The 144,179-nt window shown below is 42.5% G+C and overlaps 1 protein-coding gene across 1 annotated transcript; it reads right to left on the bottom strand.

Moving 5' to 3' along the window:
- Positions 1–55,031: 55,031 nt before the first annotated feature.
- On the bottom strand, positions 55,032–112,624 carry LOC132820607 (NXPE family member 3-like). The gene is made up of 5 exons (XM_060832811.1): positions 112,565–112,624; positions 105,643–106,430; positions 87,360–87,433; positions 78,150–78,359; positions 55,032–55,585 (listed from the first exon to the last, which is right to left on the bottom strand). The coding sequence occupies exons 1-5, from the start codon at positions 112,622–112,624 to the stop codon at positions 55,032–55,034; spliced, it is 1,686 nt and encodes a 561-aa protein (XP_060688794.1).
- Positions 112,625–144,179: the final 31,555 nt, after the last annotated feature.

The raw sequence follows: 144,179 nt of genomic DNA, 5'->3' as shown, positions 1-144,179 counted from the left end.
TGTTGCTGCTGATTCTGAATTTATATTATATCAAGTTATGTAGAATGGAGTAATCAACGTTTTGAAAGTACACTAAATCCTCTGTATCTGCTAGATAACTACTTGCAAATTCTCCTATTTGTGGCAAAGAGTGACTAACAGCAAAATTCAATATCTGTGGGCAAAACTCACATGTCCGTGATTTTAACACATTTTAACCTGTATTTTTAATGGGTTCTGCACTTGCGAATTTCATCATTTGTAGGGGTTCTCAGCAATGGAACTCTCATTCATGCTGAGGAATGACTATAAATGAACTGTGTTCTCTGAATTTCAAAGTCATATTGTCTGATTCTCGAGTTGCAAATATTTGGGCTCATGGGCAGGGCATCCAATGAAGTATTGAGATCCAGAGTTCAGGGTTTATTTACTTTCCTATCCTTGTCTTTCGCTGCTTCTGCCTCATTATTGAGACATTGGGACTCAATCCATATGCAACTTGTTTGAAAAGTTGCCACCATAGTGAACAAATAGCGGATAGCTCCTCCCAGTCACGAATGTCAATTCTTCAGTAGAACTTCACAGTGTATTGTGTTTCCTGCATTCTTCCTACAATGTTGTCACAAAGAACATAGAACATAGAACATAGAAAAATACAGCGCAGTACAGGCCCTTCGGCCCTCGATGTTGCGCCGACCAAAGCCTACCTAACCAAAGCCCAATAACCTCCATATGCTTATCCAGTGCCCGCTTAAATGACCATAAAGAGGGAGAGTCCACCACTGCTACTGGCAGGGCATTCCATGAACTCACAACCCGCTGAGTAAAGAATCTACCCCTAACATCTGTCCTATACCTACCACCCCTTATTTTAAAGCTGTGTCCCCTAGTAACAGCTGACTCCATCAGCGGAAAAAGGTTCTCTCTGTCAACCCTATCTAAACCCCGAATCATCTTATACACCTCTATCAAATCTCCCCTAAACCTTCTCTTCTCCAATGAGAACAGCCCCAAGTGCCTCAGCCTTTCCTCATAAGATCTTCCTATCATGCCAGGCAACATCCTGGTAAACCTCCTCTGCACTCGTTCCAATGCCTCCACGTCCTTCCTATAGTATGGCGACCAAAACTGCACACAATACTCCAGATGAGGCCGCACCAGAGCCTTATACAACTGCAACATGACCTCAGGACTCCGGAACTCAATTCCTCTACCAATAAAAGCCAGTACACCATACGCCTTCTTCACAGCACTATTTATCTGGGTAGCAACTTTCAGAGATCTGTGTACACGGACACCAAGATCCCTCTGCTCATCCACACTACCAAGTAGCCTACCATTAGCCCAGTAATCCATCTTCTTGTTACTCCTACCAAAGCGAATGACTTCACACTTAGCTACATTGAACTCCATTTGCCACCTTTCTGCCCAGCTCTGCAACTTATCTATATCCCGCTGTAACCTGCCACATCCTTCTTCGCTGTCCACAACTCCACCGACTTTCGTGTCATCCGCAAACTTGCTCACCCAGCTTTCAAGCCCCTCCTCTAGGTCATTTATAAAAATGACAAAAAGCAATGGTCCCAAAACAGATCCTTGTGGAACACCGCTAGTAACTGCACTCCAAGATGAACCTATACCATCAACTACTACCCTCTGTCTCCTTCCAGCCAACCAATTCCTAATCCAAACCTCTAATGCACCCTCAATGCCATACCTCTGTAGCTTTTGCATTAGCCTACCATGGGGTACCTTATCGAACGCCTTGCTAAAATCCATATACACCACATCTACTGCTTTACCCTCGTCCACTTCCTTGGTCACCTTCTCAAAGAACTCAATAAAGCTGTTCCTTTAATGAGATTAAGCAGCAATTGTTTGTTTTTCAGAGAAGTTATAATGACAGACTCTAAAAAGACTGCAGGTTGAAGAGTTTTAGGGCTAATTTGATAATAGCGAACAGATACTGCCTCAGGCAGAAGGTTTTCAAGTTTTAAAAAAAACACATGTACAATGAAAAGGATGTGGTCAGCTCTCCCAGCACATCTTTTCTCTAGTTTGTTTTTTTAAAGCAGTAATGTGGAAAAGCTGCTGGACCCAGAAGCAAGTCCAGGCTGGTACTCTCTTTCTCTGACTTCTATCCTGGAAGAACTTGTGGTTGGCTTTACCTTTTGTGCCGAGGTGTGTTTATGGGGATTGCTGCACATATTTGGAACAGCATCATTGAGTTTGGATGATCTGTTGGGTTTTTGGATAGGATAAGCTATGTGCTATTTTCTTTTCTGGATATAGGTTTGCTTGCTGAGCTGGAATGTTCGTTTTTAGACGTTTCATCATCATACTAGGTAACATCTTCAGTTAGCCTCCAGATGAAGCACAGTTGGTATGGCCCATTTTTTAAATTTATGTGTTTATGTTTACTTGGTTGGTGACCTCATTTCCTGTGGTGATGTCATTTCTTGTGGTGATGCCATTTTCTGTTCTTATTCTCGGGGTTTTGTTGATAGAGTTCCGGTTGGAATGCCATGCTTCTAGGAATTCTTGCACGTTTCTCTGTTTGGCCAATGATTAGAGTTGTTGGACTCGAGGGCAAAAGTGATTGGTATTAATGTCTTTTGTTCTGTGTGCTAATTTTTGGTTGGTTTAAAGAGTGCTTGGGATAGCAATGGCTCTTTCAGTCACTAAAAGCTTTGTGGGGTGGAAGAAGTGACATTGGCGATTTTACACGATTTGATGAAGGCCAAGCTGCGAGAATTAGCAGACAAGCTGGAGTTGGAGCTGCCTCCTTCTGTGAGGAAATGAGAGATAATCACAGCAGGAGCTCAGCATTTAAGTTTGTTGGAAACACCACCAGAAGCATTGAAGATGGCTAAAATTCAGTTGAAAATGAAGCAGCTTGAGTTAGAGGCAAAAGAGAAGGAATTACAATAAAAAGTAAAGGAAAGAAAGAAAGAAGGGAGTTTGACCTTCAGAAATTGGCACTTAGACAGGAGTTCAAAAATTCACTTCCTGAAGTAGTGAGAACTTATAAGGAAGAGCTGAGAGTTAAAATGGCAAGATTAGCAGCTGAAATGGCTGATGATTATGAGTTGGTCCATCAAGCAGAGTTTGGCTTCCAGAATGAATTTCAATTCGTGAGGGATAGAAATTGGGTAAAAGAGAAATCCTTGCATGGAATGGGAAAGGTAGATCTCGGTGAAGATCTTTAGGATAACTTACCACAGAGTTTACAAAAAAAGAACCATTGAAGGGGACAGAAGATTAAAAGCTCTGGTGTTTTCACTGCAATAAGATAGGCCACATGAATTCACACTGATGGATTGGGAAACGTACTAGGAAGCCAGATGTAGAAAAGCACGATATGCCAGTGAATTTTGTTAGAGTGGTAACAGAAAGCACAGTGAAGGCTAGAAATCTGCATCAGAATGTACAAGCTGATCGGAGGTTGGTTAAGGAGGAACTATCAGATCTTCTTAAAACATATACCTGCAAAGGTAAAGTTTTTTCACATTGGCCAGCACTCGCAGGTAAAGAGGTTACAATATTAAGGGACACAGGATTATTTCAGTCTGTGATGCTGAAAGATGAGAAGGTATGTATATCTGAAGAACTATTGCCAGAAAAGGTTCTGGTAATGGGAATTCACGGTGAGTCAAGAAGCGCACAATTATGTAAAGTGAGATTCGAGTGTCCAGAGAAGACTGGAGAATTTCTGGCAGCAGTACTGGACACCTCTCAGCTACAGAAATACAATTTGTCCTTGCAAATGATATAGCTGATTCTCCAGTAGGAGTGCAGCCTTTTGTGATTGAAAAGCCAGTGGAAACCCAGGCAACTGGAATTTTTCCTGACTGTGTGGTACTGAGGTCACAAGGTCACCAGTTGAAACAGGAGAGATCAAAGAGTACAAATAAGAAAGTTGAAGTGGAATTAGCAGAGATTCTGTTTCGTCAGATGATTGGCACAAACCAGGAGCAGATAGATGACAATGCAGACATCTTTAGCTCTGATAAGTTAATTGAGTTATAGCTGAAAGATGAAAATTTAAAGCAATTATATCAAAAGGCATACACAGAAAAGGAATCCAAATTTATCCCTAAATGTTATTACATTAAAAATGACATCTTAATGAGAAAATGGAGACTATTGCATATTTAGGCAAATAAGAAATGGGCAGAAATTCATCAAACTGTATTTCCAGCAGGGTATAGAAAGATGATGTTGTGAGCTACCACTTGGGGTTATTTAGGAGTGAGAAAAATATCAGCTAAAATACAAAAACATTTTTACTGGCCTGGACTGCATGAGGACGTAGTTGAATTTTGCCAGACATGCCAAGTAATTGGAAAACCACAGGCAGTAATAAAACCCACCTTTAATACCTATTCCTGCATTTGAGGAACCTTTTACAAGTGTCTTAATTGATTGCATAGATCCCCTACATCAAACAAAAGGTAGGAATCAGTATTTGTTAACAATAATGGAAGTGTCACTTGGATTTCCAGATGCTATCCCATTATGCAATATCACAGCGAAAAGGATTAGAACATAGAACATAGAACCTTACAGCACAGTACAGGCTCTTCAGCCCTCGATGTTGCGCTGATCTATGAAATTAATCTGATGCCACCTAACCTACACCGTTCCATTATTATTCATATGGATATCCAATGCCCATAACGTCAGTGAGTCTACTGCCACTGCAGGCAGAACATTGCATGCCCCTACCATTCTCTGACTAAAAAAACTACCCCTGATATCTATCTTAAATCTATCACCCCTCAACTTAAAAATATATCCCCTCGTGTTAGCCTTTTCCATCCGAGGAAAAAGGCTCACACTGCCCACCCTATCTAACCCTCTGATTATCTTATATGTCTCGATTAAGTCACCTCTCAACCTTCTTTTCTCCAGCAAAAACTGCCTCAGTTCCCTCAGCCTTTCCTAAGACCTTCCTTCCATACCAGGCAACATCCCAGTAAATCTCTTCTGAATGCTTACCAAAGTTTCCACATCCTTCCTATAATGCGGTGACCAGAACTGTTCTCCAGGTGTGGCCTTACCACTGTCTTATGCAGCTGAAGCATGACCTTGTGGCTCCAAAACTCAATCCCCCTACCAATAAACGCCAACACACCATACATCTTCTTAACAATCCTATGAAACTGGGTGGCATCTTTCAGTGATTTATACACCCAGACACCAAGATATCTCTGTTCATCTACAGTGCCAAGAATTTTACTCTGCATTCCTGGTACTTCTTCTGAAGTGAATTACCTCACACTTTTCTGAATTAAACTCCATTTGCCACTTCTCAGCCTAGCTATGCCCATCTGTAACCCACAACATCCTTCGGCAATATCCACAACTCTACCTGCCTTGGTGTCATCTGCAAATTTACTAACCTATTCTTCTCCGTCCACAACCAGATTATTTATAAAAATGACAAACAGCAGTGGTCCCAGAACAGATCCTTGTGGCACATCACTGGTAACTGAGCTCCAGGATGAACATTTCCCATCAATTACCACCCTCTGTCTGCTTTCAGCTAACCAATTTCCGAGCCAAACAAATAAATCACCTTCAATCCCAAAACTCTATATTTTGTGCAATAGCCTACCATGGGGAACCTTATCAAATCCCTTACTAAAGTCTATATACATCACACCAAATGCTTTACATTCATCCACCTGTCTTCTCACCTTCTCGAAGAACGCAATGAGGTTAGTTAGGCTCGACCTACCCTTCACAAACTGTGTTGACTATCCCGAAACAAATTACTCTCTTCCAGATGATTATAAATCCTATCTCTTACAACCTTTTTCAACACCTTACCCACAACCGAAGTAAGACTGACTGGCCTATAAATGCCAGGAGTGTTCTGACTCCCTTTCTTAAACAAGAGAACAACATTTGCTATCCTCCAGTCTTCTGGCTTAATTCCTGTAGACAATGTTGACATAAAGATCAAAGCCAAATGCTTTACAATCTCCTTTCTGGCTTCCCAGAGAATTTGAGGATAAATCCCATCTGGCCCAGTGTTCTGATCTATTTCCATATGTTCCAAAAATAGCTAAAACCTCCTCTTTGTAGAGGAATTACTCAAATTTTACACAAGATACGGCCCACTGACCGAGATACAATCTGATCAAGGGTAAAACTTCACATCAAAATTATTCCAAGAAGTTATGGACAGCTTAGGAAAGAAACAATTCAAATCTACTCCGTACCATCCAGAATCACAGGGAGTGATAGAAAGGTGGCATCAGACTTTAAAGTCCATGTTGAAGGTTTATAGTCAAGACTATCCAGATGATTGGTTAAGGGAATTCCATTTGTGCTTTTTGTGATCAGAAATGCACCAGATGAAGCGACCAAATTCAATCCATTTGAAATAGCTTTTGGACATAAAGTGAGAGGACCATTAAAAATGACTAAGGAGAAATTGATAAGTCAGAGTTCAGAGACCATATTTGGAATATGTCAAAATTTTAAGGAATGATTAAATAGTGCTGGGGAGTTGGCCAGACAGCATGTAAAAGTATCACAGCATACAATAAAACAGGAAGCAGACAAGAAATCAAAACTTTTGCAATCGGGGATAAGGTATTAGTGTTACTTCCAGTGATAGGTGAACCTTTAAAAGCAAGGTTTAGTGGACCTTATCAATTTGAAAGGAAATTGAGTGAGGTGAACTATTCGATAGGTACTCCAGACAGAAAGAAATCTCAGAGTGTGTCATGTGAATGTGCTCAACAGGTATTTTGACAGGGAAGGAAACCAAAAGAAGAATGTCTTACTGATTACAACAAAGATGGAAGAACCAAGTTCAGAGGATTCTGAACTGGAGATTCCTCAAATTAAATTGGAAAATGTGGAAAATTTGGGATAAACTATTGAGTTACCTTTCCGAGGAAAATCAAAATGACCTGAAAGAGTTATTACCATCACATGGAGAGATAAGTGGAAATAAGCTGGGAAGTACTAACCTAATTATGCATGATATGGATATAGGAGATACTGTTCCAATAAGCATCCTTATAAGCATTACCCTCTAAATTTGGCACAAGTTCCAAAGGAAATTGAACGTATGCTCCAAAATGACATAATTAAAGTGAGTTACAGTGACTGGAGCACACCTATAGTAATGGTGCCAAAACTAGATGCTATCCAGTGGTTATGTGTGGACCATCGCAAAGTCAATGCAATTACAAAGACTGATGCATATCCAATTCCACACTTGGAAGACTGTTTTGTGACTGTGGGACAAGCAACTTATATTTCTAAGTTGGACTTGCTCAGAGGATACTGGCAGGTACCTTTGTCAGAAAGAGCAAAGGAAATTTTGGCATTCATAATGCCAAATGGACTATATCAGTTTAAAGTCATGCCATTTGGTATGAAAAATGCACCAGACATATTTCGGAGACTCACCAATAAGGTCATTTCTGGATTACCCAACTGTGTAATTTATATCGATGACCAGGTGATTTTGTAGTCACAAATGGAAGGAACATTTACAACATTTATCAGACTTGTTTAATCAATTTTGGAAGGCAGGTTTGGTGATAAACCTGGCTAAAAGTGAATTTGCCAAAGCCCAAGTCACCTTCCTGGGCCATGTTATTGGACATGGACAAATGGCCCTGGGGATGCAAAAACAAAGGTACTTGGAGAATTTCCCATGCCATCAACAAAAAGGACAGTGCTGTGGTTCCTGGGATGGAATGGATTTTCTTGACAATTTGTACCAAATTTTAGCAGTGTGGCAGCTCCACTCACTGAATTGATAACTAAAGGCAAGAAATTTCAGTGGATAGCGGACTATCAGAAGACATTCAACAGCTTGAAAGGTTGTCATCTATTCCTGATGAAGGGCTTTTGTCAGAAACTAGGAGAAAGTTAAGACTGCAGATGCTGGAGATCAGAGCTGAAAATGTGTTGCTGGAAAAACGCAGCAGGTCAGGCAGCATCCAAGGAGCAGGAGAATCGACGTTTTGGGCATGAGCCCTTCTTCAGGAATTTCTTCTTCAGGAGCCTGAAGAAAGGCTCATGCCCAAAACGTCGATTCTCCTGCTCCTTGGATGATGCCTGACCTGCTGTGCTTTTCCAGCACCACTCTAATCTAGACCCTGAAAGGTGTGTTAATCACTGCCCCAGTATTAGTCACATTAAATTATGCAAAACCATTTAAGGTGGCTATTTAAGATGCCTTGCTGATGCAAGAAGATAACAAGAAGAAAGAAAGACTTAGCGTGTATTTCTCCAGGTAGTTGGACATTGATCAGCAGAAATATTCGATGGTTGAGAAGGAGTCCTAAAGCTTGGTGTTGGCATTACAACATTTCAGTGTTTTTGTCTCAGAGACCTTATTGCTAACAATCATATATACTGATGATAAACCATTGAAGCTTGTGGAGAAATTTAAGGACAAAAATGCCAGACTGTTTAGATGGAGCTTGGTGTTAACAGCCATTCGGTTTGAAAATCGTGCATGTGGCAGGACAAATTGTCGAGACTCGAATGACAAACGGAGGCGTTCGGTGGCAGGACTACAACAGACTGAAATGGAATGTAGTTGTGTATGTTTACGTGTTTGCAGTTAATGCAATGTATTTGTGTATTTTAGAGTATTAACAAAATTTAAAAGGGGTTTTAAAATGAAGCTATCTTTGGACATTGATGGTTCATTTTTTTGTAAGGGGGGAGGTGTCACAAAGCTGCTCCTTGGATGCTGCCTGAACTGCTGTGTTCAGTTCCAGTTCAGCACTGTCCCCATGACTTATCCGGACTTGTCCTACCTGCCTATCTTCTTTTCCACCTATCCACTCCACCCTCTCGTCCCTGACCTATCACCTTCATCCCCTTCCCCACTCATCTATTATACTCTATGCTACTTTCTCCCCACCCCCACCCTCCTCTAGCTTATCTCTCCACGCTTCAGGTTCACTGCCTTTATTCCTGATGAAGGGCTTTTGCTCGAAACGTCGATTTTGCTGCACTTTGGATGCTGCCTGAACTGCTGTGCTCTTCCAGCACCACTGATCCAGAATCTGGTTTCCAGCATCTGCAGTTATTGTTTTTACCTTGTAAATAAATCTGTTTTGTTTAAAGCGAAGTGTTTTGAGCAGTTGACTCTCACCTAGAATATCCACTTTACACCTCCTGAAAACAACTAGAAAAGTTAGGCTCTGGGCTACCTTCTTGAAATGTTCTGAGAGGTCTGGCCTGGTCCATAACAATGTCGGTCATGTTTAAGTTGCAAAATGAGGACCAGGCCAAGAAAACAGTTTTTGACAGTTGGGACAGATGACCTGAGAAAAAAGGAGGAGACTCCTACGTTCCAAATGTGCTTGTCTCCAGCACTTTGTTCAAACATTACAAGGAAATAATGAAACATAAAATAACCCCCCAGTCCTTGCTCTTCACCCCCTCCCATCCCCACAGATGTCCAGAGTCCCATTCATGCTCTCTATGCATCGTACATTGCTCCTTATGCATCCTATGACACCCTATGCCCTTCTATCAATCCCTTTGCAGCACCCCCCCCCATTCCCTCTATACCAGCCTCTGTCCATATCCATTCCCAGGGCACTTCATGTTCCCTCTGTCACTATATGCCCCTTTGCCCATCTCTGGCCCTTTATTGCAGGCAAACCATATTTCCACACTTTCCTACTAGACCTCCCATGCTAACTCTACTTCCCATTATTACTGAGGCACATGGGAGAAAACTGCTACATTACAGACTATAGTTTATGAAGAAAAACACTCTCATTGATCAAGAAACACACCTTGACAGCTGTGAACAGAAATAACATGCTTTGACAACCCTTGACAGTTCTCATCAAGTTTCTTGACAGGTCTTAGCAGCTTGCCACTTTTTAACATTTCTTCTCACATCCTGACAGAGCCAAGACATGGGCCTCTAGATTTTGGTCCAGTGACATTACCACTGTGCCTCCCATCAACTACATCAGGTCAGGAAGATGGATCATTGTGGACCTTGCATCAACATCCACATCCTGTGATTGCCCACCCAGATTTACCTAGAAGGCAGTTAAGCATCCATCATGTTGCTCTGGATCTAAAGTAGGCCAGATCAATTAAGTCTGGCACATTTCCTTCCCTCAGAGACATTTCTGAACTAGTTGGGCTTTGACAACAATTGACTGTGGTTCCTAGTGTGGTGGGGAAAATCACCAGCCTTGGAGTCAGAGCCGGGGTTCAATGACAGAATTTATTGTACAAGGAAATACAGGAGCTCTGGGGAGAGATGGACACCAGCAGCACAGTGGTCAGCTGCGAGTCTTTTCTCAACCTGGAGCACATGTCAGGATACTTTTATACATTTTGTGATACAATAGGTCAGTGATGAGGTTATTGTCTCTGTAACATAGTTTGTTTGTTGTAAACATTGCAGAATCATTGATAGTTTTGATGCAGTCATTGTCAGTTCCAGCACAGCCTTTGTTAATTTCAGGGTGGGGATTGTGAGTTTCAGCGCAGACATTGTCAGTTTTAATGTTTGCTTGGAAGTAGATTGCTGCAGTTAAGGGCACTAATCGCTCTTCCTGAGAAGGCCAACCACTGCAGCCCTGGCTATTAGCACTTTGTATTGAGTCCGTATCAAACAGTTAGCATTTCTGTCAAAGGAGTTTGCTGGACCCAGAGACTGCAGCAGGCAGTATGCACTACTCATGTGTATTCTCTCCCCCACCTGCCTTAAACTAATCAACTAGGCTGTGAGTACATTGTGCTGGCATTCTGGTGGCCCCAGGCAGTGTCTGTATCTGCTCTGCTATTTCTCTCCATATTGTGGTCCAGTGGCCATCTTGTGTGTCAAGTTGTCAAGTTATGGCTCAGCGGCCATCTTGTGTTTCCATGTGCCAAGTGTAACGCTGCCCTGTGCCATCGCCCACTTCACTAGGTTTTTATTCCAGATTTTTATTTTCACCATCTGTTACGGTGGGATTTAAATCCATTATTTCAGAACATTAGCTTGCTCTACTGGATTACTAGACTCACATCACAACCTCGCAATAAAGTGCTCCTGACATATCCTGAGGAGCCCTGCAGTTATGACCTCATCCTGTGTCAGAGGCTCTCAGCCTCCAAAGCATCTTGTTGCTGCTCATGAGCTTGCTGGTGCTCTGCTATGCCTCCACCTGCAAGGTAGCGTGTGGCTGGATCCATCATCACGGGCAACACAATGGTTCAGTGGTTAGCACTGATGCTTCACAGTGCTAGGACCTGTTAGAGGAGGGTCGGTGTAGATTTGTTGGGCTGAAGGGCCTGTTTCCACACTGTAGGTAATCTAATCATTCTTGTGAGCATTTAACTGTGTTGAGAAGTAAAGGAAGTGAACATATCCTGTGCGGGCGTATCCTGCAGATAATGACTACCCAGACTCTCCCACACAATAAGAAATGCAGTGCCCCTGTACAGAGGACTTTTGGATCATATTATCATGGTTCTTTGTGATAGACACTGACTTGATAGAGGAGCAGTACTGACTAAGTGACAAACACATAGTTCTTTATTGGAAGTGTTCCATGCATTCTTCATCCCTTCCATTTCATTTCCATACCAGCCATGAAAATTATTATTCCATACAGTAATGTACATCATAATGCTTACAGTGCATGTAGAGAGAGATCCAGTTCTGTATCCTACAGTACACTTGCAGGTCACATAAATAAAATGTTTGTTGTGGCCAGCAATAACTTCCGCTTCATTGATGTCTGTGCAGTTTTCCAGATAAATCATATGGTGGAAATTGTTGTGATCAGCATTTACAGCCAAATATTTGTACCCCAACCCTAACCCTATTTGAAGTGGGTAACACTGGAAAAGCACAACAGCTCAGGCAGCATCCCAGGAGCAGGAGGATTGAAATTTCGGGCATAGGTCCTTCATATTCCTAATGTGGGTGTAAGCTCTTCGAGGTTGACTCTCCTGCTCCTCGGATGCTGCCTGACCTGCTGTACTTTTCCAGTGCCACCCTTTTCAACTCAGACTCTCCAGCATCTGCAGTCCTCACTTTCTCTGAACACTAACCTTATTGCATTTCAAAGCACATGAATATGTCTGATACGATGCACATTTTATGAGGCTGCAATCTACTGATATGATTGCTCCCTTCAATGTCTTCCCAATCAGCGTAAGCCAAGCTCACTCCTGTGCATGTCAAAGTGACTCTGACTCTGCCCACCCTCGGTGCTGACTTAGGCAAATTCCAATTGCAGATATCTTCTTGCAAACAGTAAGTGATTGTGGGGAATACAGATCACTGTGGACATCCTCATCATTGAGGTAAAAACAAGGACTGCAGATGCTGGAAACCAGAGTCTAGATTAGAGTGGTGCTGGAAAAGCACAGCAGATCAGGCAGCATCTGAGGAGCAGGAAAATCGATGTTTACGGCAAAAGCCCTTCATCAGGAATAGATTCCTAATGAAGGGCTTTTGCCTGAAACATCGATTTTCCTGCTCCTTGGATACTGCCTGACCTGCTGTGCTTTTCCAGCACCACTCTAATCTAGACCCATCCTCATCACTGAACTCAGTCTTGTCATCAGGCAGCCTGCCCAGATCCTCCATCTGTCCTTTTAGCTTGTCCTTCCTAAACAGTCCATTTCTACTCATGTCCCCAAGTGCACACTCACCACCTTGAACTCTATCTCCAACTTTCCACCTTCCCCCTGAGTCTGATGAGGCCCACTGTGAGATTGTATGCTCCCTTTTTCAAAAGAAGAATCATACTGGGCACGAAGTATTAAATCTCTTTATGTTTTCATTGATGTTGCTTGACCTGCTGAGTATCTCCAGCATTCTGTGTTTGTTTCAGATTTCCAGCATCTGTCATATTTTTCTTTTAGTCTCCCAGTTGCTTGCTTGTAACCACTAATGGGAGAGATGGGCTACAACATCTTGCCTGAAGCCTCACTCAGGGAGGTAGTGGCTGATCTTCAAAAGTCCTTTGGGGAAGATAACAATGACTTTCAGCAGCTTGGTCAGCATCATCAGGCCTTCACTAACAACCCAAGTGTGTAAACAGGTACCATGATAGTTACTGATGGCAAATAATTCACCTTCTGATTCACCAAAGCTTGTCCACCATCTTCAACGCACAGATTAGGAAGATGATGGAATTCCCTACACTTGCCTGGATGCAGCTCCAATAACAATTAAGAAACGCAACACCATCCAGGGCAAAGCGTTCCATTTGAGACGTTCCACTTGCACCACCTTCAGCATTAACCTCATACACCATACACAGCATGGCTTCAGTGTATCTACGTCACGCAGAGTCGTACATCGCCATCATGCAGAGCACCAACTCACTTGAAGACTAGAGCCCTCAACATTTCGAGGGATTGTTTATGTGTTGTATGTTCCTCAGAGAGAGAGAAAGGAAACAGTTTCTCAGCTGATGTGACATTATCTGTGCCCAAGAATACCATAAGAATTTAAAACAGAAAGTGCTGAAGAAACTCAGCACAAGGTCATTGCAGTATCTGGTTTGGCAGCATCTATGGAGAGAGAAACTGAGTTAGCATTTGAGGCCAAAAGGACTGTTCTCAGCTTTCTTTCATCTGAGGTACGTTAGTTTGCTTTCAGTGCCTTAAAGAATCTGTATTTATTTTGAAAAGTATAATTTATTCATATTCCCAGAAGGAAATATCCTGATCAACTTTGCAGATATAGTTTTTAGCCACTCTGCTTATTTCATAGGATCCCTGCAAAGGGAAAGCAGGTGCTTCGGCCCAACAAGTCCACACCAACCCTCTGAAAAGCATCCCAACCAGTCCTCAACCCTTACACTATCCCTGTAACCCTGCATTTCCCATGGCTAATCACTTAACTTGCACATCCCTAGATACTATGGGCCATTTAGCATGGACAGTCCACCTACCTGCACATCTCTAGACCCTATGGGCCATTTAGCACAGACAATCCACCTGACTTGCACATCCCTAGACACTATGGGTCATTTAGCATGGATGGTCCACCTACCTGCACATCTTTGAACTATGGGAGGAAACCCACATAGACATGGGAGGAATGTGCAATGTCCATACAGACAGTTGCCTGAGGGTGGAGTTTAGATTAGAGTGGTGCTGGAAAAGCACAGCAGGTTAGGCAGCATCCGAGGAGCAGGAAAATCGACGTTTCGAGCAAAAGCACTTCATCAGGAATGGAGCCTCCAGAGTGGAGAGATAAATGGAAGGGGGTGGGGCTGGGGAGAAGGGAGCCAAGAGTACAGCAGGTGGATGGAGGTGATAGATCAGAGGGGAGGGTGAAGCAGATAGGTGGGAAGGGAGACTGGCAGGTAGGACAAGTCATGAGATGGTGCTGAGCTGGAAGTTTGAACTGGGGTAAGGTGGGGAGAGAGGGAATGAGGAAACTGGTGAATTCCACATTGATGCCCTGGGGTTGAAGTGTTCCAAGGCAGAAGATGAGGCGTTCTTCCTCCAGGCGTCAGGTGGTGAGGGAGCGGCAGTGGAGGAGGCCCAGGAGCTGCATGTCCTCAGTAGAGTGGTAGGGGGAGCTCAAAGGTTGGACCACGGGACAGTGTGGTTGATTAGATTACCTACAGTGTGGAAACAGGCCCTTCAGCCCAACTAGTCCACACCATCGTGTGGCATTGAGGATACATTAGAGGTTTGGATTAGGAATTGGCTGGCTGGAAGGAGACAGAGGGTAGTAGTTGATGGATTATGTTCATCTTGGAGCGCAGTTACTAGCGGTGTACCACAAGGATCTGTTTTGGGACCATTGCTTTTTGTTATCTTTATAAATGATCTAGAGGAAGGACTTGAAAGCTGGGTAAGCAAGTTTGCGGATGACACGAAAGTCGGTGGAGTTGTGGATAGTGAGGAAGGAAGTGGTAGGTTACAGCGGGAGATAGATAAGTTGCAGAGCTGGGCGGAAATGTGGCAAATGGAATTCAATGTAGCTAAGTGCGAAGTCGTTCACTTTGGTAGGAATAACAAGATGATGGATTACTGGGCTAATGGTAGGCTACTTGGTAGTGTGGATGAGCAGAGGGATCTTGGTGTCTATGTACACAGATCTCTGAAAGTTGCCACCCAGGTAAATAGTGCTGTGAGGAAGGCATATGGTGTACTGGGCTTTATTGGCAGAGGAATTGAGTTCCGGAGTCCTGAGGTCATGTTGCAGTTGTATAAGAGTAAAAATCTCCTGATGAAGGGCTTATGCTCGAAACGTCGAATTCTCTATTCCTGAGATGCTGCCTAACCTGCTGTGCTTTGACCAGCAACACATTTGCAGCAGTTGTATAAGACTCTGGTGAGGCCTCATCTGGAGTATTGTGTGCAGTTTTGGTCGCCATACTATAGGAAGGATGTGGAAGCTTTAGAACGAGTGCAGAGGAGGTTTACCAGGATGTTGCCTGGAATGGTAGGAAGATCGTATGAGGAAAGGCTGAGGCACTTGGGGCTGTTCTCATTGGAGAAGAGAAGGTTTAGGGGAGATCTGATAGAAGTGTATAAGATGATTAGGGGTTTAGATAGGGTAGATACTAAGAACCTTTTACCGCTAATGGAGTCAGGTGTTACTAGGGGACATAGCTTTAAATTAAGGGGTGGTAGGTATAGGACAGATGTTAGGGGTAGATTCTTCACACAGCGGGTTGTGAGTTCATGGAATGCCCTGCCCGTATCAGTGGTGAACTCTCCTTCTTTATGTTCATTTAAGCGGGCATTGGATAGGCATTTGGAAGTTATTGGGCTCGTATCGGTTAGGTAGGACTCGGTCGGCGCAACATCGAGGGCCGAAGGGCCTGTACTGCGCTGTATCCTTCTATGTTCTATGTTCTATGTTCTATCCCTCCAAAGAGTAACCCACCCAACCCCATTTCCCTCTGACTAATGCACCTAACACTATGGGCAATTTACCATGGCTAATTCACCTGACCTGCACATTTTTGGACTGTGGGAGGAAACCGGAGGAAACCCACGCAGACACGGGGAGAATGTGCAAACTCCACACAGACAGTCGCCGAGGCTGGAATCGAACCAGGGACCCAATTGGTGCGGGTGTCCCAGAGATGTTCCCTAAAGAGCTCTGCGAGAAGGTGTCCAGTCTTTCCAATGTAGAGGAGACCGCATCAGGAGCAACTGATAAATAAATGACATTGGTGGATGTGCAGGTGAAACTTTGATGGATGTGGAAGGCTCCTTTGGGGCCTTGGATGGAGGTGAGGGGGGAGGTGTGGGCGCAGGGTTTGCAATTCCTGCGGTGGCAGGGGAGGGTGCCAAGACGGGAGGGTGGGTTGTTGGGGGTCCTGGACCTGGCCAGGTAGTCACGGAGGGAACGGTCTTTGTGGAAAGTGGAAATGGGTGGGGAGGGAAATATATCCCTGATGGTGGGGTCTGTTTGGAGGTGGCGGAAATGTCGCCGGATGATGCGGTTTACACAAAGGTTGGTAGGATGGAAAGTGAGGACCAGGGGGGTTCTGTCTTTGTTCTGATTGGAGGGGTGGAGTTTGAGGGCGGAGGAGCGGGATGTGGATGAGATGTGTTGGAGAGCATTTTCAACCATGTGGGAAGGGAAATTGCGGTCTCTAAAGAAGGAGGCCATCTGGTGTGTTTCAAAGCTTCACCTGCAAATCCACATTCTCACCAAACAACTGCTGGCTTTTGACCATTTCCAGTTAATAAGATCTGTTTTCCCTGGATGTTCAATGGGTTTACTCTTGCGGAATCTTGCACTTTCAGTATCCTAGGTGTTACTATTGACCAAAAGCTGAATTGGAATTCTCTGAATTCCCATTGAAGTTGTCTGAAACATGACCCACTACTGATGTTAAACTGACTGGCCTGTAGTTATTGGGAATGTCCCAAGACCCTTTTTAAAATAGAGGTGTCACATTTGGCACTTTCCAATCCCCTGCTACCTTCCCTATATCTAGGAAGTTTACGGGGAACCTTTCCTATATATCTATCCTGACACTCTTTAACAACCTGGAATGCGAGGCTTTTGTACCTTATAACCTATTAACTCTCAGCACTTCAATATTTGCCGTCCATTCATCCTTTCAATTTTCACCCCATCCATTAGCTTCACCTCAACGTCAACTGATATGTTTTCGCTTCCTTGGAAAACATAGTAATGTTGCGGTTTTGTCCAAATGTGGTGCAAATGAGGCACAAGTGGCTTCCACTTACTTGAAAATGTCTGGTGTGTGTATTTAAAACTAAACTAATACATATATGTTTGGATGAAAATTTGTGTATATTAGGTATGACATTATATATCTACATATCTACAGTGGTGTCAACATCAAGAAGCCCATATTGCCCAGATCACCAAGGTACAGAATGGTCGAACCTTCTCCCCAGACAAGTAAGATAATTAAAAACCATTGACATTTACACTGAAAATTTGGTAAATTAGAGAAAACATGAATAAGGAGGATGATTACTATAAATAAGCAGAAGTTTGTAGGTTTTTCAAGTAAAATGTAATTTAATTCTTGTGCAATTCTTCAACAAAGTGTAACATTTTGGTCTGTTTGTTTATACACAACAAGTAGGACAGGACATATCCAGCACAAATGTATGATCTTGGTGGATTCAGGTCTGACTAATCCTGATCCAGTAAATTAAACATTAAACACATCTAACTGTAACTGAGATTTTACTGAAGTCTTGATTATTTTGGTGGATTTTATATCTTTCAATTTGTGGTTTGAAATTTCAATCTAAAAGAGAATCCCATTGGTACTAGAGCATTTCAATATTTTCTGATGTTATTCCAGTCAGGTGGGACTTGAACTGAGGCCTCCTGGCTCAGAGATAGGGACACTACCACTGCAGCACAAGAGAACCTAAATTGATATTTGCTGATCAACCTGCTCAGGTATTTTATTATACATCTGCGGAGCAAGTGGGACTTTAACCTGATCCTCCTGGGTTAGAGGTAGGGTCATTACGACTGAACCCTAGAAACTCCCGAAGCTGACCATTTCACTTCTTTCCTGTGTCCAGAAGTGTTGCTATGCACAACCAAATATTTCTTTTCCTATTCTCAAACTATTCCTGTTTCGTTTCTAATATTAACCATCATCAGTAAATCATAAACATCTTCTAATTAAATAATTTCGGAGCAAATTCTGTTAAGGGCAATGCAAAACATCGAAAGTGAGAGAAAGAAATGGAAAATGGCAGGAGGCTAAATTAAAATGGAGTTTGAAGCTACAACATTTGATTCTATGTTGTCAGATTTGGAACAGCTGAACTTTCATTCTTCCTTCAGAGGGAGTGTAATAAAAGAGCCAGAGCTAATCAGTCAGTCATTATAATTTCAGCTCAAGCTTACCTTCCAATGACTTTACCAAATCAGATATCTATAGTGAGAGAAAAGTGTCTGACATTTATGGCTGGATTTTTATAAGCAATTCCAGTGTAAGGTGGAACATAGTTTGTATTTGTGAAAGGAGAGTTTTACCAGCCTGAATCTAGTAAAAACTAAAAGGTCTGTTGTGCTAAAAAAAACATTTCAATCAGGAAACAATTAACCAGACAGCAACAAGTGATTGCATTGACTTTTAACCTTTTTGAAAATCCAGGAAAGCACATCAACAATTATAATCATTATGTAAATGTTTTATGACTTGGTGCTCTGAGGACAGTTAAACATCAGACCTGTATACAGATGCAGTGCTACATTGACTGATAAATCATCAGCCTTTTTATTAGAGGCCTCACCTCCTAATAAATTTACAAACTACTTAGAATTGCTACTTTGTTTTATGGATCTGGATCTTACCAGTTTAAAACTTAATGTTATCCTGACATAATGGCCTGGATGAGATTGTGCGTGCACAGACAGATCACTGCGGTCATTATTGAATTGGGAACATACACATCTGTCACCTCAGATTTAACACTCTCACTGAAGATGAATGTTCAGGTGAAATTCCAGCAGGCATGAGGTAATCCGACAGCACAAACATTTACACCTGTTTTTTGTTCATGCTGACAGATTTCACAAACATATAACACTGTTTCTCATGTTGTGGAGAATTTGTCTATAGCATTTGATATTGAAATTGTGATGCTGGGAATAGAGGGTGGGTGTTTGTTGATTGATAAACAAGGCATCATTCCTTGCATAAAAAGCACTTCAAAATTCAGCATTTGTTTCAGTTCTGGGTTTGTCTGTACATTTGTTTCCAATGTGTGTTCTTTGCCAAATAAAGAACCTGATATAAAAAGAGAAAATGCTGAAAAAACTCATCATTTCTGACAGCATCTGTGTAGTGACAGGCAGAGTTAACTTTTCAAGTCCAACGTGACCCTTCTTTTGAGTGAGATCAAGATGTTAAAAAAATCCAATGAATAAAAATAGTGTACAATGGGCAGGTCACCCATGAGCATTGTTCCTGCACCAGTGCTGAAAATGAAAATAGCCAGAAGGAATCTGTGCTGGTGGAAAGGAATACAGAAAATCAGCAGAACAACAACAAAGACACTGCCAAGAACAGAACTACAGTAAAAATTAGACTGTCATTCAGTTCATTTTATTTTACTGAATATTTGGAATCTATTTCTACTCTTCTTATTCAATATATTTACATCACGAGAATGCTGAATGCAGCTTTAGTTGTCAGACATTGAAGTTACTCAAAACAGTCACAAAGTGTCCATTCTGGAATTTTAGTTTAAAAACATAATCTTAATTTAAATATAAGTACACAATCCTTTATCTGAAACACTGGGAACCAGTTGGCTTTCAGAAATTGGAATTTTTCAGATTTCGGAATAAGTGACAGTTTAACAGTGAAATTTTTAAAATCTTACCGAACAGCAGATGCACCTGTGAGTACTATAAGCCTTGAGACAGAATTAATGCCTGCCAGTGCTGGGCCACACCCCCAGCATGACTTGGGCCGAGTGGGTGTGGAGTTGAGTTAACTGTTTGCATGCCAAGCAACCTTGTTAATGAGAAAAAAATCTTCATGGAGAAACCTTCGGATTTCGGACCTTTTCTGATTTTGGGATTTTGTGTAAAGGATTGTGTACCTGTAATATGCAGTGCAACAAAAAACTGCAGATGTTGGAGTTCTGAAACAAAACCAGGAATTGCTGGCTTAACTCAGCAGGTTTGGTACCATCAATGGAAGAAAGCAGAATTAATCTTTTGTGTCTTCATCAGAATTCAGAACCAGCTTTGGTGAAAAGTCATCAAAAACTATTAACACTGATTTCTTCCCACACATGCTGCCAGAACATGCTGAGTTTCACCACCAATTTCTGTGGGAAAATGTAGTGTTTTGCTCAGTCTATATTGCTCTGATAGTCCAAGATGCTTGGACTCAGAACTAATTCAAAAGAGCCAATAATTAGGCGTTGGTAGAGTTCTTAGTTTCACATGTAATTTGTTCTTTCTGTCAAATTTTACAGTGGTAGTTAAATCATTTAGTTGACAGCCATGCAGACTGGATGCAATATTTAATGGAACATACTTATGTTCTTTAGGCGCATCCTACTTAACAGTTCCACTATAATGATTACAGACCAAATTTTAAAGGTGATCATGATAACTCAGTGACACCCCAGCTGGTGTATTTATCCATTGACACAGACTTATTCACAATATAATTTAAATTATATTTTTTCTTGTATTTATGTACTTCCTGCAGCAACAGCTGATTGCTCTGAGGGGATTGTCTTTGCCTTGATAACAAGATTGTGTTGTAAATTGAACATATAACACATCACCATTCTGCACCTTTCTCTTTACTTTCAGCCCCTGCTCTTCGAGAATGTGTCCGGGGATAGACCATGGTGTCACCATTTGGCTTTTATTATAAGGACTGGTGGATGTCAACAACCTGCAATGTTCATCACTTGGAGATTCCACCATTCGACAGTGGTTTGAATATTCGACTCAGTTTGCGCCAGGTTAGGCCATGTGTCTCTTGTCTGTTTGCTGTGTACAGTGTCCAAAATTTAGCATTAGTGGGATTGAAACTGTGCTGCTTTTCACATTGTTCCAGATTTTGATCACATAATCAGTAAAATCAGACCAGTAATTAGGAGTTAGGAGTCTGCTATTATTGTCACATTTTATTCCTTTTTTCTTCATTTTTTCTGGAGGAAGTTAAACCACTTAATTGACAGCCATATTTAGTAACCTGTGTGACCATTTACGAGGTATTTGATGTTATCTCTTCTCATTGTCCCAATTATTTGACAGTCAGAAGAGTTGATTCTCAATGCTTTGTGCAGAATTAATGCATTTTTGTTCCTTTAGAAAGTGTCCACTGGAATCTGAATGATGTGAAATAATGTAAACTGTTTTGATTTTCTGATTTTCTATCTTTGATCCAAATTTCAGACTTGGAACCAAAGCTGAAAAATCCTGTGCTCTATGCATGGAATTATGTCAACTCTTTTAATTCCAGTTGTCTCATGGTCCTGAGCTGTGATGTTTGGTCTGAGGTCCTGCTGTTGTATTAGGATTTCTGCTTTCAATCTTCTGGTCATAAGGAACCCTGCTGATGAATATCCATTTGTTCAAACTTTTAGCTTGTGATTCAATAAAATTAAATTTGAATCACTATCTTTAATCAGGAATCAACATTCACTGCTCTCTCTAATTCTCCTTTGGCTGGACCAGTGAACCCTTAGTGACATGATTCATTCCTAATTTTGCTGTGAACCTCTTAAAATCTGTAATCACAAACTGCAGACTGTTGTCTGATACAATCTAATTTGGTCTTCAATGCTTTGATCACATTCTCCTCTGTGGTGGAGGTAAGTGTAAAAACTCCTGTCCACCTGGAATAGTGACCCAACCTGGTCAAACCTGTACTTCTTGAAAGTCAAATATGTCTCGTTCCAATCTTCGCCATGGCCTGGCTGGGAGACTAGAAGATACTAGGGCACCGTTGGTATCTGACTATTGATTACACATGTGTAGCAGACTGATACAAAATTCTCAACTTTTAGCAAAAAGCCAGGTCACCAAGCAGACTGTTGTGCATAAGCCTGACACTTGGATATTCCTCAGAGCCCTTTGTGCAATTTACAAAGAAATTCTTCCCTCATGCACTCTTGTATTACCAGCATGTGATTGAAAATGAGAAGACCATTTACTATGGCCAAAAGCCTCCTCTGTTATTGATATTGGTGTAAGGGCTGGTTTGTTGGACTGTATTTTAACCAAATAGCAGTCTTGTATATTGGTATAAACCCTTTAGGGGTATTAGTTGCAGCATAATTCTGGGAATCATCAGCCAATGGCAATTGGAGATCTACATTGATCATGTTCAGTGTCATGAAGACAGCACCTCCCCCCTGCCTTGCCAGCTTAGAATATAAATCCTCCCAGCAGGGGACTGGTATTTATCCAGCTATGAGAAGTGGTTTACTGTTAGTTTAAATTCCCCACAAAGGGGAACCCACTCGTCGGACATCACAATTGGTACCACTGGTACTTCCCATTCCACCAAGTGAACTGGTTTGATGATTCCTTCCCTTTCCACCCTCCTGATTTCTGCCTCTACCTTTGTCTGTAAGGCAAATGGTATTGAGTGGGTCTTGCAGAATCGTGGAATTGCTTCCTAGTCAACATGCAAGGTGACCTTGGCTCCTTTGGTAGTCCATAGACCTTCCTGAAAAAACTTACAAGTATTTAATTAGGACTTCACACAGGCAGCCATTTTCTAATCAAAAAATGTTGAATCAATCTTGGTGAATACTTCTCAACTAATTTTGCCCCATTAGGCTTGAGTCTAAGCCTTTTACTACAATCAGTTGTAACTGAACCAGATGCTTTTCTTATGAGACCAGAACCAAACTTGTACCCTAAATCTGTAATGGATCCTCATATAGGCTGTTATTCTAGCCAAGGCCTTACATAAACTTAAAGGTTGGAGTCCAGAATGAATTTTATTACAGACAGGTTAATACAGCTGTGCTGGTATCAACCTCCATTAGAAATGGATGACATTTATCCAGACATTTATTTTGATTGTTCTGATTTGGACGTTGTTAAGCAGTTTCACCAAGCGAGATGTAGGTGGACTTTCTAGGGTGTCCACTCTCCTAGATACCAGCCAAAGAGCTTTTTTGTTCAGTTTAGGTCCAGTGGGACTCTTTTGCTGACTCAAGTCTGCATATCTACAGCAACTAAAATAGCTTGCTGGCCTGGATCCTGAAGAAAATTTTAAATGTTTGATTATCCAATGTTATCATCCCAACAGCTCCAGCACAATTCTAACCCATGTTAGTTTTCTGACATGTTTGCAGATATTTTCTAATTTTTTTTCTCCCTGTATACATTTGCTTTTCTCCACATGGATTTTAGTCTGTCGCTCATCCTAACATTGAGGTCTACATAGGCGCTACTAATGTTTTCAACAGTTATAATGGATTGATGTACCAGCACAGATACAACCCCTAGGTTTTAAATCTACATGAATAACACCTTCCAAATCCTTAACCTCTCAAAGAACACATTAGGGATAAGTTTTCCCTTTTTCTCTCTTTCTTTTTTTTTTAAAATATCCAGAAGAGCTCTTACACACAATTGAATGTTTTTTTTCCCTATCACCAAATCACCTGTGGTATTTTTCATCTGTTAATCTGTATGATTTGATTTTTTTTTTCATTCAGCATTTCTGTAGAAATTTGATGTATATGAATGTTTTGTTAAACCATTTTAAAGGGCATTTAAGAGTCAGTATTACTGTAGATTGTCACAAAGCTGGCCCTTTTTTCCAAATGCTGTTCCTTTGCTCAAGGATACTGTGTCCCTGATTTTTTTCAGAGGGGTCAAAAAACACTCCAAGCTCCAAAGCGACTGATTTAGTACAAAGATGAAAGAGTATTGGGAGGCCTTTTATTTATATGTAAACTGATGAGACTTTAGACCAAAGCTTTTATGTTTTAGAAGTGACCTGTATAATGAAAGGGGAGTGGTCAGTCCTGAAAACTGTAATTAAGTTAGAGTCAGTTCAGCAGTGGGCTGGGTGGAATCAGGCTGCTAGACTCTCTCTATCCTTCTGCCCTTCTAACTTCGACCTGTAAGCCTTGTTTCTTTTTTGCTCTGTGTTTAAGGGGTTTGTTTGTTGGGACTGCTGTGTATATTTGGAGCAGCATATTAAATCTAATTTGGGATAGTCTGAGTTCTGTGGGTATTCTATATTCTGTTCTTTGATTTTAATTCCATAATTTTGTGAATCAATTTTTGTCTGTTTTAAAACCTGTTAGTCAATCTAGCTAACTTATGCTGGGTAATTTTCACTATACACTTACTGAAACAAATTGCAAAGTTATCGTCTGGGCTGCCTGAATAAGAATATTTTGGGTGTCTGGCCTAGTCCATAACAAGGTCAAGTGTCACAAATAGACCAGAGTAGGCAATAAAGGCAGATGTCCTTCCCTGAAATATGCCTCCTCTTCCTTCCTGACATTGACATAGTTGACCATGCCATCCTTCTCCAATGCATCTCCACTGTTATTTAGTGGGTGATTGCTCTCACTTGGTTCCATTCTTATCTCTCTAATTGTAGGCAGAGAATCATTTGCAATGGCTTCCTTTTCTGCTCCCAAACTATTATCTTTTGTGGTACCTTGGGATCTATCCTTAGCTCCCTCCTATTTGTCATTGACCTGCTGTCCCTCAGTGACTACATCTAAGTGCATGTCATGCATGTCCACATATACACTGAATATGCCTATGTCCAGATCACCACCAACTTTCTCAAATCCTTCACCATTTTTGAATTGACAAACTGCCTATTTAACATACAGTGCTCAAGAAGCAAAAAATTTCCTTCAATTAAATGTTGGGAAGATTGAAGACATTTCTTTTGGTCCCAGTTCCAAACTCCTCTCTTCTTCCTGCAACTAAACCTACCTATTCATAATCTTTGTGTCTTACTAAACCTGAGGATACCTTCCTTTTCCATATCCATGGTGTCATTAACACTAAGTTAAAAACCAAATGAACTGCAGAAGCTGTAAGTCAGAAACAAAAACAGCAATTGCTGGAAAAGCTCAGCAGCTCTGGTAACATCTGTGAAGAGAAATCAGGGTTAATGTTTTTGATCAAGTGACCCTTCCTTAAAACTGCTGGAGTTTGATGGATTCTGAAGAGACTCAAAAGGTAAAAGTTTGGGAGCAGAAACAGAAGTAATTGCAAATGATTCTCTGGCTACAACTAGAGAGATGTGAATGGAACTAAATGACAGCAATCACCCACTAGAAAATAGTTCTGAGAAAAGGTCACTTGACCTGAAATGTTAACTCTGGTTTCTTTCCACAGATACTGCCAGACCTGCTGAGCTTTTCCAGCAATTTTTGTTTTTGTTTGTTATTAACATGGTCAATTTTCACCTCCACAGTACCTCCTGACTTTGTCCCTGCCTTAGACATCTGCTGCAGAAACCCTCAGTTATAGTGTTACCTCTAGACTTGACTATTTCAACATGCTCCTAGCTGGCCTCTCATAATTATACCCTTCCCAAACTTCAGGCTATCAACTGCTGCTGATGTCCTTACTCATACCAAGCCTGTTCACCTGTCACCTCTATGATCACTGACCTACATCGATTGGTGTTTTTGCAAAGCATTGATCTTTAAAAATGCTGATCTTTGTTGTGGTTCTGTTTGCCGAGCTGGGAATTTGTGTTGCAGACGTTTCGTCCCCTGTCTAGGTGACATCCTCAGTGCTTGGGAACCTCCTGTGAAGCGCTTCCATGATCTTTCCTTCGGCATTTGTAGTGATTTGTACCTGTCGCTTCCTGTTGTCAGTTCCAGCTGTCTGTTGCAGTGTCTGGTATATTGGATCCAGGTTGATGTGCTTAATGATTGAATCTGTGGATGAGTGCCATGCCTCTAGGAATTCCCTGGCTGTTCTCTGTTTGGCTTGTCCTATAATAGTAGTGTTGTCCCAGTCAAATTCATGTTGTTTGTCATCTGCGTGTGTGGCTACTAAGGATAGCTGGTCGTGTCGTTTCGTAGCTAGTTGGCGTTCATGGATGCGGATCATTAGCTGTCTTCCTGTTTGTCCTATGTAGTGTTTTGTGCAGTCTTTGTATGGGATTTTGTACACTACATTGGTTTTGCTCATGCTGGGTATTGGGTCCTTCGTTCTGGTGAGTTGTTGTCTGAGAGTGGCTGTTGGTTTGTGTGCTGTTATGAGTTCTAGTGGTCGCAGTAGTCTGACTGTCAGTTCGGAAATGCTCTTGATGTATGGTAGTGCGGCTAGTCCTTTGGGTTGTGGCATGTCCTCGTTCTGTTGTCTTTCCCTAAGGCATCTGTTGATGAAATTGCGGGGGGTATCCATTTTTGGCAAATACATTGTATAGGTGTTCTTCTTCCTCTTTTTGCAGTTCTGGTGTGCTGCAGTGTGTTGTGGTCCTCTTGAATAGTGCCTTGATGCATCTTCTTTTGTGTGTGTTGGGGTGGTTGCTTTCATAGTTCAGGACTTGGTCTGTGTGTGTGGCTTTCCTGTATACCTTTGTGGTGAATTCTCCATTAGGTGTCCTCTGTACCAGACCAGCTATCCTTAGTAGCCACACACGCGGATGGCAAGCAACATGAGTTTGACTGGGACAACACTACTATTATAGGACAAGCCAAACAGAGAACAGCCAGGGAATTCCTAGAGGCATGGCACTCATCCACAGATTCAATCAATAAGCACATCGACCTGGACCCAATTTACCGGCCAATGCAACAGACAACTGGAACTGACAACCGGAAGCGGCAGATTCAAACCACTACAAATGCCAGGGGAAAGATCACAGAAGCGCTTCACAGGAGGCTCCCAAGCACTGAGGATGTCACCTAGATAGGGGTCGAAACGTCTGCAACACAAATTCCCAGCTCGGCGAACAGAACCACAACAATGAGCACCCCGAGCTACAAATCTTTTCACAAACTTTGAATGCTGATCTTTGTTTTCAAGTTCCTTTAAAGCATTATCCTTCTCTATTTTGGTAACTTTCTCTGGTTTCACAATCCTCTGTGATATATGACCTCATCAAACAGTGGTCAATTGGGGATCCTGATTTTAATTGCTCCACTATGAGTGGCTGTGCCTTTAGTTGCCTGGGCACAAAGCCCAGGACTACATTCTTAGTTACGATATGTCACTTTCTATCACTATGTGTCACTTTCTGCCTTTGAGATGTACTGAAGACCTTCATCTTGACCAAGGTCTTGACCATATGTACTGAAATAGTCTTATCAGCACATTGACAGATTTTACTTAATCTGTTACTTGGGATTTTTCACTACTTAGAAAGTTCTATATAAATTATTTATTCCTACTTTAGTTTGAAGGTAGACAAGTAGGCGACTGGAAGAATACAGCAAGCCAGGCGGTATCAAGAGGTGAAGAAGTTGACGTTTTTGGATGAAACCCTTCTTCAGGACTTTCAGTTACACCCAAAATGTCGACTTCCCCACCTCCTCATGCTGCCTGGCTTGCTGTGTTTCTTCCAGCCTCCTGCTAGTCTACTTTGGATTCCAGCATCTGCAGTATTTTTGCCTCGAGTTTGAAGTTCATGTCTCAGATTGAATTTAATGTAATGAATTATTTTATGCTATTTAACTCTGGGAAATTGATAAACTGAGTACAAGGGCAAGATCCCTGGCTCTGAGCCAGAAACGATGGGTTTAAGCGACACTCCAGGATTTCAGGAAAGTTGTATCCATAATAGAGTCAATAAGATCAAGCTGATTTTATTTTTGTCTGTCAGTTTTGTCAGGTTTCATGGAGGGTTTCTGTGTAAGAGGCCTGGCAAGGTCTGTTGCCAAATATTTTCAAAATTGCCTCATTACCTACCAATCCCACTGCTATGACACCCCTTCCACCTGATTCCATCCCCATTCCAACACCCATTACCTACCTATCCCACCTCCATGACACCCCTTCCACCTGATTCCATCCCCATTCCAACACCCATTACCTACCTATCCCACCTCTATGACACCCCTTCCACCTGATACCATCCCCATTCCAACACCTATTGTTCTGGGAGAGCTTACAGTTGCTGCGATATCCTGGACCAGACTGGCATCTGTGGCACCTCTTTAAAAGGTGGCTCTGCACCCAGACAAGCACTGTTAGTCCAGGTGTGATCTGCACAGTTCCTGATATTTGTCTGGACATAGAGGAAAGTTTGGAACCAGGCTTTGCTGAAGTGAACTGTAGGTTCCAATGGATGGGGTGGTGTGGGGGTGAAATGTCCGGTTACCCCAGAACAAGCAGAGGAGGTTACAATACCAGACTATGCCAGCCTCAGCTGAGGTTGCCACCTGGGTCAGTGCAGACTCAGTGATCAAGAGGGATGTAGAGAACTGTGGGAAAAAGTCAGTTTTTCATGTCTCAGCATGTCATCATCTTCTTTCTGATATTTCACACTCACTCTATCCATCTCCCACTAAGGCTCATGTTCTACTGTTCTATTTCCTGAAACATCTGCCCTTCTCTCATTACCACCCCACAACAACTCTCCCTATACCACGAATGCTGCATGTCCTCAGTGCTGCTTACTCACCCACCCAGGTCACCTTCCACCTGCACCAACAGGAACTCCAAGGGGACTGGCATTATTGCCAGATTCTTAATCCAGGGACTCAGCTAATGTTCAAATCCTGCCATGGCAGATAGTGGAATTTGAATTTCATAAAAAAATACTTGAAATTAAGAATCCACTGATGACCATGAAACCATTGTCAATTGTTGGGAAAGCACCTCTGGCTCACTAATGTCCTTCAGAATTTGGAAGACAGACAGGCTCCCCTGGTCTGGTCTTCATGTGGGGGCGTATGTGGTGTGGATCGGGACCGCGAGCCCAGAGCTGTGAAATAGATTAATTTCTCATTTTTTTTAAAGTGTCTTTTTGTTTAATATATACTATTGTGGAAGGACAGTTTAATCTGAACTTTTTTTTTATTTTTCTACTCCTTTTTTTGAAGAATCTGTACTAGTTGCCTCAGCACCTAAGATGGAGCCATAAGTGGGGACTTGTAAACTTTCCACTGTATTCATGTGACTACATGTGACAGTAAAGCTAATTCAAACAGGAATGGGCAATAAATAAGCAAAAAGCCGTGCCACCCATTTTCACCTCCTCAGTAACTAGCCTCTCTCATTCCAGGAAGTCAACAGCTGATGATAGGATCGAAAAAGTTAAGACTTGTAGTGTGTTGCCAGGCATTCAGCTCTTCACCCGTCATGTTGACAGCACCCTGACTCTTGTCTACTCTGAGAGCAGACTGACTGTCTCCAAGTCCCTGAATTGTTATTGGAGTTTGCCCATGACTTACTGTGCCAAGAACCTATGACCGAAGGGTACCTTCGATTGATTTGACTGAAAACTGCTGACAGCCATGACCAAGCTTCCTGACTTTGTGTCTGAATAAATTGACCAGGCAATACAGAAGTACTCAACCATTTAGTTCAGGTTGAGGTGGGCACAGCACAGAAAGGCAAGGCCAGGCAATACAATGCAGGGATACCCTGAACATCCAGGAAGGCTCAGTGAGTATGAGCCAGCAAGCAAACAGCCCAGAGATGTGGCCTGGTCATGTCCAGGAGCTGGGTGTATGTACCTGAGTGTATAGAGTCCTTGCTGCAGGATTATAATGATAGTTGCCAGTGCATTAGGAGGGGAAGTATCAAGTATCAAAATATATTGTAAATGAATTGGAAATATATCATGAGGGTTCTTAGAGATGGACATTTTCAGATATCAACGTTCATGAAAGTGGGGCCAGTGCCCTGGTCACCATAGTGATCAGTGGTCAGAATATTGTGTGCTCTCAGATGTTGGTGTCTGATGTCCAACACAGACCTTTGGAGCAAACAACAAGCTTAACTTTCTCTGGCTTGTTATAGACCAGCATTTTCAGCAGCTGGCCCAGACCCTAACTTTGCTATTTGATTTATGTCAGTGCATAGTGGATTTTCCCAGAGACAATTAGCTGGTCAGCCTACGTAGTGATTAAACTGAACAGAATTTATTTACAAGATTATGGAATGAAACACAAAGACCAAAACATAGAAAAACAAAATAACTTATCCTATCTGAACATGACAGCTATCCCGACTTAATGATGGTGTTCCAATAAACTTGCACCAATCCCAATAAACACCCCTTGGCACAAAAGAAAAAAAATGAAACAACATCTCACAGGTTCAAAGTCAGAAGAGAAGACAGAGTGGTAGCTTCTCACAGAGACTGCAGCTGAACTTACCCTGACTAATCGAAACAACTACACAGATAGCCCACCATTTCCATTTGATTATACCGTTTTTTTAAGGCTTCTGCCAGAGGCATTATCCATAAGGTATAAACAAAAAGGGGTCCATTAAACCATCCAAACCCAGTCTAGTTAGTGTGGCCAATTACCCCCTCTCTGAAAAAAACTCAAGGGCAGAGTAATCCTCGAGAAAGGACCAGCTTTGTCATACCTCCCCCCTTAAAATAAATGAACCATCATTACCAAAGATGGCTTCATTTTTCATATTTCCCTAAAATACACATCTACATTCATTGACTGTAAGCATGCTAACATGCACAGCTGCATTCGGATTCAGTCTGTGACACTCTCACTACCGAATACCTTTGTATCTCATTCGAATCTCAACAATGCATCGGCAATCATGTTTTCTCAACCTGCCACAAGCAGAATTTTCAAATTGGATGGTTGTAACAACAAGCTGCACCTAAACATGCTGCCATTTTCGTCCTTAAATTTCTCCACAAATTTTAATGGGTTAATATCAGTGTAAACGGTTGTCTCAGATGTGTTACTGGTAACATAAACAGCGAAATGTTGTAATGCCAACACCAAGCTCAAATTCTCCTTCTTAACTGTTGAATATTTCTGCTGATAAATGTTCAGCTTCTTGGAGAAATGCTCGATAGGTCTTTCTATCTTCTCATCATTTTCCTGCAGGAGCACAGCACCAACACCGACACCACTTGCATCAATAGGCTTTGGGAAATTAGGCGTAGCAAATACCGGGGTGATGGTTAACACAGGCTTCAGGCTATCAAACGCCTTCTGACAGTCCTCTGTCCACTGAAACTTCTTGCCTTACTTTAGCAATTCAATGAGTGGAGCAGCCAAACTGCTAAAATTTGGCACAAACTTTCGATAAAATTCATTCAATCCCAGGAACCGTTGTACTGCTCTTTCTGTCGGTGGTATGGGAAACTCCCCAATCGCCTTTGTTTTCGCATACCGTGGGGTCATTTATCCATGTCCAATTACATGGCCCAGCAAGGTGACTTGGGATTTGGCAAATTCACTTTTAGCCAGGTTTATCACCAAACCTGCCTTCCAAACTCGATTAAATAAGTCTGAAAAATGCTGTAGATATTCCTTCCCTGTGTGACTACAAAATCACCAGGTCATCAATATAAACTACACAGTTGGGTAATCTGGAAATGACCTTATTGGTGAGTCTCTGAAATATGGCTGGCGCATTTTCATACCAGATGGCATGACTTTAAACTGATATAGTCCATTCGCTGTTATAAAAGCCGAAATTGCCTTTGCTCTTTCTGAGAAATATACCTGCCAGTATCCTCTGAACAAGTCCAACTTACAAATATAAGTTGCTTGTCTCACATTTACAATACAGTCTTCCAACCGCGGAATTGGATATGCATCAATCTTTGCTACTGCATTGACTTTGCGATTGTTCACACATAACCATTGGGTACATTACTCTCAATGAGCTCCAGTCACTGTAACCCACTTTGATTATGTTGTCTTGGAGCATATATTCAATCTCCTTTTGAATGTGTGCCAACATTAAAGGTTTATGCCTGTAAGGATGTTGGTTAATTGGAACAGCATCTCCTATATCGACATCATGCACAATTAGGTTAGTACTTCCCAGTTTATTTCCACATATCTCCCTTGTGATCATAATAACTCTTTCAGATCATTTCAATTTTGCTCAGGAAAGTAACTCAATAATTTATCCCAATTTTTGACAACAACTTCATTATTTAATTTGAGGAATGTCCAATTCAGAATCTTCTGAACTTGGTTCTTCCCTCTGTGTTGTAATCATTAATACCTTTTCCTCTGGCTTTCCTTCCCTATCAAAATACCTTTTGAGTATATTCACATGTCACAGTCTGTGAGATTTCTTCCTGCCTGAAGTCCCTATCAAGTGGTTGACCTCATTCAATTTCCTTTTGATTTGATAAGGTCCACAAAATCTTGCTTTTAAAGGTTCACCTATCACTGGAAGTAACAATAATATCATATCCCTAATAGCAAAATTGCGCGTTTTTGATTTCTTGTCCACTTCCTGTTTCATTATATGCTGCGATACTTTTAAATGCTGTCTAGCCAATTCCACAGCTCTATTTAATCATTCCCTAAAATTTGACACATAGTCCAAATGTGTGGTTTCTGAACTCTGACTTATTAATTTCTCCTTAATCATTTTAATGGTTCTTTCACTTCATGCCCAAAAACTAATTCAAAAGGATTAAATTTGGTGCATTCATTTGGTGCATCTCCGATTGCAAAAAGCACAAATGGAATTCTCTTATCCCAATCATCTGGATAGTCTTGACTATAAGCCCTCAACATAGTCTTTAATGTCTGATGCCACATTTCTATTGTTCCCTGCGATTCTGGATTGTATGCAGTAGATTTGAATTGTTTTATGCCTCAGCTGTCCATAACTTCCTTGAATAGTTTTGATGTGATGTTTGACCCTTGATCTGGCTGTATCTTTATTGGTAGCCCTTACCTGCTGTAATTCCTCTACAATCCTTTTAGCTATGATATTGCAGAATGGAACAGCCTCTGGAAATCTAGTCAATACATCCATTAGTGTTAACAAATACTGATTCCCATTTTTTGTTTGAGGTAGTGGACTGATGCAATCAATTAAGGCTCTTGTAAAAGGTTCCACAAATGCTGGAATAGATATTAAAGATTCAGGTTTTATTACTGCCTGTGGTTTTCCAATTACCTGATATGTATGACATGTCTGGCAAAATTCAACTACATTCTTGTGTAGGCCAAGCCAGTATAAAAGGCCTCTGTATTTTAGCCTGTGTTTTCCTCACTCTTAAATGACTTCCAAGTGGTTGCTCATGTGCCACTCACAGCACGTTCTTTCTATACCCCACTGGCAATACGATTTGATGAATTTCTGCCCATTTCTCATCTGCTTAAATATGCAATAGTCTCCATTTCTTCATCAAATTACCACTTTTAAGGTAATAACATTCAGGGATACATGCTGATTCTTTCTCTGTGTATATGCCTTTTGATATAACTGCTATATATTTTCAACTTTCTGCTGTAACTCAATTAATTTAGCTGAGCTATAGATGTCTATATGGTTCTATTTGCTTCTGTTTTGTCTCAACCATCTGATCAAACAGAGACTCAGCTAATGTTACTTCAACTGCCTTATCTGCACTCTTTGATCTCTCCTGTTTCAACTGATGACTTTGTGACCTCGTTACCACACAGACAGGAAAATTTCCAGGATGTGTGTCCTGCATTATTTCAGTTGCCTGAGTTTCCACTGGCTTTTCTACCACAGTAGCAAGCACTCCTACCAGTGAACCAAATATATCATTAGAAAGGACAAATTATATTTCTGGAGCTGAGAGTTTGTCCAATGCTCCTACCTCAAATTCTCCATTCTTTTCTGGACACTCTAACTTCACTTTACATAATTGAGGCGTTTTGTCTCCCCATGAGTTCCTGTTACTAATACCTTTTCTGGCAATAGTCCTTCAGAAGTACATACCTCCTCATCTTTCAGAATCACAGACTGAGAGGATCCTGTGTCCCTTAATAATGTAACCACTTTCCCTGCTACTGCTGGCCAATGTGAATAAACTACCTTTGTAGGTATACCTTTTAAGCAGATCTGGCACTTCCTCCTTAACCAATCTCCGATCAGCTTGTACATTCTGGTGCAGCTTTCTCACCTCCACAGGACTTTCTGTTACCACTCCAACATAACACCCAAGCTTGTCCTGTTTTCCTACATCTGGCTTTCCAGTGCTTCTCCTAGCCCACCAACACTGTGATTTTGTGTGCCTACTTAATTGCAATGAAAGCACCAGAGCTTTTTAACTTCTTTGTTCCCTTCAAGGATTTCCTTTTTACCCTGTGGTAAGTTATCCTAATGATCTTCACTGAGATCTACCTTTCCCTTTCCTCGTGAGGATTTCTCTTTGCCTCAATTTCTATCCCTCATGGACTGAAATTGATTCTGGAAGCCAAACGGTGTTTTAGAGATCAACTCATAATCATCAGCCACTTCAGCTCCTGACCTTGCCATTTAACTCTCTGTTCATTCACATGAGTTTGTATTACATCAATAAATGAATTTTTGAATTCCTCCAAAATAATTATGTCTCTAAGACCATTGTAGGTTTGCTCTATTTTTAATGCTTTTATCCACCTGTCAAAATTACTTTGTTTGATCCTTTTTAGCTCAGTACAGGTTTGACCAGGATCCCTCCTCAGATTTCTGAAATGTTGTCTATAAGCTTGTGATAAAAGCTCATATGCACTTAAGATGGCTTTCTTCACCTTTTCATGTGCCCCAGATATCTCCTTTGATAGTGATGTGAATACCTCACAAGCTCTGTCGACAAGTTTTGTTTGAATCAACAAAACTCACATGGTCACTGGCCACTGCAATTGTTTAGCCATTTTTTCAAATGAGATGAAAAAGGCTTCCACATCCTTCTCATCAAATTTCAGCAATGCTCGAACATACTTAAACAGTCTCTCACTAGATGTCTGACTACCAGGGGCTTGCTCATCCTCACTCTCTATCCACACTGGACTTACCTTTGGTCTTTATCGCCATCCTTTAAGCTGACTTTCCTTTCTAAGTATCATTTTCTGAAGATCAGGCTCTCTCTTTTCCTTTCTCTTCTGCTAAAGCCCTTCATACTTTTTCTTTCTCGTTTGCTTTTAACCGTAACTCAAACTGTTTCATTTGTAGAGTCATAGAGTCATATAGCATGGAAACAAACCCTTTGGTCCAACTTATCCATGCCAACCAAGTTTCCCAAACTGAACTATTTGGGGTTTTCCTGCATTTAGTCCATATCCTTCTAAACATTTCCTATCCACGTACTTGTCCAAATGTCTTTTAAATGTTGCAACTGTACTGGCCTCTACCACTTCCTCTGGCATTCTTGATTAGAGTTACGAAATGGAAGTCACTATAACAATGGAGGTAGTAAGGTATCATGATCAATAAAATATGGAATAGACTGGTGGGAATTGAGAAACACAAGCACGTAGTACCCTCCAGCAATGACAAAACATGAAGTAGCCATTCATACAATCTACGAAGGTAATTCGTTTCCAAGACCATGCATCAACAGTCTTTCTTCCCAAGAACAATCCCACAGTGGAACAATAACATAGTACTGAAGAAACTCAGCAGGTCTGGCAGCATCTGTGGAGACAGCTGGATGGATTCAAAATATTAACTCTATTTCTCTCTCCATAGATGAGATTAGCTAAGTTTGTCTGGCATTATATACATTTACTTTAGATTTCCAACATCTGCAATGGTTTATTTTCATAGCAGTGGAACAAGCTGACAAAGGAAATTGTCACAGCCCCATCACTTCTAATCTTCAAGACCCATCATTAGATTGTTTCTATTTGAAGGCTTTCATCATCAACATTACCACCATTTCAGCAGAATGCATCTGGTTTAACTAATATAATCTATATTAATGTTAGTAGAACATGGATAGTAGTCTGCCATAACACAACTAAGGCAGAAGCAGAAACTAGACAACCTTGCTCATTGCTCACTTATTTGTAGAGTTGACCAATATTGGTTCTAGGTCAGGCAATGTCTTGATTTTCAAGTTGCCATCTTCTTTTCCAGATCCTATCATGGCCTCACAATTTCCTAACTCTGTACTCTCATCCAGTCACTCAACCCCGGGAAAATCTAACCTGTCCAATTACAACCTCAAGAGTATCCCCATTTTTAACAGTTCTGACATTGCTGACCTCACAGTTAGCTGTGCCTGGACCAGCAATTGGATCTCCGTCTCCAAACCATTCTACTTCTCGGCATTTCATTTACTCTTTAAAATATTGTTTAACTCTTAACTTATGTCAAGTTTTGGTCATCTGACTAATATTTCCATCTGTAGCTTGGGGGCCATATATTTTTAATTTGTTAATGTGATGTTAACATCACTAGTTAAGCCAGCATTTACTGCTCAGCTCTCATTGTCCTTGAGAAGGTGGTGATATTTTGTTTTGTAACACTCTCTCATAAAGCACTTTTGGAAGTGATATTTCGCAAAAACAGAGCAGGGGGCAGAGAAGACATGACAAGTGATACTTGAGCAATGATAAGATAGATAAGAATGAATCCTTTGCTAGTCTAGAATGTTGATAAGAGTAATTTCAATACTATGGCATGTGTGGAAACCTGATTGGACAAATTCAAACTTAGAGATCTGAGAAAGGTAGGCATGAATTTGGGACAGGAGAGGAATATGGAGATGGGGGGTTGTCATAGTTTGCAAGTGGTGGAATCAAGGGTTTTTTGAGGAAATAAGTGATACTATCAGATACCAAGGAGATGAAGAGTCAACATCTAAAACTGGCTAGCATGAGGAGCAATGGTAAGCAGTTAAGTCAGAATAATGTCAACAGAGTTCAGGGTTGGTATGTGAGAAGGTTGGAGGAAAGAATTGAGGAAGTCACAAGTTCAGGGCCAGGAAAGTAGAAACCTTTACAATAAGTTTGAACCAGTGACCTAGCGTAAATACAGCAGAGGCAGTTGATTAAAGGCTATCCAGCTTACTGACTAAATTGCTCATGAGCTCAAGCTGCTTCATTTGCAATTGAATGTTTGGTGGTTCCAGCAAGTTTCAATGCTGAGCTATTGTTGCAATCATCTCATCTTTCCTCGCGGATAGAGGTAGCTCCAACTCCAGCTTCTCTGCTAATTCCCGCACCTTTTGTAAAAACCCCCAAGGTCACTTCTTCTGCCTGCAGAAATCTCCTGGTAACTGAAAGAGCCATTGCTATCCCAAGCTGTGTTTACCCAACCAACTCAACGTGCGGAATAAAGACACTAATACCGATCACACGCTGCCTCCAAGTCGAAACAATTTGGGTTGTTTCAATGTAATCACTTCTCATTTTTCTAAACTTCAGAGAGTAGAGCCCGGACTTGCCTGGCTTTTGTTCATAAGACAATAGCTCCATGCTAGGGATCATCCCAGTGAACATTCTCTGAACTGCCTCCAATGAAACAATATCTTTCCTGATAGAAGAAGAAAATTGCTCACAATATTCCAGATGTGATCTCACCAGCACCTTGTGGTAAGATTTTACAACTCTTTTCTCCAACCTCCTTGAAATAAGATCCAAAATTCTGTTAACCATCCTACCTACCTGCAGCTCCTGTGTGCAAACCTTATGTGTTTCATCTACAAGTGATCCCAGGTCCCTGTACATTGCAGCTTTTGGAAGTTTTTCTCCACATCATTTCTCCACCAAAGAGGAGAGCAAGCCAAATGGATCAACAGAGAGAGAGAGAGAGAGAGAGAGAGAGAGAGAGAGAGACAGAGAGAGAGAGAGAGAGAGACAGAGAGAACAAAGGAATGATGTAATGGAAGAGAAACAGAGTGATGTTTGCAGAAGTATTATTTTTCTGTCCAAAGCAATTGGGTAGAATTGGTGAAAAAAATTCTGCTGTGAGATTAATAACTAATTCATTTGTTTGGTTACCTCTGAGTAAATTATTTTGAATATCACATAATGATTTCATTACGTATTTTCTCCGCGTTGCCGCAGAGTGATTTTCAGTATATGTTCCCTCAGTCAGACTGAAGTATTCCTCACAGGGAGGACTGCCAAATCTGTTCATTCTCCCCAGTCTCACCTGTTACTTTGAGGTCAGACAGACCAGCATTGGCAGAACACTAGCACACTCTGGCTGTCTCCTTATTGGAGAATGATCCATAAATGTAAGGTGAAGAGAGGTCAGAGAACAACAAGTTGTTCACACAGCAAGTGTAGATAAATTAATGCGATATAGGATTGATTAGCCCGTCTGTGTTTACTGCAAGGTGCCTCTGTATGATTTTTATCCTATTCAACAATCATAAAAATCTGTGGTTTGTTTTGCATTTTGCTGATGAAAATGATCTTTCCTTCCAGTTTCCTATTCTTAATATTTGAAAATTATGGTATGCATCTTGGTTCTATTGTTTTCTATTTTAGATCTCAATATATTGGACCTTGGCAATCCTATCAAGGTGAGTCCTTAATCTTACTGTGAACTTGGAGAACAGCATTGTGGAAGAATATCACCCTCATGGTGCTCTGATCCAATCCAGTGCTGTCTGGAATCGGCTGGTTGGGCCATGTTCAAACAGTCCTCAGGTACCTTGGGCAAGTACGCCACCACCATCACAGACTTTATCAGCAAGTGTGTGGAGGACTGCATACCAAGGAAGTCAATCCAGGTGTTCCCCTGGATGAATCAGGACATACAGAACCTGCTAAAAACCAGACGTGAGGCCTTCAGATCAGGAGACCCCTTCAAATATAAGGAATCCGAGCATGACCCTTGCAGAGCCATGAAGACAGACAAGGACCAATACAGATCCAAACTTGAGACCCAGACAGACACCCAGCGACTATGGCAAGGACTGAATGACACCACAGGTTAAGAGGCAGTGCAAGAGACAGAGACAATGACACACCCCTTCCATATTGTTTCAACGCCTTCCATGCTCGCTTTGAGCAGAATTTTGGTGGAGAGGTAACACCTATTCCGACAAGTCCTGATGAACCTATCCCAGCAGTCACTGCAACAGAGATCAGATTAGTTTTCCTTCATGTGAATCCAAGGAAAGTGATGGGACCAGACAGAGTACCAGGCCGTGCACTCAGTGCATGCACAGATCAACTGGCAGAGGTCTTCTTGGACATCTTCAATCTCTCCCTGCAGCAGGCCACTGTCCCTGCCTGTTTCAAGAGGGCCATCATCATCCCTGTGCCTGAGAAGGCTCATGCAACATGTCCCAATGACTACAGCCCAGTGGCCCTAACTTCAGTGGTCATGTAGGGCTTTGAAAGGCTGGTCATGGCATTATTCAACTCCAGCCTCCCCACTACCTTAACCCATTCCAATTTGCCTATCGGACCAACATCCATGTCAGATGCCATATCACTTGCCCTTCACTCCTCCCTAGAACATCTTGACACCAAGAGCAGCTATGTAAGAATCCTACTCGTTGACTACTGTTCAGCCTTGAACACTATTATCCCCTCGAGGCTGATTACTATATTTAGTGATCTCGGACTAAGCCCCACTCTCTGCAACTGGATCCTCAGTTTCCTGACCCACAGGCCACAAACAGTGAAGATTGGGAACAATATTTCATCATCACTAACACTTAACACTGGAGCCCCGCAGGGGTGTGTACTCAGCCCCCTACTGTACTCACTGTATACCCATGACTGCGTCGCCAATGCCCCAGACTAATGTCATTTACAAGTTTGCTGATGACATCACCACAGTCGTTTGAATCTCAGATGGCAACAAAACAGACGGGAAGTGGAAGACCTGGAAAAATGGTGCACTGCGAACAACCTAGCTCTCAATGCCGGCAAGACCAAGGAACTCATTGACTTTCGGCGGGATATTACTCATGCCCCCCTACACATTGACAGCACAGAGGTGAAACGAGTGGAGAGTGTCAAACTCCTGGGAGTGGTTATCAACAACAAGCTTTCTTGGACTCTTCATGTGGATGCACTGGTTACAAAGGCCCAACAACGTCTCTTCTTCCTCAGGCAGCTGATGACATTTGGCATGACGGCGAATACCGTTGCCAACTTTTATAGGTGTACCATCGGGAGCATTCTGTCTGGATGTGTCACTACCTGATGCGGCGGAGGCGAAGGAATTGGGAATATGGGATGGCGTTTTTACAGGGGGCAGGGTGGGAGGAGATGTAGTCCAGGTAGCTGTGGGAGTCAGGAGGACCAGTTCCAATACCGTAGCACCTGCTCCCAGGAGGACCAGTTCCAATACCGTACAGCCCAGATGGCCTCCTTCTTCAAGGACCGCAGACTCCCCCCAGACGTGATCGACGATGCCCTCCACCTCATCTCCTCCACTTCCGGCTCCTCCGCCCTTGAGCCCCGCCCCTCCAACCACCACCAAGACAGATCCCCACTGGTTCTTACCTACCACCCCACCAACCTCCGTATACAGCGTATCATCCGCCGTCATTTCCGCCACCTCCAAACAGACCCCACCACCAGGGATATATTTCCCTCCCCTCCCCTATCAGCATTCCGCAAAGACCACTCCCTTCGTGACTCCCTCGTCAGGTCCACACCCCCACCAACCCAACGTCCACTCCCGGCACCTTCCCCTGCAACCGCAGGAAATGTAAAACTTGCGCCCACACCTCCTCCCTTACTTCTCTCCAAGGCCCCAAGGGATCCTTCCATATCCGCCACAAATTCACCTGCACCTCCACATACATCATCTATTGCATCCGCTGCACCCGATGTGGCCTCCTCTACATTGGGGAGATGGGCCGCCTACTCGCGGAAAGCTTCAGGGAACACCTCTGGGACGTCCAGACCAACCAACCCAACCACCCCGTGGCTCAACACTTTAACTCTCCCTCCCACTCCACCGAGGACATGCAGGTCCTTGGACTCCTCCATCAGCAGAACATAACAACACGACGGTTGGAGGAAGAGCGCCTCATCTTCCGCCTGGGAACCCCCCAACCACAAGGGATGAACTCAGATTTCTCCAGTTTCCTCATTTCCCCTCCCCCCACCTTGTCTCAGTCAGTTCCCTTGAACTCAGCACCGCCCTCCTAACCCACAATCTTCTTCCTGACCTCTCCGCCCCCACCCCACTCCAGCCTATCACCCTCACCTTGACCTCCTTCCACCTATCACATCTCCATCGCCCCTCCCCCAAGTCCCTCCTCCATACCTTTTATCTTAGCCTGCTTGGCACACTCTCCTCATTCCTGATGAAGGGCTCTGGCCCGAAACGTCGAATTTCCTGTTCCTTGGATGCTGCCTGACCTGCTGAGCTTTAACCAGCAACACATTTTCAGCTCTGATATCCAGCAGGTGCAGACCTCACTTTTTACTTGTAATAAAGACGGCCAAAGTCCGGGAAACCCCCCACAGATCATTATCTATTACAGTGACTGATATGCTTATCAGATTGATTCAGTGTTAAGGAAGATACTCATAGTCATCAATATGGTATTTGTTGATGCCTGGGAGATGACCATAGCACATGCTAGGAAAATTATTATACTGCAATAGATGTGTTTCTTTCATATGTATTTCCTTCTACACAAAGATAAACACTGTATTCTCCTTTTTCTGGCAGTCCCTTTAAGCGAGGGGGACACTTGCCCGTGACAAAGACCTGTGTATGGACTTTTAAAATGGGAAGGCTGTTGAAATCCTATAGTAGATGTCTTCCAACCAGGTTTGGATTATCATTAGATGCAAAACTTAAAAACACCATTAGGTGTCTTTGACCACACTATTGGTATCCATAGAGTTGCTGCTCCTGCTGACACCATGGAGCCCGAATGACATAGGATGGCATGATCACTTTGTGTGCTGTGAAGCATGTTCGGAAGGCCACAAGTCCAAGTGTGCTTGGTCTGCACTGGAAGCCTTTGGAGTTGCCATGGGGATGATATTCAGTCAGATTGGATTCTTGTTTCAGAAATCTACTCCACAGTTTCACAGGCATTCAGCAACAATGGGAGAAGACAGAGAGGCAACAGTGTTCTACAAAGGTCATTTTGTGATTGCTTCTGGTTGAAATGAAGGCAGGAGAAATAATGTCCAAAGTGGTTTCAGGTCAACAAGGAGCTGGTTACAGGATAGTTCCAACCTGGACCCTGGGATCAAGGGGAAGATGGCACTGCCAGTGACTGTAAAAATCACAGTGGCATTTCTGGGTGAGAATGGATGCTATTTTCAAAATTTGCTGTCCATTTGAGAGGTGACAGGCCAGGAATGCTGGGTACATTATTGTATATCTCTGCATGGAGAAGCGGCAGTGTGAGTCCATGGCAATGTCAGGATAGTCAGATTTCCCGTGATGCTAATGACTGTGTGCATGTCAACAAAAGAGACAGGAACCACTTGAGTTACTGAACAATTAATGTGCAGTTGGGGTGCAATTATGTACATCATGTTGGTGAATACCCACTGCAGCAGTCACGAGGACTTCATTCTGAGGCAGCCTCACTGCTCCTTCCATCTTTCTGCTTCCACAGGGAACCAGAGAGTGGTTCCTCAGCACAATGTTTACCCCTCGCTACAGGTGGGTTAATGTCACCTGAGATGTTGTACTGAGAAGGCTGCAAAGAACCTCTCCAGTACAGCTGGGACTGCGAGTTCTGTCATGGAGTTTGCCTCCACATTCACAGTGAAACAGATGGACTCTGAGGTCTGCACAATGTCCTCTGGATCCTCCAGTAGCCTTGACAGTGCCAGGAGGCCAGTACACCAAGTCTCTCAGTGAGCATGCTCACCAATGCTCTCTGTATGCTGCCCTCTCAATATTCCTGTGAGAGTTCTCTCCAACAGAACTCACCTGTTACTTTCCCAAGCAGTGAGCTGGTTCAATTGATGCCCCCTCCCCCGGTCTATTTGGAGTCCACTCCTGCCCAGGGCTCACTATGTACTGATCCCAATTCTGTTGAACCTCTCAGTTATGGTCAGTCCCAGCATCGGAGCTGGTGGCTATTGGTGGAGGCTGGTAAAATTGCAACAATTAAGAGGCATTTGGATGGTTATATGAATAGGAAGGTTTGGAGGGATATGGGCTGAGTACTGGCAGGTGGGACTAGATTGGGTTAGGATAGCTCGTCGGCATGGATGAGTTGAACCAAAGGGTCTGTTTCCATGCTGTACATCTCTATGACTCTAAGTGACATTGCCTCCACCTCCTTGTGTGGTTTATAGTCTCTCTCTCCCTCTTCCCCCTGTCTTTTCACTCGAGGTATGTCAGAGGGTCATAGAGATGTTCGGCATGGAAACAGACCCTTCAGTCCAACTTGTCCATGCTGACTGGATAGCCTATACTAATCAAGTCCCATTTGCATGCACTTACCCATAAATCTCTAAACCCTTCCTATTCCTATACCCATCCAGATGCCTTTTAAAGGCTATAATTGTACTGACCTCCACCATTTCCATTCCAAATGTGAAAAATTGCCCCTTAGGTTCCTTTCATATCTTTCCCCTCTCACCCTAACTCGATGCCCTCTAGTTGTGGACTCGCCCACCCCAGGGAAAATACCTTGTCTATTTGCCCTACCCATGCCCCTCATGATTTTGCAAACCTCTATAAGGTCACCCCTCAGCCTCCGATGTTCCAGGGATAATAGCTCCAGCCTGTTCAGCCTCTCTCTGTAGCGCAAATCCTGCAATCCTGGCAACATCCTTGTAAATCTCTTCTGAACTCTTTCAAGTTTCACAACATTCTTCCAATAGGAAGGAGACCAGAATTGCACACACTATTGCAAAAAATGGCCTAACCAATGTCCTGTACAGATGCAACATGATCTCTCAACTCCTGTCCTCAATGCTCTGAACAAACATCTTCTTCACAATCTTATCTACCTGAGATTCCACTTTCAAGCAATTATGAACCTGCACTCCAAGGTCTCTTTGTTCAGCAACACTCTCCAGGACCTTACCATTAAGTGTATAAGTCCTGCTGTGATTTGCTTTTCCAAAATACAGCACCTCACATTTATCTAAATTAAATTCCATCTGCCACTTCTCAACCCATTGGTCCATCTGATCAAGATCCTGTTGTACTCTGAGGTAACCTTCTTCGCTGTCCACTACACCTCCAATTTGGTGTCATCTGCAAACTTACTAACCATTACTTACTTACCATTACTAACCAAACTTACTTACTATGTTCACATCCAAATCATTTATATAAATGATGAAAAGCAGTGGACCCTGCATCAATCCTTGTGAACACCAATGGTCACAGCCTCCGATCTGAAAAGCAATCCTCCACCACCACTCTCTGTCTTCTACCTTCGAGCCAGTTCTGCATCCAAATGGCTAGTTCTCCCTGTATTCCATGGGAAGAATGGGTGTGAGCTGGCAACTGTGCAGCTGGGATCGCAGGATGTGTTGAAACATGGAATTATTCTGTGAGAGTCCTGAGTGCTAAGAAATACAGTTGGGTGAGTAATGGGCATATGGTACATTGATCAATATGAGGAGAGAATTGTTTATTCAGGCAAAAATGTGCAGAGACACTGACATTGGTCATAAGTGTGAGGACATTGAACATATTGTAACAGTGTTGCTGGGTGGTTGTGATATTGAACCTCCTAGATACCTGCTCTCCTTCACTTCAGAGGCATTCTATGCGGATACCTGACCTCCCAGGAAACATAGTCTCTATCCACTGCCCACATCCATGAGCACGACCTCCAGCACAGAATGCTTTCTCTTCCCTGGTACTCTATTTCCTCATTTGCAGTGATCACCCTTGCATTCAGCAGCATCCTCCTGTATGTAACTCCATCTTCCTTTGATTGAGAGGGATTGCCTTTCAGAGCTGGAGGTTAACTGTAACATTTATATGTTTATTTGCCGTGAAGCTCCATGTTGTGTGTGTGTGTGTGTTTGCAGCCAGCCAGAAGCTGGGCACTGTCCAGAAATCATTCGAATGTGGATGCACCCGTTGCTTCCCCTGCACTGGAAAAACACACACTTATAAATCTTTATCCAATTTACTTTGAAACTGACTAACAGTGTTCTGAAGTCATACGAGATTTTAAACATTAATTTTTCTCTCTCCACATATACTGCCTGACCAGTTGAGTTTCTCCAGCATTCTCTGTTGTTTCTCCCGCAGTTTTTGAAATGTTGACACATCTTTCTTTCGGTTTTTACTTATTTTTTTTGATTTTCAACCTTCCGAATTCTAATTCCTTTTGATTTATTTGCAATTAAATTCTAGCCAACTCAATCGGACTGCTATCTGGATTTTACAACTCATCCTCAATGTTCAAATCCAGATCCAATTCTTCAACAATTTTTACCTTTTAAGTCTATTTTCTTTTTTTTTCCCATGACCTTCAAATTGACTTTTGCTAACTGTCACATGACTTACACAGAAAGCGCTTCTCTTTCGAAAATTACCTCTCAGCCCAGCTCAGCAGCTTATCTGTGTTCCTCTGAAACCTGCAACATCCTTCTGCACTGTCCACAACTCCACCGACTTCAGTGTCATTCGCAAATTTACTTACCCATCCTTCTCCGCCCTCATCCAGGTCATTTATAAACATGACAAATAGCAATGACTCAAAAACAGATTCTTGTGGTACCCCACTAGTAATTGAACTCCAGGATGAATATTTCCCATCAATCACCACCCTCTGTCTTCTTTCAGCTAGCCAATTTCTGACCCAAACCACCATATCACCCTCAATCCCATGCCTCTGAATTTTCACCAACAGCCCACCATGGGAAACCTTATCAAACACTTTACCACACCAATCGCTTTACCCTCATCCACCTGTTCGGTCACCTTCTCAAATAACTCAATAAAGTTTGTGAGGCACAACCTACCCTTCACAAAACCGTGTTGACTGTCCCTAATCAACTTATTACTTTCTAGATGATCGTAAGACCTATGTCTTATAATCATTTCCAACACTTTACCCACAACTGAAGTAGAGCTCACTGGTCTATAATTACCAGGGTTTTCTCTATTCCCCTTCTTAACAAGCGGACAACATTTGCTATCCTCCAGGCTTCTGGCACTATTCCTGTAGATAATGACGACATACAGGTCAAAGCCAAAGACTCTGCAATCTCCTCCATAGCTTCCCAGAGAATCCTAGGATAAATCCTATCCGGCCCAGGGGTCTTATCTATTCTCACAGTTTCCAGAATTGCTAACGACTCTTCCTTATGAATCTCAATCCCATCTAGTCTAGTAGTCTGTATCTTAGTATTTCAATTGTGCCCGTCCCCTGTAGTTTCCTTTCCCATTCTATACATCCTAAATCTTGCCTAAGTGCATCTTTATTGCCTTTCCCCCAACTATAATTTTTGCTTTGTGTATATCTGTTCCTTTCCATTGCTACAGTAAACTTAACCAAATTGTAGTCACTGTCACCAAAGTGCTCACCTATCTCCAAATTTAACACCTGGCCCAGTTCATTATCCAGTCCCAAATCAATGTGGCGTCACCTTTTGTTGACCTATCTACGTACTGTGTCAGGAAACCCTCCTGCACAAACTGGACAAAAACTGACCTATCTAAGGTCCTCAAACTACAGTGTTGCTAGCCAATATTAGGAAAATTAAAGATCCCATAACAGGAATCTACTGTCCAGAATCATCTTTGCAATGCTTTCCTCTACATCTCTGGAACTTTTCGGAGACCCCTATCAAAATCTCTCAACAGGGTGACTTCTCCTTTCTTGTTCTAACCTCAGCCCTTACTACCTCAATAGACGAGTCGTCACCAAATATCCTTTCTGCTACTGTAATATTGTCCCTTACTAACAATGCCACACCTCCCCCTCTTTTACCACCTTCCCTGTTCTTACTGAAACATATAAACCCCAGAACCTGAAACAACCATTCCTGTCCCTGCTTTACCCATGTCTCTGAAATGACCAGGTACCAACCCAATGCTGCAAGTTCACTCACCTTATTCCGGATGTCCCTGATATTGATGTAGACACACTTCAAATGACCTTCCTGCCTGCCGGTACACACCTGCGACCTTGAAACCTTATCATGACCTCTCTTCTTTCAACTTCCTGTACAGTGGAGCTACAATTCAGGTTCCCATCCCCCTGCTGAATTAGTTTAAATCCTCCTGAAGAGCATTAGCAAGCCTCACCACCCGCCACCCCCACCCCCAGGACATTGGTACCCCTTTGGTTCAGGTGTAAGACCATCCCATTTGTAGAGGTCCTACCTACCCCAGACTGAGCCCCAATTATCCAGGTATCTGAATCCTCCCCTTCAGCACCATTTCTGTGGCCACATGTTCAACTGTGTTCAGATAGTGAGTAAGTTATGGGGTGTGATTTCTTTGAAAGTAAGAACTGTAGTTTTTCGGTAGCTAATTCAAACTTAAGTTGTAAATTAACAACCAATAGAGTGTTAGTCATACCAGTTGGTGGGGTGATCTAACTCCAAGTTGCTCTTTATTTGCATATGCACTGTACATGCAGTCTGACTAGCTTGCTCAGAGCCAGTGCCTAGAATGAGGAGACTTTTTTTTTCTTAGTGATAGGATGTCTGACGTCTCTGAGTGGGTACAGGGGATCCTGAAACAGCAGTCATTACCCACATTGGCACAAATGACACAGGTAGGGAGAATGTCAAGTTCTTGCATAAGCAATTCTGAGTGTTAGGCAGAAACTTAAAAAGCAGCACCTCGAGGGTAGTAACTCCCATGTGCAACTGAGGCTAGCAACAGAGACAGAGTGTAACTGAACACATGGTTAAAGAGCTGGTGTAGGGGTGAGGGCTTCAGATATGTGGATTATTGGGGTGTCTGCCAGGGAAGGTGGGACCTACACAAGAAGGATGGGTTGCACCTAAACTGGAAGGGCAGCAATATCCTGGTAGGGAGCTCAGATAGTGCCACTTGTGAGGGTCTAACTAGTGTGGCTGGGGGGTTGGGAACTGGAACAGCAGGTCAGCAAATACAAGGACCGGAGAAGATCTTGAGACTAAGGCAAATGTAGCTAAGAGGAAGAGCAGTCAGGAAGGGATTGCTAAGCTCAGCAGAACTGGAGACTTGGACTGTTTGCTTCAATGTAATAAGTATAACAGGTAAAATGAATGAACGTACAGCCTGGATTAATGCATACAATTATTAAGCTGTTACTATCACAGAGACAGAGTTGAAAGATGGACCGGATTAGCAGCTTAACATTCTGGGATTTCTATGTTTTGGATGAGACAGAGGAGGAAGCAAAAGAGATCATGGAATTGCATTACTGGTTTGGGAGCATATCGTAGCTGTGGTGGGGAAGTTCATCCTGGAGGGATCTTACAGCAAGGCATTATAGATGGAGCTAAAGGAATAGGAAGGGTACAGTCACAATGCTGGGATTGATAGACACCTCCCAGGTGCCAGTAGGAAATACAGAATAGGATCTGTGTCAGATTCTGGAAAGATATGAAACCATCAGGGTTCTTGCAGTGGGTGAGTTTAACTTCACCCGTACTGACTGGAATGCCCATGGTGCCAGGGGTTCAGATGAGGAGCAATTTACTAGCTGTGTCCAGGAGGGTTTTTTTGAAACAGTATGTGGATGTTCCAACGGGGCGGGGTCTCCTTACCAGAGCTGGTATTGACAAATGAGCCCAGCCAGATGATCAATAGATCAGTGGGGGAACATTTTGGAAATAGTGACCATAATTCCATACATTTTTGGATACTTTTGGATAATAACAACAGTGAACCTTGGATGAAGGTATTAAATTGGGGCAAGCTATGACTCTATGACTCTATAACTGGAGAATTTAGATTGGAAGTGGCTGTCTGAGGGTAAATCCACATCTGACTGTGGGAGTCTTTTAAAGACCACTTGATTAGAGGGCAGGATAGGCATGTTCCTGTGAAAATGAAAGACGAATGCAAGATTCAGTAATCTTGGATGATGGGAAATTATCAGTTTAGTGAAAAAAAAGGAAGCATACCTAAGGCCTAGGCAACTATAAGCAGACAAAGTCCTTGAAGAATGTAGAGAAAGTAGGGAGAGCTCAAATGGAGACTTAGGTGGGCTAAAAGAAGCTATAAAATATCTTTGGCCAGTTGGGTTAAGTGCTTTACATCGATAGTCACCACAGAGAGGGACGTAAGGGATGTTGATGTTAGTGAAAGGTGTGTAATACTCCCGTGCAGGTCAACATAATGAAGGAGGAAATATTGGTGAATATTAAGGTAGACAAGTCCTTATGACCAGATGGGATCTATCCCAGGATACTGTGGGAGGTAAGGGCGGTAGTAGTTGGGGCCTTGACAGATATCTTTGTATCCTCTTAGGCCTCAGGCAAGGTTCCAGAGGTCTGCATAATGGTCAGTGTTCCTTTGTTTAAGAAGGGAAACAGAAGTAAGCCAGGTAATTACAGGCCAGTGAGCCTGACATCAGTGGTGGGGAAGCTGTTGGAGAAGATACTGAGACACAGGAATTCTTCACATTTGGTGGTGAATGGACTTGTTAGTGATAGGCAACATGCAGTTGTGCAGGGAAGGTTGATTGAGTTTTTTGAGGAGTTGACAAGAATGATTGATGAGGGAAGGGCAGTAGATGTTGTCGACATGGACTTTAGTGAAGCATTTGATAAAGTACCTTATGTCAAGCTGGTACAAAAAATAACATCTCATGGGACCCAGGGTGAACTGGTGCGATAGATACAAAACTGTTTTGGTCATTGAAGATAGACAGTATCAGGGGAAGGGTACTTTTTGGAATGGAGATAAATAACTAGTGCTGTTCTTCAGGGATCAGGGACCTTTTGTTGTTTGTAATAAATATAAATGATTGGGAGGAAAATGTAAGTTTGCAAATAACACCAAAATTGGCGGAATTGCCGATAGTGAGGAGAATTGTCAAAGCATACAACAGGATATAAATAGATTGTAGATTTTGGGAGAGAGGTGGCAGATGGAGGTTAATCTGGATAAATACGAGGTGCATTTTGGAAAATCAAATTCAGGTGTGAGTTATACAAGAAATGGCAGAATCCTTAGGAGCATTGACATACAAAGAGATCGGAATGTACAGGTCCATGATCCCGAGTAGACAAAGTGGTCAAGAAGCAGAAAGCACACTTGCCTTCATCAGCAACAGTATCAAATAAAAAGTTGGCAAATTATGTTCCAGCTGTACCAAACTGTAGATAGGGCACATTTGGAATATTGTATACAATTCTAGTCACCATACCACCAGGAGGATGTGGGTACTTTTGAGAGGATGTAGAGAAGGTTTACCTGAATGTTGCCTAGTCTGGAGGGTTTTAGTTACGAGGAAAGGTTGGATAAACTAGGATCGTTTTCACTGGAAAGACAGAGGCTGAGGGGCGACTTGATTAAGGTGTCAAAAATTATGTGCATCATAGATAGAGTGAATATCAGAGGATTTTTCCAGGTTGGAAAGGTCAGCTACAAGAGGGCACAGGTTAAAGATGAGTGGGGAAAAGCTTAGGCAAGAAATGCAGGAAAAATTTTTCACAGGGTGTGATGGTTGCCTCGGACACACTACCAGTGGAATTGGTGGAAGCAGGCACATGGGCAACGTTTAAGGCATTCCTTGATAGACACATGAATAGGAGGTAAACAGAGGGATAGATATCACACATGGGCAATAAGTAGCAGATCTTAATAAGGAACAGGAATTGGTGCAGGCCTGGTGGGCTGAAGGGCCTGTTCCTGTATGTTTTTGTGTTGTATTGTATTTTAATGCATTACCTCACACTTTTCAAGATGTTCCACCCCATCTCCCTGATAATGTGAAGAACAATCAGCTATGAACTCTAGAACCAACGAAGTATCCATTCATTCATCTTATCACCTGCCCACTCACCTTAGACTTACCCAATCATTTACCTACCTATCCATCCCCGAGCCACCTTTACACTGTAAGTAGGGCTGGACTTCAGTTTGACTTAACCTTTCAGTTAAGATTTCAGTTTGACTTAACCTTTTTTAGGTCACTGTACTGAACACAAAGTCAAGATGCCATTTTGTATTCGCATTATTCTGAGGAAACCATTTTTCAAACTGTGTAATTACATAAACTAACGACAACACATATATACTAACCAATATGGTATAATTAGTAAGCAACCAGAAACAGGAATCAATAATGTATGATTGAAGAATAGGTGATTGTTATTAAGGCTGGGAATATACCAATGTTTGTAATTTAAACGTATTAATTTGCAGCTGTAAGCTTTGCTGTGGGAAAGGGAGCAGTCAGATATCATTGACAGAAAACATTGTGCATCCAGTCTTTGTGCTATTACTTTTGAAATATTCAGATATAGGCTCATCAATCCCAAAGAATTTGTCAGCTTTTCATCCAGTTGATTTCTCCAATACTTTATCTTTTCTTATATTAATCTTTCAAGTTTCACAGATACGTTAAAACTTCCCAATTCCAATAATTCTTTGTGTTATCTACTGTGAAGAAAGACACAAAATAGTCCAACATCTCTACGATAAGTTTACTAGTAAACTAAATCTTGTTGCAGAATATAAGATCCAAAATAACATATTGCTCGAAAACTATCAGAATGTCTTCTGATATTCTATCTATCCATATTGACATTGCATAGAAGACTAAGCCACTTTCAATCTATACAGGCTGAACTTTAGCTGTTGTTACAAAGGTAGATACCAGATTGTAATCTTCTGAGTGAAAGTAAAGTCTATTAAAGCCAATATAAACAAAACAGTAATTTTATTACTGATAACAACAACAGTATGTTATGGCAAAGAATGAATTATTTGAACAAAGTAAAATGCATTTAATTGCAAGAAATACTCCCCTGATAAATGGATCCTAAACCAGACAGTGAATTATAAAACAAAATACAAATCGCTTTCTTGATAATCAATTATTTTAGATTGCAGCATCATATGTAGTGGATTAATACTGCAACAAAATCTTGTATAATATTATCAAAAATCCATGAAACAAATTCAGCCAAATTAAAGTAGATTAAATCAGATGGACAATGGACAGTTGTTAAAGGAGATCTATAATGAAAGACTTAAACCCCCAAAGGACTTACTAATTTAAATGAAAGCTTGGTCTTTCGGACTGATTCTTCACTCCAGCCTCTGTGATACTCAGCAGTTGTGGAAGGCCTTAAAATGTGCGCCATTTTAAAAACCAGCTGGACATGGACATAACCATGGAATAGAGGTAGGCAGCCTCATGGAATGCCCTGCACCATGGCCTGCTGCCTGAATCTGTTAATGACTACCTTGGGCAGAGCTTGGAGCAGACCCACCAGGACGTTCTCCAAATTGCTCTTCCCTCTCCACGTCAGGTGACCACAGACTTGGAGCATGGGGCTGAAGTGCAGGTTCAATTTGAGGAGAAACTGCCTGTGACCCTGAACGAGGAGCTGAAGCCTCACACACCCAAAATGAACAGTTTGTGAACTCCTCAAGGTTGAGGAACTGTCCCTTGGAAAATGCTGAAATTACCGAATGAGGAAGTGCCTTCACCCCTGTAGAGGAACATTCAAATCAATATGCTGTTAATCTCCCTGGTTGATTAGTGCCGATATTAAAAAGGCAATTAGTATCTGCGTTTAAATTCATATTTATTCGCGATAGTTACAAAAGTCAATTGGATAAAGATTTATAGGAGTGTGTTTTTCCAGTATAGGGGAGGCAATGGGCTGCATCAATGTTCAAATGATTTCTGGACACAGCCCAGCTTCTGGCTGGCTGTACACACATGACACACACACACACAGACACACACACACACACAAAAAACATGGAGCTTCACAGCAAGTAAGACCAGCACCTGTTACAGTTATCTCCAGCTCTGAAAGGCAATCCCTCTCAAAGAAAGCTGGAATTACATACAGGAGGATGCTGCTGAATACAGTGTGGTTTCTGCAAAAAAGGAAATTGAGAACTAGGGCACAGAGAGGGTTCTGTGCTAGAGTCCGTGCTCATGAAGGTGGGCAGCAGATAGAGATCATGTTTTCCGGGAGGTCCCGTACCCTCATAGAATGCCTCTGAAATGAGTGGGTGCAGGTATCGAGGATCATCTCCACATACCTCCAGCAAAACAGCATTGGCAAGTATAACACTTAAACACAGTGCAATACAGCCATTCACATTCTTCCCATTCCTGTAGGACCACTCACAAGCAGTAGAGAGCAGCAAAGAATCAGTGGAATTAGGTACAACTTTATTATCTCAGTTCGATGAAGGAGATGGTGTTCAGCATCATAGGAACGCTGTCCTAGAGACAATGGTATCCAGCTTCAACCCTCCCTTCTCACTTACACTTTCAGATACAAAAATAACACCAACAGCCCAGTCCCAGCACATCCAGGAGGAAAGGGAATAGCTCTGAGCAGCTATGCCATTCCAATGCAGCTACGTTACTGGTCTACAGTGTGGAAAATTGCCCAAGTGTGTCCTGTACACAGAATGAAGGAGAAATCAATCTACTCTCAATCATCAGCAAAGTGACAGAATGTGTCACCAGCAGGGCCAATAAGCCCCACTTTCTTCAGCAATAACTTGCTCACTGAAGCTTAGTTTGGACTCCACCATGACCATTCAGCTCCTGACCTCATTACAGCCTTGGGTCGAGCATGGATAAAAGAGCTGAATTCTAGAGGTGAGGTGGGAGTGACAGCCCTTAACATGAAGGTCACATTCAACAAAGTGAGGCATCAAGGAACCCAAGCAAAACTGGAAGCAAAGGGTATCAGGGGGCAAACGCACTGTTGGTTTCAGTCATACCTGGCACGCAGGAAGATGGTTGTGGTTGTTGGAGGTCAGTCATCTCAGCTCCAGGATATCTCTACAAGGATTCCTCACCGAGGCCCAGCTACCTTCAGCTGCTTCATAAATGACCTTCCCTCCTCCATAAGGTCAGAGGAATGATGTTCACTGATAATTGAACAATGTTCAGTACCATTTGCTGAAGCAGTCCACGTTCAAGTGCAACAAAACCCAGACGATATCCACACTTGGACTGGCAAGTGGCAAATAACATACATACCACACAAATGACAGGTGATCTCCAATAAGAGATAATCTAACCACACTTTGATGTTCAAATACTACTCATAACAATACCCTACTATTAACTCCTAACCCTAAGAATACAAGAGCAGTTCAGAACCAAGGAATTCTACAGTGAGTAACTCACCTCCTGAATCCCCAAAGCCCTGCCTATCATCTACAAGGTACAAGTCAGGAATAGGATGGAATACTTTCCATCTGTCTGCAGTTCCAACAACACTCAACAAGTAACACCACTCATCACAAAGCATCCCACCTGCTTGAAATGACATTCACAAATATTCATTCCCTCCACCACGAACACTCAGTTCTGGATGTGTGCATTATAAAATGCACTGTGGAAATTCACCTAATGATAAAATTTGTTTAAAGATCTTTAGACAGCACCTTCCAAAACCCCAAACACAATTATTTGGAAGAAAAAGGCAGCAGATACATGGGAACACCAACACCTACAAGTTCCCCTCCAAACCCTTCCTATCCAGACTTGGAAATATCTTGCCATCCCTTCAGTGCTGGTTTGTAAAATTCATGGAAATCACTCCCTAGCGTTATTGTGGGTCTACTTCCAGTACATGGACTGCAGCAGTTTGAGAAGGCAGCTCACCACCACCATCTCAAGGGCAACTCGAGATGGCAATAAATGCTGGGCTACAAAATGAAGGCCATGTCCAATAGGTAAATAAAAAGAGAGAGACAATAAACCACATAAGGGATGTTGAGGCACTATGACTTGATCTGTGGGACTGACCATAACTGGGAGATTCAACAGAATTGGGATCAGTACATGATGAGTTGCTGAACAGGAGTGGACTCCAAAAAGACCAAAGGGAGGGGGCTTCAAGTGAATCAGCTCACTGTTGGGGTAGGTCACAGACCGGTTCTGTTGGAGAGAACTCTTACAGGAACATTGAGAGGGCAGCATACAGAGAGCATTGGTGAGCATACTCACTGAGAGACTTGGCGTACTGGTCTCCTGGCACTGTCAAGGCTTCTGGAGAATACAGAGGACATCGTGCAGACCTTAAAGTCTCTCCATTCCACCAGGAATGTGGAGGCCAATTCTTTGACAGAATTCACATTCCCAGCTGTAATGGAAGTTTCTTTGCTGCTTTCTCAGTGCATCATGTCAGGTGGCTTTAACCCACTCTAAAGAGGGGTAAACATTGTGAAATAGTGTTTATCTTTTTATAGAAGGGCACACATATGAAAGAAACACATCTATTTCATTTTTTATAATAATTCTCCCAGAATGTATATTGTGAGGAAGGTAATGTGCTATTGTCATCTCCCAGGCATCTACAAATACCACATTGATGCCTGTGAACATCTTCCTCATCACTGAATCAATCTGAAAAGCGTACCAGTCACTGTAATAGGTAACGATCTGTGGGGGGTTTTCCCGGACATTGGCCGTCTTTATTACAACCAGTGTATCTGGACTCCTGTTAAGTAACTGTAGAATTGACCTCCTGACATTCTGTATTCTTCGAATATAAACTTCGACAGGAAAAGGAGTGAAATGGGCCAGTAAGGTAATGGCTATAACTGTGTTTTTCCCTCCTTTAATCTCGTCCAGTTTATTTGAAATGAGTTGTAGGTGCTGGCTTGCAATGGTGCTGAATTGGATCGGAGGGCCATGAGGGCAAAATTCTACCACAATGTTGTTCTCCAAGTTCACAGCAAGATGAGGACCCACCTTGATAGGATTACCAAGGTCCAATATCTTGAGATCTAAAATAGAAAACAATAGATTTAAGATGCTAAACTACAATATTTCTACTGAGAGAAAACATTATTTTCAACAGCAAAACTCAAAGCAAAGCCACAGAACTTTGTGATTGTTGACTAGGACATAAATCATACACAGGCACCTTGCAGTAAACACAGAAAACACATTTATTTCTCTCTGTGGTTTCCTTTTATATTTTAACTTTCATTTTCCATTAATAGTCTATGCTTTTTTGCAGTGCTGGTCTCCTTATCTGAAGAAGGATGGTCATGTACAGAGGGAATGCTGTGAAGGTTTCCCAGACTGATTCCTGAGATGGCCAGACTGATGTATGAAGAGACATTGAATCAATTTGGATTGTGTTTACTGGAGTTCAGAAGAATGAGTGGGGATCTCAATGAAACCTCCAGTATTCTAGGAGGACTAGATAGGGTAGATTCAGGAAGCATGTTCCTGATAACGGAGGAGTCCAGAACCAGGGATGGCAGCCTAAGGATACAGGTTAAATCATTTAGGACTGAAATGAGGAAACATTTCTTCACCTGGTGAATTAGCTGCCACAGAAAGCGATTAAGTCCAAAACATCATATGATTTCAACAAGAAGTTAGATATAATACTTGATGGTAAAGGGATGAAAGGGAATGAAGTGAAAAGCAGAGACTGGTTCTTGAGTTGAATAATCAGCCATGATCATAATGAACGGTGGAGAAGGATCAAAGGGCTGTGGCCTACTTGTGCTTTTTTTTCAATGATGTGGACGTGCCGATGTTGGACTGGGGTGGATAAAGTCAGAAGTCATATGAATCCAGCTTATAGTCAAATTTATTTGAAATCACAGGCTTTCGGAATGCTGCTCCTTCATCAGGTGAAGTCAAATAAACCTGTTGGACTAAATCCTGGTGTCGTGTCACTCCTGCCATGTTTTCAATGTTTCTCTGTTCCCAGTCAGGAAGAGGACAGTGTTGGATGGGGAAAGGAGATAGTGGCCCAAGAGCTTTGCATAAATAAGAGTAACTCAAAACCTGAACTGGGAGGGGAGGTAATGCACAGAGTGAGATGGAAGAAAAATCATTGCTGGTCAAACCACATAGGCTAAAGAGAACTAACTCATGGCCTGCCATTGGAACATTAGCTGGAGCCAAGGGATGGAACCTGGGAGAAATTGAATGAGAAGCAGTGAGGAAGCCAACTCAGAGAAATTTTGAGAATACACTGACAGTATTGCAGCTAACAAATTGGATGTTTACTAAAGAACCAAAAATGTTCTCAGAATATATGGATGGAATTTTATAACACTCAACTATCCAATTGTCTCAACACCAAAATGATTTGCCATTGTCTGAATGTTTCAGTGTGAAACAGCATCACCTGGTCCTTGAACAAGCTCCACATTTCAATTGCGCCCATCCCCTGCAGTTTTAGTGAAGTCAGAACTAAGATTTCAAGATCTAAAGAAAGTACCAGCAGGCAAGAAGTTGGTTTGAAGTGTGTCTACTTCAATGCCAGGAGCATCCGGAGTAAGGTGGGTGAACTTGCAGCACGGGTTCATACTTGGGATTTCGATGTTGTGGGCATTTCAGAGACCGGAGACAGGGTGGAGTGAGGACAGGAATGGTTACTGCAGGTGCCAGGATATAGATGTTTCAGTAAGAACAGAGAAAATGGTAAAAGGGAGGGTGGTGTGGCATTGTTGGTCAAGGAATATATGACAGTTATAGAAGGGATGTTTGAGGACTCCTCTACTGAGGTAGAATGGGCTGAAAAATGTGTTGCTGAAAAAGCACAGCAAGTCAGGCAACATCCAAGGAGCAGGAGAATCGCGTTTCGGGCATAAGCCCTTCTTCAGGATTCCTGACCTGCTGTGCTTTTCCAGCAACACATGTTTCAGCTCCAATCTCCAGCATCTGCATTCCTCACTTTCTCCCGAGATAGTATGGGCTACGGTCAGAAACAAGAAAGGAGAGATTACCCTGTTGGGAGTTTTCTACAGGCTCCCGAATAGTTGCAGTGATGTAGAGGATAGGATAGCAAAGATGATCCTTGATAGGAGCGAGAGTGACAGGGTAGAGGTTATGGGAGCCTTTAAGTTTCCAAATATTGACTGGAATACTGTAGTTCAAATACTTTAGATGGGTCAGATTTTGTCCAATGTTTGCAGGAGGGTTTCCTGATACAGTGTGTAGACAGGCCAACAAGGGGCGAGGCAACATTTAATTTGGTACTGGGTAATGAACCCAGCCAGGTGTTTGATTTGGAGGTAGGTGAGCACTTTGGTGGTAGCGACCACAAATCGGTATAAGGGCAAAAGTTATAGCTGGGGAAAGGCAATTCTGATGCGATTAGGCAAAATTTAGGATGCATACGATAGGGAAGGAAACTGCAGGGGATGGGCACATTGAAATGTGGAGCTTATTCAAAGACCAGCTACTGTGTGTCCTTGATAACTATGAACTGGTCAGGCAGGGAAAAGGTTGTTGAGCGCGGGAGCTGTGGTTTATTAAGGAAGTTGAATCATTTGTCAGGAGGAAGAAGAAGGCTTATCTTAGGATGTGATGTGATGGCTCAGTTAGGGAGCTTGAGAGTTACACGTCATCCAGGAAAAACCTAAAAAGAGAGCTAAGAAGAGCCAGGAGAGGACATGAGAAGTCCATGGTGGATAGGATCAAAGACAACTCTAAGGTTTTTTATAACTTTATCAGGAATAAAAGAATGATTAGAGTAAGATTAGGACCAAAGCTGAAAATGTGTTGTTGGAAAAATGCAGCAGGTCAAGCAGCATCCAAGGAACAGGAGATTCGACGTTTTGGGCATAAGCCCTTCTTCAGGGCTTATGCCCGAAACGTCAAATCTCCTGTTCCTTGGATGCTGCCTGACCTGCTGCGCTTTTCCAGCAACACATTTTCAGCTCTGATCTCCAGCATCTGCAGACCTCACTTTCTCCTCTAAGATTAGGACCAATCAAATAAAGTAGTGGGAAGCTGTGCATTGAGTCTGAGGAGACAGGGGAAGCACTAAATGAATACTTTTCATCAGTATTCACACTAGAAAAAGACAATCAGGTTGAGGAAAATACTGAAATACAGACTACTAGACTAGATGGGAAGTGTTAGCAATTCTAGAAAGTGCAAAAATAGATAAGTCCCCTGAGCTAGATGGGATTTATCCTAGGATTCTTTGGGAAGCCAGGAAGGAGATTACCGAGCCTTTGGCTTTGTTCTTTATGTCATCATTGTTAATAGGAATAGTGCTAGAAGACTTGAGTATAGCAAATGTTCCCTTGTTCAAGAAAGGGAGTAGAGACAACTCTGGTAACTTTAGACCAGTGAGCCTTACTTTGGTTGTGGGTGAAGTGTTGGAAAGAGGTATGAGAGATAGGATTTATAATCATCTTGAGATGAATAAGTTGATTAGGGATAGTCAACACGGTTTTGCGAAGTGTCGGTCATGCTTCATAAATTTTACTGAGTTATTTGAGAAGGTGACCCAATGCGTGGACCAGGGCAAAGTGGTTGGTGTGGTGTATATGAATTTCAGTAAGGCGTTTGATAAGGTTTCCCATGGTAGACTATTGCACAAAATATGGAGGCGTGCGATTGAGGGTGAATGAGCAGTTTGGATCAGAAATTGGCCAGCTGAAAGAAGACAGATAGTGTTGGCAGATGGGAAATATTCATCCTAGAGTTCAGTTACTAGTGGGGATCTGTTTTGGGTCCACTGTTGTTTGTAATTTATATAAATGACCTGGAAGAAGGCATAGAAGGATGGTATAGGAAATTTGCGGATGACACTAAGGTTGGTAGAAATGTGGATAGTGACAAAGTCTGTTGTAGGTTACAGAGGAACATAGATAAGCTACAGAGCTGGGCTGTGAGGTGGCAAATGGAGTTTAATGCAAAAAAGTGTGAGGTGATTCACTTTGGAAGGAGTAACAGGAAAGCAGAGTCCTGAGCTAATGGCAAGATTCTAGGTAATGTAGATGAGTATAGAGATCTCAGTGTCCAGGTACATAGATCCTGAAAGTTGCCACTCAGGTTGATAGGGTTGTTAAGAAGGCATACAGTGTGTTAGCTTTTATTGGTAAAGGGATTGAGTTTTGGAACCATGAGAACATGTTGTAGCTGTACAAAATTCTGGTGCAGCCACATTTGGAGTATTGCATACAGTTCTGGTCACCACATAATTTGAAGGATGTGGAAGCTTTGGAAAGGGTTCAGAGGAGAGTTACTAGGATGTTGCCTGGTATGGAAGGAAGATCCTCTGAGGAAATACTGAGGCTATTTTCATTAGCAAGAAGAAAGTTGGGAGGTGACTTAATTGAGACATATAGGATAATCAGAATTAGATAGGTTGGACAGTGAGAGCCTTTTTCATCAGATGGTGATGACTAGCACGAGAGGACATAACTTTAAATTGAGGGCTGAAAGATATAGGACACATGTTAGAGGTAGTTTCTTTGCTCAGAGAGTAGTAGGGAACGTACTGCTTGAAGAGCAGTAGATTCACCAACTTTAAGGGCATTTAAATGGTCATTGGATAGGCATATGGACGAGAATGGAATAAGATAAGATAGATGGGCTTCAGATTGGGTCTACAGGTCAGTGCAACATCGAGGGCCAAAGGGCCTATACTATGCTGTAATGTTCTATGTTCTATGTTCTATGATTTTTTTCAGATCAGGATGTTTTTGTTCCTGGGATGTGGGTGGTACTAAGTCAGCATTTCCTGAGCATCCCTCCTTTCCCTGAAGAAGGTGGTAGTGAGCATGAGCTGTTTTTATTTCTGATTTCCAGTGTCCACGGCTCTTTTGATTTTTATTGGGTACACTATCAGTGCTTTGAGGAAGTAAGCTCCAGTATTTTGATCCTGCAACTTTGAAGAAATGGTGACATATTTCAGTCAGCATAGTAATTGACTTGGAGGAAACATACAGGTTGTGATGTTTCCATTTAATTTCTGCTTTTGCCTTTCTAGGCAGTTGAGATTGATGATGTCAGAGAAGCCTTGGTGAGTACAAATGGTACACATTGCTTTCACCAAGTGTCATTGATTGAGGGAATGAATGTTGACAGTGGTGGGAGTTGAGTTTCCTATGTGTTGTTGGAGCTACACTCAACTTAGTAAGTGTGGAATATTCCTGACTTGTGCCTTGTAGATGATGGACAAGTATTAGAGAGTCAGGAGGTAAGCATCTGACATGCTTTGAAGCTATAGTATTTATATGGCTGGTCTGATTCAGTTTGTGGCTATCATTGACCAAGCTGTTGATGGCGGGGGATTCAGTGACGGTAATAACATTGAAATTGAGTCCTGGTGAATTGAATAACGAGGAATGTAGACAGGACTTTAAAATAAATTGTTCTGAAGAGGGATCAGCAGGGGAGAATAACTTCAGGAACTAAATAGTCAAGGGTATGTGACTTTTGAAACAGACAGGCAGGAAGGGAAGGGCGGTGAGGTAACTTTGTTAGTATGAGACAAAATAAGTACAATGGCAGGAAATGCTGTTGGATTGGAAGCTGTCGAAGTCATTCAGGGGAAGGTAAGAAATAACGAGGAGAAGAAGACACTGGTGATAGCACTCCATTGGTTCCCTAGCAGCAGCAGTAGCAACAGCTGTTCTGTAGAACAGAGAAGAACTCAAGAGATAATGAGTGCTTGTAAAAGAAGGACAGTCTGCATGTAGATTTGGAAAATTGAGTTGGCAAAGGTAGTCACAAGGACAAAATCATACAGTGAATTCAGGATAATTTCCTACAATATAATGTCATGGATCCAACCAGGGATCAAGCTATTTCAGATCTAACAATGTGTAATGAGGCAGATTTAATAAATGATTTCAGAAAAATAGACTCCCTAGAGAACACTAATCATAACATGGTAGAATTCAGCATTAAGTTTGACATTGAGAAACTTGGGTCAGGAACACCTCTGCTAAACTAAAGCAGCTGCAGTCTGTGTGCTGTAAGTTGACCTACAATTCCCTTATGAAGGGAATTCCCAGAATTTGATAAAACAACACTGAAGGAACGACGGTATATTTCCAAGTCGGAATGATGAGTGGTTTGGAGGGTGGTGGTGCTCCCATGTATCTGCTGTCCTTTTCTTTCTAGTTGGAAGTGCCTGTAGTTTTGGAAGGTGCTGCCTAAGGATTTGTGAAGAATTTCTGCAATGCGTCTTGTAGATAGTACACACTGCTATTACAGGCTGTTGGTTTTGGAGGGAGTGGAGGCTTGAGGATGTGATGCCAATTAAGTGGGCTGCTTTATTCTGGATGGTGTCAAGCTTCTTGAGTGTTGTTGGAGCTGTATCCATGCAGGCAAGTGAGGAGTATTCCATCACACTCCTGACTTGTGTCTTGGATATTAACAGAAGTAATTGCAGAGATAGTGGATGCACTGGCACTAATCTTCCAACAATCCCAGATTGAGGGAAAATGTCAGAGGTTTGGAAAATTGCCAATGTGACACATCTATTTCAAAGAACAAGGAGGCAAAAAGTAGGTAACTTTCAGCCAGTTCACTTTGACATCGTGGTCAGTGATTTTCATGGAAGGGCCATTGTGGTAGTTTTGCCAGGCCTCCAGGAAGATTGATGAAACAGGTATAAAGACTTAAAAGTGCAACTTTCAGCTAAATATATTTGGCTGTACTATGAATACAACTTTCCCGAAATCCAGGAATGGAACTTAAATCCAAAGCTTCTCACTCAGAGGCAAGGGTGCTGCCCTTGCACCTGTAGTTCTCTATTACCTAGGATTAAGGGGGAAAAATAATCCACTATATTAAATCCAATCTCAGACCAAAATGTTTACATTAAAGTATTAAGAAACAAATTATATTTATGTAGCACCTTTCAACGATTCTGAGAAAGCTTATAAAGTAAGATTCGTGTTCATAAGACAATATCAGTACGTATGGTCAAGACATTGGTAAAGATGAAGGTCTTAAGCACATTTTAAAGGGAGAAAGTGACATATAGAGACTGAGGATTATAAGAAAGTAGTCCTGGGCTTTGTGCCCATGCAGGTAAAGGCACAGCTTCTAGTAAAGGAGCATTTAAAATCAGGGATTTCCCCAATAGACCACTGTTTGATGAGGTCAAATATCATAAAGAGTTGTGAAATCAGAGAAAGTTACTGAAATAGAGAGCACTAATGCCATAATGGAACTGAGAACAAGGATGAACTTTTTGTAAAAGATCAATGCAGTGCAAAAACACCAATTAATGTAGGTCAGTGGTCACAAAGGGTGATATGTCAATAGCCTTGATGTGCGTAAGGTCATCAGCAGTAGTTGGCAGCCTCAACTGTAAGAAACAAATATATGAGAGATCAGTTAGTATCACACTGAAATAGTCAGGTCTGGAGATAACAACATCATAACTGAGGGTTTCTTCACCAGATGAACTAAGGCAGGGACAAAGTCAGGAACTCCTGTGGAAGTGAAAATAGACAGTGTTAATGACAATATGGAAATGTAGGAGGAAGCTTATCTCTGGGTTTAGTAAGACATCAAGGTTATGAATAGTTTCAGATAGTTGACCAAAAAAAGTCTTCAATTTTCCAAATATTTAATTAAAGGAAATTTCTGCTTCTCAAGCACTGGATGTTAAATAAGCAGCCTGACAATTTAGAAACTGAATGATTCGAGAATGGTGCTGGTGAACTGAACATGGGTTTAGTCAATGTATATGTGTAAACTAATGATGTGCATATACATGTTTTCACTGAGGGACAGCAGGTTAATGAAATATCAGAGGGAGCCAAGGATAGATCCTCCATAGTAACAGTGTGGGAGCAGAAACAGAAACCAGTGCAAATGACCGTGATGTTATGGGTAACTGTGGCCCCATGGCTAACAGTTGAAACTCAGCAAGCATGATCAGAAATTTTGCTAGCTTTACATAAATACCAGATCAGCTTGTGAGATGAAATGTTTGCAAGTCAACTTCTCAGCTCGGCGATCACACCCACAACCACAACAATTTGCACCCGCGTCACAAATCCTTACATAAAGCTTGATGTTGAAAAATGTCCACATTACAGAGGAGGTGGTGCTGGATGTCTTAAAATGCATAAAGGTGGATAAATCCCCTAGAGTTGATCAGTTGTACCCTAGAACGTTGTGGGAATCTAGGGAAGTAATTGCTGACCTCCTTGCTGAGATAGTCACAGGTGAGGAACCGGAAGACTAGAGGTTGGCTAATGTAGTGTTACGATTTAAGAAATGTAGTAAAGAGTTGCCAGGGAACTATAGACCAGTGAGCCTGATACTGGTGGTGGGCAAGTTGTTGGAGGGATCCTAAGAGACAGAATTTACATGTATTTGGAAAGACAAGGACTGGTTAAGGATAATCAACATCGCTTTGTGCATGGGAAATTGTATCTCACAAACTTGATTGAGTTTTTTGAAGATGTAACGAAGAGAATTGATGAGGGCAGAGCAGTGGACCTGATTTATACGGAATTCAGTAAGGCTTTTGACAAGGTTCCTCATGGTAGACTGGTTAGCCAGGTTAAATCACACAGAATACTGGAAGAACCAGCCATTTGGATACAGAACTGGCTCAAAGGTAGAAGACAGAGGGTAATGGTGGAAAGTTGCTTTCAGACTGGAGGCCTGTGACCAGTGGTATGTCAGAAGGATTGTGGTGCTGGGTCCACTGTTTTTTGTCATTTATATAAATGATTTGGATGTGAACATAGGAGGTATGGTTAGTGAGATTGCAGATGACACCACAACTGGAGGTGTAGTGCACAGTGAAGGTTACCTCAAAGTACAACAGGATATTGATAAGATGGGACGATGGGCTGAGGAGTTGCAGATGGAGTTTAATTTAGATAAATGTGAGGTGCTGCATTTTGGAAAAGCAAATCAGAGCAGGACTTATATACTTAATGGTAAGGTCCTAGGGAGTGTTGCTGAACAAAGAGACCTTGAAGTGCAGGTTAATAGTTCCTTGAAAGTAGAGTTGCAGGTAGATAGAATAGTGAAGAAGGCGTTTGGTATTCTTTCCTTTATTGGTCAGTGCCTTGCGTATATGCGTTGGGAGCTCATGTTGTAGCTATGCAGGGCATTAGTAAGGCCACTTATAGAAACTGTGTGCAATTCTGGTCTCCCTACTATAGGGAGGATGTTGTGAAACTTGAAAGGGTTCAGAAAAGATTTACAAGGACGTTGCCAGGGTTGGCGAATTTGAGCTACAGGGAGAGACTGAATAGACTGGGCTACTTTTCCTGAAGGATTGGAGGCTGAGGGATGACCGCATAGAGATTTATAAAATCATGAGGGGGATAGATAAGTATAGGTTTGGGTGAGAGGGGAAAGATTTAAAAGGGACCTAAGCAACAATGTTTTCATACAGAGGGTGGTGCTTTTGTGTAATGAGCAACCTCAGGAAATGTTTTAACATTTAAACATTTAAAAGGGATCTAGATGGGTGTATAAGTAGATAGGGCTTAGAGGGCCATGAGCCAAATGCTGGTAAATGAAACTAGATTAATTCAGGATATCTGGTTGGCATGGACGATTTGTACCGCAGGGTCTGTTTCCTCACTGTTCAGTTCTATGACTCGATGACTCTAAAGGAGCAATTAAAAAGACAAAATAGGAAAGTACATCCAAAAAGGTCAGAACAGCAACAAAGGAATCAGGTGAATTTAAACACACTGGAGTACTCAGTTTTCTCACTGATAATCTCAGCCATTGTGGTGAGCCACATTAATGTCAGGTAGTAGCAGCAGATGATCAGAAGGGACCATTTGTGCCCAAAAAGAAAGAAAGCCTGGGGAACAGCCTGGACCAAAGGGTGAAATGGGTCAAATGACAAAACGCTGAAAGTGTTTTATTGGGGGAATCCTCTGCAGCGAAGGACAGAAGTAGGAAAACTGGATGTGGTATGCATGTAACTGAGTTTCAAGGTAAACCTGTGGCAGAAATAACTTTAAAGCAAACAGCTGCAAGGAGTGTTCAAGCTGCCGAGCAAGCAATGGTAGCATCTGTGCTTAGTCATCCCGACAAGATCCCCCACTGATAGGTATCTATTCAGAACAAGGTATACGTATACAGGAGTCTGACTGACTTCCTGTCACTGAGGAAGGCAAAGGATTTGCGTCAGTAGACAGGACACCCCTGCCATCCACAACCCTCTTCAAACATATTACTCAAACAACCCAGGAATAAGCATATGGGATTTACCAAAGTAAAAACACACGACAAATCCTTCCCTGCTGGGAACATAAGAGTGGTTGAATTGGCAAAACAAAGTGCCTGAGAGGGAGATCTATGTCAAGCCCCCCAAACAGGCAAACAAGTAAATACAGTCACTGTCCAACAGTCTCAGTTTGAAGATTTTACACAAGCTTGAGGCAGTAACAATGATTTAAAACAGATCTGAAAGGGAACATAACTTCCATCTTCCAAGTGGAAGATACAAACTGAGGATGCATGATATGTATGGAACCATGCTGTCCATCGCTTATAAGTCCATTTGCTTCTAAATCCATATGAACCCACATGAACCCAAACTGTAACCAAATAATATATCAATTCCATGATGCCCAGGTCACCCAGGGGTAAAAACAATCACTGAGCAAATTCAATTGCTGGTGACTTAATGTGGGAAAGGAAGTGAAACATTGAGTTGACAATTGTTTGATATGTCACCAGAATAACCTGGATCATTATGATAACAACAGGGAATTAACACACACGACCCAGCAAATGGACCCTGGAACTACTTGTGAATGGACGAAATTGGATCTTTGCTACCACGCAAGGCATAACAAAGAACAAAGAGCAATACAACACAGGAACAGGTCTTTCAGCCGTCGAAGTCGGCACTGACACATTTTGCCCTTGCATGCTAAAACTGTCTTCACTGACAGGATCCATATCCCTCTATTCCCTTCCTATTCATGTATTCGTTCAGGTGTTTCTTAAATGCTGCTGTTGTGGCTGCTTCCACCACCTCCTCTGCAACGCATTGCAGGTGCTCAACACTTTGTGTGAAAAACTTGCCTTATACATTTCTTTTAAACATCCCCCTTGCACCTTGAAACTGTGCCCCCCAGTAATTGACCCCTCCATCCTGTGAAAATGCCTCATAATTTCCACTCTATCCATGCCATTCACAATCTTACAATCTTCTATCAGGTCGCTCCTCAAACTCCTGTGTTCCAATGAAAAAAAATTCAGTCAATCCAACCTTTCTTCACAGCTAAAATCCCCCATATAAGGCAACTTCCTGGTAAACCCTTTCTGTACCCTCTCCAAAGCATCCCATCTTTCTGGTAGTGTGGTGACCAGAACTGTACACAATATTCCAAGTGTGGCCTAACTAAAGTTCTATAAAGCTGCAGCATGACTTCTCTATCCTTATCCTCAGTATGCCTTCCAATGAAGGCAAGCCTTTTTTACTACCTCATCTACCTGCTCTGCCATCTTCAGTGACCTGTGGATCTGCATGCCTATATCACTCTGCACGTCAATACTCTGCCATTCACTGTATAATTTCCACCTGTACCTGATCTTCCCAAATGCATCACCCTACATTTGCCCGGATTAAACTCCATCTGCTATTTTTCTGCCCAGGCCTCCAACTTGTCTATATCCTGCTGTATCCTCTGATAATCCTCCTCTCTATCTACAACTTATCTGCAAACTTACTGATTAGACCAGCTATGTTTTCATCCAAATCATTTATGTAGATTATGAACAGTAGAGGTCCCAGCACTGATCCCTGTGGAACACATCTAATCACAACTCCCCATTCTAAACAGGATCCTCCCACTGTTACCTCCTGTCTCCTATGATAAAACCAGTTCTATATCCATCTCGCCAACTCACCCTGATACCATGTGACTTCACCTTTTATACCAGTCTGCCATGAGGGACCTTGTCAAAGACTTTACTGAAGTCCATATAGACAACATCAACCATTTTTCCCTCATCAATCATCTTTGTCACCGCCCCAAAAATCTTAATCAAATTAGTGTGGCACAATCTCCCCGCAAAGAACCATGCTGTCCATCCCTAAAAAGTCCATTTGCTTCTAAATCCATATGGACCGTGTCCCTGAGAGCCTTCTCCAATAATTTCCCAACATGAGACACACAGGGCTTTAATTTCCAGGATTATCCCTGATACTCTTTGTAAAGAATGGGTTCAACATTGGCTATTCTCCAATCCTCTGGGACCTCACCTGTGGTCAAAGATACAAAAGCATGTGTAAATATATCCTGGCTGTCATTGATTCCCTTTAATAAATGGGTTGAAGTATAGCTTACTGAAACTAACAGAGCCAGAATAACAGCCAATATACTGGTACAGAACGTATTCACTAGATAGGAAGTCCCATGCAGTATTAAATCTGATCGAGGCAACCACTTTAATTGTCCAAGTTATGAAAAATTGTCAGAAATTTCACACAGAAAGAAGTCAGATATTTCACCCAAGTTACCATCTTCAGTCAAGTGGGATTATGGGAAGAATGAACTGAACTGTACAATAAAATAATTTGAATTGAAATGTAGTTTTGCACTTCATCCTAATGCTGGTAAATAATACTGGATCAAGATCCATAGGGTTTACTCCTCACATCTGAAGGATAGGGCTTCTTCTGAAGTTCTCCTGGGACTTGATCTTTCAGAGCTTGGTCATGAGAAAACTCTGCACAATGTTCAAGCTGCCCAAGTGGAGATGGCCATTAAATTAAGACAGGAGAAGAAATGTAGTAAAGCCTGTCAAATATGATATAGACAGTAAGTCATGCTCCAGATCTATCAGTTAGGTACATTGTTTTTCCCAAAATATTCTGAGCCCTCGTATATACAGTAATGGTTAAAGCAAGCCTGTTAGTCTACAAGGTTCTACTGGACTCAGCCAAGACTACATTCCTGATGAAGGGCTCTTGCCCGAAACATTGGTTTTCCTGCTCCTCGGATGTTGCCTGACCTGCTGTGCTTCTCTATCACCACTCTAATCTAGACTCTGATCTCCAGCATCTGTTGTCCTCATTTTTGCCTGGATGGTACTGTGTCAATCGAATAAAGTCGTATGGCTCTCAAAGTAGCCATCAGGATCACTTATTTTTGGATACATGTGAAATGATGCCGACTCCACATCATGTTTCACCTGTCATCATTTCCACCACCTCAAGGAGGATGGTTGCCATTGCACTTGCCTCAAAATTGGAATTCAGAAAAAAAGGCCCCAAACACAAATGTCTAATCCAACAGCTTGGTTTCAAAATCAGGGTCAGCCTCCGCTGACCAGATACAGATAGTAAATTTAGTCTAAATTGACTCTTTGGCCAACTAACCTTGCAAGTACAAAAACTGTAAATAAAAGTAGATATGTCCTACAGGGAGTCAAATACTAATAAGATGAAATGGAAGCTTAGGATAATCATCAATTGTGTGTCACTAACCATAGCTACTGCCATCTAGAGGACATCACCCACTAAGATCCATCAGAACCAAATGGAGGATTGTGGCACAACCTATTGAAAGATGGAAACTGGGGAGATGGACAGTTGGACATGAATCTGATATGAGTGTGACCGGCGACAAAGAGTTCAGAATTTGAAATAGGGACAATTTCCACCCAAAAGTATTGTTAACTCGAGAAATTAATGCTCAAATTGGAGTGAAGAATGATATAGGAAGTGAGGTAGAATGCACAGGTAGTGAAGGAATTGTAACCCTTGAGTTTGGGACTCCTTTAAACCCACAAGATGAATGATTTCTGTCCCTTTAAAATGCTCAGCAGGGATTGTAAGCAATGAAAGGATAGAAGAATCCAGAATTAGCCACCACCCTTCAGATCCCCCTAGTGACCACTTCACTTCTGGCCCTGGAAACTTGTCCTGACACAATGGGGCCACAGAGCAGGCTAGTCATGAAAGAAACCGGTAAGGTCCTGTATGATAATTCCATCGTGAATTAGTGCCCATTTAACTAAACATAACTGGAATCCAGATGCCCAAGTGGTGCCTCTCCCAAATGAGAAACTTGTATGCCCCAAGTGCGGCTTGAACAAGAGACTGAGAGTAATGAAAAAGCAACAAACCAGAGCCAAAAGACCGACAGGAAAACAGTTTAATCAATGATGTGGCAACAGCTTCTGGAGCAGTGAAGTACACTGTAAATATGCTTGATTTACAGAATTAAGACAACAAACTCAGAACCCTAACCAAAAAAGTGAAACAAATCTTAGACAAAATAAATAACAATGGCTAAAGAGTGATAAGAGAGGGTTAGAGGAAGACCGGGTTGGAAATCAAATAGTTAAAGTATTGGAGAGACATGCTAAAACTATTAACCAAATTATTATGAATAAACTAGATTATGATGTCAGACAGCAGAGTTGAACCCTGTGCACCATCTGTGGTAAGTGATGGTGGAACAATTGAGGGAAAATCTTGTACAAGCTAGTCAGGGAAAGGTCCATCCTGGGTTAGCAATGAGCAGCTAAGAGACCTGAACAACAGAGGAACACATCCAAACATACTGAGCTGTCAACTTCGGCAGCTGACCAGAGTTTGTTGAAGAAATAATTGTGGAGGAACCTGAGGGAAAGTCCTGGGAATGGTGCTGAGACTCACAATGATCCCTAGTGAAGAATTTGGGTTAAATGTTTCTGAGTTGGAAAGTACAGATTTTGTTATGGAATAAATATAGTTAGGGCACAAGAACACTCTACAATAATCATTAAAAAGGAAGGGAAAGTTGTAGGTCCCACATTAGCTAGGTGTCAACAAACAGACAAGATCTGTCTTGTTCCCAAGGAACAAGCTCTGTGTGGTTTTATGAAAATTTAAATTGCATGATAGCAGACAGGAACATTAACACTGACATCACAAAGATGGCTTATAAAGGAAAAAGGGAATGTTGTGTCTGATTAAAAGAACATCAATGTGCTGCACAAACATGCCATGTTATGAATATCATCTTTTCTATTGAGTCCCAGGTACCAACCAAGTGATTGATATACAGAAAAGAAACTATGGTTGCAAAAAGGGATAAAATAACACTGATAAGAAGAATCATGGACACAAATGTCTCCTATTTTAAACGACTCTTGGACAAATGAGCTCTGAACTATGAGAGTCTTGTACAAGGGAACATGCCATCAAACAGTCTGGAAGACTGGGCTAAAAACAAATAAAAGAATGCAATTTGAGACCAACTTTTGCAAAGAGCAGGCCCTGAATTCAAGTGTCAGAGAAGACAATAAGTTGTCAGAGTGAACCTGGCCAGTTCAGCACATGTGATGGCATCTAGATTCTTGTGAAACATTTCGATAATGCACTGATTGTGTGCTTTCTAAGAACTAAAGAGTTAATAATAAAGAGGAGGTTTTTTAGTATTTGACTATCAATCGTTTAACTGTCATAAAATTTGAGACCAGAATAGGAAAAGGATAAGCATGATTCTCTGGCTATAATTAGAGAGATAAGAATGGAATCAAGTGACAGCAATGTCCCAGTAAACGACAGCAGAGAGCATTGGAGAAAGATGGTGTGGTCAACCTTGTCAAAGGTCATAAGCAGGTCAAGAGGGAAGAGGAGGGACAGTTCAGGGAAGGATATCTACCTTTATTGCCTGTTCTGTACGATGTGTGACACAGTAATATTGACTCTTAAATGCCTGTTAAAATGACTTAACAAAACATTCACATACAAGTTGCTAAAGAAATATTGATTGAGAATAAAACCGAGTGATACTGGTGGTGGTTAACAGATGAAAAATATCACAAGTAATTTGGTGATGGGAAACAATACATTCAGTTGTGTGCAAGAGCGCTTCTGGATATTAAAAGAAAGAGAAAAAGGGAAAAAGAGAAAAAAAGAAAACCAAATGGCCCACCTGACATCAACTTTGACACCAAAAACACCAAGGGCACACCCTGAGTACTTCACAAAATCCTCTTCAGTACCATTTTATGCTAAAGTTGTCAGAGTTGTCCCACAAAGGAATCACTGCCGAAAAGGTCAAGATTTGTTCCCTGTCTCTAATGCTTCCTTTGAACTTCTAGGTGCTAGAGGTGGAGAGTTTGGAAGATGTTATTCAAGTCATTTTGTTAAGTTGTTGCAGTTCATCTCATATATGGACACAATAGCTGCCATGGTGTGCCAGAGATGGAGGGAGGGAATCTTTACCTTGGTGATGGGTTGTCAATAAAGTAAGCTGTTTGGCTTGGATGGTTTAAAATCTCTTCAGTTATTGTTGGAACCAGGTTCATCCAGGGATATGGAGAGTTTGGAAGATGTTGTCAGATAAGAAATGATAAATTATTACAGTGCAAATTGTCGAAACTAAACACATCTGCTACTGTGTGAGGGTGGTAATAAAATGAACGTAGAATGTGGTGGATCAAGTATCAATCAAGCAGGCTACTTTGTCCTAGATAGTGCCAAATTTATTCAGTATTGTTGGATCCACACTCTTTCAGGGAAGTGGAGTCTATTCTATCACACTCCTGACATGTGCCTTATAGATGGTGGGTAAGCTTTGGAAGTTGTGAGATGAGTCACTTAAGACAGAATTCACCGCCTCTGATCTACTCTTGCTGCTTCAGAATTTATATGCTGAGTCCAGTTAAGTTTATTTTCAATATTTTCCTCGGAATATTAGTCTTGGGGAACTCAGTAAGGGTACCTTCATCAAATGTTAATAGGAGATGATTAGATTCAGTCTTGTTGGAGATGGTCATTGCCTGGTATATGTGGAGTTCCATATTAGTTGTCACTCATCAGCCCAAGCCTAGATGTTGTCCAGCCTTGCCGTGTGGTGGCAACGATTGGGATTTTCCCTCGCAATCCACCATAGGGCCAGTCTGACAAAATATATCTCTCACAACTCAGTTAGTAGTGGTGCTGGTGACTATTCTTGGTGTTGATCATTGAAGTCCTACACTCAGTATACATTCAATGTCATTCCTTCTTTTCAGTGTTGGAGGAGAACTGATTCATCAGCTAATGGAAGGCAGGACATGGTAATCATAGGGCATTTCTTTGCCCATGTTTGGCCTTATGTCAAGAAACTTCATGGTGCCTGGTTAATCTTAAGGATTGCGTCCCTCATTCAAATTCTTACATGAGCCAGTTATAAGAGCACAGTTGGAAAATTTCTACTGACATATCTTCATTTATGGTGTTATCCATGCTATATGCAAAATGATATGTACAGACACTTAGGTGAATAAATACAAAGATAGGTAAGTAGACAAGCAAGCAAACTGACAGACAAATTTATCCAGTCTAAAATCCTGTAGTATAATGCAAATGCACTAATGGAATAATGATGCATTAGATGATGTAACTCTGACATCTGCAGTCACATGCACCATAACATTTTGTAAGACAAAAGAGAAAATACGTCTTTCAGTTGTGCTGGCTCATTACAACCCCAATAATGGTTGTAGATGCACCTTTAATAGGAATAAGTATCCAGTACTCATCTAGTTTGGGGATGACAGTTGGAAAAGAGAAGTCCATTTCACATCAGAGAGTTAACTGAAATAGAATGGTGTTATGCCTAAAGAAGAGGTTTCAGCAGTCACATGGAATATGAATATTTCTCAGATTATCCACTGGGTTTGAAGTTCCAAATTGAGACAGAACATACAACTTCAGCTATGCTATCGGATTCCATGGAGACAATCAAAATACCATCAGAGATCTAAAGTGTCAGACTCTGTTTGATGAAATACGATGTATGATATTCAAAAAAACCAAGAGAACCACAGATCACAGCTGCAGCATTATCTAGCGTTATAGTGAGTCAAGCTGATGTGGAAGATTTAATCTTTACTGAGAAGGTAGAAACATTTCCATCGGTCTGTACAAATTCTCTGCCCACTTTGGAAAAGTTACAGGAGTTTCAAAAATCTCAGGAGGCAGATGTGGAACTCATTCAAAACGGGAGGGTCTGTCTGGATGGTTGATTAAAACACAGTCCAATAAACCAGCTCTTACACCAATATCAAGAACAGAAGAAGCATTCGGTCACAGTAAATGGTTTTCTCATTTTCAATCACATGCTGGTAATACAAGAGCGCATGAGGGAAGGATTTCTTTGCAGATTTCACAAAGGGCTGTTAGGAATATCCAAGTGTCAGGCTTATCCACAACAGGCTGCATGGTGACCTGGCTTGTTTAAATATTAAGAATTTGATATCGTGCTACTGTACATGTGAAATCAATAGTCAGACACCAACAGTACTTTGTTAACTTCTACTGTCCCATTCACGTCATGACAAAGATTGGGGCTAGATATATTTGACTTTCAAGAAAGGTATGTTTGATCAGGTCAGGGTACTTTTCCAGTGGAAAAAGATTTTTATACATAACTCCACCACAATGGAGACTGTGATCAAAGCACTAAAGACAATTTTTCCACATGAAATTCTATTAGACAACAGTCTGCACTTTGTGAATAAAGAGGTTAAGAGATCCCCAACAAAATTATGAATCAATCATGGAATTAGTTCCCCTCTTCATACACAGACCAATGGAGAATTAGGGAGAGCAGTGAATGTCGTTATTGATCAAAGACAGCGATTGGAATTTAGCTGTATGAATCACAAATCAACATTTTTAACTAATGTATATTTATCAGCAGAGTTTCTTATCAGTGGAAAGTTGAAAGCAGAAATCCCAATACTACTTCAAGACCTTAGACCAAACATCACATCTCAAGGCCATGGGGTAAGAGATATCAAAAGAGTTGGTACAATTCCATGCATATAGCATAGAATTGATCCACTTTGGTATTAAGCCTGGATCAGAGATGGGAAATCAGAAAAGCAAAACCGCCATGTTCTTACATTGGCAAGCTTTGAGAAGAATTGTAGCTTAGTTTGAGGTTTTGGATGTAGGTTTGCTTGCTGAGCTTGTAGGTTCATTTCTAGACGTTTTGTTACCCTACTAAGTAACATCTTCAGTGGGCCTCAGGTGAAGCACTGCTGAAAATTCCTGTTTTCTATTTATATGTTTGGGTTTCTTTGGTTTGGTGATGTCATTTCCTGTGGTGAAGTCACTTCCTGTTCCTTTTCTCAGGGGGAGGTAGATGGGGTCTAACTCGATGTTGATAGAGTTCCGATTGAAATGCCATGCGTCTAGAAATGTCTTTGTTTGGCTTGTCCTAGTGTGGATGTGTTGTCCCAGTCGAAGTGGTGTTCTTCATCATCCGTAAATGAAGATACTAGTGAGAGAGGGTTATGTTGTTTTGGGGCTAGTTGATGTTCATGTATCTTGGTGGCTAGTTTTCTGCCTGTTTGTCCAATGTGGTGTTTGTAACAGTTCTTGCATGGTATTTTGTAAATGCCACTAGTTTTGCTTGTTGTCTGTATAGGATCTTTCAAGTTCATGAGCTTCTGTTTTAGTGTGTTGGTAGGTTTGTGGACTACCATGATGCCAAGGGGTCTGAATAGTCAGGCAGTCATTTACGAGGTGTTTTTGATGTAGGAGAGAGTGGCTAGGGTTTCTGGACATGTTTTGTCTGCTTGTTTAGGTTTGTTGCTGAGAAATTGGTGGACTGTGTTCATTGGGTACCCATTCTTTTTGAATACATGGCATAAGTGATTTTCCTCTGCTCTGCGTAGTTCCTCTGTGCTGCAGTGTGTGTTGGCTCATTAAATAATTTTCTGATGCAGCTTTGTTTGTGAGTGTTGGGAACTAATGTTCTGTAGTTCAATATTTGGTCAGTATTTGTTGTTTCCCTGTAGATGCTGGTTTGAAGCTCCCCATTGGCTGTTCGCTCTACTGTGACATCTAGGAATGACAATTTGTTGTTGTTTTCCTCCTCTTTAGTGAATTTTATGCCAGTAAGGGTATTTGTGATGGTCTTGAAAGTTTCCTCTAATTTGTTTCGTTTAGTGATGACAAAGGTGTCATCCACGTAGCAGATCCAAAGTTTGCGTTGGATGGTTGGCAGAGCTGTTTGTTCAAGTCTCTGCATTACTGCTTCTGCTAAGAACCCTGATCTCAGAAATCCCATGGGTGTTCTGTTGGTTTGTCTGTAGGTTTTGTTGTTGAAGGTGAAGTGTGTGGTAAGGCATAGGTCCACGAGCTTGATGATACTATCCTTGTTGATGAAGTTAGTGGTGTTTGGTGTATATGTGTCTTTGGGTCTTCTAATAGTGTAGTCACCCGGGACAACAACCCAACCACCCCATGGCTCAACACTTCAACTCCCCCTCCCACTCCACCAAGGACATGCAGGTCCTTGGACTCCTCCATCGCCAGACCATAACAACACGACGGTTGGAGGAAGAGCACCTCATCTTCCGCCTAGGAACCCTCCAACCACAAGGGATTAACTTAGATTTCTCCAGTTTCCTCATTTTCCCTCCCCCCACCTTGTTTAAGTCAAATCCCTCGAACTCAGCACCGCCTTCCTAACCTGCAATCTTCTTCCTGACCTCTCCGCCCCCACCCCACTCCGGTCTATCACCCTCACCTTGACCTCCTTCCACCTACTGCATCTCCAACGCCCCTCCCCCAAGTCCCTCCTCCCTACCTTTTATCTTAGCCTGTTGGACACACTTTCCTCATTCCTGAAGAATGCCTTATGCCCGAAACGTCAATTCTCCTGTTCCTTGGATGCTGCCTGACCTGCTGCCCTTTTCCAGCAACACATTTTCAGCTCTGATCTCCAGCATCTGCATTCCTCACTTTCTCCTCAGTGTGTTCTTGGCCAGGTTAATGTTGATTGATGTGAACAGGACTGTTACATCAAAGGAGATCATTATTTCATCCTCTTCTATCTTAGTATCTTTGATGGTCCTCAGAAATTCATCGATGGAGTGGATGGAGTGGTGTGTGTCTTCTACTAAGTATTTCAGTCTTTGGTGCAGATCCTTGGCCGATGTGTAAGTTGCTGTTCCAGGTAGTGAGACTATGGGTCTGAGTGGGGCTCCTGGTTTGTACATTTTGGGTAATCCATAGAAGTGTGCTGTGTTGGATCCATCTAGTTTCATTTTTTGGAAGTCAGTCTTATTTATTTCTCCAGATTTCTGAAGTGTTTTGAGTAGGGCTGTAATTTGGTTCTCCAGTTTATGGTCGGGTCTATTGCCACTTGTTGGTAAGTGCTGATATCTGTAAGTAATGCCTTCACTTTTTCAATGTAGTCTCTTCGATTTAGAATGACTGTCAAGTATCCTTTGTCTGCAAGTAGGATAACAATGGTTTTATCTTTTTTTAGTCTTTCGAGTGCTTTCCTTTCTTGTGCATGGAGTATGTTTCCTTCATTTTTCCTGCTTAATGTTGGTGCGACTACTTATCTGATGGTCTGCTGGATTTCTTCTGTGAGTTGGTTGTCTTTTAATGTTGTTTCTAATGCTGTTAAGAAATCTTTCTTGTCCGCATTCTGGCAGTTGTAATTTAATCCTCTCACTAAGACGGCTTTTTCAGTGTCTGTTAAGGGTCGGTCGGGTAAGTTTTTTATCCATGCTTCTGTGTTAGCAGCATTGTTACTTTATGTAAGTTTGTCTGTTTTTTTCAGCAGGTCTAGTTTTTTCATTTTCTGAGTTTGTTGCTGTCTAATATCTATGGCTTGTTGCACGGTGTCTATTCATTCATGGTCTGCTGCATGACTGAGTAAAGATTTTTGATGCAAAATTTCCCAGTTGTATTTATCGAGTCTGTGGTGGGCATCATTAATCATTTCTCTAAGTATTCTGTGGCTGTATTGCTCTGCTGTACTTATGGCTAGTGGGTGTTAAGGGGACGTTTGTATTGAAGACATTTAGGTAGTACCTGCTTCCTTAGGCATTCATGCAGGAAGTACAGGTGTTCGCAGGTGGCACTCTGTCGGATGGCATTCGTTTCCCATTTTCGGTTGAGTTTTAGCATATTGCGCCCATAGGTCTTAGTGAGTTTTGAGATTTGTAGCTCAGGTTGAGGTTTTAGATGTAGGCTTGTTCGCTGAGCTTGAAGGTTCATTTCCAGACATTTTGTTACCCTACTAGGTAACATCTTCAGTGGGCCTCAAACACATTGAGTTAGACCCCATATACCACACCCTGAGAAAAGGAACAGGAAGTGACTTCACCTCAGGAAATAACATCACTACAGGAAATGACATCACCAACTCAAAGAAACCCAAACATATGAATAGAAAACGGGAATTTTCAGCATTGCTTCGCCTGAGGCCCACTGAAAATGTTACCTAGTAGGGTAACAAATGTCTTGAAATGAATCTTCGAGCTCAGCGAGCAAACCTACATCCATGATCTTACATTATTCAGATTCTAGTAGGAACATTCAGAAAGAACAAAAAATTGAGATGATGAAAAGAGTCTACATCAAATACCTTGCAAATGGTTGCACAGGTTAATAAATATGGCTGTCAACTAAGTGGTTTAACTTTCTCCAGGAAAAATGAAGAAAAATTAAATAAAACATAACAATAATAGCAGACTCCTAATCACTGGCCTGATTTTACTGATTACTTGATCAAAATCTGAGACAATGTGAAAAGCAGCACAGTTTCCGTCCCAATAATGCTAGATTTTGGATACTGTCTGTACAGAGCAAACAGACAAGAGACATGACCTAACCTGGCACAAACTGAGTCAAGTATTCAAACCACTGTCGCATGGTGGAATCTCCAAACAGATAGACAATTTTTCTACGGAGACATTCTTTAATTGTTGCAGGAGTCTCAAAGCGGTGAATATTGCAGGTTGTTGACATCCACTGGTCCTGATAATAAAAACCAGATGGTGACACCATGGGCGGTCCCCGGACACATTCTCCAAGAGCCGGAGCTGAAAATAAAGAGATACAAGGCACAGCTAGATGATGTGCTATATCTTCAATTGTCAACACATTTCTCACTTGTTATCAAGGCAATGACAATCTCAGCAGAGCCATAAGCTGTTGCTACAGGAAGTATACAAGTACAAGAAGAAAAATAATCTAAATAATATTCTGAACAAGTCTGTGTCAATGGGTAAATGCACCAGCTAGTGTGTCACTGAATTATTATGATCAGGAGATCCCACCTCTAAACCACTGTTATCCACGACAATAGAACCATTAAATAGGATTCATTTAAAGAACATAATCAGTTCCATTAAATATCGCATCCAGTATAAGTGGTTGTCAACTAGACCATTTATCTTTGACCAGAAATGATAATGAAAAAAGCAAAGTATAGATGAAACTAAGAAACCACTTCTGACATTTAACTATTGGCTCCTTTGGATTAGTTGTAGACAGCAGGAGGCTGGAAGAACACAGCAAGCCAGGCAGCATCAGGAGGTGCAGATGTCAATGTTTCGGGTCTGGGGCGGGTATAGGGGGTGCTGCAGATAAAGGGGGTGGAGGAGGCAGAATGGTGAAGTGGGGATAAGTGAAGACCAATAGAGGGAACAATCTGCTTAGTCAATGGGAGGAATGAATCTGGTTGGTGGCAAGGAGCAGTGGAAGGGAGGGTCTGAGAAGGGAGTTGGAGGAAGGGAAGGGAGGTTATTTGAAATTGGAGAATTCGGTGTTGAGTCCAGTCCAAACACCTTGCACTGCCCTAGCAATAAAGATTAAGCAAGACATGGCATATTATATGTATTACCTTTATTATTGAATCTAAGCAATATGAACTATTTCTTGAATGGCTTTCAATTAATTATTTTTTTAATCCAGAACTACAGAATGGACATGTTGCACCATTTTGTGTAACCTCAGTATATGTGACAGCTGAAGCTGGTTTCAGCATTCTCTTGACATAAACATTTAATTTGAGAATAGTAGGAACAGATTCTAAATGTTCAGTAAAATCCATAACTGAAATTGCAGTCTTTAGGTCAAATCTTAAAGGAGGCTAAAATGCATGGGCTCTGATGTAAACTGTGGCCGAATCATGAAAAGTCCAGCGAGGTCGACCTCAACATCAGCAGCAGCTGCTGCATTCTTTCAATCATCTGTCAGGTGTCAAAACAGGTTTCTCTCACAGTAGTGAGAGGTTGTCTATTAAAGGGAAATATTGCTTTTTAATTACCTTATTAACTGCAGATTACACCCTGTTAATGTGCAGGTTTATATCTCATCACATGACAGAAGCAAAATTGATGAGGCAAGTTTTCAGCATGAAGTTCGGAGCAGGCAGCTGGTAACTTCAGCTCGATGTTTGCTCCATATTGGACACCAGGCACTACCAACTCAAGGCAATACTCCATGGGCAACAGCACCTGTGCCCCATGGCACAGACATTGGCATCCAACATGCACCAGCCTCCAAGAACCCTCAAGGCACATCTTTGATCCATTTATACTATGTTTCTTCGATCCAGTGCTGCACCTCAGAGGAATACAGTGACTATGATTGAAGTGTTGCAAAACAGGATGCTGTTTGCTCAGGAATAAGGACCGAGCTCATGGAGCGAACCATGCTCCATCTCTGGTTTGTTTGCTTGCTCTCTTAGGAGAAAGTGAGGACTGCAGATGCTGGAGATCTGAGCTGAAAATGTGTTGCTGGAAAAGGTCAGGCAGGCAGCATCCAAGGAGCAGGAGAGTTGGCGTTTCGGGCTCATGCCCGAAACGTCGACTCTCCTGCTCTTGCTTGCTCTCTTAGTGATCATTCAACCTACCTGGACATACACATTATCTCTGAATTGCATTGTCTTGCCGTGTTTTATTTTCTGTGGGGGAGTCCATTGGGATTAGTCTCCATGCTGTCCCAGATCCATGGACTTGGGGTACTTGTGCATGAAACACAAAGCTAACACACAGGTGCACAAATAATCAGGAAGGCTAATGAAATGTTGGTTCTTATTTCAAGGGGATTGGAGTAGAAGAGTAGGGAAGTCTTACCACAACTGTACAAGGTGTTTGGGAGACCACATCAGCTGCACTGTGGGCAGTTTTAATCCCCTTATTTAAGCAAAGATATTATTTCATTGGAGACAATTCAGAGAAAGTTCCCTAGGATGATCCCTGGTGTGGACAGATTGTCTTAAGAGCAAAAACGAAATAGGTCGGAACTCTACTCACTGGAGTTTAGAAGAATGAAAAATGATCTCATTGAAGCATAAAGGATTTTTAAGAGGCTTGACAATGTAAACGCAGACAGGATATTTCCTTTCATGGGAGAGTCTAGGAACAGAGGGCATAGTTTCAGAATAAAGGGTGCTAAATTAAATCTTAGATGAGACAGAATTCTTTCTCTGGGAGAGTTATGAATCTTTGGAACCCTTTGCCACAGAGAGTTGTGGGGGCAGAGACCCTGTATATTTTAAGGCTGAGTTAGATAGATTCTTGATCAAGGGAACCAAGGTTTATAGGGAGAGGGCAGGAAAGTGGATGGGAGAAATGTTGGATCAGCCATGATCCAAACAAATGGCAGAATAGGCCTAAAGACCCAATGGCCTACTCCTGTTCTTATTTCTTATGGCCTGATTGTCTTATCTTGGCTATACCTATTCTGGGCTGTTTTCCTTAAAGAATGAAAGGGGGGTAGGTATTATATGTGATGAAAATGAGTGGCACTTTTGTTGCAAATTGGGAAGCATCTCAAGTGAGTGAGTAAAGAGTGTAGAGAACAAGCAGGCAACAACCAGAACCTCCAATTCCACTTCCATAAAGTGAAGTGCCAGTTTTCCCTTTTCTGCCATGTCTGGGTCCAACATCAAAAACTGCAAGAAGACACCAGAGTGAAAACACTTATCTGGTGCATAAATATCTGTTAAAGTTAGTGCCATCCCTAGGGATTCCAGTCCATTGTGGGGTATCCTGGCAGTTACATGTTGTTCTGGGTACGGTGAGTAGTAGAATGGAAATCGGATGGGAGAGATACCACAGATACAGGGCAGGTAATAAATGAGGCAAATTTGGTCAGATATACAGAAATAACTCACTCAGCCTTGAGGAGAAAACACTCTGAGAAACTCAACAAAACTGACAGCTAAAAGCAAGGCACGATTCAGTCCTCCATTTATTTTATAGTGCAGGTTCCTTCCTAAACTACAGAGGGATTATTGGCAGGAGCTATGTTATGGGCCTGCTGAGGTCCCTCATTCCTGCTCCTGAGGCACAGATACTTTGGGAATACTATCATTTGTTGCAGGGACAGAAACAGATGATTGCAGGTAAGCTGCCTATTCTCTATCCTTTGTCCATTCACTGTCTATGCCTATTTCAAGCAGAGATGGTGCAGGGAAATGGAACAAAGTCTGAGCCCAACATTATTACATTTTTCTCAATCAAATGGCAGGATTCGCCATTTGGTTTCATGGAGCACATACTAGGAGCAGATGTATGTAGAAAGCACAAATTATAACAAATCCTGAATTTAAATTGTTTCATTTTATTCAAAGATTGGTGTCATGTTTATTAATCAGCAAACATCAACCCTCTATGCCTAGCAGTACAATTCCAGTATCAAATGCTGTAAATAATGCTCCACAACATGAGAAACATTGTGATATAGTGGTGAAACTTGTCAGCATGAACAAAGAGGGTGTAGATCTTGATGCAGTTGGATTACATCATTCCTGTAAGTAAAAAATGAGGTCTGCAGATGCTGGAGATCACAGCTGCAAATGTGTTGCTGGTCAAAGCACAGCAGGTTAGGCAGCATCTCAGGAATAGAGAATTCGACGTTTCGAGCATAAGCCCTTCATTAGGCATCATTCCTGCCTGGATTATCTGAATGTTCATCTTCAGTGAGAGTGTTAAACTGAAGGTCGTGGATAGGCAGCCCACTTACTCTTCATCTCATTTTACTTCCTATTGAAGACAGCACTTGGATACAAGTGATGATGTTTCTATAGAAGTACTTCATTAGCTGTACAGCACTTTGAATCATGGAATCCCAACAGTGTAGAAACAGGCCCTTCAGCCCAACAAGTCCACACTGACCCTCTGAAGAGTATCCCACCCAAACCCATTCCCCATTACTCTACATTTACCCCCTGACTAATGCACTTAACCTACACATCCTTGAACATTATGGGCAATTTAGCATCGTCAATTCATCTAACCTACACAGCTTTGGCATTTAATGGTTATGAAAACGGCTATATTAGTATATGGACTGTATGTTCCCAATGCAATAACGGCCAGTAATCTGTCTGTGATGTCTAATCTCATCCAGGCTGTAATGTCAACATAACATTAATTTTAACCGGTTTAAGATCTGGATCCAGAAAACACGAAACCATTACAATTAGTTTGTAATTTTTTAAATAGGAGAGTCCCTGGCTTCAATTAAAAGAAAGCTAATGAATGGCTGGTCAGCTCCAGCTCTTATATTACAATCCCTCTGAAGTTGGAATGAAAGTTTAGCTGTTCCAAGTCTGATGACATAGAATGAAATGTCGTAGTTCATTGTCCTTAATGAACCTTGCACATAAGGTAATCAATCAGAAAACATGGATGATTTACTGGTGGTGGTTAAATAATGGAAAAACAAACACAATGAGTGGTTTAGTGATGGAAAAATTGTTCACTTCTGTGAAAGAGTACTTCTGGATATTAAAATAAATTAAAATGTTATCATTGGGATGTTTATGTGGTGCAAAGGTGGTGTCCTTGCCTCTGAGCCAGGCAGCTCATTTTTATGTTTCACTTCTTGCAGAGATGTGTAGCAATATATTTGAACAGGGAAATATATGAAATGCTGTAGTTCAGACTGTCTGAGTACTAATGGGATTCTTTTTTAAATCTGACTTTTCATACCAGAAATTGAAATATGTAAAACTTAACAAAATAATCAAATCTTCACCATTCCACATAATGTAAAATAGCATGGACATTAATAAATGCATCATGTTAAATATTTTGGATTGGGATTAGTCAGACCCGTCTGTACGGAGATCATAGATTTATGCTGTTTAAGACCTACTTACTGTAAATAAGCAAAGACTCAAAAGCTAAGTATAATTACACTTTATTTCAAAAGTTACAAATTCTTACCTATTTACAGCAAGGGATTACGCCAACATTCTCCTAATTCATGTTTACTCAAATATATCAAACCTCCAACATAGTAGCCAGTTACAGGGTTAAGTAGAAACCCCGAAATAAAGGAGGAGGTCAGAGTGCAGAACGTGGGAGAGGTTATTAAAATCTCCAGCACAGACACTAATAGGACAGATGTATGGAAAGGGTTAGCAATCAAACTTCAAGCACACTGGATAAGTGAATGACGATGAGAAGAGGGATGGTTAATACAAGACTGAAGGTGTTATATCTGAATGCACGCAGTGTAAGGAGTAAGGTGAATGAGCTTATGGCACAGGTCGAAATTGGCAGGTATGACGTGGTAGGCATCACAGAGAGGTTGCTGTACATGGATCAGGATTGGGAGCTGAAAACTCACAGATATACATCTTACTGGAAAGACAGGCAGGTGGGCGGAGAGGGTGGGGTTGCCTTATTAGTAAGCAATGAAATTCAATCAATAGTAAGAAATGAAGCAAGGTCCGATGGTGTGGAATCTATGTGATTAGAATTGAGGAACTGCAAAGGTAAATAAAAAGGCCTCCAAACAGTAGTCAAGATACACCAGGAGATAGAAAAGATATGTAGAAAAGGCAAAGTTACAGTGATCTTGGGGGATTCAATATGCAAGTGGACTGGGAACATCAGGTTGGTAGTGGATTGCAAGAAAAAGAATTTGTGGAATATCTACAAGATGGCTTTTTGGAGCGGCTTGAGATGGAGCCCAATAGGAAACAGGCAATACTGGATTTAGTGTTGTGCAATGAGGCAGACTTGATAAGGGAGCTGAAGGTGAAATGATTGTTGTATGATTGAATTTACGCTGCATTTTGAGAGGGAGAAGATAGAATTAGAGGTAAAGACAACTACAGAGGCATGAGGGAGGAGCTGGTAGAATTGACTGGGAGAGGAGCCTAGCAGGAAAGATGGTAGAGCAGCAATGGCAAGGGATTCTGGCAATAATTCAGGAGACACAGCAGAGATTCATCCCAAAGAAAGAAAAGCATGGTACAGGGAGGATAAGACAACCACGGCAGTCTAGCACAAAAGCAGAAGAGACAGCATATTATGTGGCGAAGGACAGTGGGAAATTAGAGGACTGGGAAGCTTACAAAGACCAACAGAGGGCAACAAAGAAAATAAGGTGGGAGGAGATTAAATATGAGGGTAAGCTAGCCAGTAATATAAAGAGTTTCTTTAGATGCATAGAGGGCGAAAGAGAGGCAAAAATGGACATTGGCTCCCTGGAGAATGATAGAGTCATAGAGATGTACAGCATGGAAACTGACCCTTTGGTCCAACCCATCCATGCCAACCAAATATCCCACACCAATCTAGTCCCATCTGCCAGCACCCAGCCCATATCCCTCAAAACCCTTCCTATTCATATACCCATCCAAATGCCTTTTAAATGTTGCAATTGTACCAGCCTCCACAACTTCCCCTGGCAGCTCATTCCATATACGTACCACCCTCTGCATGAAAACGTTGCCCCGTAGGTCTCTTTTGTATCTTTCCCCTCTCACCTTAAACCTATGCCCTCTGTTTCTGGACTCCTTGACTACAGGGAAAAGACTTTGCCTATTTACCCTATCCATGCCCTTCATAATTTTGTAAACCTCTATAAGGTCACCCTTCAGTCTCCAACGCTCCAGGGAAAACAGCCCCAGCCTGTTCAGCCTCTCCCTATAGCTCAAATCCTCCAACCCTGGCAACATCCTTGTAAATCTTTTCTGAACCCTTTCAAGTTTCACAACATCTTTCCGATAGGAAGGAGACCAGAATTGCACGCAATATTCCAACAGTGGCCTAACCAATGTCCTGTACAGCCACAACATGACCTCCCAACTCCTGTACTCAACACTCTGACCAATAAAGCAAAACATACCAAGTACCTTCTTCACTATCCTATCTCCCTGATACTCCACTTTCAAGGAGGTATGAACCTGCACTCCAAGGTTTTTTTGTTCAGCAAGAATCCCTAGGACCTTACCATTAAGTGTATAAGTCCTGCTAAGATTTGCTTTCCCAAAATGCAGCACCTCACATTTATCTGAATTAAACTCCATCTGCTGCTTCTCAGCCCATGGAGAGATAGTAGTGGGGCACAAGGAAATGGCTGAGGAACTGAATAATTACTTTGCATCAGTCTTCAAGATGGACAACATGAGTAATATCCCAAAAATTCAAGAGAGTGAGGGACAGAGCTGAGTATGGTGACCATCACTGAGGAGAAGGTCCTGGAAAAACTAAATGGCCTGAGGGTGGATAAATCACCTGGACCAGATGGACTACACCCTAGAGTTCAGAAGGAGATAGCTGAAGAGATAGTGGACGCTTTAGTGGTGATCTTTCAGGAATCACCAGAATCAGGGAGGGTCCCAGAGGACTGGAAAATCACTAACATAATGCACCTATTTAAAAGAGGAGTAAGGCAGAAGGACACAAAATTACAGACTGATTAGCCCAACCTTGGTCATGGATAAGATTCTGGAATCCATTGTGAAGAATGAGATTTCTGAATACTTGGAAGTGTATGGTAAAATAGGGCAATGTCAGCATGGTTTCATCAAGAGGAGGTTATGACAAATTTGTGAAAATTCTTTGAGGAAGTAACAAGCGGGTTAGACCAAGGACAGCCAATGGATGTTATCTACCTGGACTTCAAGAAAGGGTGTTGCACAGAAGACTACTGAGTAAGATAAAGGCCCACGGTGTTAGTGGCAAGGTGCTAGCATGGGTAGAAGCTTGGCTATCTGACAGAAAGCAGAGAGTGGGGATAAAAGGGTCCTTCTCAGAATGGCAGCCAATAACAAGTGGTGTTCTGCAAGGCTCAGTGTTGGGACCATAACTTTTCACTTTATACATTAACAATCTAGATGAAGGAACTGAGGCATTCTGGCTAAGTTTGCAGGTGATACAAAGATAGGTGGAGGGACAAGTAGCATTGAGGAGGTGGAGAGACTGCAGGAGGATTTAGACAGATTAGGATAGTGAATAGATGGCAGATGGAGCACAATTTGGGCAAGTGTGAGGTCATGCACTTTGGTAGGACAAATAGTGGCATGGACTATTTTCTAAGTGGGGAGAAAATTCAGCAGGCTGAAGTGGAAAGAGACTTGGAAATTCTTGACCAGGATTCCTTCAAGGTAAACATTCATTAGGAAGGCAAATACAATGATGGCATTTATTTTGAGAGAACTTGAATATCAAAGGAAAGATGGACTTCTGAGGCCCTACAGAATGTGGTCAGACCACATTTCGAGTATTGTGCACAGTTTTGGCCACATATCTCAGGGAGGATGTACTGGCCCTGGAGCTTGTTCAGAGGAGGTTCACGAGAACTGTCCCAGGAATGAAAAGCTTAACATATGAGGAACATTTGAGAACTCTGAGTTAATATTCAATGGAGTTTAGAAGAGTGAGGGGGGATCTAATTGAAACATACTGAATACTGAAAGGCCTGGGCAGGGTGGATGTTGGGAAGATGTTGTATTGGTAGGAGACACTAGGACCTGAGATCATAACCTTAGAGTAGAGTAAAGGGAAGGCCGTTGAGAATGGAGATAAGGAGAAACTTCTTCAGCCAGAGAGTGGTGAATCATTGGATTTCACTGCCACAGAAGGCTGTGGAGGCCAAGCCATTGAGTATATTTAAGACTGGGATAGATAGTTTCTTTATTGTCGAGGAGATAAAGGTTTACAGGGAGAAAGCAGGAGAATGGGGATGAGAAACTTATCAGCCATGATTGAATGGCAGAGCAGACTCAATGGGCTGAATGGCCTAATTTCTGCTCATATGTCTTATGGTCTTAAATCTAATTATCTTACTTGGTTCAGATGAGGGCTCCACCATTATGTATCCTGGTGCTCTGTGTGGAATGGACTGCTTGATATTGACACCACTGTAAAAATAAACATATCATAGGTTAGTCATTGTAATAATGACACAACAGGAGATCACTCAAAAGTACTTTCAGCAAGAGTCGATAGATGTGAAGTTGGAAAAGCACAGCAGATCAGGCAACATCCGAGGAGCAGGAAAGTCAACATTTCAGGCCGAAATCCACCTGAATCTTTGACTTTCTTGCTCCTCAGATACTCTCTGACCTGCTGTGCTCTTCCAGCTTCACATCTCTTGGCTCTGGCTTCCAGCATCTGCAGTCCTTAAAGTCTCCAGTACTTTCAGCTACCCCATTCTTCAAACCTACAGAAACAATTTAAATTAAATTGCCAACATTTTCAGTGAGCATCCAGGTAGATGCAATGTGAGTACATGCTTAGAGAGTGGGTGAACAGCTCTGAGATGCTCTTTGGTCCATTCAATAAAGTGATACTTGTCCCTGCATACAAAGTCTCCTTGTCACAGCAGTGCCATTAAAGTACAAAGTGCAGCATTAAGGAGTAGAAATGTACTGTAAGTAGATGAGAAAAGTGCTATATTGAAGTGATGATCCCGGAACAAATCAGATATCAATGTCCATGGACACGATCTGCCTGTGACTGTTGTCCATTCACCAGGCAATGACATGTCAGTAAAATAAAATATTGGAACAGGAACAGGTCATTCAGCCCTTCGAGTGAGTATATCAGTCACATGATCATGGCTCATCATCTAATTCATGCCCTGTACCTGCTTTCTCCACATATAGTGTCATTAAGTCATAAAGATATACAGCACAGAAACAGACCCTTCAGTCCAACTCGTCCATGTCAACCAGATATCCTATCCTAATCTAGGATAGTCCCATTTGCCAATACTTGTCCCATATCCTTCTAAACTCTTCCTATTCATATACCCATCCAGATGCCTTTTCAATGTTGTAATTGTATTAGTTGGCTAATATTGTGCTACTATTTCAGAAAGGTGGTAAGGAAAAGCCATGGAACTATAGGTCAATGAGCATGACATCGGTGGTGGGCAAGTTGTTGGAGGGAATATTGAAGGATGTACATGTATTTGGAAAGGCAAGGACTGATTAGGGATAGTCAACGTGGCTTTGTGCATGGGAAATCATGTCTCACAAACTTGATTGAGTTTATTGAAGAAGTAACAAAGAGGATTGATGAAAGCAGAGTGGTAGATGTGATCCATATGGATTTCAATAAGGCATTCGACCAGTTTCCTCATGGGAGACTGATTTGTAAGTTAGCTCTCATGAAATTTAGGGAGAACTAGCCATTTGGGCTAGCCATTACTCAGCGGGTTGTTTTCTTTACTCAGCGGGTTGTGAGCTCATGGAATGCCCTGCCAGTAGCAGTGGTGGACTGTCCCTCTTTATGGTCATTTAAGCGGGCATTGGATAAGCATATGAAGGTTATTGGGCTAGTGTAGGTTAGGTAGGCTTCGGTCGGCGCAACATCAAGGGCCGAAGGGCCTGTACTGCGCTGTATTTTTCTATGTTCTATGTTCTATGTAGAACTGATTTGAAGGTAGAAGACAGAGGGTGGTGATGGAAGGTTGCTTTTCAGACTGAGGCCTGTGACCAATGGTGTGCCACAAGGATCGGTACTGGGTCTGCTGCTTTTCATCATTTATATAAATGATTTGGATGTGAGCTTAAGAGGTATACTTAGTAAGTTTGCAGATGACACCAAAATTAGAGGTGTAGTGGACAGCGAAGAAGGTTACCTCAGATTACAACAAGATCTTGATCAGATGGACCAATGAGCTAAGGAGTGACAGATGGAGTTTAATTTAGATAACTGTGAGCTGCTGTATTTTGGAAAAACAAATCTTAGCAGGTCTATTTTTGTGCTGTTTGACGCTGTGGCACGATGACTCTATGACTCTATGACCCTTTAAGAGCTTTGCAGGCAAATCAACCAAGTATCTGGATGCTATTGTATGACCACAGGCAAGAGATACTCTGCAATGTAACACTTGAAGTAAAAAGTGAGGTCTGCAGATGCTGGAGATCAGAGCTGAAAATGTGTTGCTGGTTAAAGCGCAGCAGGTCAGGCAGCATCCAAGGAACAGGAAATTCGACGTTTCGGGCTAAAGCCCTTCATCAGGAACCACTTGAAGCCTAGATTACATCTGGAGACTAATGATACTTTGTATATCAGTTTAGTTTTAAATAAACATACCAGACACCTTCAAGTAAATGGGATTGATATAACTCAGTTGTATTACATTTAGATAACACAAGAATATTCAAAGGGATATTGTCCAACATTTTCCAAGGAAGAGCAAGCTGACAGCATTTTAGTAGAAGTAGAGGTTGCAGAGCTAATGGATGGAGTGAAATATTGACACAAAGGATGAACTGTAAACACCGAGTGTGCTTCAAGTCAATAAACTTACCTGATCCAGGAGCCCCGTGTACCAGGTTACTAAAGGACATTGGGGTGGATATAGATGAAGGCTTCCTTTTCTTCTGAGATTCTTCTGAGTGACCAGAGGGTTAGAAAGTAATAAGAAAGAGTTTCAGAAAACTCCCAGTAACTGCAGATCAGTCAGTTTAACATCAGTAGTGGGTAGGTTTTTAAGAGCAATATTTTGAGGTAAAAAGGGGAGACAGCACAGGTTTGTTCACTAATTCGTTTATTTTTAAATGGAGCAACAGTAAAAGTTAATAAAGGCGAAATAATGCACGTTGTCACTATGGAGTGTGAATAATCCCTTGACAAAGTGCCACATTAAAATTGGGTCTCAAAATTAAGGCCAACAGAACAGGGCAGGAGGGTTAAGGTCAGCTTGGATTCAAAATTGTTTCAGGATAATAAATCATGAGTCAAAGCAAATGTTTGGTTTTTTTTTAAGAATGAATATTAGGAAATATTTGTGTCCTTGAACAGCAAGTGCTAGGACAACTGCTTTTCTTGATACACAAGCATGAAAGACTTGGATACTGGAATAGAAGGCAAGATTTCAACATTTGCCAACAAACTAAGGGAGTGAGGAAGGCACTTGATACACTTGCCATTATTAGTCAGTACATTGAGTATAGGAGTTGGGAGGTCATGTAGTGGCTGTACAGAGCATTGGTTAGGCCACTTTGTATGGAATACTGCACACATTTCTGGTCTCACAGTGGGTGGTGCATTTTTGGAATGAACTGCCAGAGGAAGTGATGGAGGTTGATATAATGACAACATTTAAAAGGCATCTAGATGGGTGTATGAGAAGGAAGGGTTTAGAGGGATATAGGCCAAATTCTGGCAAGTGGGAAAAGATTTTTTTAGGATATCTGATCAGCATGGATTTGTGGGACTGAAGGATCTGTTACTGTGCTGTACATTATCTATGATTCTTTGACAGTGAGGATAACAATAAATATGACAGGACAAAAATAGACAAGCAAAATGAGCAAGGCAGAGGTGGGTACTGCAGATGCTGGAGATTAAAGTCAAGGTTAGAGTGGTACTGGAAAAGCACAGCAGGTCAGGCAGCATCTGACAAACAGGAAAATTGACGTTTCAGACAAAAGCCCTTCATCATTCCTGATGAAGAGCTTTTGCCCAAAACATTGATTTTCCTGCTCCTTGGATGCTGCCTGACCTGCTGTGCTTTTTCAGCACCCTAATCTTGAAGCAAAATGAGCAGTCAAGTGTCAGATGTAATTTAAAAGAGACATGTTTAAGTAATGCATTTTAGCAGAAGGAATGGGAAAAGACAACATGGACTAAATGGCACGGTTCTAAAGAACATTAATGGACTGAGAAATATGGGAGTGCATTTGCACAGATCTTTTGAGATGAAAAAGCAGAGTGAGATTTTGATTAGCAACATGAATGGGACCTTGGACTTCACAGGTAGAAGTGTTGAGCACAAAAGAATGCAAGTTATGCTGAAGCTGTACAAAACTCTGGTTATACAGGATTAAAATATTGCATCTGACTCTCAATGTACTTTAGGAAGGATTGTTTTAACCCGTTACATGGGTGCTTGTACATCACTTGGTGAGAGCAGCATTCATTATTCCATTGAAATTACACCAGAAGCAGGTAGTGGTGAACTGCCTTCTTGAAAGGCTACTGTCCTTGAGGTATAGAGACATACACAGTGCTGTTAGGAAGGGAGCTCCTAGTGAAAGACAGTGAAGGTATATAATTCCAAGTCAGGATAATATGTGGCTTTGAGTTGAACTTGCAGGTCGTGTTGTTCCCATGCACCATGCATCAGCTGACCTTCTAGATGGCAGAGTTCTTGGGTTAGAAAGACACTGTTGAAAAAGTTATGGTGAGTTTCTGTAATGCATCTTGTAGATGGCACACACTGCTGCCACTCTGTGGCATTGAAGGTGGTGGATGTGGTGCCAATCAAGCAAGCTACTTTGTTCTAGATGGTGTCAAGTTTCTTGAGCAGTGTTGGAGTTTCACCCGTCCAAGCAAGTCACCATCTTATAGATGATGGTCAGGCATTGGGAAGACAGAATGTTACACACCACAGAATTTCTAGCCTCTCACTTGCTCTTATTGCCAATGTATATATATGGCTGCTCTAATTCAATTTCTGATGAGTAGCAACTCCACATCCCCATCCTTGAATTTTGATAGTGGAGAATCAATAACAGTTATGTCATTGAACATCCAGAGACAATGATTAGATTCTGGATTATTAGATATAGTGTTTTGTCTGGTACTTTTATGACAAAAATATCATCTGCCACTTTATCAACCCAAGCCAGGTCTTGCTGCAGATGGACATGGACTACTTCAGTGTATGAGGAGTCATGGAGTTGTGCATTCATCAGCAAACATCCCCACTACTGATCTTATGAGAGAGGGCCATTGATGAAGCAGTTAAAGATGGTTGCACCTAGAACAATATGTGACAATGTTGTCACATTAAAAAGGTTATTACATCCTGGGTTTTTATTAAAGAAAGGTTATAAAGACACAGATTCTGAACTGACTACAGGCAACAGCTTAAATAAATAACTTTTTTTGGTCTAAAGGAGGCCTTTAGGTTTTTTGAAGACAATTGTAACAATGGAAAGGGAATGGACAGCTCTCATAGACCACCAGCCTTTCTCATTTCATTTTAGCTGTAGCATCAGAAGCTGTTCGGGTCCCAGAGGAGTTGAAAGCCTCAGTAAATGATTCCTAGCTGCTTCTATCTCTGAAATCTCTCTTGGTGTTGTTTTCTCCTGGATTGGAGAACTGCATATAAGCTCTGTGACTGAACTGACCTTTTTCCCAGGAGCATGTTTATGGGATGTTACTTTATTGGAACAGTTAATTAGTAATAGTATCTGTTATTCCATTAAGGTTTCCAATAGTTAAGATAATATAAATTCCTCTTTCTTTTGTTCAGATATTATAGTGTTTAAATAAATTGTTTTGCTTAATGTCAAGTGTCACATCACATCTGGAACTTGCATTGCACAGCTACCTTTAAAATAAAAAAATGTTAGGGTCTATGCTATCTTCTCATTTTGAGGAGGGCTGGTCTGGTTCATAACAAATTGGGGAGTCTAGTCGGAATCAAAATCTTTCAAGTCGGGTTCAGGATTGGTGGACATAAAGGTGGCGAGTGTCTTTTGTTTCGGGTGTTGAATTGGATTGGTTTACCAGGGTGTACCTCGTGTGGTAATGGCTCTTTCAGTCACTAAGAGTTTTCCAGGGGCGGAAAAAGTGACTTCAGGAATTTTACATAAAGTGAGCAAGGTAAAGTAGCTGGAATGGGAAAATGGGCTGGATTAGGGATTGCCTTTGTCTGTGAGAGAAGGGGAGGTAATTGCAGCAACGTTTAATTTTGCTGGAAATACCATTGGAATCTTTGGAAATGGCTAGACTTCATTTGTAGATGAAGCAACTTGAACATGGAAAGGAAATGAAACAGTTTGAATTATAATTAAAAGCAGAGGAAAAAGGAAAGGAGATGAAAGCCCCAGTAGAAGAAAGAGAGAGAAGAAAAGTAGAAAGAGAGAGAGTTTGAACTTCAGAAGTTGGCAATTAGATGGGAATGTCCACTTGAAAGGGGGGAAGTGAAGGTAGAAGGTTGGCATAGTGAGAAGGATTCTGGATTAGTGGCGCTGGAAGAGCACAGCAGTTCAGGCAGCATCCAAAGTGCAGCGAAATCAACGTTTCGGGGAAAAGCCCTTCATCAGGAATAAAGGCAGTGAGCCTGAAGGGTGGAGAGATAAGCTAGAGGAGGGTGGAGGTGGGGAGAAAGTAGCATAGAGTACAATGGGTGAGTGGGGGAGGGGATGAAGGTGATAGGTCAGGGAGGAGAGGGTGGACTGGATAGGTGGAAAAGAAGATAGGCAGGTAGGACAAGTCCGGACAAGTCATGGGGACAGTGCTGAGCTGGAAGTTTGGAACTAGGGTGAGGTGGGGGAAGGGGAAATGAGGAAACTGTTGAAGTCCACATTGATGCCCTGGGGTTGAAGTGTTCCGAGGTGGAAGGTGAGGCGTTCTTCCTCCAGGCATCTGGTGGTGAGGGAGTGGCGGTGAAGGAGGCCCTGGACCTCCATGTCCTCGGCAGAGTGCGAGGGGGAGTTCAAATGTTGGGCCACGGGGCGGTGTGGTTGATTGGTGTGGGTGTCCCGGAGATGTTCCCTAAAACGCTCTGCTAGGAGGCGCCCAGTCTCCTAAAATCAGGACCAATGGATACAATAAATCATATTAGTGGATGTGCAGATAAAACTTTGATGGATGTGGAAGGCTCCTTTAGGGTGTTGGATAGAGGTGAGGGAGGAGGTGTGGGCACAAGTTTTACAGTTCCTGCGGTGGCAGGGGCAAGTGCCAGGATGGGAGAGTGGGTTGTAGGGGAGCGCGGACCTGACCAGGTAGTCACGGAGGGAACGGTCTTTGCGGAAGGCGGGAAGGAGTGGGGAGGGAAATATATCCCTGGTGGTGGGGTCTTTTTGGAGGTGGCGGAAATGTCGGCGGATGATTTGGTTTGTGCGAAGGTTTGTAGGGTGGAAGGTGAGCACCAGGGGCATTCTGTCCTTGTTATGGTTGGAGGGGTGTGGTCTGAGGGCGGAGGTGCGGGATGTGGACGAGATGCGTTGGAGGGCATCTTTAACCACGTGGGAACGGAAATTGCGGTCTCTAAAGAAGGAGGCCATCTGGTGTGTTCTATGGTGGAACTGGTCCTCCTGGGAGCAGATACGGCGGAGGAGGAGGAATTGGGAATACGGGATGGCATTTTTGCAAGAGGTAGGGTGGGAAGAGGTGTAATCCAGGTAGCTGTGGGAGTCGATGGGTTTGTAAAAAATGTCAGTGTCAAGTTGATCGTCATTAATGGAGCTGGAGAGGTCCAGGAAGGGGAGGGAGGTGTCAGAGATGGACCAGGTAAATTTAAGGTCAGAGTGGAATGTGATGGTGAAGTTGATGAATTGCTCAACCTCCTTGCAGGAGCACGAGGTGGCGCCAATGCAGTCATCAATGTAGCGGAGGAAGAGGTGGGGAGTGGTTCCTGTATAATTACGGAAGATCAACTGTTCTATGTAGCCAACAAAGAGACAGGCATAGCTGGGGCCCAAACGTGTGCCCATGGCTACCCCTTTGGTCCGGAGGAAGTGGGAGGATTCAAAGGAGAAATTGTTAAGGGTGAGGACTAGTTCGGCCAAACGAATGAGAGTGTCGGTGGAAGGGTACTGTTGGAGACGTCTGGAGAGGAAAAGACGGATGGTTTGGAGGCCCTGTTCATGTCGGATGGAGGTGTAGAGGGATTGGATATCCATGGTGAAGATGAGGCATTGGGGGCCGGGGAAACGGAAATCTTGGAGGAGGTGGAGGGTGTGGGTGGTGTCTCGAACGTATGTAGGGAGTTCCTGGACTAGGGGGGATAGGACCGTGTTGAGGTAGGTAGAGATGAGTTCAGTGGGGCAGGAGCATGCTGAGACAATGGGTCAGCCAGGGTGGTCAGGCTTGTGGATCTTGGGAAGGAGAACCGGGCAGTGCGGAGTTTCCGGAGTTGATGATGAGCAAACCCATCATAGCCAAAGTCCTGGTGGGAATATTTTTAAATATGTCCAAGCATTTTTTAAATATGAGCAGAAAGATGAAGAAACCTTTTTCATTTCATTTGAGAAAGTGGCTAAACATATTAAATGGCAGGTGACCATGTGATATTATTGAATCAAACAAAATTGGTAGGTGTAGCTACCGAGGTATTTGCATCACTATCAGCAGAGGTACCTGGGAAGTATAATGAATTGAAAAATACCATTTTTAATGTCTATGAGCTAGTACCAGAGGCCTACGATAACACTTCAGGAATATAAGGAAGAACCCAAGTTAAGCATTGAGTTTGGAAGGATCAGGAGAAAGTGAGGACTGCAGATGCTGGAGATCAGAGCTGAAAATGTGTTGCTGGAAAAGCGCAGCAGGTCAGGAAGCGCTGACCTGACCTGCTGCGCTTTTCCAGCAACACATTTTCAGCTTTGGAAGGATCAGGCAAAGTAATTTGAGAGGTGGATAAGGGCATTGAAAATAGATCAAACATAGGATAACCTGAGAGAGAAGATTATTTTGCAGGAGTTCCTGAAGTAGTGAGAATTCATGTGGAAGAGCAGAGAGTTAAAACAGCAAGATTCATAGCTGAAATGGCAAATGACTATGAGTTGGTTCATAAATCAAAGTTTGGCTTCTGACATCAATTTTAAGCTGGATGTAGGTTTGCTCACTGAGCTGGAAGATTTGCTTTCAGATCTTTCATCACCATACTAGGTGACATCTTCAGTGAGCCTCCGAATGAAACATCGGTGGTTCATCTTAGGAAAGCCAACAGAGACATGCACGAGGATTCTTAGAAGCATGGCATTCCAATCCGAACTCGATTGGAACTCGATCAACAAACACATTTTTGATTCCATTTACCACCCCTTGAGTAAAGGAACAGGAAATGACATCACCAACCCAAGAAAACTCAAACATATAAATAGAAAGTGGGCTACACCACTGGTGCTTCATTCAGAGGCTCACTGAAAAGACTCACTGCTCCTCGGATGCTGCCTGACCTGCTGTGCTTTTCCAGATTCTGATCTCCAGCATCTGCAGTCCTCACTTTCGCCTCACTGAAGATACTAGCTAGTACAGTGACGAAACATCTCAAAACGAACCTTGCAGCTCAGTGAGCAAACCTACATCCAGAAGCTCGACCTGAGCTACAAATCTTCTCAGAACTTGCTATCAATTTCAATCTGTGAGGGATAGAAATTGGGGAAAAGAGAAATCCACATGTGGTCAGGGAAAGGGAGATCTCATTGAAGATAATTTATCACAGGATGAAAAGGAATATTACGGAGGGGAACGTGAAGTAAAAAGGCTCAGGTGGTTTCACTGTAATAAAGTAGACCACATGAAGTTTGAGTGTTGGTGTTTAGAAGAAGGACTGGGAAATCAGACGTGTGAAAACAGAATAAGCTGTGATTTTTGTTGAAGTGGTAAAGCAAAGCACAGTGGAAGCTAAAACGCTGCACCAGAATGTACAACCCAGTCGAAAGTTGGTTGAGAAGCAAGTGCCAGATCTTATTAAACCATTCACTCATGAGAATAAGGTTTACTTCCATATGCCAGGAGGCACAGGTAAAGAAATTACAATTTTAAGAGATACGTGAACATGTATCTGATGTTGAGAGAGGAGGAGATGTGTGTCATTCAGAAGGACTATTGCCAGAAAAAGTGGTTATATGTGGGATCGATGGTGAAATGAGAAGTGATCTATTATGTAAAGTGAGGTTGGAGTGTCCAGTGAAATGTGGATAATGATCACAACTCCCTAACCTTTACTATAGTCATGGAGAGAGAAAGGAGCAGATGGTATGGAAAAGTATTTAATTGGGGGAGGGGGAATTACAATCCTATTAAGCAGGAACTGTGGAGCATAAATTGGGAACTGATGTTCTCAGGGAAATGCACTACAGAAATGTGGAGGTTGGTTTGGAAGCACTTACTGATAGTGGGACAAACTGTCCAGCTCTGAGGCAAGGAAGGGATGGTAGAGTGAAGGAATCTTGGGTGACAAGGGATGTGGAACATCTAGTCAAGAGGAAGAAGGAAACTTACTTAAAGGTTGAGGAAGCAAGGATCAGACAAGGCTCTAGAAGGTTACAAAGTAGCCAGGAAGGAACTGAAGAATGGACATTGGAGAGTTCGAAGGGGGCATGTGAAAGCCTTGGTGAGAAGGATTAAGGAAAACCCTAGGCATTCTACATTTATGTGAGAAACAAAAGGATGGCCAGAGGGAGGGTAGAGCTGATCAGGATGGCGGAGGAAACATGTGCCTGGAGTCGTAGGAGGTAGAGGAGGCCTTTATTTTGTTTCACCATTCACTAGTGAGAGGAACTTTGTCATTTGTGAGGACAGAGTGAAAGAGGCTAATTATGTTCAAACAGGTTAATGTTAGGAAGGAGGATGTGCTGGAAAGTTTGAAAAACACAAGGATAGATAAATCTTCTGGTCTAGATGGAATATAGCTGAGGTTACTACAGGAAGCGAGGGAAGAGATTGCTTTGCCTTTGGTGATGATCTTTTCATCTTCCCTGTCCACTGGACTAGCACCAGATGACTGGAGAGTGGCAAATGTCATTCCCATGTTCAAGAAAAGGAATAGGGTTAATCCTGGGAATTACAGACCAGTCAGTCTTACATCGGTGGTGGGCAAATTATAGGAGAGGATTCTGAGAGACAGAATTTATGATTACTTGAAAGTCATAGTTAGCGTGGCTTTGTGAGGGCAGGTCTGGCTTCACAAGCCTTATTGAATTCTTTGAGGATGTGACAAATCACATTGATAAAGGTAGAACAGTGGATATGGTGTACATCGATTTTAGCAAAAAGTCACACAACACCAGGTTATAGTCCAACAGGTTTAATTGGAAGCATTAGCTTTCGGAGCATCACAACCACCTGATGAAGGAGAGTCGTTCCGAAAGCTAGTGCTTCCAATTAAACCTGTTGGACTGTAACCTGGTATTATGTGATTTTTATTTCTGTACACCCCAGTCCAACACTGGCATCTCTAAATCATTGATTTTAGCAATGCATTTGATAAGGTTACTCATTATAGGCTCATTCAGAAAGTAAGGAGATTTGGGATACAGGGAAATCTGGCTGTCTGAATACAGAATTGGATGACCCATAGAAGACAGAGGGTGGTAGTAGAGGAACAGAATTCAACCTGGAGCTTGGTGACCAGCGGTGTTCCGCAAAGATTAGTTCTGGGACCTCTGTTCTTTGTAATGTTTATAAATGACTTGGATGGGGAAGTGGAAAGGTGGGTTAGTAAGTTTGCTGATGACATGAAGTTTGGCAGACTTGTAGATAGTGTGGAGGGCTGTTGTTGGCTGCGGAGAGACATTGACAGGATGCAGAGCTAGGCTGAGAAGTGTCAGATGAAGTTCAGTCTGAAAAAAGTGTGAAGTGATTCATTTTGGGTCAAATTTGAATGCAGATTACAGGGTTAAAGGCAGGATTCTTGGCAGTGTGGAGGAACAGAGGGATCTTGGGGTCCACATCCATAGATCCCTCAAAGTTGCCACTGAAGTTGATAGAGTTGTTAAGAAGGTGTATGGTGTGTTGGCTTTCATTAGCAGCGGGATTGAGTTTAAGAGCTGCAAGGTTATGCTGCTCTATAAAGCTCTGGTTAGACCTCACTTGGAATATTGTGTTCAGTTCTGGTTACCTCATTATAGGAAGGATGTGGAAGCTTTAAAGAGGATACAGAGGAGATTTACCAGGATGCTGCCTGAACTAGAGGGCATGTCTTATGAGGAAAGGTTGAGGGTTTTTCTCATTGGAGTGAAGAAGGAGGAGAGGTGACTTGATAGAACTGTACAAGATGACGAGAGACAGCCAGAGACCTTTTCTTTGGGCAGAAATGGCTATCACAAGTGGCCATAATTAGCGGAAGGTTTGTGGGAAATATCAGATATCGGTTCTTTCCACAGAGAGTGTGTGTGGAATTCACTGTTAGCAATGATAGTAGAGTCAGATACACTAAGGACATTTAAGCAAGTCTTAGATAGGCACATGGATGATAGTGTAATGAAAGGTATGTAGGTTAGTTTAATTTAGAGTAGGGTAAAAGGTCTGTACTGTACTAAAGGGCCTGGACTGTACTGTTCTACATTCTAAGTGATGGCAAGAGTACAGGATGCACTCTCAGCTTCAAAAATGTAATTTGTCCTGGGTAATTATTTAGCTGGAACACAGGTAGGAGTGGTTGAAAAGCCAGTGGAAAATCAGACAGCTGAAGCATTACAGAAAGTATATCATGGTAAAAGAATCAAGGTAAGGAAGTGGAAGTGGAATTATCAGAGACCATGTTTGATCAAATAATTGAAACCAAACAAGAACAGGTGGAGGATAAAGTGGATATTTTTTGTTCAGAGCAATTAGCTGAATTACAAATGAAAACAATTGTATCGAAAAGCATACACAGAAGAGGAATCTGAGTGCATCCCAGAATGTTGCTATCTTTAAAATGATGTCTTAATGAGAAAATGGAGACTATCACATATTGAGGTAGACAAGAAATGGGCAGAAAGACTTTTTTTTAACCAGTGGGTTATAGAAAAGAAGTTTTTGCAGCAAGTAGAGAGTAGGAAGGAAAATTCAAGCCAAAATACAAAAACAATTTCACTGATTTGGACCGCGTAAGGATGTAGTTGAACTTTTCTGGACATTTCATAACTGTCAGGTAATTGGAAAACCTCATGCAGTGATAAAACCAACATCTTTAATATCCATTCCTGCATTTAAGAAAGCTCTTACAAGAGTTTTAATTGATTGTATAGGACCCTTACCTAAAACCAAAAGTGGGAATGAGTATTTGCTGACAATAATGGATACATCCACGGGATTTTGAGAGGCTATTCTATTAAGCAACATCACAGCCAAAAGGATTGTAGAAGGATTACTCTAATTTTCCACTAGATATGGACTACCCACAGAAATACAATCAGATCAAGGGTCAAATTTTACACTGAAATTATTCTGGCAAATTATAAACATCTTAGGAATAAAACAATTCAAATCCACTGCACACCATCTAGAATCAGAGGGGGCATTGGCACACTGGCATTAAAATTCCAAGACCATGTCGAGGGCTTATAGTGAAGTCTATCCAGATGATGAGGATAAAGGAATTCCATATATACTCTTTGCAATTAGAGATGCACCAAATGAATTGACCAAATTTAATCCATTTGAGTTCATTTTTGGGCATGTGATGAGAGGACCACTGAAATTAATTATGGAGAAATTGGTGAGTCACAGTTCAGAGACCACATTTTTGGACCCAGTCAAATTCTAGGCCAAGACTAAATGGAACAGGAGAGTTAGCTGGACAGCATTTATAAGTAGCACAGTATATGAAGGAACAAAAAACAGACAAGAATTCAGAAATTCCCAAACTTGCTAATGGAGATAAAGTGTTAGTGTTACTTACAGTGACAGGTGAACCTTTAAAAGAAAGATTTAGTGGACTTTAACAAATCAAAAGGAGATTGAATGAGGTGAATTATATGATAAGAACACCAGATAGAAAGAAATGTCACAGAGTGTGTCATGTGAATATGCTCAAAAGGTAGTTTGATAAGGAGGGAAAGTAAAAAGGAGAATGTGTTATTGGTTACAACACAGAGTGAAGAACCAAGTTCAGAGGATTCTGAATTGGACATTCCTCAAATTAAATTAGACAATGTGGAAGTTCTCAAAAATTGGGATAAATTGAGTTACCTTCCAGAGAAAATGACCTGAAAGACTTATTACTTCGCAAGGGGAGATAAGTAGGAGTAAGCTGGTAAGTACTAAGCTAATGACATATGATGCGGATATAGGAAATGTTATTCCAATTAACAACATCCTTTAGACTTAACACTCTAAAGTTGGCACACGTTCAAAAAGAGATTGAACACATGCTCAAAGGCAACATTATCAAAGTGAGTTGCAGTGACTGGAGCTCACCCATTGTAGTGGTGGCAAAATCAAATGGTACCCAATGATTATGTGTGAACTATCGCAAAGACCATGTAGTCACAAAGTTTGATTCCTATCCTATTCCTAATTTGGAAGACTGTATTGAGAAGGTTATTATATTTTTAAAGCAAATTATATTTCTAAGTTGGAATTACTCAGAGGACACTGGCAGGTAGCTTTATCTGGAAGAGCTATGAGAATTTTGAATGGACCGTATCAGTTTAAAGTCATGCCATTTGGTCTGAAACGTGCGGCAGCCACATTTCAAAGACTAACGAATAAAGTCATTTCTGGATTAAACAATCTGTACAATGTATGGTATACATTGACAAGCTGGTGATTTTTAGTTACACATTGAAGAAACACTTGCAACATTTATTGGAGTTGTTCAATCGACTTCAGGAGGCAAACTTGGTAATCAACCTCACTTAAAGTGAATTCGCAAAAGTCCAAGTCACATTCCTGGGCCATCTTATTGGACATGGACAGATGACCCCATGGAATGTGAAAACAAAGATTATTGGGAAATTTCCCAGACCATCAATAAAGAGAGCAGTACTATGATTCCTGGGATTGAATGTGTTTTATCGGAGCTTTGTACTGAATTTTAACAGTGTGGCTGCTCCAATTACTGACTTGTTGAAAAAGTGTAGAAAATTTCAGTGGATTGACAGTGCAGACTGTCAGAAGGCATTTGACAGCGTGAGAGCTGTGTTAACAACTGCCCCAGTATTAGCCACACCTAATTACACGAAGATATTCAAAGTGACAATTGATGCGAGTGATGTCAGAGTCAGTGCTGTACTCTTACAGTAAGACAACGATTAGATAGAAAGACTTATCGGGTATTTTTCCAGAAAATTGAATACTCATCAACAGAAGTATCCATGATTGAGAAAGAAACCTTGAGTTTGGTGTTAGCATTACAACATTTCAACATTAACATTGCAGTGATGTGTCTGAGACAATTGCACATAATGGTCAGGCACACTTACAGAACATCACACAGGCACAAGGCAATGACTTCTATCCTCTCAAGATCAACCACAACATTGTCCTCAAACCAACAGACAAAGGAGGAGCCATTGTCATACAGAACGGACCCCTGCAAAGAAGCATATCAACAGCTGAACACCGAGAAGTGCAGACAATTACTTGCCAATCCAACCAAAGAACACACTCATCAATTCAACAGACTGAATCAAGACCTTTGATCCAAACTTTCAGTGTCCTATGCACTCTCACCCTGCATACTTCTCACATAGGAGATCTCTCCTGCCTTTCAAAAATACACAAAGCAAACACACCCAGGCATCCCATCGTATCAGGCAAGGGGACCCTGTGTGAGAACCTCTCTGGCTATGTTGATGGCATCTGAAATCCATTGTGCAAGAAACCCTCAGCTTCTGTCGTAACACCGCAGATTTCTTACAGAAACTCAGCACCCACGGACCCGTCAAACTAGGAACATTCCTAATCACATTGGGCATTTTAGCACTCACCACCAGCATTCCCAAGACAATGGTATTGCTGCAACAGCCTCAGTAATCAAACTGTCAATCTCCAGGTACTGTCCTACAACTCATCCGCTTCATCCTTGACCACAATGTCTTCATCCTTGACAACCAGCTCTTCATCCAGACACATAGAACAGCTATGTGGACCATATTTTTATCCCAATACACCAACATTTTCAAGCACAAGCTCGAGCAAGACTTCTTTGATGCACAGGACCTCCAACCAATGCTATACTCTAGACACATCAATGACATTTTCTTCCTTTGGATTGATAGTGAGGAATCACTGAAACAACTACCCAATGACATCAATAAGTTTCATCCCCCCATCAAACTTGCCATGGACTACTCTTCAGAATCGGTTTCGTTTGTGGATACATGCATCTCCATCAAGGACCTACACATCAGTACCTCAGTGTACAGTAAGCCCATGGATAACCTCACAACGTTTCACTTCTCCAGCTTTCACCTGAAACATGTTAAAGACCTCATCTCCTATGGGCAAGTCCTGCACATACACAAGATCTGCACAGATGAGGAGGAACTTGATGGACACCTACAGATGCTGAAAGACTCCCTCATGAGAATGGGATATGATGCTCACCTTATCGATCATCAGTTCTGACATGTTACAGTGACAAACTGCAATGACCTTCTTAGAAGGGGACACAACTGATAGACTACCCTTCACAGTCCAATACTTCACTGGAGCAGAGAAACTACATCATGATCTTCACAGCCTTAAGCATGTCATTGATGATGACAACATCTCACCAAAGCCAACCCTAAGCCTTCATTTCTCGTCTTCACACAACCGCTGAACCTCAAACAGACCATCGTTCACAGCCAAATGCCCAGCCTTCAGGAGACCACCACACAACCCTGCCGTGGCAACCTCTACAAGATATGCCAGATCATCGGCATGGATACTACCATCACATGTGGGAACACCAGCCATTGCATACATGGCAGATACTCATGTGACTCAGCCAATGTTTACCTCATGAACTGAAGGAAAAGATGCCCCAAGGCATGATATATTGGTGAGACAAAGCACATTCTATGGCAATGGATGAATGGACACAACACAAGAATTGCCAGACAGGTATGCTCCCTCCCATTCGGGGAAAGTTTCAGTGGTCAAGGACATTCAGCCTCCGATCTTCAGCTAAACATCCTCTAAGGCAGCCTTTGAGATACACTACAAAGCAGAGTTGCTAAGGAGAAACTGATAGCCGGATTCCCTACCCAGGAGGGCAGCCTCAGCCATGATCTTGGGTTCATGTTGTTCTACATGTAATCCCACTGTACTGTTCTGTGCTTGGAAAATCTTCCTAATGGTTCTGTTTTGATACCATCACCTTGGTAACTTGTTAAAATCTTTCTACATTAATTAGATGCACAGTTTTGGATTACTTGCTACTTTGGTTAGACTCTCGTCATGTGACTGTTATACCTATGATGTTAGTTTCAGCCATTTGGTTTTCCTCTAACACCATCTTATTTTTGATTTTTTTTGTAATTATTTCACTGCCTTAGTTAATTAGATCATGGATCATACTTTCATTTGCTATTTAGCTGTTGACACTTTACTCGCACCATCTGACACTTTTGATCACCTGCAGAGACTTATTATTCAGCCTGTCATCACTCCACTCACACCACTGGTACTACCTCTTGACACTCTTAACTACATGGCATTATCTTGCAATTAGATTAGATTACTTACAGTGTGGAAACAGGCCCTTTGGCCCAACAAGTCCACACCAACCCTCCAAAGAGCAACCCACCCAGACCCATTCCCTACATTTACCCCTTCACCTAACACTACAAGCAATTTTGCATGGCCAATTCACCTAACCTGCACATCTTTGGACTGTAGGAGGAAACCGGACACCCGCAGGAAACACACGCAGACACGGGGAGAATGTGGAAACTCCACACAGACAGTTGCCCAAGACGGGAATTGAACCCAGGTCTCTGGTGCTGTGAGGCAGCAGTGCTAAGCATTGTGCTACTGTGCCGCCCAAATTATCTCTCCACATATAAATTTTGTGCTGCTTGCTTCTCTGCACATCACAGATCAGCGCTCTGAAAGCTTGTGATTTCAAATAAATCTGTTGGACCTGATGTCTTATGACTTTTGACTTTGTCCACCCCAATTCAACACTGGCTTCTCTACATCACAGCCACAAAAACAATGGTTCATTTAAATGTCACCAGATACAAATTCAAGTCATGTACAATTCTGTATATCCCTGTTACCTCATCATCACTGGGTCAAAATCTTAAAACTTCATCCCCAAAAACACAAATGCAATTAGAGATTGCCACTAAATGTTGGACATGACAGAAATGCCGACATCCCATGGAAGTATCATAGTCAATTAACACTCCAAGACTTAGATGTTAATCAATTTTAACACCATAATTGGGAATGTCTCAACTTTCTCGAAGGATGCTCTATGATAACTTGTTATTCCAGCTTTTACAGTGAACATGCATCTGAACATTCTTAAATTAATGAAATCTCCAAATTTATGTACCAACAGAGGTTGTAAATACAGTTATGTTCCACAAAGTACATCAGGTTCAATTTTTAAAATAATATTCCACGGTTGGGAAGTTTCATTCTATACTTGGTGTCATAATTATAATTTGAGTCAGGAAGAAAGTTGGGAAAACAATTATAAATAAAAGAACATTAATTGACGTACCTTTGGAAATAATGGTCCTCTTCTCCAGTTAAGAGATTTTTCTCATAATCTCCTTTAAAATGGTTGATACGAGCAGAGCAGGGAAGTTTCTTTGGTTTGTAACAGAACCAGGGCTCACCAGTCCTGAGATCAGTAAAGTTACAGAGTGGCTCAGTTTGAGGCAAATATAGATTACACACAGTGGTCTCTGAAACACCCTGATATTTGAAGGTACTTTTTAAATACACTCTCTCTGGCTGTTTCTCACGTAGTCTTTTAAGTGCTTGGATCCCTTCACTGGGATGAACTAATAAAACAGAAACTTCAACTCTCCCCGACCAAGATAAGTTAAAATTAATATAGTAAGTTCCATTTTGGTTGTCTATAATAGTTCCTGCTGAACCAGCTTTTAAAGCTGGGGTGTGGATCCGAGCTTGGAGATAGTCACCCCCATATCGCTTTGGGTGACCTTCAAAATCACTCATCTGCAGCATCACTTGTAGCTGATCTCCCACATAGAAAGTCTTTGCAGAATTTAAAATTACAAAGTGACTGTGTGATGGGTCACTGCTTTTCTGAAAGGACATGGCAGAGTTGGGGGGTTTCGGCCATTCGATCATTTTCATAAGGAATGTTCCCTCTGACCTTTCTTCAGGGGTGAAGCTGTGAATCTGGTAGCCATGTTGTATAAGCCTGTCTGTCCAATGGAGATTCCTTGTCTCCACTTTCTGCCTCATGGTGTGATTAAACTTTGGAACTGGATATCTTCTCCATTTGGGCTCAGATCCAATGACCTGAGTTTTATCATACTATGAAAGAAAGAAACATTTTTAATGCATATCTTTTCCATTGCCACATCACACATGGTTCCCAGCAAACACCCTCCTTCAGTCAAGTAAGAATATCACAAATCCAGTTCAGATCGCAGGATTCTTTGGAATTGCATCATCAAAATTAATGAGTTATGTATTTCAATGAAACAGCAAGCATTAAATAAGTTATATTTCCAGACTGCAGCTCAGATTAGCAGAGGAAATAAGCCTTGAGAAACCTACTCCCAGACAGCTCAGTGAACGTCTCCTGAAGGAGACCAGGCCAAGAAAGTTGCCAGTCGAGAGTGTGGTACGAGAGAAACACAGCAGGTCAGGCAGCATCCGCGGAGCAGGAGAATCAACATTTCAGGCAAAAGTCCTTTATCAGGAATGAGGCTTGTCAGCCGAGGGGGTAGAGGGATAAATGGGGGCGTGGGGGGGAGGGGAGGGAGCAGGGGGGTCTGGGGGGAAGGTGGCTGAGAGTGCGATAGGTCAATGCAGGTGGGGGTAATGTTGATTGGTCAGAGAGGAAGGTGGAGCGGAGAGGTTGGAAGCAAGATGGACAAGTCATGATGGCGGTGCCGAGTTGGATGGTTGGAACTGGGATAAGTTGGTGGGGGGGGGGGGGGGGGGGGGGGGAAATGAGGAAGCAGGTGAAGTCCACATTATGCCATAAGGTTGAAGGGTCCCAAGGCGGAAGATGAGGCATTCTTCCTCGTGGCCTTGGGAGGTTTGGTTGTGGCAGTGGTGGAGGCCCAAGACCTGCATGTCCTCGGCACTGTGGGAGGGGGTGTTGAAGTGAATGGCACCAGGGCAGTAAGGTTAGTTGATGAGGGCGTCTTGGAGATGTTCTTTGAAGAGATCTGCAAGTAGGCATCCTGTCTCCCCGGTGTAGAGGAGACCACTTCGGGAGCAATGGATACAGTACGTGACATGTCTGGAAGTGCAGGTAAAACTCTGATGGATGTAGAAGGATCTTTTGGGGCCTTGGACAGAGGTGAGGGGGGAGGTGTGAGCGCAGATTTTGTAATTCCTGTAGTGGCAGGGGAAGGTGCCGGGAGGGGAGGGTGGGTGGTGGGGGGCATGGACCTGACAAGGGAGCCATGGATGGAACAGTCTTTGGGGAAAGTGGATAGATGTGGGGAGGGAAATATATGTCTGTTGGTGGAATCCATTTGTGTGTGGTGAAAATGGAAGAGGATGATATGGTGTATACGGATGTTAGTTGATTGGAAGGTGAGGACTGGGGGATTTCTGTCCTTGTTGCGGTTGGAGGGGTGGGACTCGAGGGTGGAGGTGTAGGAAGTGGATGTGATGTACTGGAGGGGATCATTGACCACGTGGGAGGGGAAGTTGTGGTCTTTAAAGAAGCACGCCATCTGGTGTGTTCTGTGGGAAGTTCCCAGTTTAATTCCTCGTCTGTGTAGAGTTGGGCTCAGCATTACTGAGATTGAGAGAGGAAAATGTGGAAACAGTTTCAATTCCCAATCCTGAACACTGTCCAATGGCTCATATTTGAAGAGCACATGAGGCTTGAGATGAGGAACAAACAGGGCTTCATTACAATACTCTCTTCAGGTCAGGTAAGTTTAAGTAAACTTGATCTAAGTACTCAATATTACAACTACTTATCAAACTATGTATCCCAGCATAATCAGTTTTTGTAACTCTATCCATAATCTTGACAGCTTTAGCAGTTTCATGTTTAGACAATGGCATGGTGGCTCAGTGTTTAGCACTGCTGCCTCATGATACCAGGGATCTTGGTTCAATCCCAGCTTTGGCTGTCTGTCTGTGTGGTGTTTGCATTTCTGCCCTCTGTCTGAGTGGGTTTCTGCTGGATGCATTAGTTTCTCCGACAATCCAAACATGTGTAAGCTAGGTAGATCAGCCATGGGAAATGCAGGATTACAGGGATAGGATTTGGGCCTGGCTCTGGTAGGTTGCTCCTCAGAGCGGGCTGCAAAATCAATGGACTGAATGGCTTCTTTCTGCACTTTCAGGGATTCTGTGATTCTGTAAGCATCCTTATCAATGTGAAGTATTTTCAGTCAGCCATGTTTATAAGCACCAAGAACTTTGCCAGTCGTGAAATAATAACAGCTTGAACTTGCTGAAACTAAAGACAGACCGGAGGACTGGGGATTTGTGAAGTTTAATCTCTTGGCACAGCGTTAGTTCTTTGATTCAAAATACCTCTGTCTTTCTGATTGCATTTTTTCTAAAAGAAGAGAAAGCCAGAAGAAACACCTAAATTTTATTTGCATTTTGTTAAAATTCTGTGGTGTGTAATTCTCTGTCTGAGTCCCCAAATCCTGTCCCCACCTCCAAGATATAATGAGAAATATGGTGCAAATCTCAGAGCAGTTCTCCAGAACAAAGCAGCCTATTCAACCAGGAACTCATCCAGCATCTTCAATAATCACTCCCTCCAACTCTGGCACATCTGACTGCTATGTGTACATCTGCATGATGTACTGCACCAATTCACCAAGACCCATTCAACACTTCCCTCCAAAACCCCAACCGCAACCACCTTGAATTAAACCGGTTGCATAGGAACACTACTCTCTCCAGGTTCTCCAGAATGTCACACACTATCCTGAATGCATTGAGATGGTCCACCAGACATGCTACCTAAGGTACATCTCCACCAAATGGACTGCAGCAGCTAACTGAAGAAAGTAGATTATCACTCTTTTTCGAGGGCAATTATGGATGGAAAACAATGTGTTGGATAGGAGTAAAATGGAAAGGGACTGCGATGGAATACTACCCACTTGCCTGGATCAGTGCAGATCCAATAACACTCAAGAAGCTTGATACCATCCAAGACAAAGCAGCCTGCTTGATTGACACTTCATCCACAAGCATTGACTCTCCCTACCACAGATGCTCAGTAGCAGCAGTGTGTACTATCTACAAGTTGCAATGGTAAGAATTCACCATAGATCCTCAGACTACACCTTTCAAACCCACGATCACTTCCAACTAGAAGGATAAGGGCAGCAGAGATATGGGAATTCTACTAGCTTCAAGTTCCCCTCCAACCAGCCTGGCTTGGAAATATATCACCGTTCTTTCAATCTCACTGGGTCGAAATCCTGGAATTCCCTCCTTTATGGTATTGTGGGTCAACCCACAGCAGGTGGACTGCAGCAATTTAAGAAGGCAACTCACCACCACCTTCTCAAGGGCAAGTAGGGACAGGCAATAAATGCTGGCCGGCCAGTGACACTCAATCCCACAAATGAATAACTTTTAAAAAAAAACATTGGCTTTCTCATCGACAAGCATGTCCCATGAATGAATGAAAAGGATTTGATCACTTGCTTTTTAATTGTAGCATGAAAGATCACCAGGGCCAATGAATTGAAACAGACTCTTCTTATTGATAATTTCTCACTCAGTAGGGGGACACCAATTCTGTTCAGAGTTCAATTGACCATGAGCCACTGAAGCTATTATATCTCCCTGTTGCAAGTACTGAGAAGCAGAGGAGAGGGATAATAACAAGATAGCCTCACCAGATAAATTTGGAGCACCGACAAGCAAGTGGCCAAAGAGAGTGTGGCCAAAGATCCGGCACATTCTCACAATGCAGCAAGAATATGTGACCCAACCTGGCAAATTTCCTCAACTCTATATTAAAGAGAAAACAAATAAACAATCATATTGGCAACTGAAGCATGTGATCCATGGGAGACAAACCATCCCATTTTTAAACAATCCTGTTTTGAACCTTGGCAAAAGTTTACTCAAAAGTAGGTCATGACACCATTCCACTTACCTTTATATGATATAAAGTCAGAATTAAAATCAGCATCACAGCCATCACCAGCAATATAAAACAGGAATGACATATGGAAATGTGGCGAACGTTTTTTTTCGTGACTTGTTCATCCATACTGGAAGATCACTGTGCGTTAATATACAATCAGCCTGTTCTGCATAGGGAAATCTGCAACAAAAGAATTAAATAAATTGAATATCACAAAATGAATGGGACATAGTAGTTTTCATTGAGAATCCTGAGTGAATATGATTTCACTTACAACCCTGGAAAATAAAACTGGAGGTTTGAAATAAGACATCAGAAAGGAGGCAGGTTTAAGCCAAATAATTAGAGAGCAGCCAATCTTTCTTCAGCTCTCTCCAAATTATTAACCTATAATCACTGAGAAACACAAACTCACAGGGCCAATAAACACTGATTGGAGGGTAGCAAATGGAGCAATTAAATGGATGTGATAGTCAGGGGGAATGAGGAGAGCTTCTGAGGCACAGGAGCAGGGAAGTTGCAGCACAGTCACCTGATCAATATCAGCTCATATTCTCTAATTTCTTTATCTGTTTGGTGTTTAAGTCCTTTCTTTAATTCTATTGCCCTTTGCTTCTTTATTTCCTCTCTTTCCGTTACCCTCCATTTTTTGTTTCCATCTCTTATTCTTGGCTTCTCATTTCTCTTTAACTCTTAATCCAGTTGAAAATTTCTGTTTGTTAGCTAATTCTAGCTGTGACTCTTGAGTTCAGGTTTCCCTTTGTACAATTCGAATTATTGTATGAAACATTGGATCCTTTCAAGACACTGCTTTTCCTTCTACCTTCAACTTATTTGCGTACGGCCTCCTTTTTTAAATTAATTCACTCATAGGATGATATGTCACTGGCTCAGCCAGTATTTATTACCCATCCCAAGTTGCCATTGAGAAGATGGTGGTGAGCTGCTTTCTTGAACCACTACAGTCCATGTGCTATTGGTAGATGTACAATGCTATTTGGGAGTGAATTCTAACATTTTGATCCAATCACACTGAAGGAATAGTCATATATTTCCAACTTAGGATGGTAAGTGGCTTGGAGGGGCACTTATAAGTGAATGTGTTTCCATGTATCTGCTGTCTTTGTTCATGGAAGTCGTTATGGGTTTGGAAATTGAGCTTTAGTCAAAGTTTTTAAATAACCTACTGTTATATCATTGCCTTGCAGAAAAGTCTTAGCATTATTCAAAGCCATCTTTAAATTTCCATGCAATAAACATCACCACAATGCATCTGCTTTAGTCACAGCACCACTCTGTAACCACGACATTCAAATTTTTCTTAAATCCAGTCGATTTAAAAATCTCAGGAATTGCCCCAAATTATTATGATCCCACTTGATGCTATTACTGAAAGACTCAAATCCCAGACTGAAATTATGGGTCATATTTTGTTTTGTTTGGTTTTAACGAGATGGTCCTTCACTTAAATATAAGGACACAATGCTGCAGGTTAGTTTAACAATCAAACAAAGAGATATTAAGCCAAAAAAGAATAAATCAATCTATCTACATATAGCAGAAACTTAATGTTTTGAAACAAATGATAAAATATAACCAAGCCCTCCCTCGCACAGTACCCAGAAGAACCTCTTATATGTACTTACATCAGAGGAAAAATTGCTTTCTGTAAAGCCTTGATAAACTTAATTTAACTGTGGTTTCAGCTCTCAGTCTGGAAAATCTGAGAACCTCTTCCTGGAACTTTTATATACCTTGCTTTAAATATTCTTAGTTTCAAAAAACCTCTTCAGGTTTTACCCAAACAGTTCTGGAAGCTCCTTCCTCAAAGGCAATCTAATTTCAGACTTCTCTCTTTCTCAGGAGCACTGCTTTACACATCCAACTTGGCCCAAGTCATCTGTGGAACTGAAGGTTTTTTAAAAATGTTTCTTTTAACCAACTTTTTAGTTCCTTAAACACAAATAGAACAAGGTCCAGAAGTTTCAAACTAAGAACTTATTGCACAATAATTTGCCTTGACCTGTCATAAAACTTTCCTATTGTGAACAAAAGCTCTTTTCAGTCCAGGAAGCTACTTGTCTGCCAAGTTGTTTGAAAACAATCACCATCAATACAGAAAAACTTACACGTTAGTTATTAATCCCTCATGCCACTGCTTCAAAAATCTAAGTTTAAAGGAATAATATTGGAATTTATATTAATATCCCACTTACATCACACGTCAGGTATGTATCTCCGATATGTTCAACGTTGCACAGACACCTTGCTCTTGCCGTATTCTGAGATCCACAGTCAGAGCCGTGCAGTGTCATATTCACAATCTCAATCTCTCTCTCTCCAACATCACCAAGGAGCTCAGGGCTGCACCACTCCGCAGTTCCACTTCAACCTCCGGCTTATTCGCCATGCTAACAAGAAACATTTTCTTTTCCTTTCAGGCATCAAGGCCCACAAGATGCAATAACTTACAGATACCCGTGGCCCTCTGGAACCTTCCTCTCCTCCCCTTCCCTCTGACTCCATCTTCTTCCCAACCCCACCTCCTGTTGTGAATTTATCATCCCTCCTAACTTACTGCTCTCCAATGCTAAATGTTCTGTACCCACAAAAGGTCTCAGTATTATCCCTCCGTATCCCCACCTTAATGAATTTCGGGCACATCATGACGTTGAACTCTTCTTTTGTCACTTTTGCCTCTGTGCCCATTACTTTGGTTCTCTCCTCATCCCACAGACCCCATCACCCAGCTCCAACACCTTCCTCCACCTGGACCCTTCCCTCTGGCCTTTTGTCTGCACTCAATTTGCTCATTGAGAACTGTCAATGTGAGACTGGTCACTTCAATGTCTCTGTGCTCACCTCCCTCCCCCCCCCATCCAATCCAATCTATCTCCTTACAAACAGGTTGAACTCAGTGTGTTCTTATTAAGCCTGCTGACAAGGATGCTGTTGTAGTCTGGCATACTGACCTCTTCATTACAGAGGCTGAGTGCCAGTTCTCTGATAGCTCCTTCTGTCTTTCCCTGGACCATGACCCCACCTTGGCACCTCAGACCATTACATCTATTCTAATCACTGATCTCATTTCATCTGGTGATCACCTTCCACTGCTTCCAAGTTGAAAGGTCCCCAGCCCCACACAGCTCACTTCTACCTGTTCTGAGAAAGGGTCACTGGACTCGAAATGTTAACTTTGATTTCTCTTCACAGATGCTGCCAGACCAGTTCAACTTTTCCAGGATCTTCTGTTTTTGTTTCTTCAAACATGTATTGAGTTCCTTGGAGATCGTAGAGAGTCTGTTTACTTAAAAATTTCTTCTCCATGTGTTCTCATTCCTTGGTTCTGTATTAGTGGCTGCATTATCACTGTTATCCCTTGAGAATCAGACTATCCAATCCATCCACCTGTCAGCTCCTTTTCCCTTTGTGACATCAAGGCATCTCGGTTTCTCCGGAAATAGCAGTTTGTAATTTCTCTCTTGTTGCAATCTATTGGTGGCCTCTCACTGCTGGTCACTGAACCAGACCTAGGCCCCTCCTTTTCAATTTGTGCAGGTCATGAGCTCTGTCTCCAGCTGAAGGAGTGGACTTAGTCTATCCTACAACACTTTTCTCTTTGTCACGCTGCATCATATCTGAACCGTGACATTTGGTGGTTGTGTATGTGCAAGTGAAGGTAGTTGGTTATGATTGTGACCCTTCAAAACCTGTCATGGATAAAAGGCATTCTGTAATGGGATAGAGCAAAAGTTAATTAAGGCCAAATAAAAATCTTCATTCCTTCTCAGGTGATCTTTTATGTTATGTTGCCCTACCATGGGTTTTCTCAGCTTGAGGATGCCTCACTTATTTGTAATATGGACAAATCCATATGAGGTTGCAAACAGTTGGAATTATTTGTTGGTAAATTGTGGTTTGTTACCAGCAAATAATAATCCCAGAATTCTATCCATGGAAAATATTCTCTTCAAATAGGTCTTATAGCCTTTGGGATGGTGCAATATATCTCATTCCATCAGGAATAATAGACAAGCAGGATAAGTCAAGCTGTCCCCTTAAATTGGTCAATGCCAAGGCATTCCTATGGGCTCGCTGGTAGTGCACAGGTGGTTTCCTCAGGTCCTGTCTGTCAGTGACACCGGTGACACATTTAGACATGATGTCATCAAGGGAACATGAGATACCTGGCCATCAATACAGCTTGCTGTTTTCTGGACCAATGCTTAGATAGCTCGAGCTAACCATGAAGAATCTTCTGGAGGATGTCTAGGCAGAGAACTCAAGGGACAATGAACAACTCAAACACCAAAAGGTCATAAATATTATTGAATTGAATTTATTGTCACGTGTACTGAGGCATAGTGAAAAGCTTCGTCTTGTGAGCAATACAGGTAAATCAGAGTTAAGTAGCATAGATGGTAAATAATAGGTAAACTGCAGCAAAAACAAAATCACAGGTACAGGTGAATGTTAAGAGTTTGTGAGTGCATTCAGTATTCTAACAATAGTAAGGTAGGCATTGTTGCAAAACCGGCTGGTGCAAGTGTTCAGGCTTCTGTACCTTCTCCCCGATGGTAAAAGTTGTAGAAAAACATTGCCCAGGGTGAGATGGATCTTTAAGAATACTGGCGGCCTTTCCTTGACAGCGGGCCTGGTAGATGGATTCTAGAGATGGGATGTTGGCCTTTGTGATGGTCTGGGCTGAATTCACCACTCTCTGTAACCATCTCCAATCTTGAATGGTACAGTTGCCATACCAGGTAGTGATACGTCCAGACAGAATGCTCTTGATACTACACCTATAAAAATTGGCAAGGGTATTCACTGTCATGTCAAATTTCTTCAGCTGCCTGAATAAGAAGAGACATTGTTGGGCCTTTGTAACCAGTGCATCCACATGAAGAGTCCAAGAAAGCTTATTGTGGATGACCATTCCTAGGAGCTTGACACTTTCCACTTGTTCCACCTCTGTGCTGTTAATATGTAGGGGGGCATGAGTAACATCCCCCGAAAGTCAATAATAAGTTCCTTGGTTTTGCTGGCATTGAGAACTAGGTTGTTCTCAGTGCATCATTTTTCCAGGTCTTCCACCTCCCGTCTGTAGTCTGTTTCATCACCATCTGAGATTCAACCGACTGTGGTGGTGATTTCAACGAACTTGTAAGTGGAATTAGTCTGATATTTGGGGATGTAATCATGGGTATACAGTGAGTACAATAGGGAGCTGAGTATGCACCCCTGCAAGGCTCCAGTGTTGAGTGTTAGTGATGATGAAATATTGTCCCCAATTTTCACTGTTTGTGGCCTGTGGGTCAGGAAACTGAGGAACCAGTTGCAGAGAGTGGGGATTAGTCTGAGATCACTGAGTTTAGTAATCAGTCTCGAGGGGATAATAGTGTTCAAGGCTGAACAGTAGTCAACGAGTAGGATTCTTACGTAGTTGTTCTTGGTGTCAAGATCTTCTAGGGAGGAGTGAAGGGCAAGGGATATGGAATCTGACGTGGATCTGTTGGTCCAATAGGCAAACTGGAGTGGGTCAAGAGTAGTGGTGAGGCTGGAGTTGATTAATGCCATGACCAGACTTTCAAAGCACTTCATGACCACCGAAGTTAGGGCAACTGGGCAGTAGTCGTTGAGACATGCTGCATGAGACTTTTTAGGTATAGGAATGATGATGGTCCTCTTGAAATAGACAGGGACAGTGGCCTGCTGCAGGCAGAGGGTGAAGATGTCCAAAAAGACCTCTGCCAGTTGATCTGCGCATGCAATGAGTGCACGGCCTGGTACTTTGTCTGGTCCCATCGCTTTCCTTGGATTCACATGAAGGAAAACTGATCTGACCTCTGATGCAGTGATTGTTGGGATAGGTTCATCAGGACTTCTTGGAATAGGTGTTGCCTCTCTGCCAAAATACTGCTCAAAGCGAGAAGATGTTGAGACGATCTGGGAGGGATATGTCATCATCTGCTATCTTGCACTGTCACTTTTTAGAACCTGTGATGTCATTCAGTCCTTGCCATAGTCACTGGGTGTCTGTCTCTAGTTTGGATCTGTATTGATCCTTGGCTGTCTTAATGGTTTTGCGAAGGTCATACTTGGATTCCTTTTCTTTGAATGGATCTCCTGATCTGAAGGCCTCACCCTTTTTTTAGGTTTTTAGCAGGTTCTGTATGTCCTGATTCATCCACAGTTTCCTGTTGGTCCTATTACCAACTTAATAATGTTGTTCAATGAATTGTCACAGATCGATTTTACTGGGGACATATTCCAGCCACAAAAACAGAACAGCAAATAGGTTCTTCATCACAAGAAATTACAGAGAGTTGTGAATGCAGCCCAGTCCATCATAAAATCAGGCTTTCTTCTATTGCCTCCACCTACACTTCCCACTGCCTCGGGAAAGTAGCCAACATAATCAAAGACCTTGAGTATATCTCATCCTTCCTTTTCCATCGGACAGAGGAAACAAAAGTTTGAAAACACATACCAACAGATTCATGAACAGTTATCAGATTTATGGACAGACTTCTCATACATTAGAGTTGATCTTTCCCTGCACCATCGCTGCAGCTGTAACACTATATTCTGCATTATGTTATATTTCCCTGATGTACGTATGCAAGATATGATCTGTCTGGTTAGCACACAAAACAGTACTTTTCACCGTATCTCAGTACATGCAACAATAATAAATCAAATAAGAATCAAAAACCAAATTAATTGAGTCTCTGAAAATTGCAGTAAATTCTTCACTATTGTTGGCAAATATCACATGGTTAAAGAAACAAAAGCAGCTTTTCTGTCTTCCTTCTGTGGACAGTTGAATGGAATCCTTGACAGAATGTCATCTATAGACTGCCATTAACCGTTCACATATTCTGTACAGTGTCATATTGCATCAACACAAATTAATATCCCTGGAACAAAAACAGAAATTGCTGGAAAAGCTCAGCAGGTCTGGCAGCATCTGTGGAGAGAAATCAGAGTTAACATTTGGGTTGAGTGACACTTTCTCAGAACAGTTGTGAGGAAGGGTCTCACAACGCGAAATGTTAACTCTGATTTCTCTCCACAGATGTTACCAGATCTGCTGAGCTTTTCTGCTTGTCTTTCTGGGTTCTTTTTTATTTAATATCCCTGAAATATGGTTGATAACTTTGCAAGTCCCTTTGCATTCAATGAAGTCACTAAAAGCTTGCAGACAATTTCAACTTTAAGTGGTCAAGCTAAGATGTGATCAGAGAATTTCTCACAAATACACATCACTGTGAGCATTTCTTTCTGAATGACAGCATCTCATTGCTCTGTTGTCAGCCAGAGCTCTAAAAGCATAATGGCCAGACTATCTGGTCATCACGCTGAATAAGACAGCTCCCAGACCTGTACATGCTGCATTCCATTTGTTAGAAGACTCAGAGCCATAATGTGTAAGGAGCTCCGATGCAATGAGTGTGTCAGTGAGTCACTCAAAGGATTGCCGTGGATGCTCTGTCCAACAACATACACTCTCCGGTGGGAAGCCCATGCCCCTTCTCAGCAGTACAGTTTGCCCAGCCCCACTATGTCTTAGTATCACTACAGGTTTGCTCAACTGACCCTGGGGAAATGTGGCCACTCCTACTTTGCGTACAAAATCCCAATAATCCTCAGATTGTTTCACCCCATCTGCACTCTCAGAAGTGCCTTTACAGAGATTCATTGCTGCCGTCAGAGCCAATGTTTTGAGTGTGGTATAAATCTTTTTCTGAACTGAGTATCTCGTTCAGTGTCTCGGGAGTGATTTGTGAAGAGTTGAACATTAGATTTGGGGATTCCTGGCTTTGCAGCAAGATGAAATCTTTCTGTCCTGTTCCTTTTTATAGTGTGGGCTGGCAGCACTCAAAGCTAATCTGTTGTCCTGTTTCCTTTTAACTGTTTGTTATCTAACTGACTTCTTCCACACAGAGAAACCCTACTATAAAGGAGAGAGAACCCAATGGGATGGGCTACATGTCCTTCTGTGCTGTATTCTTCCCAGAACAAAATTTAACCGCCAGTGTGTATGGTTTTCATTACAGATGCCATGTTAAAACAGCAGAAAGTGCAGTGACCAGAAGTCAGACAGGTTGCCACCTATTTTAACCTTTAAACTGAGGACATTCTTCAACGTGCACAAATCTTTGCCATTCTGCAATTTTAATGCAGTAAATGTTCATTGACTACTGTTTTTAACCCAGGATTCCAACTTTAACATTATGTGCACTGGTTTCACAAGCTGACAATTACTTTTTCCAACAAGTTAAGTGATGCTAACCTTGAGGTATCCAAGAGATTTGAGGCAGGCTGCTGGCTTCCTCGCTCTGTGTGCTCCAATGTCTCGGGTTTTAGACCATGCAGTGATGTAAAGCAGTAAACTCAGCTATCACACAAAAGACGGCATGCGGTGTTCTGTCTGAGGAAGGGGGCGAATGTATGCCATGTGAACATGTAATATTACATTCTGTCAGCAGGTACCTGCAAAATTCCCATCTGTCTGTCACCAATGACCAAATTCTGTTCCTCGCCTCCTCCTCTGAGGCTGTCAAGATGGAGATGACTGAAGGACCGCATCTGGTTCCTTGCTTATTCCTGGCATTTTGTAATCCCTTCTGAACAAAAAGAAGAAAGCCTGGTTTATGTAAGGAATGTTGTGCTGCAGAATACCTGGGAAGGCAGAATAAGCAGCTTTATACCTTGAATGTGTGAGGCCTCTAATCTTACTTGCTCTTATTGCTGTGTGAGGTGTTAGGCTCTGAAAGGGTTAATACTAATATATGCATTAAACACCACACATTATGATGATATTGTTTGAACCAGGGAGAGGGAATAGCTGTGGATATTGAAGGAGTCTGACCTAGCATCCAGGTCTCCCTCATAATCTTAGTAACAATATGTATATTAATAAACCAACCTGTACCTGACTGCCATCATGTTACACCTTCGGCGGTTGCATGAGAAGGTGCCGTGGGACTGTGGGGTGTGTTGGGATTGAAGGAAAAGTGGACCAGAGTGTCCAAGAAGGAATGGTCCCACAGAAGGCAGACAAGAGAGAGGAGGGGAATATGTGTCTGATGGTGGCATCTCGCTGAAGATGGTAGAACTGGCAGCTGATGATCTTCTGGATGCTGGTGGGCTGGTAGGTAGGGACAAGGGCAACCCTATCGCTGTTGCAGGAGAAAGAGAGGGTGAGGGTGGAAGTGCAGATTGGTCAGACTCAGTATAGGGCCTTGTCGGCAACATCGCTGGGGAATCCTCGGTTGAGGAAGAAAGTGGACATTTTGGAGGCTCCCTTGACAAAGTTTGCCTCATTGGAGCATATACAACAGAGACAGAGGAACTGGGAGAATGGAATGGAGTCTTTTTTTGGAAGCAGGGTGTGTGGATGTATAGAAAAAAGTGAGGACTGCAGATGCTGGAGGTCAGAGTCAAGAGTGTGGAGGTGGAAACACGCAGCAGGTCAGGCAGTATCCAAGGAGCAGGAGAATCGATGAAGGGCTTATGCCCGAAACATTGATTTTCCTGCTTCTCAGATGCTACCTGACTGGCTGTGCTTTTCTAACATTACACTCTCGACTGTGAGGATGTAGCTGTGGGAGTCAGTGGGTTTACAGTGGATAATAGCGGCCAGTCTATACCCAGAAATGGAAGCAGAGATTTCAAGGAAGGGAGGGGGGGAGTCAGAAATAGACAAGGTGAAGGTGAGGCCAGGGTGGAACTTGGAAGCAAAATTAATTAACTTTTCCAATTCTGGGTGAGAGAGGGAAGCAGCACTGCTGATATCATCAATATATCAGAGAAAGAGTTGTGGGTGGGGTCTGAAATAGGACTGGAACAAGGAATGTTCCACTTACCCCATGAAGCAACAGGCACAACTTGGGCCCATGTGCATACCCATGGCCACCCCTCTGGCCTGAAGAAAACGAGAGGAGTTAAAAGAGAAGCTGTTCAGGGTGGGGCGAGCTCGATGATGGATGGGGATAGTTCAGGTCTTTGCCCCAGGAGCAAAAGGAGAGTCCTGAGACCATCCTGATGGGAGATGGATGTATAAAGGGATTGCAGATTAAGGTTTGAACTTTCTCATGTCCTTACTCCCTACATGCTGCTGTACAGAGGGAACTGCTTTAGTGACTATGTATGTATACAAAGATATTTTTATGAACAATGTATATTTTTGAAATTTCTAAATAAACAACATACTACTGAGGGAATAACTAAAGCCTGGGGCAAGTGTTACCAAAGCGCGTTGAGGAAAATCCATCGTTCAGGGTTTATTCGCCAAGGTATAACGAGGGTCAGTTTAGTTGTCAGATCCTCGTGGTGCCTCCAAAAGAACAGAAGCAGTTTCCAGCATAAATAAAAATGTCTTTGTTTTTTGCAACTGTGAGGAGATCTGAGATATGTCAATATTCCAATGTCTTGTTTGCTTTTTTCGGTCTCTGCAAAGACTGTACAGACCTGATTTAGAACATTTACATATATTTATAGATGGATTTATAAATAAAGCATACCTTTGAAATAAAAAATGTTGAGTTTCAAAGACTAAATACTTAATCAGAAAGTTGAAATCCACCGTCATCCATTTACTATCGCCAGATTAGCCCGTTGAAGACTGTTTCAGCTGAGTCTACCCACAAAAGTAGCAAAGAAGGTATTTTATTATTAAATTGTTACTTAATAATAAGGAATAACACCCACAGAAACAGACATTAAGCTGGCACACAACATTTATCAAGTTACAGAGTCCCAGAGATGTCCAGGACAGAAACAGACCCTTCAGTCCAACTCATCCATACAATATCCAAACTTATACTAGTCCCATTTGCCAGCATTTGGCTTATATCCCTCTTTAACCCTTCCTGTTCATGTCCCCATCCAGATGCCCTTTAAATGTTGTAACTGTACCAGCCTCCACCACTTCCTCACTCCATACATGAAGCATACTCTGCGTAAAAATGTTAGATCGTTGGGATATGCTAGAGGCTGTTCCCCTGAGAGAAGGGTGAGGATCAGAGAGGGAGAGAGTCAGACAGAGAGAGAGAGAGAGAGAGAGAGAGTTGGGTCAGTCGATTAAATACAAAAGCCATCGTTGCACATTTATTCAATTTCACTTTTTTTTCACAGCAATGAATTCTAATTGGCAGCAGAGTATGGACTAATCATGTTATAATATCTGTAAAAATCACCATCCTCCTTATTTTCATAACCAAATCACACATACCAATCCACTCCTTAAGTGGATTTGCTGTAATGCTTCAACAATCATTTGACACATTTTGGGAATACAAACAAGGTAAAGACTTTAGTTTACTTTATGGGGGACACAGCTCAAGAAAGAGAGTGTTCATCAAGCAACAGTTCTTTAATATTTTAATTCACTTTGTCACATGACCATAGCCTGTACAAGGCAGTTACAGTATCAATGTTTGATTAAAAGAACTAACTCTGTCCCAGATTGGGATAAATGCTTTCCATTGTAGGCTAATCAACTTCCTGTTTTGCCCATGTCCAGTGACCATGCCCTTTGAAACTGCAAACAGGCTCCTATTTACAGTAATTATCGCTCTCTATAATTTTTAAGTTGGATTTTTCACAAACACTGTGATAATTGTGCCTCTTTGTAGAACTAAATGGTCCATGTCTCCTCTATGTCTGAGCCAATCTGAAGTAAGCTTACATTCAATAATTTTGTTTTAAACCTTAAAGCCTGAATCAGTTGTCATCCAACACCAGTGGGTTTTCAATAGGTGTGCAGCAACAAAGTGAGAAGTGTGCTGTGAAACTTTCAGGAAGCAATGCTGCTTTATCTGAGCACCAAGGCCTCTTGCATGCTTCTGATCTCCTCTGGAGCCTCAGTGTCTTATTGAAGAAAGTATCTGCTAACACTCATCACTGGGCATGGGCAGGAGAAAGGAATTCCTGTCTGTGTGCCATGGGATGCATTGCTTGACTTGTTGAAGTGTGCCTCGATACTGAAAAGATTGGGAACCATTGTCCTACACCAACCTCTCAAGCTACTATATACATACATATACATTTCTAGTTGTTGAATAATTTCTATACCCATGGGCATTCACAACTTGCGCACCCCCACACCCTCATCCCCACCCCCTCCACTTTCAGCCACTGGTTATGCCCAAGGAAGTCATAATCATTGGTGGTTCTTGTTCCTCATCCTAGATTCTGTTGGTGAGTCGGTAGGTTACATTTGTGAGGACCAATTAATTTGCATAGCTATAGCTCATACTTCCCAAAAAGTCCTACCATCAATGCCAGCAGCAACTTCACAGTCAATAGTGATTTCCAGTGACACCACCACCAATACATGGGAAGAAATTCTAATCCAGGGATGAGCATCCAGCTTCATACCCTAGTCCCAAATCATCAGCCACTGCCTTATAACATCTAGTTCAGCCTCACATTCTCTACAGGTTGTTCAATTTCCAGTTGGATTCACTGATATTGCTTCATTGCTGTCCCTTCATTTTCCATAGACATTCCAGTAGTTTCAGGATTTGTTTCTCCTTGGTAAGTCGGTATCACAGCAAGTCCTCAGTTAGATCATCAGTTATGTTCATCCACTTCCTATGGTTGTGTTGGGGAGAGGGGAAAGGGTTGTGGGGAAGGGAGGAAGGAACGGTGAGGGAAGATGTTAGTCATCACCAAATGGCCAAGCATTTCTGGGATCTGGGTTGGAAGCAGAGACTTGAATTGCTCACTGAGCAATGGATGATATCGTACTGATACTGAGGTTCACTGGACTTCAAGCAGTATTCCTCTCCAACACATTATATCATCACTTTGTGGCAGCACTGGAAATCTCAAGGATATAATTTAAGATGGTAATAAAACCATATATCATTTTCATCCCTATCCCTAAGGGATGTGGGCAGACATTCTCTATTCCCAAGCAGCAAGCCATATGTTTGGGTTAGTCCTTTAGTGCTATCGTCTATGATCCTTGTAATTTTAAGTGTTTTGTTGTAACATTTAAATTCACATCAATCGGAAATTCCTTTTGAACAATGCTTTGCTCAATCTCATTTAGAGGTCAACAAGCTTGCTATATTGATAATTTTAATTCATTAGTAAATACAGATTAGCCCTTTGACAAATATATGTTTTAAAATTAATGGTTACAATTGAATCAGTGACTCTAGCGGTGCACAATTGGGCCATGTGTACATGTGCACTCAGCGGAGTTTAGTGAATTCTCTCAGTCAGGTTACAAATATTAAACAGATTGTCCAAAACATGACAACACTCAGTGGTTAGACAGGTTGACACCTTGAGTAATATTTAATCTGACACAAGTGTAGCTATAATTAAGATTATAAAATCGAATGTGCAGGGGAGGATACTGTCGTTAGATTTAAGCATATCAGCTTAAGTATAAAAGAAACCTTCATTGCTGCACTTTGGAACATTCAGACACTGCAATTCCCGATTCCCAGCTGCCCTGAGCTACTCCTTAGCCATTTGAGTTTGTTAACCGTGACAGTTATTCTCCACACTCATGATTGCAAGCTTTGTTCAAGTTCCTATAGAACAGGCCTAGTTGGGTCCCCTGGCAAGCCACTTGGTTCTTGTGCAATCACAAATTCTAAACGTATTACTAATGCTGCTATTTCCTGATTCTGTGAAGAGAGAACATAGCAGACACCAGTCATAGAGTCATAGATTCATAAAGATGTACAGCACAGAAACAGACCCTTTGGTCCAAGTCATCCATGCTGACCAGATATCCTAACCTAGTCTAGTCCCTTTTGCTAGCACTTGGCCCATATCCCTCTAAGCCCTTCTTCCTACACTATACACATCCCCAGATGCTTTTTAAATGCTGTAATCGTACCAACGTCCATCACTTCCTCTGGCAGTTCATTCCATACACGCACCACCCTCTGCATGAAAATGTTGCTCTTTAAGTCACTTTTAAATTTTTCCCCACTCACCCTGAATCTGAGCCCTCGAGTTCTGGACTCCCCCACCCCAAGGAAAAGACCTTGTCTATTTACCCTATCCATGTCCCTCATGATTTTATAAACCTCTAGAAGGTCGCTCCTCAGCCTCTGAGTTCTTATTTTTCTTTACACTCCTTGATCTGTGTACAGTGTTTCCACTGGTCTTTGCTTTCCACCCATACATGGGAGTGCTACTGGTTATCATAAATCTGTAAGTTGTATGCCCTCGCTGAATGCTAAGCCAGGTTTTGTAAGTAGGACCCCTTATACAGTTGAAACTTTAATGATCATTGAATCTTCACTTTGACTGTTGCAACTTCCTTCTGTCCCTCGGAGATTTTAAAGTACCCTTTCATATTGAGGTAACATTCCAAACACAATCCTAATATGAATGTGTACGTTGATTCTCTTGCTCCCCATCCCCAATCTTTTTAGCGGTTAAACTGGTGCTATAGATTCTGTGGTTTTAGCTTAAACTGGCTTTTGAAATCATTATGTAGGATATTACAATTTCAAGGTAATTGGTTTGTTTAAAGTGCAAGTCGTTGGACCACACACAGCAACTGTTTCATGTCAATAGTCTGTTGCAGTCAGGGCCCCCTTGTGTCCCCGGGGAGCTGACCACATTGTAAACTGCTTCTTTTGTAAGAGGAGCAATTTAGTGAGAGAGCTTGGAATTTAAAGCAAACTAAAGCTTCATCTACAGTTGCACTAATGTATTTTAACTTTAACATTACACTGTCACTCTTACTCAGTAACTTGAATCTTAAATCATCTAAAATGTTTGAAATTGAAATAAATTCACCATAGTCTTTTGAGAAATCACAGGAATCAGAAGTCTCAAATGCTTTAACTTTGCCACACATTTTTAAGCCTCAGATCCATTGAATCCAATGCTGAATTCATGATATATATTTTTGAAATAAAGTACACCTTCCTTAAATCCAAGACTTAAATTTCATTTCAAGCCACAAACATCACTTTCTCAGCATTCTGACCGTCATATCTTTCTGCAAAGTTAAAAATCACACAGGTAGCCAGATAAAGGAACAGTCATCTGAAAGCTAGTGCTTCCAAATAAACCTGTTGGACTATATCCTGGTGCTGTGAGATTTTTAACTTTGTCCACCCCAGTCCAACACCAGTACCTCCACATCATATACTTCTGCATCATTCTTCCCCTTATTTATCCCCTCTTTTCTCTAATAGATTCTATGTCCTGTCTGCTATGGTATATATACCTTCCCAATTGGCTACACATTATAAATGAGCAATGACTGATCAGAACAGCTTGAAAAATAAATAAATTGGGGATTTAAATTGAAAGACTAGGACCAGGTAATTATAATGGAGTTCAGAATTAGAAACTGATTAAATTAATTTGAGACTCTCCTACTTAAAGTAAAAAAAACTTGTGATTTGGTCAGCTGAGTGGGATATGTATGTAATTGAACAATCCTGTTACAATTTCATTTATAGAACACGAAACAGAGTTGAATCATTTCTGTGACTTTGAAATCTGTTTGTTCGTTCCTATTTTTCACAGTGCAATGCCTAGTCACTTGTTCAGTTTCCATCTCTCATTAAACGTGCTTATTACTCAATATTTTAAAATAATTTGTACTGTTGTGCATTTGTACTGCATTATCACAGTTAGTTGATTAATTAATTGGCAAGGCTTTATACCTTTGCACATTGTCAGTGATCTGTGTCATTGCCTCATGGTTACTTTACAGCGTGTTCAATTGGTGACAGAAGTTTGTGTTCCTCATGCAAAGCACTAGCACTGAAACAAGAGGTTGAATAACCTTCCTTGCGGTAGCCATCTTTATGTTCACTCGATAAGCTTGCCTAGGAGTAGGACAAATCTAATTGATAGGATTCTTTACACTATTATTTCTGGACAGTATGGAGGCAATACATCTCTTACATGTTGAAATTGAATGTATTAATGACACGTTTTTTAAAAAAGGGAACAGGAGAAAAGGCATAAAGAAGCTAAAGCTGAGAAAGAGGGGCTAAAGCAACAAAGCTGTAGAGAGAACCTAAGCATTTCTCGGGATCCCAAGCTCAGGTCTGGCATACCAACCCTACTTGAGAAGGAAGGGAATAATACAAAGGTAGAGGGGAAATGGGGATGTTACCCTCGTGTACTGGTGCCTCCCATTGAGCCACCTACGACTCTGTCCCCGCTGCTGTGCTGAGTCCTGAGAAAACCTGTATAGCTGATCGGGTTAAGATGCACTGTAGGAAACCAGGGACACCTTGTTACCTTTGCACTGGAGTTCACCATCTCCATGTCACACCCCACCCCACCCACCCACCCACCCCCCCCACCCACCCACCCCCCCCCCCCACCCCCCCCCCCCACACACACACACACACAAAAATATGCTCCCCATCAGACAGCTACTGATCCCCAAGGCAGATGGAGAAGATGAGCCAACAATTATTGGAGTCTATACCCCCTGGAAACCCCAAGAGATGATTGTGATAATGAATCAGACTCCGATCGCTAAAGATAAACCTGACCAATACGTCCGGCGCATAATTCAAATGGGCAGTGCAACACCCCGGGATCTGTTTGCCCTTTGTTGTATGATCTTGTCATGAGAAAAAGTCACTAAGTGGCAGGAACAAATGGGCGAGAGTGACAGAAAGGGACCGGTCCACACTTATGATGATTTAAGCAACAGATTCAAAGAGGACACCTTGAGTGTCACAGACATGGTACGCACATATAACATGGATTGGTCTGAGAACACCAAGACACAGATGAGGAGAGCCCTTATTTATTACTGGGATGGCTAGAATGACCCCAAGTCGCGCTCTGAAGGTCATAGACAAACTGAGTTTGTTGAGCTGCCCCATGATCACAATGCACCTTCAGCCAGTACTGATGAATTTCATCGGGACTGGAATACCACAGACCTGCCACTTGAACATGCAGACTTCACTTCTTATGTGGATGCAGCTTCTTTATGTCACCCACAGGTCACAGTGATGCTCCCGATAAACGATTGCTATGGATTCTGAAGTGGTTGAACGTGCAGGCTCTGAGACTCCACTGTCAGCACAGAAGGCTGAATTGTTTGCCCTCACTCGGGCTTGGATCCTGGTGGAAGAGAGTTCAGCCAATATTTATATGACTCTTGCTATGCTTTCAGCGTTGCCCATGACCACGGCGTTTTATGGGAGCATACAGGACTTTTAACCTCCACGGGGCAAGCCTTTAGTAACGCTGTTTTTGTGCATAACCTTTTGCAGGCCTCACAGTTACCATCCAGCCTAGTGGTGATCAAATGTTCAGCTCACACTGTTGCCGCTGACAGAATCTCCAAGGGTAACGCGCAAGTAGATGCCGCCACCAACCAGGCAACCTTACACCCGGCTTTCCTGGTTCCATTGGGCTCACAGCAACATCTCGTTACAAAATGTATGAGGACGGGTATACCAGACCTGGGTGAGATACATCACTTATGGGAGGGATGCCCCTGCAGTGGATCACAGACTGTGGGTCACAGTCACCCTTGTTGTTCATACCAAACTGCAGGGCAGGTCTGTGTTCCTTCTTTGTTTTTACCAATCTTGGTGGATTATGTACATAACTGTACACACCTAGGCAAGGAGGGAATGGTCAGCACTTTGCTACAAATCTGGTGCCACCCGGTTCCCAAAACAATGGCTGAGAAATGAGCCAAAGCATGCTCAGTCCACAAAAAGACAAATGCTGGAAAAGGGATGCCCTGCAGTTCAGGGACAATCCCTCGCCTGGTGGGCCTTTCAATTGTCTACAACTAGATTTCTTAAAATTACCCAGGGTACAATGTTATAAGTATTCTTTGGTAATAGTTTGTCTTCAGTCCTTGGATTGAGGCAATCCTGACAAGGGGCAACAAGGCTACAACAGTGGTAGAAATATTGTTGAGTGAAATAATTCCCCATCAAGGACTCCCAGAGACAATAAGCTCAATCAATGAGTCACAGTTTGCAGCTAAAATTAATCAGGGGATCTGTAGGGAACTAGCAATAAAACAACAATTCCACTGCACTCAGCAGGCAAAAGCAGCTGGAGTGGTGGAATGAGCAAGTAGTACCCTAAAAAATGCTGACAAAGCTACAACAGGAAACAGGCCTAAGTTGGTTGAAGGTCCTCCCCTTGGCCCTGTTCCACATGAGGATTACCCCTTCAAGTAAAACCAGTCTGTCTCCTGTTGAGGTGGTTTACAGGAAGCCCATGAGGACCTGGGATAATCCGACACACCCTCTCCCTCCCTGAGAGACTGGATATGAAGACCCTGGGAGAGGAGGTGGGGGTGTACCTACAGGGGCTAACCAAATCTCTCCAAAGTTTGCATTCACAGGTATGCCAGGCTATGACAATCTGCCTGAAGGGGACTACCCCACTGCCGAGCCAGGGGACTTCATCCTGATAAAGGGCTGGGAACAAAAAAAGCTGGGACCAAGATGGAAAGGACCATTCCAGGTGGTACTACCCTCTCCCATAGCTGTGAATGTACAAAATCATCCCTGGTGGATTCACAGAACTGACTGTAAAAGAGTCAGCGTGGAACCGACACCAACTATGGACAAAGATGTTTTCCATACTTGTGACCATAGTGAGACAGGGCCTTGAGAAAGGATAAATCCCAAATTGACAGCCTTCAGCATGATACCTTTTTGCACCGAGCCTATCAGACAGCCCGTATAATGGGGAGAGATACCCACTGCTGGGTATGTGCCCACATGCCTCGGTGGGAGGAATCGCTTTGGGGCCCGTACCTTTTCGCTGGCATGAACTGGCCGAATGGCTACTGCGTCGAAGCCTTTCTGGTGACCTTGCTAACACCGATGATGTACAAGAGTGGCAGTCAGCAGGGTATAACCTGACCTCCTTCAGGGGTTGGTATCACCCTAATTACTGATGAAGGGTTCCTGCCCGAAACGTCGATTTTCCTGCACCTCGGATGCTACCTGACCTGCTGTGCATTTCCAGCACCACTCTAATCTTCACCCTAATTGCAATGAGTCACATAGACCCCCATCCCTTGTAGTTCTCAACATCACCATCAAGTGCACCATTTGTTTCAGGTGGGAAGGGAAGCCCACCAAAGGCATTTATGTGAGAATGAGTGAATGCTCCTCTACCAGCCCTGAGTCAAACCTATTCAGAACTTAACAGAATATGGGTACTTTATATTTGATTGGTCCACTGTCCCCAACAGAACTTCAAGCCACCTCTGGAATAATCCTCTCCCAGGCTGTGGAGGGGGCACTGCTTCCACCCTGACAGCTTAGACAGCACACACCTCATTTGCAGTTTGAAAGCTTACCCTAGGCTTCCCTCAGTTTGGGAAGGGTCGTGCTGCATGGGGTATGTTGTACCTCGCATTCGAGTTCTGGACAACCTACCCTCATCGCCAAGATCCAGAAGGTCCCTCCCAAGTTCCTTATCTGGGTGGGAATGTTCTCCCCCCCAACAGGAATCTACTTACATCCCCAAGAAATTAGCCAGCTCAGGACTGCATATGAAAGGGTTGCCAATGATACGGCTAGTGCTGAACTGAAATTTACGCAGAACTACTAGCTGTTAGGACTGTGTTCCTCCAGAATCATTTGGCACGGGACTTCCTACTAGCTAAGGAGGGTGGTACCTGTGCCATTGTTGGAGCAGAGTGCTGCACCTACTTCCTTGATGGGTTCATGAGCATCACTGACGTACATACATACTAAACACATCACACAGGAAATCCAGACTCTCCTAACTATCGACAAGGGGTTCAGCGAGGGCATGGGAGGGTGGTCACTTTTTGGGGGGGGGGGGTGCATTCTTGGAGATTTGGAAGGCGTGCTAGCACATATCGGGATTACAATACTAATTGTGATCTCCTGCATTCTGGTGCTCCGGTGCTTATGGCCACTATTGTCCAAATGTTTTCACAATAGGCTCTGAGGGGACCTGGTTGATCATCAAATGATTAAAAGGAGGGAATGATTAAGTTAAAATGCCACAGAGGGGTCAGTTCCATGCTGTGTTTCTCTTTCAGGACACATTGGGGATGCAAGGGTTAAACAATCCACTGCCAAAGGACTTACTGCATTATTAACTAAAAGCCTGGACTCTTACAGTACAGACAGACCATCTCAGTAGGGGAGATGCTGACTGTATCTCAGAAATAGAGTCTAGTGGAGCCATGCATGTGGATTCCCCCTGCAGCCCCAGATAGAGGGATTTGCCCTTTCCAGACAAGACTTATAGCCTTGGCCACAACCCTGTTAAACTGCCTCCCGCTCCCAATGTTTTGCTTACCCTCCATATTAGCATAGGTATGTGAATCCCCTATTTACAGCAGGCAAAACCCTTCTGCCTCAATCTCTTTCCATCAACACATAATCATGAAGAATATGATAATCAGTTTCTGTAATCCATTCACACGTTATCACAGGACATCGACATTCGTCGGGCTTTGTAAATTCATAATTACCTACTTTAAACTATGTGATGACAATCATTCATGTGACTGATAAACCTTTTGTTTAATTCCTATAAAATATACTGTCTCTGTGTGTAGGGCAGAGATTCGTGAAGTGTCACCACAAGCGGACACACGGCTACTTTAGAGGCGCTTTACATCTCTCGCCGGCTGTCTGACAATAAAGCTACTGCTGTTGTACAGAAAACTTGAGTCGTCTGGATTTGTGGAATAAAATAGGCATCAACAGTTCGACTCTACCATCTCCAAATTCAATCCCAGTTAACTATTCATCCAGCTACCAAACTAACACCCTACCTAAAGGTGGTAAAGAAAGGTCAATAAAAGGGTGGCATGGTCTCACAATGGTTAGCACTACGACCTCACATCACCAGGGTCCTGGGCTAAATCCCAGCCTTGGGTGACTGTCTATTTTGAGTTTGCACATTCCTCACTTGTCTACATAGGGTTCCTTCCACTGTCTATAAAGATATGTCCACTGTCTAAAGCTAGGTGGATTGGCCATGCAAAATTTTCCACGGAGTATAAGGGTGTGCACACTAGTTAAGCTAGCCATGACAAATGTGGGATTATGGGGACACGGTTGGAGGGTGAGATACTTTTTCGAGAGTTGGTACGGACTCAATACAGCCTCTATCTGCACTCTCGGCATTTTAAGACCTACCCCCGTGGGACATCTGATTGTCCAGCTTCAAGGTCATTAGTAGGTAACCTGCTCACATTGGGGAAAAAGTGAGGTCTGCAGATGCTGGAGATCACAGCTGAAAATGTGTTGCTGGAAAAGCGCAGCAGGTCAGGCAGCATCCAAGGAACAGGAAATTCGACATTTCGGGCATAAGTCCTTCATCAGGAATGAGGAAAGTGTGTCCAGCAGGCTAAGATAAAAGGTAGGGAGGAGGGACTTGGGGGAGGGGCAATGGAGATGTGATAGGTGGAAGGAGGTCAAGGTGAGGGTGATAGGCCAGAGTGGGATGGGGGCGGAGAGGTCAGGAAGAAGATTGCAGGTTAGGAGGGCGGTGCTGAGTTCGAGGGAATCGACTGAGACAAGGTGGGGGGTGGGGAATTGAGGAAACTGGAGAAATCTGAGTTCATCCGTTGTGGTTGGAGGGTTCCCAGGCGGAAGATGAGGCGCTCTTCCTCCAACCGTCGTGTTGTTATGTTCTGCCGATGGAGGAGTCCAAGGACCTGCATGTTCTTGGTGGAGTGGGAGAGGGAGTTAAAGTGTTGAGCCACGGGGTGGTTGGGTTGGTTGGTCCGGGCGTCCCAAAGGTGTTCCCTAAAGCGTTCCGCAAGTAGGTGGCCCGTCTCCCCAATATAGAGGAGGCCACATCGAGTGCAGCGGATGCAATAGATGATGTGTGTGGAGGTGCAGGTGAATTTGTAGCGGATATGGAAGGATCCCTTGGGGCCTTGGAGAGAGGTAAGGGATGAGGTGTGGGCGCAAGTTTTACATTTCCTGCGGTTGCAGGGGAAGGTGCCGGGAGTGGAGGTTGGTTTGGGTTGGTGGACCTGACAAGGGAGTCACGGAGGGAGTGGTCTTTTCGGAATGCTGATAGGGAGGAGAGGGAAATATATCCCTGGTGGTAGGGTCCGTTTGGAGGTCAGTCGGTTCATAGTATATGACTGTGGGAGTCAGTCGGTTTATAGTAGATGCTGTAGGAGTCAGTAGCTGACTCCCACAGCTACCTGGACTACACCTCCTCACACCCTGCCCTCTGTAAAAACGCCATCCCATATTCCCAATTCCTTCGTCTCCACCGCATCTGCTCCCAGGAGGACCAGTTCCAATACCGTACAGCCCAGATGGCCTCCTTCTTCAAGGACCACAGATTTACCCCAGACGTGATCGACGATGCCCTCCGCCACATCTCCTCCACTTCCCGCTCCTCTGCCCTTGAGCCCCGCCCCTCCAACCGCCACCAGGACAAAACCCCACTGGTTCTCACCTATCACCCCACCAACCTCCGTATACAGCGTATCATCAGCCGTCATTTCCGCCACGTCCAAACGGACCCCACCACCAGGGATATATTTCCCTCCCCTCCCCTATCAGCATTCCGCAAAGACCACTCCCTCTGTGACTCCCTTGTCAGGTCCACACCCCCCACCAACCCAACCTCCACTCCCGGCACCTTCCCCTGCAACCGCAGGAAATGCAAAACTTGCACCCACACCTCCTCCCTTACCTCTCTCCAAGGCCCCAAGGGATCCTTCCATATCCACCACAAATTCACCTGCACCTCCACACACATCATCTATTGCATCTGCTGCATTCGATGTGGCCTCCTCTATATTGGGGAGACGGGCCACCTATTTGCGGAACGCTTCAGGGAACACCTCTGGGACGCCCGGACCAACCAACCCAACCACTCCGTGGCTCAACACTTTAACTTTTCCTCCCACTCCACCGAGGACATGCAGGTCCTTGGACTCCTCCATAGCCAGAACATAACAACACGACGGTTGGAGGAAGAGCGCCTCATCTTCCGCCTGGGAACCCTCCAACCACAAGGGATGAATTCAGATTTCTCCAGTTTCCTCATTTCCCCTCCCCCCACCTTGTCTCAGCCGATTCCCTCGAACTCAGCACCGCCCTCCTAACCTGCAATCTTCTTCCTGACCTCTCCGCCCCCACCCCACTCCAGCCTATCACCCTCACCTTGACCTCCTTCCACCTATCACATCTCCATTGCCCCTCCTCGAAGTCCTTCCTCCCTACCTTTTATCTTAGCCTGCTGGACACACTTTCCTCATTCCTGATGAAGGGCTTATGTCCGAAATGTCAAATTTCATGTTCCTTGGATGCTGCCTGACCTGCTGCGCTTTTCCAGCAACACATTTTCAACCTGCTCACATTACCAATTGTCAACATGTGTTAAGAGATGAGATGGTTGGTGGTCCACACAGGTAAAGGCCTTTATTGTGCAAAATGCATACAGGAATACGGCTCAAATGAGAAAGTTTTGTTACATTTTTATACACTTCATTGTATAACATTTATCAATGACCATCAAAAAAATACAAGTTAATTGCAGTATTGATGTTTCATTAGAAGCCTAGTCTAGTTTGCCATTGGAAAAAATGCACTCTATTGGAAGTTCATGAAGCCCTGCATTGCTCATGTTGTTGCCTGTACATTTCTGAATTACCTTCCAGCATCATCTTGTGAATCACCGTCATCATCAGCAGTCAGGAATGTCAGGACAAGGGAATATACTTATAAGGTGAGAAGGGAGAGATTTATAAAAGACATGAGGCACAATTGTTTTACACAGCGAGTGGTTTACATGCGGAAGTGGTGGATGCAAGCACAGTTCCAACATTTAAAAGACACTAAATTAAGTAAATGGATAGGAAAGATTTGGAGGGATATGGGCCAGGAGCAGCCAGCTGAGACTAGTTTAGTTTGGGATATGTTCAGCATGGACTGGTTGCACCAAATATTCTGTTTCTGTGCTGTATGATTGTATGACTCCATAACTCCATGGGATTGGCCATATCATTGCACAAATAATTATCATCTTTGCAATCAAGTGGATATCACACATTCCTTGAAATATTTGATGACAACCTCCATTTCACCCATTTCTGATTAGATTAGATTCCCTACAGCGTGGAAACAGGCCCTTTGGCCCAACCAGTCCATACTGACCCTCCGAAGAGTAATGATTATTAGATTACTTACAGTATGGAAACAGGCCCTTCAGCCCAACAAGTCCACACCGACCCACCAAAGCGCAACCCACTTTCTCACTATTTTCTCACTTTCTAGAATTGCTAACACCTCCTCCTTGTGAACCTCAATCCCATCTAGTCTAGTAGCCTGTATCTCAGTATTCTCCTCAACAACATTGTCTTTTTCCAATGTGAATACTGATGAAATATATTAATTTAGCCCTTCTCCTATCTCCTTGAACTCCACACACAGCTTCTCGCTACTTTCCTTGATTGGCCCGAATTTTAATCTAGTCATTCTTTTATTGCTGATATACCAATTGAAAACTTTAGAATTTTCCTTGTTTTTATCTGCCAAAGACTTCTCATGTCCCCTCCTGGCTCTTCTTAGCTCTCTCTTTATGTCGTTCGTTGTAACTTGTAACTCTCAAGCTCCCTAACTGAGCCATCACATCTCATCCTAACATAAGCCTTCTTCTTCCTCTTGACAAGACATTCAACTTCCTTGGTAAACCACGGCTCCCTCGACCACTTCCTCCCTGCCTGACAAGTATATACTTATTAAGGACACACAGCAGCTGTACTCTATTTCTGTACTCTCTAGCAGATGGCACTGGAAGTAATCTTAGAGAAAACAAAAATAGAGATTGCTGGAAAATCTCAGCAGGAATGGCAACATTTGTGAAGAGAAATCAGAGCTAACATTTTAAATTGCGGGACCCTTCCTCAGAACTGGACCTTTGAGGTCCTACAATCTTAGAGGTCTTGCTCTTTGGTTTAGTGGCTAGCCCGCTATATTAGTGATGCAAGTCCTCATCCCTCATTCTACCTATATTATTGATATGTACCACAATCCCTGCCCTATCAACCTCCCCCTTCAGGGTACCTGGAGCCCTGCAGGGACATCCTTGCGCTGGCTTTAGCAGAGGACAACATAGCATCCTGGAGTCACATCTGTGGCCACGCCAACACCTGTCTGTATCCCTATCTAATAACCACTCTCACTAGTGTTCCTGCTCCCCTGCCTCACCCCAAACCCCTGTACAGTCAGGCTACTTGTGGTGCCAAAAGCTTGGCTCACTCTGCATTTCCTCAAAGCACCAGCTCCTCTTCAACTTCCAAAATGGAAAACTGATTTGTGAGCAGACTCCTGCAGTTCCTGCCTGTTTCTGTTTGACTGCCTGGTGACCATCCATTCTCTTCCTTTCTCCCTGAGCTGTGGTGAGACCACCTCCTGAAATGGGCACTGACAGAACTGTCAGCCTCACTAATGTACACAGTGTCTCCAGCCACACCCCGAGCACTGAAACATAGGTTTCTGCAGGTGGGAGCTTTTCCTGCATCTGGGCATCTAACAATCTGGTACAGCCCAGGACTTCCTACATGTGACAGCTCACATCGATCATTCAACTGACCTCAGCTGCCATGACTTTAGCTTAAGCTTACTCAGTCTTACATATTCCTTATCCAAATGCTGCAAAAAGAAGACTTTATAAACTATAAACAGCATAAATAAAAGCAAAAAGCACCTCTGTTGCTCTCCACCGAATTCCTACTGTGCTACAAATTCCCAGAAGTTCAGACTCACTCTGGCTGCTCCTTCCTGAGGATTTTCTCTCTTCCAACTGCTTATGCAAAGCTTACTTTCTCATTTAACCTTTGCCATTAAAGTTGATGACGACTCCTTTGGGGAATTGCAGTTTGGAGACATTTCTTTCTCTTGCCTATCATCATTGGTTAAACTTTGTTCTGCAACAACACAATTATGAAGCTATTCTTTATATGGTCAGTTGCCTTCACTAACATTGTGTTCTTTCCAACTGCACACACCATCGACTGACTGACATGTCAAATTCATGGCCATCTGCCCTATGTTCCTAATTCAGGTCAATCTGTATTCATTCCTTTGTCAATAATTGATGATAAACTGCAGAAATGTGATGTTAACAAATTCTACTAAAAAGACACTGTGAAATCTTATTCATCTTTCGAGGTACGTATTTGCTTAGTCCCTGTGTTATCTCCTGTAAACTGAGTTTGAATTTCATGATAATGAAAAATCTGATCGACATTTATTAAAATTAACTATTATATATAAACATTACATGCCTCAGGTATATAAGAGTTCATGCTAACATTAAGCTACTACTTACAACAGAGGAATATGTTTCCAATAGTGTTGCACATCAAGTGATCTGAGTAAGATCGAGTGTGAGACGCTATCAGACAGGAGTTGGGAAGTAGACTGGGAGCAATTGTTCCACAGAAAGGGCACAGCAGACATGTGGAGACTGTTTAAGGAGTAGTTGTTATGAATGATGCATGGATTTGTTCCTCTGAGACAGGTAAGAAGGGATAAGTTTAAGGAACCTTGGATGATGAGAACAGTGGAGCTTCTCGTCAAAAAGAAGGTAGCTCACATAAGGTGGAGGAAGCAAAGATCTTGCATAGTTTTAGAGGATTACAGGTTTGTAGAAAGGAGCTCAAAAATGGACTGAGGAGAGCCAGTAAGGGGCACAAAAAAGGCTTGGCAGCAAGGATTAGGGAGAACCCAAAGGCATTTTACTCATACGTGAGGAATAAGAGAATGATTAGGGAGAAGGTAGGTAGCATAGGAACTTGTGCATGGAGTCTGAGCAGATAGGGGAAGCCCTAAATGAGTTTTTTGCTTAGGTTTTCACTAAGGAAAGGGAACTTGTTGTGAATGAGAACTTTGAGGAGCTGGGATACAGGCTTAAGTAGATCAAGATTGATGAAGCTGATGTGCTGGAAATTTTGGCAAACATTAAGATTGATAAATCCCCAGGCCCAGACCAGATTGATCCTAGGCTGCTCCAGGAAGGGAGAAAGGAGGTTGCTAAGCCACTGGCGAAGATCCTTGCTTCCTCACTCTCCACAGGAGTCGTACCGGAGGATTGGAAGGAGGCAAATGTTGTTCCTCTTTTCAAGAAGGGTAATAGGGAAATCCCTGGCAATTACAGACCAGTTAGTCTTGCGTCTGTGGTCAGCAAAGTTTTGGAAAAAATTCTGAGGGATAGGACTTATGACTATTTGGAAAAGCATAGCATGATTAAAGGCAGTCAGCATGGCTTTATGAGGGGCAGGTCATGCCTCCCAAATCTTATTGAGTTCTTTGAGGAGGTGACAAGACACGTCAATGAAGGTTGAGCAGTGGATGTGGTGTATTTGGTCTTCAGCAAGGCATTTGATAAGGTTCCCCATGGTAAGTCATTCATAAAGTCAGGAAGTATGGGATACAGGGAGATTTGGCTGTCTGGATTCAGAATTGGTTGGCTGACAGAAGGCAGAAAGTGGTTGTAGATGGAAAGTATTCTGCCCGGAGGTCAGTGTTGAGTGGGGTCTGTACTTGGGCCTCTGCTCTTTGTAGTTTTTATAAATGACTTGGATGAGGTTGATGGGTGGGTTAGTAAATTTGCAGACGACACAAAGGTGTTGGCAATAGTATAGAGGGCCACTGCAAGCTGCAGCGTGACAGACAGGATGCAGAGCTGGGCTGAGAAATGGCAGATGGAGTTCAACCTGAATAAACGCAAAGTGATGCATTTTGGGAGGTCGAACTCGAATGCTGAATATAGCATTCAAGACAGGATTCTTAGCAGTGTGGAGGAACAAAGGGATCTGGGTGTTCAAGTACATAGATCCCTCAAAGTTGCCACCCAAGTGGATAGGGTTGTTAAGAAAGCATATGGTGCTTTGGCTTTCATTAACAGGGGGATCGAGTTTAAGAGCCATGAGGTTTTGCTACAGCCCTACAAGTCCCTGGTGAGACCACACTTGGAATATTGTTCCAGTTCTGGTCGGCCGACCATAGGAGAGATACAGAGACTTTGGAGAGAGTGAAAATAAGGTTTACCAGGATGCTGCCCAGACTGGAGGGCTTGCTTGGAATTTTCTCTCTGGAGAGGAGGAGGAAGAGAGGTGACTTGCTCAATGTATCCAAGATAATGAGAGGAATAGATAGAGTCAATAGTCAGAGACCTTTCCCCAGCGCAGGATTGACTGGCACAAGGGGTCAGAGTTTTAAGATTATTGGAAAAAGGTATAGAGGGAACGTCAGAGGAAGATTCTTTATGCAGAGAGTTGTGAATGCATGGAATGCGTTGCCAGTGATGGTGGTGGAAGCAGAGTCATTAGGGATATTTAAGTGACTGCTGGACATGCACATGGACAGCAGTGAATTGAGGGATATGAAGGTTAAGTTATCTTTTTTTACATTAGGATTAGTCCTTGGCACAACATCGTTCTGGCCACCATACTACAGGAAAGATTCTAGTTCCAAAGACAAAGCCAGATTCCATTTTAAAAAATCAAAAGTAATCAATAAGATGATACAAAACCTCAGCAGGGCTACAATGGATGTGTTAAGAAGGTGCACAAATGTCAACTTATCAAATAAGATTCAGAGTCACAGAGATGTACAGCATGGAAACAGACCCCTCGGTCCAACCTGTCCATGCCGACCAGTTATCTCAACCCAATCTAGCCCCACCTGCCAGCACCCGGCCCAAATCCCTCCAAACCTTTCCTATTCATAAACCCATCCAAATGCCTCTTAAATGTTGCAATTGTACCAGCCTCCACCACATCCTCTGGCAGCTCATACCATACACGTACCACCCTCTGCATGAAAATGTTGCCCCTTAGGTCTCTTTTATATCTTTCCCCTCTCACCCTAAACCAGACCTTCTAGTTCTGGACTCCCCGACCCCAGAGAAAAGACTTTGCCTATATATCCTAACCATGTCCCTCATAATTTTGTAAACCTCTATAAGGTCACCTCTCAGCCTCCGACACTCCAGGAAAAACAGCTCCAGCCTGTTCAGCCGCTCAAATCCTCCAACCCTGGCAACATCCTTGTCAATCTTTTCTGAACCCTTTCATGTTTCACAACATCTTTCCGATTGGAAGGAGACCAGAATTGCAAGCAATATTCCAATAATGGTCTAAACAATGTCCTGTACAGCTGTAACCTGACTTCCCAACTCCTGTACTCAATACTCTAACCAATAAAGGAAAGCATACCAAATGCCTTCTTCACTATCCTATCTACCTGCAACTCCACTTCCAAGGAGCTATGAACATGCACTCCAAGGTCTCTTTTTTCAGCAACACTCCCTAGGACCTAACCATTAAGTGTATGAGTCCTGCTTAGATTTGCTTTCCCAAATGCAGCACCTCGCATTTATCTGAATTAAACTCCATCTGCCACTTCTCAGCCCATTGGCTCATCTGGTCCAGATCCTGTTGTAATCTGAGGTAATCCTCTTCGCTGTCCACTACACCTCCAATTTTGGCAAAAGGTAAATCTCAGAAGCTTTCCATATCCATTAAACTGACTCATCATGCCAATGCTCAGAGGCAATCAGAAAATTTTACAACCATTGGCATCATATGTCATGAAAACGTAGGACACTGCACATAAAAGGCTAAAATCTAACTTGGGACGCGGTACCAGCATATTATCACTATGCATCCTAAAGGACCTGTAGCTAAGCAAGTGTCACTCTACGTCCCTGTTTCAGAAAGATCATCTCACAGGATATAATAGATAACCAATTCTGTGTGTTGGAAGAAATATGCTGCAGTGTCAAAATGCAAGTTCCTCTTGGCTTCCTTAACTCCTCTACCTAATAGTTCCTAACAATTCAGCAGTGATAATGCTACCAGTATTGACAAATGTCAATGTAGTTTCAATTCATAAGATTCAAATGACATCCACTGGCATGGATCAGACCACATGGGTTGTAATTGAATCAATCAATAATCTGCAAAGATATGACGTTGAAGTGTATAATGCAGGTACTAGGATGATTACATCGGATTCATTGAGCAGATTATACATCCTATGCAAGTAGCAAGATATTCCTCTTAATCCACAGTTGATGCTCAGGATAACAAAGTTGAGAATGATTCAAGGTTAATCAGTTATCCATTGGGCAAATCCAATATAAACAGATGCAATTCGCAACTGGAAAAGGTGAGCAACTACAGGAATTACAAAAGATCAATATCCAGGGATGTCGGACAATATTACAGAAGTGCCTGCGACATTTTGTTCATTTTGGTCAAATACAGATGAACTTGGTATATCACAAGTCATGTTCAAAGTCAAATGTGTTTTGACACCAAATGTCTAATGCAAAGTTTTCATCTCCATGTTGTATGAAGCTCGGGAGAAGCAATCCCAGGGCAGTGTCCGGCATGAGGGGGGAGCAGTGTCCGGCCCCGGGGGGGGGAGCAGTGTCTGGCCCCGGAGGGGGGAGGGGAGCAGTGTCCGGCCCCGGGGGGGAGCAGTGTCTGGCCCCGGAGGGGGGAGGGGAGCAGTGTCCGGCCCCGGGGTGGGGAGCAGTGTCCGGCCCCGGGGGAGGGGAGCAGTGTCCGGCCCCGGGGGAGGGGGGCAGTGTCCGGCCCCGGGGGGAGGGGAGCAGTGTCCGGCCCCGGGGGGAACAGTGTCCGGCCCCGGGGGGAACAGTGTCCGGCCCCGGGGGAGGGGGGCAGTGTCCGGCCCCGGGGGGGGGGGAGGGGGGCAGTGTCCGGCCCCGGGGTGGGGGGAGGGGAGCAGTGTCCGGGCCCGGGGGGGGGGGGGAAGCAGTGTCCGGGCCCGGGGGGGAGTGGGTGGAGGCTGAGTCCTGGGTGCAGACTGGAGTGGGGAAGCAGTCCCGGAGGAAACTTACCCTGGAGAAGCTGAGAGCCAGAACGGAGCGGACTGGAGACTTGGAGCAAAGTGGGAGACGGTTGTTGGACTGGGCTCTGGCACAAGTAGAACAGACCATGTGTGGAAGCACCTGCCCTCAGCTACTGCAATGTAACGTTTATTTGAAATGTTTTTTTAACTGACTGTAAGTTCAATCCTTTAACCATATCTTATTTCTAACTTGTTCTTTTTAATGCAACTACTTTTCTTTTTAATTCCTCATTTGTATCTAAGATTTGTACCTACATACTTGTACCTAAGATGGTGCCAATAAGAGATGCCAAACACCATTCTCTGTAAATTTAATGTTCATCAGTCAGAAATTTGTTCTGTAAAACAAAATGGAATATTAATTATTAAAATGCTTCAGTTGTGCTGTGTCTTTCCAGCATCCTTTTCCTTTTACATCCAAGTGAACATTATCATAATTACCTTGTCTGGTCCCACCCACCTACATTCAAGTTTTAAACTCCCATCTTTAGCTTGATCCGCTTTCACATCTGCCTTTCGATCACACAGAAATAGCTGACCTCTGATCTTTTGTAACACATGCAGCTGTTTGTTCTGCTTTCTGAAATCATTTAATCCTTTCACTTGTGGGTTCTGCTTCATCGTTACCAGTTACAATATTCCCTCGCAATCTCCCCCTCCTTTTCATTGTCAACTTAAATGGAGTTAATCCACTTGCCCCTGATGAGACTGGGCATTGCCCTCAGTCCCATCAAGTATTTAGCTAATACTTTCTTCAATATCATATTCATTTGTTCTGTCATTTCTGAGCTCTGTGGTGAGTAGGGGATGTGAAATGTTATTTGATTTCCAGCAATTTATAAACTTGATAAAAACAGAAAGGTTAATGAGTAGGCCATTTACCCGCTCTTAAACCTGCTACAAGCCTCAACTTCTTGATATTTCAAAAACCTATTGACCATTTCTTCATATACTTTCTATCTTCATATACTTTATATCTATCCTTCACAACCCTCTGGGGTAGGGAATTCCAGACATTTACTGCTCTCTGAGAGAAGAAATTCCCTCGAGTTTCAGTTTTTAATGTGTTCCCTTATTCTGTAACTTGTCCCCTAGTTCAAGACTGTCCTACAAGTGGAACCATCAATTCTGTCATCCAGCATATGTACATCCTTATGGCGAAGGTACATCCTTTCCTTCCCCTTCTGTAGCACTGTGTAAATGTACCACGTCTATTTCCTCCTGACCAATTGCTGCTGCTACTACTATGTGATGCTCAGACCTGTTACAACAGCCTTCGTAGTTTTCTCAACTACCCATCAGTCTAATCCCTTCTCCTGTGTTTTAACCGTTATCATTGCTGTCTTTATTGTTAGTGTCACAGAGTCATTCAATCATAGAGTTGTACAGCGCAGAAACAGACTCTTCGGTCAAACTCGTCCATGCTGATCAAATATTTTAAACTAATCTAGTCTCATTTGCCAATATTTGGCCCATATCCCTTTAAACCCTTCCTATTCATGTACCGATCCAAATACCTTTTAAATGTCACAATTGTAATAGTCTCCTCCATTTCCTCTGGCAGCTCATTCCATACACGCACCATCCTCTGCAAGATACAATTGTCCCTTATGTCTCTTCTATATCTTTCCCCTCTCACCTTAAACTAAAGTCTTCTGGTATTAGACTGCTCTATTCTGGGGAAAAGTCCTGGCTATTCCCCCTATCCATTCCTCTCATGATTTTATTAACCTCTATAATGTCATGCCTCAGCCTCAGCCTTCCAATGCTCCTTGGAAAATAGCCCCAGCCTCTCCGTTACTCAAAACCTCCAACCACCTCAAAATTCTTGTAAATCTTGCCTGCAATTGAATTAACCTTGACTGCCGTTTGAGGAAGACTGTTCCAAATCTCCATACTCTTTCCACATTGAAGTGCTTTCTAACATATCTCCTGAATGGCCTGGCCCTAATTCTGACATTATACCCCTGATTCTCGAATTTTCAACCAGAGGAAATAGTTTATCTTTATCTATCTTGTCTATCGGTCCATTGGAGGCAGTTCAGTGAAGGTTCACTAGGATGATCCCTGGTATGGAGGGACTGCCTAATGAGTAAAGACTAAACAGTTGGGACTCTACTCATTGACATTTAAACGAATGAGAGGTGATCTAATTGAAACATAGGGGATTCTTATAGGGTTTGCTTTGCAGGGTAAATGCTGAGAGGATGCTTTCCTTTGTGGATGAGTCTAGGACCAGATGGCGTCATCTCAGAATAAGAGGGCGCCAATTTAAAACCAAGATGAGGAAGTATTTCTTCTCTCAGAGGGTTGAGGAGTTTTGGAATGCATTGCCACAAAGTGCTGTGGGGACAGAGTTCCTGTTTATATTTGAGGCTGCGATAGATAGATTCTTGAATGTAGTAAAATCAAGGATAATGAGAAAACCACAGGAAAGGGAATATGAGGAACATCAGATCAACTATGAATGGCAGAGCAGGCTCGAGAGACCAAACAAGCGAAAGTGAGGATTGCAGATGCTGGAGATCAGAGTCAAGATTAGAGTGGTGCTGGAACAGCACAGCAGGTCAGGCAGCATCCGAGGAGCAGGGAAATCGATGTTTCAGGCAAAAGCCCTTCATCAGGAATGAGGCCTTTGGGCATAAACCCACATACCAAGTGATAATATGTAAATAAGATTCTCCCTTCTGTTATAAGTTTGGCACCAATTTGCTTCAGCTTTGTTGAACTTTATTTCTCAGTGTACAGTAAGAGATTCTCAGGAAATTTCAACATAAGTAACCAATAGGCTTACGTTGCTGGTTATACTTTCGCAAGAAAATATATCTTACTAATCATGTCTCTGAGCAAGGGACTGGGAGTTCCTTTCCCAAATGTTACATAATAGCACTGCAAAAATTGGATGTGCCTGGATTGGAACATCTGCTGTGATATCTATCAATGTCAAATAATGTGCTGGCAACCGATCATTCTTCAGGCCCACAAATCACCAGTTGCCACTTGGAAGGGATTCTGGCCAGAGGAAAGGGCTGCAGAAGACAACGAGGAATGATGCAACCATAACCCACCATGAGTTAATATTATCAGCAGAAAAGGAGACAGAAATTGTGT

The sequence above is a fragment of the Hemiscyllium ocellatum genome, chromosome 12, assembly GCF_020745735.1.
Source record: "Hemiscyllium ocellatum isolate sHemOce1 chromosome 12, sHemOce1.pat.X.cur, whole genome shotgun sequence".
In the NCBI taxonomy this organism is placed as follows: domain Eukaryota; kingdom Metazoa; phylum Chordata; class Chondrichthyes; order Orectolobiformes; family Hemiscylliidae; genus Hemiscyllium; species Hemiscyllium ocellatum.
The sequence above is the reverse complement of the archived record's forward strand: the minus strand, read 5'-3'. Positions and strand labels throughout refer to the sequence as shown.

Bases quoted from the DNA above. Each gene is read 5' to 3' on its own strand.
- LOC132820607 (XM_060832811.1), bottom strand. From the start codon at position 112,624: ATGGCGAATAAGCCGGAGGTTGAAGTGGAACTGCGGAGTGGTGCAGCC. The intron at 78,360-87,359 runs GTAAGATAATTA...CTTTATTTTCAG, and splicing joins GGAGCCCTCATCTGAACCAA to CTCCGGCTCTTGGAGAATGT. The intron at 55,586-78,149 runs GTTAGGTCATGT...TTTCTATTTTAG, and splicing joins CTTGACTCAGTTTGTGCCAG to ATCTCAAGATATTGGACCTT.